Source organism: Coturnix japonica, chromosome 1, assembly GCF_001577835.2.
Source record: "Coturnix japonica isolate 7356 chromosome 1, Coturnix japonica 2.1, whole genome shotgun sequence".
NCBI lineage: Eukaryota > Metazoa > Chordata > Aves > Galliformes > Phasianidae > Coturnix > Coturnix japonica.
The window spans coordinates 2,783,095-2,927,273 of record NC_029516.1 but is presented as its reverse complement, the minus strand read 5'-3'; the positions used below and the strand labels follow the sequence as shown (position 1 = coordinate 2,927,273).

At 42.1% G+C, this 144,179-nt stretch overlaps 1 protein-coding gene and 1 long non-coding RNA gene across 3 annotated transcripts; one reads left to right on the top strand and one right to left on the bottom strand.

The window, feature by feature from the left end:
- Positions 1-37,167: 37,167 nt before the first annotated feature.
- On the bottom strand, positions 37,168-43,857 carry LOC107314113. Of its 2 annotated transcripts, XR_001555310.2 has the most exons (4): positions 43,204-43,857; positions 42,336-42,553; positions 42,047-42,229; positions 37,168-41,814 (listed from the first exon to the last, which is right to left on the bottom strand). It is a non-coding gene; the product is annotated as an uncharacterized LOC107314113 (long non-coding RNA). The 2 variants fall into 2 exon arrangements; XR_001555308.2 differs by having other exon boundaries at positions 42,047-42,553.
- A 19-nt stretch (positions 43,858-43,876) lies between these two features.
- MKLN1 (muskelin 1) lies at positions 43,877-139,005 on the top strand. The gene is made up of 18 exons (XM_015862503.2): positions 43,877-44,009; positions 58,622-58,691; positions 66,339-66,481; positions 67,841-67,929; positions 74,319-74,428; positions 78,044-78,236; positions 85,873-85,950; positions 87,110-87,175; positions 94,588-94,700; positions 108,944-109,156; positions 110,911-111,132; positions 113,193-113,322; positions 122,163-122,310; positions 123,332-123,446; positions 126,396-126,535; positions 128,636-128,738; positions 135,278-135,332; positions 137,133-139,005. The coding sequence occupies exons 1-18, from the start codon at positions 43,918-43,920 to the stop codon at positions 137,252-137,254; spliced, it is 2,202 nt and encodes a 733-aa protein (XP_015717989.1). The 5' UTR covers positions 43,877-43,917; the 3' UTR covers positions 137,255-139,005.
- The last annotated feature ends 5,174 nt before the right edge of the window (positions 139,006-144,179 follow it).

Here is a 144,179-nt window from a genome sequence, read left to right as displayed (position 1 = left end):
TATGTCTAGATTACTCTTTCAGTCATCAGTTCTTGCTGTGACTCTTTTGTTATTCAAAGAGGCCACGACAGCTCAACATCACACTTCCTGTGGGAACAGACAGAACAGAAGGCTCTGGGGAGACTGCATTATAGCCTTTCAGTATCTAAAGGGAGCTTGTAAAAAAGTGGAGAGTGACTTTTTGCATAGGCGGATAGTGATAGAGCAAGGGGAACAGCTATAAACTAAAACAGGGGAGAGTTAAATTAGATGTTAGGAAGGCATTTTTCACTCAGGGTGGTGAGGTACAAAAAGACTCTGCCCAGAGGAGATATATGTGGCAGGGAGTTGGAACTAGATGACCTAAAGTTCCCTTCCAACCCAAGACATTCCATGACTCTATGGTTCTATGGTAAGTGCAATCAGTCAATTGCCTCGTTTAACAACATCGAAACAGCGGAGCTTTCTGCATGTCCCTCCCCAGTCTTTGTCTCCACACACTGCAGTGATTTTTCTGTTCTATTCACCCCTTTTCACAACATGGCTTTCACAACATGGCACAACATTATTCCCCACCATGCATGGAGAGAAGGACATCTCTTTTTTATGAGGTTGGCTTCAATTGTTTTAGCAAATATCACACTGGGAGATCATGTCGAGTTACTCCTCTATGATTCCATAGAATCACAGTATCGCTTGAGTTGGAAGGGACCTTAATGATGATCTGCTTCCAATCCCCTTCCAGGCAAGGACACCTCCCAGGAGACCAGGTTGTTCAAAGCTCCATCCACCCTGGTTCTGAATACCTCCAGAGTTGTGGCATCCACAGCTTCTCAGGGCAACTTGTTCCATTCACTCATAGTGACGAATGTTGTTTGTATGATCACAGTTTGCATGGGGAGCCCAAATCAGACCATTTTCATCATCATTCCAGCGGTGATTTTGTGTTTACTGCCTGTCAGTTCTTCTGATCCCTGTGAAACCTCACCTTCAAAGTTGTGTTTGGTATAGAATTCCCAGCTGGGATGGACTCAGATCTGTCAGACAGGCAGTTTCTAATCCATTTTGCAAACATTTCTTGGATAATTTATGATTGCCAGTTTTTTAATGAAAGCGGATCACAAACAAGTGTGGAGCACGAGACACGATGACAAAAGTTTGAACAGATTGTAGAGCCATAATTCCCTCTTCCATACAGTTCTGTAATCTCACTCAGGAATGGTAAGCCAGGCTCATTCGAAAATAGCGTTTTTCTATCAAATTCAACTTGACTGACATTGATTGCATTTAATTCCACATGGAATTAATTGTATGTGGAAATTTCCACTCTTTTGCTTGGGTTTGATATCATGCCTACAGTTACCTGTGCTGTCCTTTTTGCCTTTTTATCAACATGCCATCCTTTTCCTGGCCTTCAGGAGCTCCTCCATATGTCAAGGCTTGCAATAAGTCCAACACAAGCAGTCCAAAGGCCTATGGAGGCATCTTCTCAGGGCGCCTAGATGTAGCTTTCCTAGATGACAGCTCTAAAAATACTGGTCTGTAGTAGATATCCAATATTGTCCTTACTTCTACCAGATAAGATCCATCTCCCCTAATTTTAGCTGCTGAGCAGTCAGGTATTTAGCATGAGCCAACCATCTAGCCTCAGGTGCTACAAATATCTCCTCTTCACCTTGATTACAGCCAGCTAGGGCGACTTGTTCTTAAAACTGAGAGGATATAAGGGAAATTTGGGCCAACATGTCTTAAGACCAAGGCTCTAATCCCAATTTCGCCAGTAACTCCTAGTGAAACCTTGAAACAAAACACTTTGTCTCCCTCTGCCTCCCTCTCCCCCATAAGAAAAAAAAAACACAAACGCTGCTTTACAAAGAGTTCTGAATTTCCTGGATGTGAGAATCTGCAGAAGTACGGACAGTTTCTGCTGCAGACTCCTGCTCTTAAGAGCTGCTTTCAGCAGGGAGAACATTCAGATCCACTTCTAAATAAACTGGCTCACATGATTACCTCTGTAATGAGCTGGGACCAACAGAAAACACGCTGTAACTACCAGAGTTCAGAAGATGTATTAGTACCAGGGCACTCTCAGAAGAACTGTGGAGTCAGATTTACAAATAAAGATAAGACGTGGCCTGAAAAAATCAGACATCGAGTCCAAATCTGAATTCTCCTGGGACTCATATGCATTCATTTCCCCTCCTACTCCACTTCTTATGCCAAAGTAGATGAGCTGGCTACCACTAATGGCCCCATCCCGAACATTTCCCATGCTGCAGTGCAGAGACTCGTTAAAGAAAATCACCTGTGTAATGGCATTACTTTGCACTTTCATACTGTACCTTAAAAGGGAATTCCAACGCTGTCTATCAGCACAAATTGATGAAGCACCGCACTGTGCTCGCCCCGTGCTGCAAACCCACAGCAGAGTGAGGAGGTGAAAGCAGCCCCTGGTTCCTTGCTGCTAGGATCATAGAATCAAAGAATGGCTTGTGTTGGAAGGGAGCTCAAAGATCATCTTTGTGTTCCAGCCTTCCTGCTGTGGGCAGGGCTGCCTACCACTGGATCAGGCAGCCCGGGGACCCATCCAGCCTGGCCTTGAACACCTCCAAGATGTATCATGTAGGCAGGGAAAGACCTTGAGGATTGAGCTCAGCTCTCAACCTAACCAACTGCATCCCATCACCAAGCCACGACCCTCAATGCCTTTCCATCTTCTTCCACACCCCAACCTGCCCAGAAGTTCTCAGCAGAGAATCTGCACAGCTGGAGGGCAATCTCTGGGGTTATAAAAGTGGGAGGAGCAGCGTGATCCCTCCCTGCCATTCCACCTTCCCTCCTCCCCTCCAGGATTCAGTGGGAGGGAAGCAGGCAGACAGCTCAGCAGCAGGGTGAGGGTTGAACAGCTCCATCATCTCAGCAACCATACCTGCGTGCCCTCAGTTCTCACTGCTTCTCATCAGGCACGTGGGGATAGAGCACAAGCAGCCTCCCTGCTCCTGACTCTGCTGGGGCTCCTTCCCTCCCACCCAGAATCAGAGGAAATGCTTGTGCCTTGTGCAGGAAATGGTGCAGCTGAGCCAATCCTCCCCATCCCTCCCTTAAATTATTTAATGTCCTACAGGAGCAGATGACCCCCGCTAAGCAGACTGTCAGGAGAGCAGCAGCCTTTGATGCAGTAATTGGAAATTTCCATTCTTTGCTCGCAGCCTTGAAAAACAGAAGAGTCTAATAGACTGGGAAATCTCCGTGCTGAGCTAGGAAATTTCCACGGTGGAAATTTTTAATATATTCTCCTGCTTTAAACCATGCAGGTTGATGAGGCTTCGGGGTTTGTGTCTCCTGTTGTGTTTTGGGGGGGTAGGGGAAGCTGCAGTTTGATTTGTTTCTGTTGGTTTGTTTGCCTTGCAATTTACTTAAAAGAATCGATGAATGGCTGTGGGAAAGGGTTGGAAAATCAGCCAGACCAAAAATAGTGTGTGTGCAGGAGAAAGATGTGCAGAGATCACCAGGCACCTGTAACACTCCTGGTTGAGTCGGGGCTAATGGGGATTTGTGTTTAACAAGGTGATTCCTGATGGTGATACAGCAGAGGATGGCAATGAGAAGCTCTGCAGCACAGCTTTGAAAGGAAAGGTCTCCATGTTCCTTCCATAAAACAGCCCTGGGGCCCAGAGGGTGAATACACCTTTGCCCACTCAACTACTTTGCCGACTGCACAACAAGAAGGTAAATAGCACAGAAAGAGCCCTTAAGAGGGATCTGTGTGAGCCTCTGGTCTGAGTGCCCATCAGTTCTCGCTGGCGCTTTGAACAGAGAGTTCTCAGGGATAGAAAATATAGGAGTGAATTGTCAGCTGCGCTGTAAAAAATGATGATGAGGAGCTCGTAGGAGCGAGGGTGGGAGGACAGCAAAGGAAACACATTGGAAGCAGAGCTACCGCCTTTCCTGCCGGTGCCACTGAGACGCTGCACAGCCACCCGATGGCTTCTGCAAACCTGTGCAGCCTCCAAAGAGCTGCAGAATGGAACCCAGCTCCCTGCCTGTGCCTCAGAGAGGGCTGCTTCTGCCAGTGCCGAGCATCAAAAAAGCAGTGTGGCCTTTGTGTTCCAAAGTAACAACAAGCAAACAAAACGCTGCCAAAATACAGATGCTTGGCTTTGAAAACCAGCTTTCATCCAGTGGAAATGAATGCAGAAGCGGTCGGTCTTCACTGTTAGCTCCCATTGAACCAGGCTGCAGGTTGCAGGTTAATTAGAACTAGACTCGATGGACCTTGTAGGTCCCTTCCAGCTCGGGATATTCTACGATTCTGTGATTACATAAGAAGAAATAAGGGACTTGTGGAGACAGAGCCATCACAGCTTCGTTTTCTTTGCCATCCAACTGCTTGTGAGTGGCAGCGATGGGGAGGTCAAAATCCAGTCTGATCCATGTCAGGGACTCTGTCTGAGGTCCAGAGCTTGCTCCTAGTCCCAAAGACTGAGAACTGCACTGCAAAGACAATTTAACTCAAAGGCTTCTTGGCTGCCTAGTTTCTAATGCCACAATAGAGCTCTTCTCCCTTTGGCCCTATGTACCCATGTGCCATCAGAGGGTCCCAGCCGGTCTGCAGTGTTCCAGAGCTCGACAGAGGCATTGGCCCAGGATGAACGTTCAATGGCCCTGTTAGTTCTTCATGCCCAGGAACACAAAAGCATAAAACAAACTGGGCACACATTATACTTCATCTCTCTTCCAGGTGGAGCATCATGTTGTATTTTTGAGGAACCAAAATACCAAAGGGATCGTTTGGTTGTGCTCCTAGAGGGGCTTGGAAAATAGGAGTAAGTCATTGCCAGGTGGAAGTGGGTGAGAAGACATAGGACTGGTCCTTCTGAGTGCCAGCCATGGGTTCAACTCATGAGGGTATCCTGAAGGCTCTTTGGCATGCCCAAGACACCAACCCAAGTTCTTTCTAATGGGGAAAGAACTAAAACCACTGAGCATCTGCCTGGGACATCTTGACTATAGATGACAAGATCAGAGCTAAATCCTCACTGTATTTGCAGTTAATGCAGAGAAGTACCTAAATCCTCCTCTGCGGCTATAGTTAATGCAGAGAAACATTTACCTCTAGGGCACAATTTGTCTACCCGGAAAGCAGACATCATACTTAACTGTAAGTAAAATCACTGAGCTTAGAGTCTGGCTCTACAACACAAGTGGGTGGATCCAAGCCTCGCAGACTACAGAAGTGGGTGACTTTGGCAAGACAGATGGCTTTGTCACTGAAATCTCGTATTCATTTATCTGTCCTTAAATCTGAGTCCATCTGCTGTCTCCTGTGTTGTGCGCAGAAGATAGAAGAGGCCATTGAGATAAGGTCAGTCCTTTTGTATGGGCTCTGTACAGCTCCTTGCACACCTGAGCCCTGGATCATTCTTCCAGCCCCAAAGAGTCCATAAGAATACAGAGAGCGTGCTGCTTCCTTCTGCATTCAGCTCTTCACCCAAGACAGAAGCCTTAAACTAAGTTAATAAGTAAATAAAATGGCACTAAGCTTTGCTCATGATAGTGCTTATTTTTAATTCTCTTTTTTTTTCTTTTTTTTCCATTTTCAAGGATTTCTTTATTATTTCCTCTTTGCTGCTGCTTGCCAAAGAGTCATTTGATTTGTTTCCTCCATCCTGGAGATGAGCCAAAGGCAGGAGGAGGTCTTCAAAATGAGAACTGTCTTTGAGCTGTCCAGAAATGCTGTCCTGGAGCCTGGCACGTGGCTCAACTGCAGTGCTGGGACAGAGGCAGGGGGCTTCCCTGCACTGCAACTCAGCATGACCTTAGAGCTCAGCCTATTGGCAGCCAAAAAGGTCTCCTATGGGATGAGACTCACACCCAAACTTCCCACACAGAATTCCTAGAATCATAGAGTCATTTAGGTTGGAAAATACCTCTGATGTCATCAAGTCCAACCTAGCACCACCAAGTCTACCACTAAACCATGCTCCTAAGGACTACATCTACATGTCTTTTTTAAATACCTCCAGGGATGGTGACTATACTGATCCTCTGGGCAGCGTGTTCCAATGCTTCCCAACCTTTTCGGTGAATACATTTTTCTTAATATCCAAACTAAATCTCTCCTGGCACAACCTGCAGCCACTTTCTCCTGTCCCATTACTTGCTGCTTGGGAGAAGAGACCAACCCTCACCTCAGCACAGACCTCCTTCAAGATGGATATAGAAAGCAATGAGGTCCCCCCTAATCCTCCTTTTCTCTAGGGTAAATAATCCCAGATCATTGCTGCTTTGCACACCCTACAGATGCAGAGGATGGATGGCTATATGTGATGGCATAGCAATCAGGCTGACTTTATCCTACTCCTGAGTGCTGTTAGTCCTGAAAAGGATTTATTGGGACGGGTTGTTTGATTTAATATGCTGTGGAACTGCTCTGCGGATCACAAAATCAAAAGGTGATGAAAGACCTTCAGCAAAATGTAGGCAAATGCTGCCAGCAGCATTTTGCCCATATTTCCTTACATGTTCCAAGATTTGTGTTCGGGTGGGTGTGGATTTTTTAGCTCATTAAGAGTTTTACTGGTCTAGGTCATGTTTTACATGCATTTAGAAACTGTATGTCAAGTTTATAACTGAAATGTTCACAGCTGAGGGATTTGCATTGAAGCTGAAGCTGTTTAAGTAATCAGTCCATCACAGAGCAGCCACACGCACCCATCTAAACAAGGCCTGCTCCAGAATGGTGCCCATGGCGGAACTGTGCAGAGCACCATCAAAAACTGTGATTTCTTCATGTATAATTATGAGCATAAAAACGAGCTACATCTGCTGAAGAAGCCATTGCTCAAGACTTTACCTCCCTGAATCCAATTATCTTAGCACTTCTTACAACTGCTGGAAGACTGCTTGCATTATACAACCCATGGGATTTATTCCAGCCTCTTCCCAAAGTGAGTTCTCCCCATTCCCTGTTTGTTTGGCTGCCCACAGGTTCATGGCTTACACTTTTGAGCGCTATGCTTTAAGTTCATATTTTATGTCTGAATCTCCTCATCTTCTCTTACAGCTGGTGAACCTGTTGGCCAACTTCAGCTGAATCTGATGGAGAGATGCTGAACTCAGAAGTGTAAAATCTCTGGAAGTTTAATGAAAGGAGGCAGCAAGGGAAAGGGGAGCAGCAGGGAAAAGGAAGATTGCAGAATGATGGCAGTCCTATGGGAATCGATGTGGCCATGAGATCTTGCAAAGGCATCACCTGCAAGCAAAGCTTCAGTCTCTCGCCCTATGAGACTCCAGAGAACGCAGACATAAATTTTATCCTTATTGGAGACCTCATCCATGGCTATAAGAACTGTTTTTGGTTTTATTTTTAATCTAGAAGTTGTTGTTTTAAGAACGTGGTGCAGCATCAGAAGGAAAATGCAGCGAGAGGCACCATTACCAGGCAGAGCAGAACAGAAAGTGCTGCCTCCTGTTGTGATGCTCTGCAGTACTGAACGGTGGAGGAAGAAAATACTAAACAGAAACAGGTTGTGACATTGGCTCGTGGCCTGAGCACAGGCCTGGGATCTTGGAAATCCCAAGATCAAATCATGTCCCTGATAACAGCTCCTTTTATTGCCTACAAGCACTTGGGCTTTTTGGCTGCCTTCACTAAAAGAAAGGGAAATAATAGAGCCTGTCTCCCAGGATCATTCCTGTCCAGCACTATATAATCACTAGATGTGCACAGAGGATGAAATGTACCCCACAGTGAAATAAAAGGCACCAGCCATCACTCCTGAAGGCATTCAAAGCTTCTCCCTACCTTTGACAGCTGCCATGCTACAGCAGAGATTGTTCTGCTCAGCCCCAGCCTCAGAATCCAAATTTAGATCCTGTCCTATGACAGGAATCATTTACATGACAAAATCTGCCTTTCTCCAGATCTCACTCATTAAGTCCTTCCTCCCACACAGTGTAGCAGCATCATGCTGGTGGAGTCTGGAGCATGACAAGATAACCACCATGGGGATAGCAGCAGGTCCATGAGCAGGATGGATACTTTTACTGGGATATAGCTGAGTGCTCAGCACTTCGGGGGCACCCCTCACAGCCAGAAAGGGGGTGAGGACTCATCATTGTCCTGCAGTCCCACCACAGACTATGGGAACTCAGGAGTGAGTGGGAAGCGCTGCCCTTGGGGCATTTCAGGTGGGATATTAGGAGAAATTGCTTCTCTAAGAGAGGACATGCTGCCCAGAGAGGTGATAGAGTCACTGTCCATGGAGGTGGCCAAGAAATGCATATATGTGGTATTGAGGGACATGATTTATTGGGCAATATTGGTGTTAGATGGAAAGCTAGACTAGATAATCTTAGAGGCCTTTTGCAACCTTAATGATTCTACTCTATAGTATTTTTAGGGCAGGCATGGAAGTTGTTGCAATGCTTTGTGGTTGTAGGTGCCTGAATGAGAATGGGATTTTTGGCAGCTGCTGGGTCTCAACTGAGCATCCGGAATGGAAAGACCCACCTTGCAGCCATTGCCATTCTGCAGTGGATGATCAAAGACCCTGCCCATGGCAGGGAGTTGGAACTAGATGATCTCTGAGGTCCCTTCCAACCCAAGCCATTCTACGGTTCTGTGATTCTATGTGATCACACAGATTAATATGAATGTGATCTTGGTGATGGTTTTAAGAAATTCCATGTATCCAAGAAAAAAACAGCTCCTTACATATTCTTCCTGCGGTCATTCAGGGTGTCTCTGTGTTACTTGAAGTATGGTTTCAAAGCTTTCCTTATTGAATAGCTGTCATCTTCCCAGCTCAGAAGGGATGACAGAGGAGCTCCTTCCATCCATAGGAGTCTTCACTGTACTCCCCACCTCAATAGCTCTCAGAAAAGCCAGAGCTCGCTTCATATCTTTCATGCTTCAAAGATCCCTCTGCAGAGGCAGTCAGCACCCTCCTAGAGCCTAATTGCTGACTGCTCTGTGTCTACACGGCTTGAATGGCATGTTCTGCATGCTGACACTCAGCTCCTTGGCAGGGATCAGAGGGTTTGACATGTCATCGAGAACAGGAATGTGAGGATAGGGTGGCTGCAGTAAAATTTTAGAGGAAGGAAAGACATCACTGGGAGTTCCAAATGCTACAGCTTGTCTGGCTCCAAAAGGTCTCAATGAGATGAGTTGGTATCTGTTACCCACTGGTGGCATGCTGCCATCCCTGCTAGATCTGGACATGATTCCACATCACCCATGTTCTTATGGACAAAGGCAACATGGGCTGTTGGTGCAAGGAAGCAGCACCAGGAATCATTTGCCAGCGATGCAGTTGGAAGTGTTCTTGCTGGGAAGCTGCTCCTCCTGCAGCTTCCACGCCCCAGGACATATCATCTTTCAGATGAGTCACAAGCTCCATGCCCTCTAGCCCAGCATCAGCTTCAGGAATGTCCCTCCTGTGTTTCACAAGGACACCGTGTTCATCCCCATTGCTTAGCCGGGCTGTGAGCTGGGGCTGTGCCCACATCTTCACCCATCGCTCCATTTGCTCCATGTGCACCATGCTGAGAGCCATGTGCAGCTGCACCATGGGGAGAGGGCACATGATGGCTAGCAGCAAAATGGAGCCATAGCACCATGTATGATTCTGAGTTAGAAGGGGCCCACAAGGATCAAGTCCAACTCCTGGCTCCATACCGGACCACGTAAAACCCAAATCGAATATCTGAGAGCATAGTCCAAATGTCTTTTGAGATCCAGCATTTCAGGGCCTTGACCAGTTCCCTGGAGAACCTGTTCCATGCCCACCACCCTCTGGTGAAGATACTTCTCGTTGAGCCATACCTGGGGCACTTTGGATGGAGATGCGCTCTAGCATGTTTTTGTCCTTCATCAATGAGATCGTAGTTATAGAATCATAAAGGTTGGAAAAAACCTCTAAGATCATCTAGTGCAACCATCAACCCATCATCACCATGCTCACTAACCATGTCCCTCAGTGCCACATCTCCATATTTCTTGGATACCTTCAGGTGTCTCCTACTCTCCTACCTCCCAGGGCAGCCTGTTCCAATACCTCACCACTCTTTCTGGGAATAAATTTTCCCCAGTATCCAACCTAAAGCTCCCCAGGCACAACTTAAGGCCATCACCTCTTGTCCTATCGCTGCATCCATCCCTCCTCCTAAAGTCTCTGGCATGATAACCATGGGTTTGTGTGGACTCGTGGCATATTTATCCTTTGGAAGATGCCCTTGAACTTCTCTCCTGTCAACTGGCACCTATTTCATTGCACTCAGGCCTCCTCCGTAGTCACGCAGAGCAGCACTTTGGGCAGCTGCCTGGGCTTCCATCAGCACGAAGCTCCTGCCAAAGGAAACCTATTGTCCTGAACAGGGCACATTCGTTTTACACTCTCAGACACTGCAGGAAAAGAGGTCATTCCACTCAGCTGTTTCTGCCAGTTTCCACCAAAGTGATCACAATTCAGGGTCTGTTTCTGTGTTGGACGCCAACCACGTAACGCATAACACTCTTAATCTCAGTAATTGTAGTTTATTGAGGTTCTTGAAAACGGGCAGAAATGGCTTTTGGAAGAATAAAAATTAAAGAAAAAAATAAAAATCCTAAACTCGGAATCAGTGAGGAAATTCCCCCAGTGGATCACGGCTGGAAACAAACATGTTTTTGTGCTCGCAGAAAATCAGCAAGACTAACGGTGCCATTGTTTGTGTGAGGGGGATTTCCATGTTCCAGGGGAAATCTTGGAAGCCATTTCAGCAGCTGACCCCGGGAGAGCAGGAGATGTGAACAAGCAGGTTAAAAATAATGTTTGTTTTTAATTTTAATGATAATATCGATTTGGGTGACTTTTATTTTTTCATTCTTTTTTTCCCTGTGCCTGTTTTCTGAACCTTTAGGGGGCATTTTGCCTCGCTTTCCCCCTCAGATGAGGACTGCAAACGTACTGCTCCATTCTGCCCCCAGTAGAATCACAGAATCATAGAATCTCAAGGTTGGAAAGGACCTACAAGATCATCTACTCCAACCATCCTCCCATTACCATTGCTACCACAAGCACTAAACCATCTCTCATAGCACCTCATCCAGACAAGTAAGAGCTCCTTATCACGTAGCAAGAAATTCTTGCACCAAAGATGGCACGAAACATCACATTTTATCATAAAATTTCTCTTTGCCTACAAAGATAAACAAATAAATATGCAGTCTGGAAGAAAACAAACGTGACTTTGTGAAGCCTTGATAGGGATTGCCTTTGGAATGGGGCTGTGCATGAGGACAACTGCACTTTTCTTTTTGGTTCTGTGTATTTGGAGGAAATGAGTTCATCTGTGCTGTGTAGGACGTGGCTCTCCATGCCCACCCCTGCCAGTCTGCTAGTAAATGTCTCCCTGCTCTGCTCTTGGGCTGCCAGGAGCTGGTTGAATCCTAAATGTAGTCCCACAAATAGGGCATTGATCTCCATTGAAGAGGTGGGGGATAAAGGGGAATGATTTAAAAGTAAAGGAAGGGAGATTTAGATGAGATGTTAGAAACTGTTTATTCAAAGGGTGGTGAGGCACTGGAACAAGCTGCCCAGATAAGCTGTATGTGCCCCATCCCTGGAAGTGTCTAAGCCCAGGTTGGGTGGGACTTTGGGCAGCCTGATCTGATGGCTGGTGGTCCAGCCGATGGAGTTGGAAATAGATGGGCTTTAAGGTTCTTCCTAGCCCAAACCATCCTATAATTCTGAGAATCTGTATTTGCATGTGGGATAAGTTACGCTTTTCCAGTGTTCCCATGTAACCTCCATGGTGGTTACTTAGGATTGTACCCCACTTCCAGCTGAAAGACCTCACAGAGACCCTCTATGATGTGTTGTATCACCCTGAAAGGACCAGCAGACAGCACCAGGCTGATCTCATTAACTCTGAAGACCAAGTCTGACAACAATGACCCTGATGCTGGTCTGGTACACAGCAGCCACACCAAATATAGGCTTGCTCTTGGCAAACCCAAAGCTTTCTCCTCCTATCCCCTGGATGGACAGATTTATTCCTTTTAAGTACCTCAAGGCCATAGAATCACAGAAATATTTAGCTTGGAAAAGACATGGGATCATCAAGTCCAATTATCAACCTAACACCAGCAAGCCTACCACTAAACCACATAACACAGTGCCACATCCACACATCTCTTAAATACTTCCAATGGCAGAGACTCCGCCATTGCCCTGATCAGCCTGTTCCAATGCCTGACCACCCTTTCCATGAAGAAATTCTTTCCGATAGCCAATCTAAAAACCCTGGTGCAACTTGAAGCTGTTTCCCACTTGAGGACATTTCCATCTTGAGGCCAAAAGCTGTCCATAGAGACACTTGCATTTCCTGAAGTCCTCAGAAGGCAGGGGAACTCAGGGAGGGTTTAAGGGGCTTGCTGTTTTGCAGGACTCTACCCAACGCCAAAAGCCATGAAGGAAAAAGCAGGTGGGGGAAAAGTCCATTGGCCAAGAATGGTACCATGGACAGTCAAAGAACAAGGTGAGATGAGAAGGAAGGAGCTGGAAATCTCTGCCTTGGCTTGCTGGCTTTTATCTGTACGTAAGGAAGCATGCAATCACCCTGAACACTTTTCCACCACCAGTTGATTGCCCTGCCTGACACCATTTGGGAGATTGCTATATACCATGCCTGGACTGCCTGCCAGGAAAGCATGACTGAGAGGGTGATAGGGAGGGACCATTACAGGGAATGCAATGGCATCACTACTGATGGGAATGTTATCTCATCCCCTCTGAGCAAGCACTGCATGGTCACCTTGACATCGGAGTGGTGGCTTGGCATGGAGAGCAAAGATAAGATGACGCTATTCCTGCTGCTGTGGCAAATATTTGTATGTGATAGGATAGGTGCTTGGGACCTCACTGCAGGCTGGAAGTAATGAGTGTGGTTGGTTTGAGATTGGCAACATGAAACTTCTGCCCTACCCTGGGCTGTATGACATGTCCAAGGGCCCCAAAACTCTTCTGGGTGTATCTGGGTGTACTGCTGTTGGTACTCAATAATGAGTAGACTATGTTTACCTTCCTTTATCCTTAAGGATTAGTATTACTTTGCAGAAATTGTGTGAATAACAGAGGAGCTCACATTCAGATACACTGGAAATAGAACACCCTCACTGGCCAAAGATGAGCAAGTACAAGGTGGGAAAAACCCTGGTTTAAAAATATCCAGGCAACTTGCAGTGGTGCAGCTTGTGTGGGTGCATCCGGATAGCCTTTAATGACACCCTCACATGCTATTATTTGCAAAGAGTGGCTGCCTCTTCCAGTGCTCAGGATGTGCTGTGCTCTGTTAATGAGCAGCTAATCAGCATTTATCTGTTGCTGCTCTCTGCTGAACCCTACAGAACTGGACGATGGACCCAACATCCCACAGCAGCCCAGGGAGTACAGAGGGAGTCCTGCTCTGCCTCCATGCAAAGGACATTCAGTGCTTCAGGGGTTTCCCTCACATCTTTTTGGGGTTTAGTCTTTAGCTGTCATTTGAAAAACCACACCTGAGCACAGGCCAGTTGAAGTTTGGAAAATGGTTTCTGATGGGCACACATTCACTGGAACCCAAAGAACAATGATGGTTGGACTAGGTGATCTTAGTGGTTTTTTTTTCTGATTTTAATGATTCTATGATTCCATGACAATCCTACTCCAAAGCTCAAATATGTAGATGTTTTCTGAAATGGAGGAAGAAACCTTACATTTCCCCACTGTTGTTCTTATAAATGGCTGAATGGTTTTGGCTGAAAGTTCAGCAGAAGTTGCACAAAACGCTCCTTGTAGAAATTCTACCCGATTTATTCAGTTTTCAACATTAAAAGAAGGTAATACATCATCCAGCTGGAAGTCTTGGGTGATTTACTGACCTATCCTGAAGGGCTACCTAGAAGTTAAAAAAACATACATCTCCATCCCTCAACAACATTAACTGCTCCAAAGGAGAGAGAAGCTTACCTCAGCTTACTGGCAAATTGAAGAGGGAACGCTTCAGAGAATCTGATTTCCAGATTAGATTCAGGGATGTTCCCTGGTTCTTCCCCAAAAGCTCCTTAAATAAAAACCCACAAAAAAACATCGGAGATATCAGAAAATCAACATTCGGCTTCTTTAAGGTCTCTGAAGAGTTCAAGAGATGAAAATAACTGCAGAAATAGCAATAAATCACAGCCGAAGTCTGATGTCCCATCCCTGGAGACACTCAAGGTCAGGATGGAAATGGCTCTGAGCAACCTGATCGAGCTGTAGGTGTCCCTGTTCATTGCAAAGGAGATGGACCAGATGACTTGTAAAGGTCCCTTCCAGCTCTAATGATTCTATGATTCCATGAGATGAAGGACAATGAGGAAAAAGTGAAATTAGTAATACCTGCTACAAGCACATAAACATTTTATATCCTTCTGTGCTTCTTAGGATCCTGCCATTGCAGGGTGTCAGGTCAGAGTGTGAGGCTTTCATCAATACATTAGCTAAGACAATAAGATCTGAACAAAAAGGGCAGCTGATGTATTACAGCCATTGGATCCTGCCATGTCATCAGTGACTCCAGAACTTTGTAATACAAACTATCATCGTGAGGGCTCACTTCCCAGCACATCAGATGTGGTCCATGAGTGTCCTGCTGGGCTCCCTTGTTCAACTCTTCCTCTGTGTGGTGTGGAAATGCAGAACAGACATTGCTGTGACACAGTCAAGACATCTGAACCAAATTGAAGGATGCCAATAGAACATCTGCCAAAAACCCCATCCTTTTTGTGATGCTCCACTGCTCAGTGGAGGTTGGCCAATGTCATCTGTACCATGCTAGAGGCAGAAAACACTGCCCTGAAGGATGTATGAGATGTATTTGGGGCAAAACACAACTGAAGCCACGAGCCTTGCTTTCTGGTGAGCCCGGGTGGGAATGGTTCATGGGAATCTCTTTCTAATTAATGGTACCACCTCAACAGATTTTCGAACATTATTACTTGTACATAGGTTACTCCAAAAGTAATCACTTATTTAAATCTATGGAAACTGCAATAGATACAAACACTATTTGTCCTTGCCTATAGCAGAGGAGTTGGAATTAGATGGTCTTAAAGGTCCCTTCCAACCCAAACCATTGTGGAGTGTCTCAAGGAAGTACCTTTGTAATTCACAAGAAACATAGATCATAACATTATAATGTCAGACACAACAGTGGAGCTTGATTTGGATCACAGAATCATAGAATGGCTTATCTTGGAAGGAACCTCAAAGACATCGAGCTCCAACCCACTGCTGGGGGCAGGGTTGCCAACCACTCAATCAGTCACTGGATTAAATTGTCCTGATCCAATCTGGCCTAAAACACCTCCAGGGATGAGCTTGCCTTCACCTTAAGATTGGTATCAGAAACAACAGACCAAATTCTAGATGCAACTGCATTTCTCCACAAGAGAGTCACTAAAGAGAGCTGATGGTGACGAGGAGGACTGTAGATGTTTGCTGTTTACACCTAAAGCTGGGGCAGATGAATGTTGCTCCTTTGCCTAGGGTCTGGCCAAGTCCCTGTGGGATGGAGAAAGGATATTGCTTTCTTATTGCGCAAAAGAAAAGGTCAACCATGGGGCTGCAGAGGATGCTGACCAACCGCGTCACCGCCTGGTGCTGTGCCAGGCTTTGCCCCTGCACTCCTTGCCAAAACTCAGCCGCCGCTGACTTGCAAAGACTGCCCAGAATGATTTTGTTTTGTTAACAGTCTGGACGCTGAACCTTGTCCTGCTCTAGCTGCAAAGACAGAACAGGAGTAAAGTCCTTCCCCCAGCGTGATTCCATTGCCTGGGGATCTCACCAAGAGTCGACCTTCACATGATCACAGGGCTACCAGGGATGACGGAGCAGTGGATCTGCTTGGAAAGCTGGCATCCCCACATCATGGTGCTGGGTCTTCAGTGGCTGGGCTCAAGAACCCTGATGCATTACTTAGGATCTGCGGAGCAACCTTCACCGACCTCTGCTCTGCGGACATTGTGGCTCCTGATGGTTAGTCAGCACTACACCTGGAACACACGCTTGGATGCCTGGAGGCTAAAGCTGCCCAACTTGTTATCTGTTTCTCCTGGATGAAGACCAAGGCTCAAAATCTGGCAGCTGGACAAATCATGCAGAACGTCCAAGTGAATAGCTGCTCTGTTGAGGGAGCTGAAGAATGTCTTTATCTCAGCTCAGAGCAGAGCTCTCCAGGCAGGTGTTTTCTGGATATGCCATAGAGCGATGTCCTTGATGGGCTTGCTGAGGAGGGCATGGGTATAATACAAGCTGTAACTTGACATGAAATCTGGCTGTAATCATCCTGCATCCAACTGTGCTATTATATATCTCTAAGAGAAAGATGTTACTGAAGTGACTCACAAGTGCTCAAGGTATTTTGTGTAAGTTGTCAACATCATTTTTCTGCTGTTGTGGTTTAACCCTGCAGGCAGCTCAGCACCACACAGCCGTTCATTGCTCCCCAGTGGGACAGGAGAAAGAACTGGGAAAAAGGTAAAAACTAATAGGTTGAGGTAATAGCAGATCAATAGGGCAGAAAGTGAAGGAATAACAATAATAATAATAATAATAACAATGATAAAAGATTATACAAAATGAGTGATGTATAATGCCATTGCTCACCACCTGCTGACTGTTGTCCATGCAGTCCCCAAGCAGCAGCAGCCCTCCCCACAGTTTTATTGTTCAGCATGATGCTGTATGGTATGGGATGTCCCTTTGGTCAGTTTGGGTCAGCTGTCCTGGTTCTGTCCCTTTTCAGCTCCTTGTGCATCTCCAGCTCCTCGCTGGCCAGACAGCGTGAGAATCTGAAAGTCCTTGGCTTCATGTAAGCACTGCTCAGCAACAACTGAAACACTGGTGTGTTATTGATATTACTCTCACCCTAAATACAAAACACAGCACTCTGCCAGATACAGGGGAGAAAACAAACTCTAGCCCAGAAAAACTCAGGACATCTGCTGTGCCAGAATATGGTTGGTAAACTGCGTGAAGTCTGACATAATTCAGGAGCTGGAGGAAGGCAGAGTCATGCAGAGGATGGAGCAATGATTCAGGCTTTTTGTACACGTGGCATATTTGGTTGAATTCACTCATTAGGCAACACCTTAAAATTCACCGCTGACATCCAACCAAGCAATACCCAGCCTAGGCCAGAAATTGTGGCTAACCCTGCATGCAATGGATTCCAAAACAGGCAGGTCAGCAAGACATCGTCTCTCCTGGGCAAAGATCTGAGGCAAGGCTGTGAATAGAGGCTGCAAAGTCAAGCAACATCACAGCTGTTGGGCCTCCAGCAGGTCCTCCAAGACTACTAATGTGCCCTGGCAACCACTGTGAAAACAGGGAAGAGCAAAATGTCTCAAAAAAGACCAAGCAGATGTTGGTCTGAATAGGATTTCTTTGGGTTAAACCCATGTGGCAGCCCCAAACCTTCTGCAGAGCTACGTGCCTTTGCACTTTGTCTTCATAATGCACCAGATTATCTTGTTTTCTATCCAAAGGATGGCCAAGGATGTAACAGTCTCCTCAGTGTGTCCCTCCTTGCCACAGCACTTACGTCACATTATTTGCCCATCTCTGGGGAGCGTGTACAGTTTTTGACCATTTCTCTGCATCCCACCCAATGTCAGCACTATTCCATGGCACTTACAGCTTCTAGATCCAGGAAAGCTCAATTTTAATCTGTCTCAAGCACATCTGAGAGAGGGAAGATCTGATTATTTTTCCTAAAGTAGGAAAAAACTGATTTCTTCTACTTGCTCCTGGTTGCTGAATAGTACCAACACTCTGAGCCCATTTCTACCTTGCAAGCCGTGCCTAAGGCCATTAGTCTGTTTTTGCCTCAGTTTCCCATGTGCAAAACAACTTCTGGCATTTTCCTGTCTCTGAAGGGCAGTGTAAAGGTAAGTACATTAAAAGATCAGATGTCGTTCCGGTTCTGGAGCACAAGGAGCAATAGAAGTGACTTAAATAGATGGTTTGAAGTCCATTAAAGCAAAATGCTTTGCTCTGAAGGTAGAGATGGAAAAAGTACAGCAGGCGACCCAGCCCTCTTTCCTGCCAATGTGGAGTTTTGTGTATGTTTGCTGGTCTTCCATCTTGTCAGCATGCTGCTGTGAGCAACTCCCAGCGCTTCCACCAGGAGAAAAATTGGTACTTAAACTAAACATTCCCTCTCTTCATTCAGTCCCTCTATTCCCACTTATCCCCCTGGCTGTCCATTGCAAGGCTCATTTCTAAGCTAATAACCAAGGATTTCTCGCAACCAGATCATGTCATGCTAAAGGGACAACTGTGTTAATGCTTCTGTTTGGCCTGGGAGTATTTCCTGGGTAAATTCAATGGTCCCAGGTGCCTATGATGACTCAGAATGAATTCATGGCACCTTTAACTTGTGCTGGGCCCCCATCTTTCATCGCAGCATCTCTGATGATTGCACAGGGTGTGCATCTAGCACCAGGCGGAAGCTCTGAAACTCGACCTGCTCATTCTCATTTGCCTTCTTGTTTTATTTTCTGGCTGCACGCACCTAAACCCACTGGCTTTTCGTGCTTTTAAAAGTGTCGTTTTATTCAAAGCATTCAGAAGGTGGTTTTGTTGGTGTCCCTGGGGGTTTCTGGCTGAGGCAGCTGGGACGATGCTCTGCACATCACAAGGCTGCTGCTGACTGCGCTGTGTTGCCTTTTGCAGAAGTTCCTTTGCTTTCATTTTACCTACGTGCATTTCAGGCTGACGGATGAAAACAAACCGGGTATTTTCGTAGCTTTTCACCCTTTTAAAATTGATTAAGTGCCTCTGTGCTGCCCTGGGAATACATTCACTCAGGATGCAATATAACAATCACACAGGCAAAACTTTTCACTGCAAGGAAAACCTTTCTCCAAATCCCATCTATACATGTACTTCTGTCAGTTTCTACTTTGTGTAAGCTCTAGCAAGGGTTGCTACCAAAACAGCCAAATCACTGTGAGCTTCACTGAGATATACGTGATGACAGAGGCATGCAGATGATATGTATTAGCTGAGCTCCTCCTCCTTCTTCTTCTTATATAGGGTAAAAGAAGCTCTTCCAAAGGTATGTCTGACCCTTAAGTTGCTTTAATTTCAGTTCTTCTTCATCCTGATTTTGGGAAGGGTGCCTCTGGCTGAATGCAGATAGATTTGATGGCAATCACAGGGCACAGGAATAGAAGTGCAGGGGTTTTGAGCCCACTATCATAGAGTGAGCTCCATGTCACAGGCTCAGTTCCCTTAATGGAGCCATGAACATCTCCAGAGGGATTTTGGTGCAAGGAGCATCACTCTGCTCTTGAAGATCCCTTTTAGCCATGCTTCTGTTTTGCAAGTATCCATCTGGCACCCAATCGCTTTATTTCAATCAAAATAATCTCACAGCAAGCTGGACTTCTATGCGCAGTCCTAGAAATGCTGGTGCTTTTATCAGCAGAAAGCTTTATTTTGATTCACTCTCCTTCAGTTGTGCTTTTGAGAAAAATCTTTGGCACTCTTCAACCATTAAAATGGCAATTATTTTTAAAAACAATTTGTTTTATCACCATTTCCTTTGAACTTGCTGATAATATAATGCATTTACCTCCATTCAGCCCCTCCATTACCTCACTCCTCATAAGGCACTGGTGACCACAGCTCCTGGCAATGACAGCATCTGGGGCTGGATGAAGCCATGGAGTCCTTTGAGATGTTGTTTTTTTGTTGTTTTTTTTTCCTTTTTCTGGACACTACAAAGCCATTTTGGGAGGACCAGTCAAAATTTGCTCTCTTTCTCCATATGGAACAACATTAAGACTAGAAGTTAAACTGATTCTAGCAATCGGGCATCCACGAAGGAGTAAAACAGCAATGATGCTCACTAAACCTGGACAAGATGATGTCCCATCACACTGCTTGATATCTTCTTGGTTCACATCCTATTCTTTGACTTTGATCTGGGCTGATTACTGCTCTGGATGAAGGATTTGCATGCACTTTCACAATTTATATCCTGTACTGCAGGTCTCAGTTGAGATCCGGATGGTACATCTAACTTTAACTGGAGGGAAAGCATCAGGCAGAACTGATAATTGGTTAATTAATGCTTGCATGTCGAAGAGTTTAAAAGTACACAAATGCAGTCGAGTTAATATTTGCATGATGCATCCCTTGGAATAACCCCATTCCAGTGTTGCAATAATACTTGAGCAACTTCATTCTGTTAGGAGCCAGATCATTTCCCTTGTCCCAGGGAGGCCAGTGACATGCACACCTAAACGTGGTGGAGAACAGAGCATCCAGATCACTCTGGAACCTGCTTTTCTCAGATATCATGCCCATGAGCTTATAAAGAGGGAGATCACAGATGGATATGGAAGAGGAACAACTGATCTCTTTCTCCACCAGCAGCTTCTCCAGCAGATCGCAATGCTTTGGTTTTCAGTATTACGTCTTATCCTGTGGCCAACACTTGGCTATGGAAATTAAAAGCAGATGGAGAAAATAATGGAATTATAGAACTATTTATGTTGGAAAAGACCTTCAAGATCATTAAGTCCAACCACCAGCCTGACCTACCAAGTCCCAACACCAAATGATGTCTCCTAGTGCCATGTCCACATGTCTCTAGAACACCTCCAAGGATGGAGACTCCACACTGCCCTGAGCAGCCCATTCCAGTCCTTGAGCAGCCTCTCTGTGAAGAAATTCTTCCTAATATCCAATCCAAGCCTCCTCTGGTGCAATTTGAGGCCGCCCTCACCATCACTCATAAGCATCCTTTCCTGTGGAGCATCTCCAACCCATACAGAGCAAACTCTGGCCCAAATGTGAGTTACAAGACATTGCCTGCTCTCTTGTAGCATCTCCCAAAAGTCAACAGGGCCACTCCACCCATCTCTCTTTTTCTCAGTGTCTCAGGGAGGAAAGGGGTGGCTTTTCAGTTTGATTCAGCTGGAAGTCCAAAGGTGTTTAGGACTTGATGTGGGTTGAAACAGCATGTGCTGCTCTGCCACATCCTGGGGAAGCCGGGAACTGAGTTGCAGAGCTGGCCCCAGCATCAGCTTCCTGCCGGAGGAGAAGGAAATAAAAGCACATCCAAAACATGAAGTCCCAAGGTCACCAGCAAAACCGTCCCCGTGTTTCTGGACTACAACAACCAGGAGGGGAAAAAAAAAGAGATCTCTTCCTGTTTCACCCAGCCCTGACCCAGGGATGCCTGAGGAGAGTTTTAGGTACCCCAAGGCAGCCAGTGCTCCCAATGAACAGAGGCGCTGCTATTCCAGCCTCCATTTCCAGAAAGGCTTGGAGCAGTGTGTGTGTTTACCATGATTTTTCTCTTCTTCGGGCATAGTGGTGATGATGTGTGTGTTTGAAGCAGGCTGATGCTTCCTAGTGCCCAATGAGTACATTCTGGGGGGCTGACCATCCTCCAAAGCTGGTCCCAGCAGCACCAGCATGGAGAAGAGGAAGAAGGCCAGGGCTGTATTGCTTCATTTCCAAGCAAACAAATGTTTGTTTGATACAGAAGAAGGGCTGCAGAAGTGCTGCGTGCACAGCTGCCACATGCCCAAATGTCTGCTGGCATAGAGATGGACACAGAGCCGCGCAGTGAAGGCCAATGAATTCCACTACACAACCCCCAGTACAAATCCTGGTGCAAATCCAGACCAAATCCGGGGTCACATTCAAACTCTCCGCCCCTACCAGCACAAAGCGTCACCTCCTCCTCAGCCCTCTGTGTCTCCTCCAGCCCTTGCAGAGAGTGTTTCTATTTTCCAGCCTAACCTTTGTCTGGCCGAGGCAGTGAGTCATCTCGCTCATTAGCTGAACTTTGAATATCTCTTTATCCGCTGGATCCCTTTCAAGCTTGTTCCCTGGCAGCGGAAGCACCGGCTTCTCCTTTTGCTCTGCTCTGGATTGCTGTGTTGCTTTTGCAGCAGCATCTCTTCCCCTCCTACCTAGGGGATGCTAATAAAATCAGAGGGGAGCAGGGATTATTTTCAGCCCACGCACGCCTTCCCGTGCAGTGTGGCTTAATGCCCAGGGGGCACTCGGTGCATTTAGCAAGCCCCAGGTTTCTGGCCAGCATTCAGCCCTCTCTTCAGCTCCATTGCAGCCACAGGTTGTGTTCACAAAGCTACGAGGATGCACTGCAGCCACTTGCAGAGCCGGATCCTGATTGCCAGCAGATGCCCATTGCCAACAGGGCCCTGAGCTGTGGCTGCCTTGCTGTCCCCTGCAGAGAACCTTAATCCTTTGTTAGTTTCCTTTTCTGCTTTTTCTCCATGCACAGACCTCCCAGGGAAAATAGCACAGGCAGGGGTTTGCCACGTGGGAATTTTGGCTCCTCTTCGGCTACCTTGGCGAGAAACAGGGAAGGATCAAAGCACTTGTAAAAGGTTTTAATGGAGCGATGTAGAGGACCTCAATCCACTGCTCCTGATGTGCTTGGCTGCTTTGGCATGGGTGAAGACTTGACTAACCTCTTGTCTGCTCAGAAGGCAAGTGGAAGATGCAGCTTTGGAAGGAGAAGCCCCTTCTGCTCCCTTACAGGGTGGGTGGCAGATGACATTTTCTGGACCTGTTTCCTTTTTAGCCACCGCCACCGATTAATTTTTCCAGTCTTGTAATTTGTTGATCATCTTTTCCCAAGCCACGTGACAAGAGCATCTCCTCCAGCATCTCATCGCTGCTGCGCCTGCTTGCATGCACACCGGTAATTTGTGCCTGTGCGAGAGCTTCCCAGCGAGGAACTGATGATTCACTGCCCCAGCCAAGGGAATCAATACCGCATGACTAAGGGAGTGCTGCAGAGGGCTGGTGATGAGCTGCTGCCTCCATGTCCTCGTCCTGAGTGGCAATTTGCTGATCATCGTCCTTACGAATTCATCACGCAGGGTCTTTGCCAGGCTTTCAGCAGTCTTTTTTATTTATTCATTTATTTGTTCATTTATTCCTTTATTTTTTCACACACTGCATCATGCTATTTTGGAGTTTCTGCCTTGTGGTTTCTGGGGATCAGAGGTTCATAGACACACAGAATCATAGAATCATTACGGTTGGAAAAGACCTCTAAGGCCATCCAGTCCAGCCATCAACCCTTCCCCACCATGCCCACTAACCATGTCCCTCAGTGCCACATCTGCCCTCTTCTTGAACACCTCCAGGCCTAATATCCAACCTGAACCTCCCCTGGTTCAACTTATGGTCCTTACCAAGTTGTGCCAGCCTATGAATCCAATGAGCACATGAAGCCATGCTTACCTTAAAGAAAGATGGAGGTTATCAACTACTGCTGCAGGGCCACATGGGGATTGCTTGTCCAGAACAATATAGTGGGGCAGAAGACTTCTTAAGAGCTTTTGATTCATGAACATGCCACTGAACATGCAGACATGATAACTACATGCTGGATCTGAAACTAATTACATGCTATCTGCAGCCAGTCATTCATCAGGAGGTAAATTAATGCTTGGCCATGAGACCGAGGACACTTTGCACCTCGTGTAGCCTGGCTCACATGAACCTGCAGGCAGGCACTCCACAGGGTGGGGATGGGCACTCCTGTGATTCAACACCGTTCCTCACTGCTTGTCCAATTCAGTGCCTGCAAAACCCTTTTAGGAACAATGTGTGAGTCTCAGGCTGCTAAAGGATGTCACTAGCACCAACAGGGCCAAGCACCCCCACTCTTCATGGCTCCAGGAGTAGCTCTCCATTGGCTCTGCTGGACCTCAGCTGCTCCCTATACCTTTTGTCCTCCAGATCCTTCCTCCCCCCCACCTCTGCAGCCCTCCTTCAAATGCTCTCTTAATAGCTTTCTGTCCTTATGTATTGATGCCCAAAGGGCACAGAGTGCTTGAAGTGAGGCCACACCAGAGCGGACCACAGCAAGGGGAAGAGGAAGACCGGGAAGGAAAAGGCACCTTCCTGCGCCCATGCCAGGAGGATGCAAAACACAATTCCTGGCCCAGAGGTGGTGGTTTCCTCAGAAACCCCAGAGGCTCAGTCTGACAGCTGTAATGGTGAGGAGATAAAAGCATCTCTCATCTATATTGCAGGGATCATGATCCTTGCGGTACCAAGTGAGAAAAAGAGCTCCAAAGATGGATGAGTGAAGAAGGACCAAGAGATCTTCAGTTTATTGGCTCTGTCTCATCCTCTCTTTACTCCCAATGGCCCAAGCTATCGCCCCCCCTCCCCCCCAAAAAAAGCTACTTCAGCAGCCCAAAAGCACTGATTTCTCCTGCATCCCTTCAGATGGGCTTAAACATCTCTGCTAATTTACCCTCACCCTTACTATTAGTATCACTTTTCTTATCTCCATCAGTGGTGCATGGGGCTGCCTCCAGGGGGCAAGCCAGGATGCCCAAATTAGCTACAGATAAGCTGTACAGGGGACAGTGTTAGCCTGGGAGCAGCAAAGAAACCCTGTTGAGACTGAATTTCACTGCTTCATTCAGCCTGATGGAGCCATGGCATTATGGGGTACATCGAATGAAGGCATCCCGCTACCTGGGCACATCCTACTGTACTCCACTTTGGGTACATAAGCAAAATACCAACAGTGGTGAAGCACTTGGCTCAGGTATATATGAGGGCTTTGATGGCTTCTAGGACCTCCCCAAGGGCTCCATTTCACTGGGGATGGCGATGTCACAGGTGAGGGTCCTGCTTAAGGCTGCTCACTGCTGTGGTGTGGGTCCTCAGCCCAATCTGCCTGTAAGGCTCCTCCTCCTGGTAGGTTCCCAAATCCCAGTCAGATGACAGGGTTATTTATTGATGCTGGCAGGAAGGAAAGGCCATAAATTCCCTGGATATAATGGCTGAGTCAGAGAAGGAGCCGGACGCATCCAATTCTCGAGGCTTAAAGGGAGGGGACAGGCTTAGCTGGGGCTCCTTCTGTCCCCATATTCCAGCAAGTCCCTTTGGGGCCAGTGTGGATGAGCAGGCACCTGACATAAGGCCTTGTGGCTCCCAGCCATAACTGCCTTCCCTGGGCTTCCCCTGCCTTCCAGGCTGGGAGTTTGCTTTAGTCTCCTGCCCTGTTTGGAGATCACAGCTCGGTTGGGAGGCCTTGCAGACTGTTTGCCCTTCCACCCTGGGAATCACCACTTCTTTGGCAGGAAAGCAAATGGTTCAGCCTTTGGGGCTGAACGACACGGAATTACGGTTCCCAGAGTTTTTGCAACCCTTTGGATTTTTAAAGATTGCACGTCCCTAAAATTATCCCGGACGTGCTGCAAAAGCAAAATCAACACATTTCATTAAAGAAAAAAAAAGGAAAAAAAAAGAAAAAAAAAAGAAAAAAAAAAGCCAAAAACACCATAAGGAGACATTTGGATTCATTCACATGTATTTCTTCTTCCTCTGTTTGTTTGGTTGTTTGGGAGCAAATTCTCCAGCAGACTTCAAGCAACCACAAACCAAACCGGATAAATATTGTCTCTTTGGAAGGCTTCAGCCTGCTCCTGCCCCTTGCAGTATACAGCCTCCATGGCTGACTCACACAGACCATGTCCTCAATAGTAGGATATGTCCCCCTGCCCTATGAAACACCCATGGGTGGCAACCTCATTAACTGGCCTCATCCATGAGCTGAACTCGCTTGGGAACACTGTCTTCTGCAGCCCTGCAAAGGAGGACATCTGAGGGGTGACATCTCAAAGGTCAAGACCTTCTGAGAAGGACTCCCAGTGTCTATTCCTATAATTTCCAGTCTCCCTATCTCACTTTAGTAACTGTTCCATCTCCAGGTCTTCCACCTCTCCCTCCACCCTTCATCCTCGGCAGATGCTGAGATAATCAACATGAAGTTCTCCCCTTCCCATTGTGGCTGCTCCCTCTGTGTAAGTTAATGCTACTCTCCATCACCAGCCTGATTTCCTCACACATTTAGCTTTATCTGTGAGAGAAGATCAGAAGTTATCAAATCAGACCTACAAACAGCCTGTGTCCTTCTAGAACAATAAAATCACAGAATATAGAACAATAAAATCACAGAATATCCTGAGTTGGAAGGGACCCATAAGGAACATCGAGTCCAACTCCAGGAACCTGACTTATTCTACTTAGAAAACTCACGGATGTTACTCAAGATTTCATGGATGAAAGGTCTTGAGTAACAGCCACGAATCACCCCAAGTCGCATAAGGAGAAGGAGGTCAGGGAGCAATCCATGTGCCAGAGGAGCATGTCAGCAAGCACAGACCTGGGATGTTTCTCATGAAACCAGTTTGATATGCATTAGCAGATAAGAGCACTGATGGCCACGTGGAGAGGGGACATACATTTAAATGCACACTGCTTTATCACTCAAATGATTTCAATCGATTTTCTTTGCATGAGGGGAAAGTGGGCAGGTAGCAAACCTGGAGATGGCAGCTGCAAGCAGTGGGTGTTTGCTCTGGAAACGTGTCTCTGAATATCACACAAGTTAATAAAGAGAAGGGCTGGACCTGTGGAAAGACCCGTGAAAGATACCCAGAAGTACATTCAGAGAGTTACAAAGAGACTGAGTGGGCTAGGTGGTGAGTAATGAAAACGTCACTCAATGAGATGAGATTTTTCAGTGCGTGAAATGCCTCTTCATGTCGGGTGGAAAGTTCCAGGTGTTTGGAGCAGAAGTCAGATCTAAACCACAGAAAACCCCTGATTACTTACTGATCTGCTTCTGATTTACTGTCCTCTGTGAATTTCAGTCTATACTGGTGCCGGCCTCCCGGATCATCAGCAAAGATGTTAATGAAACTTGAGCCTGACTCTTGTCCTACCCCAGTGGACACGCCTTGTTCAAGGCAGCACGCTCTTGTTTGGGATTAGTTGCTGCATTTCAGTGTGTTTTCAGTTTGCACAAACTGTGTTTCAGACCAACGCTTTTTTTTTTTTTATTCTAATTCCTTATTTCCTAAGACAAAGAAGCAGAATACATTAATCAAAACAAAAACACATGTTCGTAAATGTGTGCTCCCTTCATCTTCTGGCTCTATCATTCTCTAACGTCGTACCTCTTCCCACCAACAAAAAACAGTTGGAAGGGAAGAAAACTTGGCAGTTTTCTGTGCCCATCATTCTTTAAGTCCAGCTCTTGTCTCCTGGTAGTTTTACTCAGCATCTGGCTTCTGCAGTTTCACCCTGTTGACACTATTGTGTGGACAGAACCAAGCTCTAAACATTTCATCATGACTTTTTCTTAAATATTTGTTCTATGATATTTATAGGCTGGTGAGTGCTAGAATTATATTCTACCCTTTTCTGTTCTAAATCACCACCACGTTTCCTTCCTTCTGCCTCTCAGGACCACATCGTCCAAAAGTTTATAAAACAGCCACCTAAGGATCAAAATGTTCATTAACTAATCCTGCCATTAACAACTGAAGATGAAGAGTACGGGCCCCTTTGGTTTGCTCATAGTGTCATTTATCCCCTTGCCTGCTTCCCTGCTACATCCTTTGGCTGTAAAAGCCCTTTTTACACTGTTCCATGAAATACAAAACTAGTTTTGCTGCGTGGCTCGCCGACCTCCTCCCAGCAATCCTGTACTGTCTCAAACCGCTCCTGCTTGGCTACCTTGGTTATTCTCCAGCCACAGGCAGATGTTCTTTCCACAGAGGGCTGTGTCAGCTGGAAATGTCACCATGCCCCAGCTACTCATTACTGGCCTTAGCTGGATACGATGCTCTGCACCACTCTATCAATGGAGAGTTCACCCCAGTGAGTGACGCTACTTTGCTCTGCAGGGGCTGGAGCAGCTGGAGGGTGGGGAGGAATGTCTGCAGGGAGAGCACGTCCAGTGGCATGGTTGGATCCAGGAGCACACATCTGTCCACGGCTCCCCATCCCTGAGGAGCCTCTCGCAATCCAGCCTTGGCCAGCATTTACGGCCACTCTCTTGACCTTCAGCCAGGGGTAGAGCTTTACTTGGGATTTTCCACCCTCACTACTGCCTTTTACAGGCTATTCTTGCTGCTCCTTCAAGCATAGATTTCAAAAACTCAAACTCCTGTTTTGCTTTCTAGCCCTTATCTCCTGCTACGTGTCCAAGGTTTCCCATCCGTTTCCAATCTGTAAGGAGCAGGTTTAGGAAGGTCTTCCAAAGTGTAACTCATCACATGGGTGCATGGAGTGGACTCATGCACTGGGACGGGGTGCTGAGTCGGAAAGAAGCAGAGAGGGGGTGGAAGATTGGCTGGAGAAACATGAAAATCTCAGTGCAGTGTTGAAAGACTAAGATAGCACGTGCCAGTAGTTTTTTGAGAGGCTGGGGTGGTCCCTCAGCTCTACAGGCTAAGCAATCCAGCGCTGATGCTGTAACAAACAGTGCCAATTAGGTTCCATGATGTCCAATGATGGGCTCCTTTTCAAAGCATCATGCCATCCACTGGCACCAAAGAACGGGCAGCTCAAGCTCATGCAACGCAGCTGTAACCAGCTGTGATGGCTTTGTCATCATCTGTGCTTGCTGTGCTCCAGGACACACAGGAATCAGTCCTTTCCAAAGGCTTCATCACCTCAAACTGCCTCAGTGTGAGATGCTGGTGAGGGCTGTCTGGAATGAAACAGGGAGGCTCCTGGCTGTGGGTCAGGTGTCCTGGTGTTGTCTTTGTTTTTTACAACAGACTTCGCTTCAGGGCTTCTGCACTCAACATCCAGATGCACGCCTGTGGAAGGGGAAAAAGAGTAGTTCAAATGCTGATGTGTTTTGGGGGTCCTGTCACATACATGCAGCCCACTGAAAAAGCAAACACCAGAAGGAACATCCCACTTTGCCTCGCTCAATTTTGTGATTAACTGCAGAATCTGCAATCACAGTAATAGGCTGCAGCTTTGCAAAGGGAAGCAATCATTAAAATCACATGGGCACAAACATCATTGCTGTTCAAAGCCAATAGGGGTGGCAATGCCAACCTGAGTGCTGCCAATGTTGTTTTCCTATGGATTTGACATTCTGGGTCCTTCCACTTCTCCAGCGAATGGATTTCCTTGAAAGCATTTCAGAAATTGGGAGTGATTTTCTTAAGTCAAATATGTCATTTTGACAGCAAAGAGCCCAATGGATCCTAGTGCAGGACGTGATAAAACTCATGCAAAGCCCTTGAAGGTTGTACTGTTTTATCTGCTTATGGTGGAGCTGAAGGAGACTAAGCAGGGAGAGAAGGGCAGGGACTTAAGTGATGCCAGGGCTGGCAGGGACAAGCTAATCATGCCCTAGTCTGTGTGTCCAGAGAAGAAGGTGGGGGAACCAACAGAAAATGCCACAAAAATGATCCAAGGGATGGAATACCTCCCCTGTGAGAACAGGATGAGAGAGCTGGGGCTGTTCTGCCTGGTTTCAAACTAAAGGAGGGGAGATTTAGACTGCACGTAAGGAAGAAGCATTTTACAATAAGGGTGGTGGGGCACTGGAACATGTTGCCCAGAGATGTGGTTGATGCCCCATCCCTGAAGACTTCAAGGCAAGACTGGATCAGGGCTCTGAACTATCTAGCTGTGAATGTTCCTGTTTATCACAGGTGAACTGAATCAGATGATGTTTAAATGTCCTAACTCCAAGGAATCTATGGTTCTATAACCCAGATAATAGCTGGCAAAATGAAAATATTTAGGCAGACCATTCCCCAGAAAAGCACTGCGTTTTCCTTCTGTCTCCAAAGACTTTCCCCTGCTGCCCTGGATAAGGCACCAAGTTTATCCGTCAGTCACAAATAATGCCACCTCTTCCCTTAGCAGCAAGAGGGCACAAGGCAGAAGATTGCTAAAACCACACCGTGTGCACCTGCTGATCCAAATTTCTAAGCCTGCTTCTTTTTAGCACCATTCAGCAACATGTTCGCAGTTGATGTTTATTTGGGAAGAATTACTTCGCAGCAAAAGCTATCTGAGTGGTGTTTTGACATCTGTCTCTCCTCCAAGAGGTTTGCATCTGAGATGCAGATGTGCCGGGTACAACAGAGTGAATTGTCAGAGTGGGTTCAGACCGAGACGTTTGATGCATAGAGAACCTGATGTACAGCGCTGGTATTCTCGTAGCTGTGACTACACTGTTATTCGTACTGAAACTGCTGGTAAATTTTCATCGACTTGCACGATACTGAATCAAGGCCCACAGATGGCACTGAGCAGGAAGATGATCAGTGATTTTGCAAGCGCAAACCAAAGGTGGGTGGAAATGCATCTTAGGGGCTGCCTTGGTAGCATTTCAACGCCTTCTGAAGCTTTAGCAGGAGATGAAAATGTACCTGGCATTTTGCAGCTGTAAATATGGCCCTCCCAGCCACATACAGCACTTCCAGCTGCACAGATGCTACTTATCTTTGTGTTCTCCTGGAACAAAACCTCTCTTTATTTTTCTCACTTCCAAAATAAACTTCCTTTTCTGTACTCCCACAGAGAATCACCACTGGGAAGAAAAGCTGTGCAGAGTTTTCCATCCTGCAGATTGCCTCTCCACTCCTTCCACCCTGAGAACCTGAAAGCAGAGCAGGGCTACTGTTTACAGAAAAGCAGAGAGCATTTAGGAGCTGCCTTGTTTCTAAATACATCCATTTCTGATTGAAAGAAGCTGAGCTAGTCACACTGAAAGAGCTAATTAAAATGTAAACAGCGTTGCTTTTAATTGCCAGTGCTAAAAATTGTCATTATTTATTTTAAAAGTCGAGGTGCATAAGAATATGTGTTTAATTGCAAGAAGGAGGAGGAGGTGAATTTTAAACATGCTTTGGAGATGCTGCAGGCTGAGCTCTGTCTGGTTGTTTCCATGAGAAGACGCAGTGCATTATTTTCCTCTACGAGTCCTTTGCTGCTGTCACACAGTTCGATTTTTCTCTCTTTTCAAGCATCTGTTTGTTTGTTTGGCCTTTCTTTTGCAAAAACTTATTTTGCGTCTTTTGCAATTCTCATTCATGGAGGAGTCTGGAAATCAGTCCAGAGCTTCATGATCAGTCATTACAGGATGTTTTTCTGTTCATGCTGGTAAATGGCTCGATTCTGCATAATTAGTTAAAGATGTGAAGTACCGACTAAGTGCTAAGTAACGTTACATAAGTGTAATGTATGGCAGACACACTGTGCCACAAAAAGCATAATAGTATTTTGCACTTAACTAGCACCTTTTAACCCAGGTTGGCAGAACTCTTCGCTATCACTGCTGGAGGCTGTCAGCACCCTAACAAATGAGGTTATTGTTTTAATACTCATTTACAGCTGAGAAAACCGAGGCAATGAGCAGTTGAGTGCCTCGTGCCTCGGAAAGCCAGCAGCTGAGCAGTGCAGCCAAGATAGGCATCATGAGAGCCACTACCAGCCCTGGTGATGGACAATCATAGGATCAGAGAATCACAGTCATAGAATGGCTTGGGTTGGATGGGACCTCAAGGATCATCAAGTTTCGATCCCTCTGCCACAGGCAGGGTTGCCAGCTGCTAGATCACATACTAGATCAGATTGCCCAGGGCCCAATCCAACCTGACCTTAAACACCTACAGGGACACAGCATCAACAAACTCTCTGGGCAGCCTGTTCCAGCACCTCATCATTCACTATGTAAAAAAACTCCCACCTGACATGTAATTTAAATTTCCCTTCCTTCAGTTTAAAACCATTCCTCCTTGCCCTATTACTATCTACCCATGTAAAAAGTTGATTTATCTCATGGTTATAAACTCTATTTAAATTTTGGAAGGCCATAATTTCCCTGCAGTCTTCTCTTTTGCCACCCACTACATCAAACCCTGAACACCACCAGGGATGGGCATCCACAGTTTCTCTTGGCAGCCTGTTCCAGTGCATCACCTGCCACTGAGTAAAGCATTCCCTCCTAACATCCACATCCTATAACCTGGAGGTCACAGCCTGGGGCCAACCTGGAGGCAATGGTAAAAGGGAGGATATTTTGGATGGGCTCTGTAAACACTGCAGCTCAGCATTTGGGAGTGGGCTGAGACAAGTGACCTGCATTGATGAGGAAGACTTTCAGTAAAGATGCGGAAATAGCAAGTGATGGAGAACCCAATTCTTCCTTCTCCATGGTGAACTGCTTGTTAGAAGGAGGAATTTCCTTTGTGTGTGTATTTCTGTAGGGTTCCTACACTGAAAGGAGGTTGATGGGAGACAGCATGGAGTAGCGTCAGGGGAAAGTCAGGCTGGGAGTTAGGAAAAGGTTCTTCACCAGAGGGCAGTGGGCATGGAACAGGCTCGCCAGGGTAGTGGTCATGGCACCAAGATGCTGGGGCTCAATGAATATGGATGATGCTTTCAGACATAACATTTGAACTTGTTTTAACTTGTTTTTGTTTTTTTCAGAATGACTGTTTACAAGGGTAGATAGTGATAGGACAAGGGGGAATGATTTTAAATTAAAACACGGGGGGTTTAGGTTAGATATTAGGAGGAAGTTTTTCATTCATAAGCTGGTGATGCAAGGAGGTCGTGGATGCCCCAGCCCTGGAGGCATTCGAAGCCAGGCTGGATGTGGCTCTGGGCAGCCTGGTCTGGTGGTTGGTGGCCCTGCACACAGCAGGGATTATCATTGTGGCCCTTTTCAATCCAGGGTATTCTATGATTCTACAAACTTTGGTGGTCCTGTGTGGAGCTAGGAGTGAGACAATGAACCCTGTGGGTCCATTCCAACTCAGAACATTCTCTGACTCCATGTTTGAAGAGCAGGAAGAAGAGCAGCTTCACCTCCCACTGCTGGCTTTACGTCATTTCCAGTCCCATGGATACACACAGATCCAAGCTGCCCATTAACTAAAGGACTTTCCACCTGTCAAACCCAAGTGACCACAGAGCAAGTCAGCACAACTGCAACATGGTTCGTAAGAGAGTCATGAAATCATTAACGTTGGAAAAGAGCTCCAAGATCATCTAGTCCAACCGTTCATCCACCACCAATATTTCCCTGTTACACCATGTCCCTTACCACAACATCTAAACATTTCCTGAATGCCTCCATGGACTCAACCACCCCGCTAGGCAGCCTGTTACAGGGCTTGGCCACTCTTTTGGCTAAGCCATGACAGGCCATTGCTCATCTGATTTTGTGCCTAAGGTCACCATCCAGGAGCTAGAGCTTACTACCTTGATGGGGTGGTCATCCAGACCCAGGCACACTATCCTTGGAGGGCCTTGGGCTCAATGAGGGTAATTCTTGCTGCTCAGGCTTCCCTGCTCTGTCCCTTCTATTACCAGCAAATGAAGCTCTTGCAGACTCTCCTTCCCTCTCCAAGGCGTTTTTTCCTGCCCTTAAATTGTTTGATTTCTTTTTTAGCTGTGCCTTCTTCGGATTTACAACATCCCCTAGAAATATTTGTATGTTGAACAAGAATAATTCCAAAATCCAAAAACAAACTGTGCACTGACTGGCGTTACATAGCATTTGTGATAATTGGATTCTCAGAAAGCCAAGCACTTTCTGAGATTTAATGAGATTCAAACTTTAATTACTGTGTCCCTTTCTCAGGCATGCAGTGGAAGCAGGGAGGAAAATGACCATAATCAGGTCTTCAGCATGTTGCAAGAGGCGGCCTCCATGGATAGCACTTTGATCTCTTAATGAGGGGGCATTCTTGCCATGCACAGTTGGAAAGCCAGCTTCTCTTGCATCATGGCCTACATTTACATGCTTAGGATTTCAGCCACAAACCAATGCTCTCTCCTCTCAGAAGACTTCAGTGGTAGAAAGCCAGCAGAGATGGCTCCTGGAACTACCACTCTGCAGGACAAGAGAGGGAGGCAAGAATGTCCTGGGGGATGGACTGGACTTTAAGGTCTTGATGATGAGTGATGACACAAAGAGATCCCTGGACAGGGTCAAGGGGCTCTGCAGGACCAGCGTGAGCTTAAAGCCCCTTGCATGGCTCTTCTCTTGCACTCCACAAATACCAGGCAGATTTTGCCCGTAAGGCTTGATGACTCACTTGCTGGCTTTCTCACTTCCCCGCCTCCATCCTGCAGGATGCGGTGTTTTGCTGAGTGTTATCTGCACTGAGGTTGGCGGAGGCAGATGAATGCAGCGGTTTTGTGTCTGCAGAAAGAAGGCTTCAACAGAGGGATGGGGTCATTAACACTTCAACTTTATCCAGGAGGAATCAAGATATCATACGGCCATCTGAGAGGACCTTTAAATTGTGATGTTCAGCCTGTGTGACGTTTAGATTTATGCCAAATTAATTTTAGAAAAGCGCTGTGTTGAGACAGTGCATCAAATTCTTCACAAATGAGACGAAATATTGCCTCTGCTGTATTCTCACAACCACTCATTTCGTAGACTGATAAAAAATCTCTCCATCTACATGTTTTTTTATAGCCTTGTGGATAAACATTCATTATTCCCTCATCCTTTAGACAGTCAGAGATTTATGTCACGTCCTGCCTTTTCCTTCACTGCGTTTGGGACCAAAGTCAGTGTTGCCAGGTAAAAATTTCCATTGCTCTGCCTTCCATTTCCTGACCTCTTTCCCAAGAACCCAGCTATCTCCCCAGTTTTCCTTCATTTATAAAAGGTCACCACTGTTGCTTCTTTTCCTCTTTCAACAATCTGGAGGACATGCTATTCTTGCTTAATACATCCAATCATTTTCTCGGAGCTATCTTTTCTTCATCTTTAGCTGTTTTTGCTTTGCCGTGTACTCTAGATGCCTACACAGGGAGACGTGACTGCTTCTTGCAGGCAGCACGGGAAGCCAAGGTCTAAGCGGGCAGGAGCTGTGGGTGGCTTGAATCATTCTTGACATGACACCCATCCCCAGCAGCCTCTGTGAGCAGGCTTGGCACCTCCAGTCCACCCATGCCCAAGACTTCAATTGGTTCCTGATGTTACCCAGCCACTTTCTCAGCTGTGCATTTTATGGCTACCCCCTTTGGCCTAGCCCAGATGATTTCAGGCAGAAGAGGTTTACATCTCCTGGCTCTCCTACTCCAGAGATAGACTTGTCTCTCTAATACTTCCCAGGCTGGCATTTTGGCAAACCTTTCACATCCCTGAAAATGCTCTGTAGTATCAATCAGTGTTTTGTTTTTCTTCACACCAACCTTTCCTTTTCCCTTGCAAATCTGTCTTGACTCACATTTTTTTGCTTGCTTTATCCTTTTCGTTTTCCACAAGGAGTTTGTTGTTTTTCTCCATAGAGCTGCATATTCTTGGGGAAGTGTATGGATGCAAGCTGGTTGTTGTGAGTGCTCCAAAAGCACGCAGGGGAGTTATGAACCATAAGCAAAGCCCTTGCTGGGCTACATGTAGGGTTATATCCATATCCAGCACACTCTTAGTCTCCTTCCAATTTGAGGTTTGCAATGCTTTTTTTTTTTGACAAAAAGGGAACTTGCCTTCCTGTAGCACACACTGAGTGGATTCTGTCTGTACTGGGTAATTTGAGGTGCCCATGCTGAAGGACATGGTGACTTGGGTCGGTCTCCTGTCCCTCTTCTCCTCATTCTCAGCTATGTGGAGAGGTCCCTGAGCCCCTCAGTCAGTCTATGCACGTGGCAGCAGGTTGGCAAAGTAGCAGGGATGGCACTCAGGCAGCCCATAAGCCTCTGAGCTCTGGCTGCCAAATCCACATGGATGACTGCTCATAAGCATGAATCTGTCCCAAGCCTTCAGCAGTCACAGAGCTTTTGTCTCCCTCCTCTTCCCAAGAAGCAGATTGCAAAACCACCAAGCCGCAGAAACAAGCAGTATCTGAATGGGCTCAGGAACCAGACCGTGCCCATATGCAGCTCCTGGAAAACAGCTTCCTATGGAGTGGGAGAAGCTGAGCGTACTGAGAAGCAAAGCCACCTGCTGGGTATGTAGCTATCCTCTTTCCCAGAGAACAGAAATGCTTTTCTGTAACATGCTGAAAACTCCTGGATCTATGGGGGATAAAAAAAAAGCCACCTCTCAACATCAGCAGTTGCATCTTGCTCCTGGATCCCCATGGCCTTTCTGCTCTAAGAGCGTTAGCAATCTTGCCCCATCACAACCCTCCCAGCCTGGCAGACCTCTGGCTCCAAAAGCATCTCTCCTTGCTCCCATACATGCAGATCCAATGAAGAGGACACAGAAACAGCTGTGATGGCCCCATCCTCTGCATCACCCTTCAGCAAACAGCTGCTATCTCCCACCCTCTCATGGTAGCCCTTCAGGTCAGGCTCTGGACAGGACAGATAAGGCCCTTTGGGTGGATTTCCTGCTGGAGCAACATCTGGAAGAGAAAAATGCAACTTGAGATCTCCTTAAATGCCCTGTCTTGACAGATTATGCTTATTCTTTCATCAAATATTACTTTTTTTTTTTGTTTGGTAAATTCATCCCTGTTCATGGAAGCAGTGTGTCCTGCTTATTTTCCACTTGACACTGAGCACTGAAGAGGGTCTTAAGTAGAACATCCAGCCATTGCTGGGAGGGTGATCTCGATAAATGCGTACATCCTTCCCCAAGCCCTACCCTTCCCATAACTACTGCCAGTGTTTCCACCTACTTAGTACAAATACAGGAACAGACACAACAGGAAGTGGTTCTCTAGGATAAAGCAGGCTTTTGAAGACTTCAGAAGCTGAGACTGGGCACAAACTCTCCCTGGGGAGCACTGGGATGGGGCCTGGCATTTGGCATGTGACTGTTTTATGGCAGGTGACTCATCACAGCAGCGTGTCTGCTGATTTTCATATCATCAGGAATAGCAAACAAAAGGATGCTCTGCTTTCCCAGGGGTCAAATATCACTCCTGATGGAAAGCTTGCAAAGATGTAGGAATGCAAATGGTGGAGAGGAACTGATTCTACACCATCTATGTTTCTTCCCTCTGTCCTCCTGCTTGAAGAGACACCTGTGCAGGGTGCAGAGCTGCTGAGATGGTCCGCAGCTGGATTACTGATACTGGGGAGAAGGGAGCTAAGCATCTTCTCTGCATGGCCTGTGGATGGCCACTTGATAGGAAACAGGGAGAGCCCAGCAACCTCTCTGGAAAAGACATCTTTTTGCATAGATCAAAGCGTAGGACTGTTTCCAGGGCAAGAAAATAAATAGAAAGTGTGAGAAATGTCAGCTCATTTAGAAAAGAGGCAGAAGGAGAATGTGCTTCTCTGGCGTGGCCAGAAAGCCAAAGAGTCAGGCTTGCAGAGGTGGAACAGCAGATCACAGTAACGTTTCCAGAACTGCTCAGAGACAGAGATGAGGGTTTAATTATTCTCAGATACAACAGAAAGAGGTTAAAAACATTTGTTTGTGAATCCAGAGAATAATGAAGAGTGAGTCACGGAAAGTGTTGTTCTAGCTATGGTAAAAACAAGCCAGCACTGAAGGGTCTGCTGGTCATTTGAAAGCACCAAGAGCTTTTGCCCAAGATTCCTTCCTTAATTGCACCACTTTCGGGCACTCGCTCTAAATTAAGCAGACTGGAGCACAAGGGAGCTAATGCAGTGCTCTGAAAGGCAAACTATTAAGCAAAGTATCTCTCAGATGTTTAACTTCAATGAGGCACAATTGAAAACTCATCAGTTACCATCAACGGACATGAGGAGGGTATAAAGTTCATCCATAACGTAATTTGCAGAATAATAGAAATTAAAGACGCAAAACCTCTTTTAGCTTGAGTCTACTTCAGTCCCCAGGGAGAGCTGGATGGGTTTCTGCATCATGCTTCCCACAGCGCTGCATGCATGCAACAAATGCAACACAAGAAAACTTTCCCCGATGCACTTTTATGACTCAGAGGATGTTGCTATTGAATAATTAGGCTTACAGACACGAGTCCTCTCTGTGCTGCTCCAGGCGTGTTCCCTGCCTTTGTCATCATTTTCAGTTTTCTCTTTCCAAAGCACACCAAGCTATTCTAACAGCTCACTGCTGCCCTTGGTTGGCATCCTCCTCCTTGAAACTTTTCACCCAAGTCCCCTGCCCTCAGCAGTCAATGTGAACAATGAGCTTAAGGGAAGACCGTGACATTCCCGATTGAAAAACAAGATTGAGTCCTTCACTTCCCACTGTGCTGCTGACAGTAATACTACTTAGCACTCTTACCCTATGACGCATTACCCAAACATTAGCTAATTATCCTGCCTGACTCCTTAGAAAGTAGGCAATTAAGCAGTTAGCTCCACTCTCCAGATAGGGAAACCTGGGCAGAAGACGTGGTTAACAGGGTAAAAGCCAACCCTATGGTGTAGTGTGGTGAGTATCCCTGCCAACCAGAGGAGGGATGTTGAGCACGGTGCTTATCTTGCTTATCTCAGCTGCTTGCATTACTGCTGAGCTTCTCCTAGAGTGGTCAACACCTTGGTACAAGGATTCATCCTCACCAAAGCCGTGTCCCATTGTGGTAGGCTGTCATCTTCTAGAAGCAGCACCCAAGGAGTTCACTTTCTCCATACTGCTGAAGGGAAGAGGAGGATCTTGGTTGGTACAGTGCCCTGAGCAGGTTGTGCAAGTCCTCTCCACACCATAGACAGCAAAGTTGCTGAGATCAGCACTCAAGAACTCCTGAATCCTGGAAATACTCAGCTGGTGTCATTGCAGCTGACTTTAAGGAGCATTTTGGAGCACCCAATGCTACAGCATCACAACTCCCATGGTAAAAAAGCAGGCTACAAACCCTGTCCCTCCACACAGCTGAGGACTTGTTCTCCACCAGCCATGAATTGTGGTTACTTTTGGAGGGATACAAATGCTGAAACAAACTATTTTTAACGCAGAGAGTAGATGTTTAACAGGGAGGTCTTTAAAATAAAGCAGCAGAAGGAGTCCAAGCCTGATAACAACAGCTCTAGCCATTGTGACTAACTACTCCATAAAATGTGTAATTACAGCACTATAGCAACTATTGAATTCCAAGGCACATTTTGCATCTGAAACACAGGACGGAGCATCCTCTCTGGGTGATTCAGCGCAATAATCACAATGCCCAAGCGCTTTGCTTGGAAGGAAGAGAAGCACCGAAGCAGGAGATGAGCAGAGTGCAACGGGTACACAAGCATGTCACCGTGAAAACACCGTGCACACGGTGTAAGCACCTGCCAGGGAAAGAATAAGTATTTTTAGCTGGGATTATCTTGTCTGCTTCCTACGGGCGCTCTCTGCCTTTGTGGAGGGGAGCACAACGTTGGCTGCATCACACCAGAGTCGACAGCACAGCGGTGACATTTGAGAGGTGCATTTTACTGAAGCTTACTGAGTGTGAGTGTTATTTGTGCCCACCTAAGCAGCTTTTCCTGCCCTCAAGCACCCTATTTCAGTTCATGCAGGGCTGAGTGCACAAGGGCACCAAGATCCTCTTTCCCCAGTGCGGTTCAGAGCCACTCACATCCCCTTTAAATGGCACTTCCTGGCTCAGATACACTCTTCTCCATTGTCTGGGGCATGTTTGCAGCTGGAGACTGATGAATGAAGCTGAGTTACTGACCTTGATGTAAAAAAAAAAAAATCATCATAGAAGTGTGTTTGTGCTTTGTAAAACAAGCCTTTTAAAGCTGGCATTTATGCAAAGAAAAATGCCAATATGCATATGGAAGCTCTGGTATTTAAGGCCCCTTTCAACCTTCCAGACTGCCAACAAGCTTTCACTGATTCAAGCCTTTAACCAATGAACAGGTGCTCTAAGAGCTGGTGAAGAGTTCTCAGACAGGTATTTAAGTGAATGGCCTAGGAGCAGATGCTTGGAGCAGAGTCTACACAACTAGACCTATTTTCTTAAGCTGAAAGAAGTACTGTTTCACAGTGTTATAAGGAGGTACAGATGATCCCTTGCTCCAAATGGATGAGGGCGAGGGAAAAATTACGTCACCTGTCTCCGAGGCCTGTTCTCACCCCTCTTTTTATACAGAAATTCATTCAGGCTCTGCAGAAAATGCATTTCAAACAGCCTCACCACATTTTTTTCCCCATTCACGCTAACAAAATGAGATAATAATTAGTGAGGCCACTCTGGGAATGTTTTTGGAATTGCTCTGGTTCTGCTCTGGTCCATAGGCTAATGGTGTTTTTCTTCGAAGATCCTATGGGAGGCCTTGGAAGATACCCTCCAGCCGGAGTGCTGTGTAGGCAGGCAGGTTTATTTCCCCAGCACGCAGCACTGAGTTAAAGCCAGGGCTTAGTTTTGCAGAGGGAGCTCACTTAGGTAAGCAAGCATTGCCAAAATCTGTTGTGACAATACTCGATCAGGCCAGTGCTCTGATTCTGCTCAGAAAACAATAGGTGTTTACACAGCTACAACCCACTGGAGGTTTTTGACTTGCTGAGCAACGAGACCCCAAATGTTACAGCTCTGCCTCATGTCCTTGGCTCTGTCCTGCTTTGGAAGGAAACATACTGTGGCCTGCACTGCCAATGCTATTTCCTCTCACTTGTCTTTAAAGGTCTCTTTTTCCAACAGCTGATCGGCTCTGCAGCTCCGGAGAGTACGTGAGATCCGGCTGGCCCACAGTCTAGCTGGTATGGCTGTGTGCCATGTTGTTGTTTGTATTGCTTTCATTTTTTTGGCGTTACTTGGCTCTTCCAGGCAACTTGTTTTCATCCTGAACTATGCGCTCATTACATATCCAAACACCCACGCAGGTTTTGCATGAGGAAACTCGAAACACACGCGCAGCAGAGGAGCAAATTTGCAAAGGGGGCAACGAGATATTTGTCTCGAGGCAGACACAAACAATTGTCAGATCCCTGAGCTGTCCGTCATTGGATTTCAGACCTATTGATGACCAGTGAGTTAACGCTGCATGCACATCCTCCTGGCAGAGAGATGCAAGGGATATCTCCTGTGGTCACCTTCAACAGCCCCAACTACTGTTCCCAGCACACATCCAGGGACCTCCTAGCTGTGCCCCAAAAGCTGAACAGACCCACTTTGCTTCTCTGCTCCTCTTCACGGCCCCATCTCCACTCCAGCCAACTGCTAGAGGGGTCCACCAGCCCCCAGCCAGCTCAGGTCCTGCAGATGCCTAAATGCACTGGCAGATTTCAGCAAGATTCCAAGAGATGGGGATAGAAACATGCCTGCTCGGCATGATGGTTGTGTCATAAGTGTTCCCTTTTTGGGTTTTTCCACAGAGCAGAGGGTCTGAGTGATTGTTAGAGGTGGTACAGGGCAGCATCAGTGCCATTGGACAGCCCAGTTGCACAGATCCAGTGTTGAATTAACACAGTAAATTCGCAGAGCTTAGAAGAGCAGGGCTCAGATACTCAAGTTTTCCGTGTCTCTCCCATTTTTACAGCCCCACCGCTGCTGCAGTTGAGCTCCAACAGACGCAGTGAGCTCAGCTGGAGGCTTGCAGGCTGTCCAAATCTGCGGCACGCCGCACTCCTCCCTGCCGTGCCAGGCCTGCTCTGAGCGTGGAAAAACCCTCTCCCAGCTACTGCCAGGATCCGTGCAGTGCTAGGGAGGCTGAGCCCAAGAAGCTGGGAGACTTGGTTTGCAGCTTGGGATTGCTTTGCTTTCTCGCATCCTTCCCTGCTTCCTGTACTGCAAACGAATAAAGATTTTCCAAGGCTGTCAGGTACTGCGTATCTCACCAGCGTTTGCTTCTTTAGGTCCAAATTGTGCTAAAAATAAGCTGGCTTGGCATTCACATCTTGATTCAAGTGGTAACAGGACACCGGGCAGAGAAACTCCTGGGGCTATGTGCTCTGTGCAGCAACGAGTAGCGAGCTGATGGCGTTCCCTCTGCCTCCTCCCTGCTGCCGGCATGGAGCTGGCACTCACCGCTTGCTGCAACCTCCAAAATTTCATACTTAGAGGTTACAGTTTTATATGGCATCGCTCCTCTCTGGCTGCTTGTTAGTGAGGCTCCAAATGCCAAGGTAGAATATTTTCTCCTGGAGGAGGGAGTAAATTATTAGCAAGATCCTCAGTAAACTATTTCCTTTAATACTCTGGTGGTAAATCGCAGGGAAAAAAAACCACACACATACACACACGCAAACAAAAAACCCCCAAACTCCAAAGGCTTTGGGTAAGTGAAAATTTAAACGCCACATTAAGACCTCAAACTTCAAAAAACCTCATTAGTGCGGCAGCAAAGGTAGAGCTGTGGAAAGGCTGTGGTACCTTGCATGCAAGTTTTTGCTGCGCTGATGCAGTAAGAAGCACCATTCCCTCAGGTCCCGAAATAGGGTCTCAAGACAATGTGCTCGCTGCTCCCCGTCACTCTTGAGATCCTCAGCCTCCAAGGCTGCTGCAAGAATGTTTCCTCTGCGGACAGATTTTGTTGCAGCATTCTCACTTGCTTTCCTAAAATAAATGGTGAAAAAAAAATATCCTTGTGTTAATTTAATCTAGCCAGGCATTTTGCTGTCCTGCCTGATAATATCTCTGCAATCTGTCATTTCCAACTGACAGCTGTTTATTTGTTGTCGCCTTATCGGTGTTTTTCTTGTTATTTTAGTTTTGTTTTTGTCCCCGGTCTTGAAATCTCTCCTCTTGTTTCTCAAGCATCCCAACATTGCTCTAGGGATTCCTCAAGCCTTCCCTTGACTTTGGTGGGGGTTCGATACATGCTTGGAAATTACATGGGTGTTTGCAATTTCAGGTCCATTCGCGTAGCAGGAAGAAGCACTGAAAAACATCATGGCATGAAACAGAGATCACAATGTGAGCATCCCTCACGAGAGACCACAATGTAAACCTGAAGAAGTCTTGGCACTGCTGGAGGATTATTCAGCAGCATTGACAGCAAAAGATGAAGTGATTATGTACATGTTATTCAGTAGAATTCACCAGGAAAGAAAAAGAAAGAAAAAAGAAGTTATAAAAGATGACAATGCGCAAGGCATAGGAAAACACTTGTATTCCTTCCCACAGTCTGGACCTCCAGGTAACCTTTCCATGGAGCATTCAGATGAGCTGTGGTATGGACCATAAAAGATACAATAGCCCAAGAAAAGAAGCCCGATAACCTCAATAATTATAGTGTCCTACACTCAGTTTCCAGTTGCTTGTACATTGTTGGTCAAGCATTAAATCTGGGCGCCACTAAATTAGCTCATTTTTATTTCACTCATTACTAAGTCTTGTTTATATATTTACAGTTATTTACGGCGACTTCGATTGCTCCAATTCCTTTTTAGGAGAACAACAACAACAAAAGCATGTTGAAATTGACAGAACTGTCAAAACAAGCTGCTTCTGATCCTTATGAAGTACAGAGCTAAGTGGTGAAATACAGATAATGAAACAGAGTGAGAGAAAAGAGCTGCTCTACTCACAGCAGGGATCATCACAGGAGCTGGACGAGGTCACATCACGCCTTGGTTTTGCTACAGCTCCTTCCTCACACAGCTCATAGAGCATCCCCCCTTTGACCCTACAACCCACCGCAGCCCCTCAGGGCTCTGTTGCCCCTCTACAACCCCAAAGGATGGATCCCACACCTCCCATACAGCCTTGCAGATACAAACTACATCCAACTCCAGGCTCTATGGTGTCCATCACCCACTGCAGCCCCACAGCCCCGTAGGCACTGCCCCACATCCCACGTCAGCTCTTACAGCCCCAGTGCTACATTAAAGCCCCACAGGGCATCCTCCTACAGCTCACTACAGATCAATGGGGCAACCAACACACACACAGCCCCAAATTACACCTCAGAGCCCTAATGCCCCTCAAAGCTCCACAAACTCACTGCAGCCCCCTACAAAGCCACACCCTATAGCCCACCACAGCACCCGCACCCTATAGCCCACCACAGCACCCACACCGCTCTGCAGCCACAAGTTACACCCCACCCCAAGCTCTACAGCACCTAATAACGCACTACAGCCCCTAGAGACCCACCACAACCCTTAATAAACTACTAAATCCCCCTCATATCCCACCACAGCACAGCCCACCTCAGGCGCCCCACAACCCCTACTTCGCCACCCGCGCGGCCCCTTTAAGAGCTCGGCCCCGCCCCTCCCGCGGTCGCTGCTGACAACAAGATGGCGGCGGCGGGGCCGGCGGGCCCCGAGAGCCGGGTGTTGGGTTATACTTTACACCGCTGGAGCAGCTTTTCTTCCACTTATTTACCCGAGTGAGTCCGGTTTCGTGTTGTGTGTCCTGATGGGGCTCTGTGGGGGTGGGAGGAGGAGGTGGGAAGGATCGCGGAGTGAGTGTTGGGCCTGGTTGGGAGAGTGAGGCGGGCTAGGCCTAGTGTAGGCCTGGTGTGAGAGGCTGTTGGTGAGGGGCGATATGAGGGGCTGGGGGGTTTTGGGGTGTGTGGTGATAAGGGGGTTTTGGGGAGGTATGTGGGAGCGTGATGATAAGAGAGCTTGGGTGGGTGCTGTAGGTGTAGGAAGGGATTAAGGTTGGGGGTCTTAGAATGAGGGGATGGTTGGCTTGGGAATGGGTCTGTGCTGCTAGGGTGAGTGATCAGCTTTTCAGACACTGTGTGTGTGGAATTAGGGTTAGAATTGGGGGATCTGCAGTGGAGAAGATGGTCAGTGTTGGGGGGGGGGATGTGTGCGTGAAGGAGTGTGGTTGCTTATGGTGGAATGTGCCCTTGGGAGGGCATAGCAGTTTTGGGAAGGCTTTTTATGGAGTGGGTGGTGGCCCAGAAGCTTTAGGGGAGATGTTGTGTTTTAGAGGATCTGGGGGGTGGGGGGGCTTTTTTTAAGTTAAAAGAGGGAAGATTTAGGTTGGATGTTAGGGGGAAGTTCTTCACTAGGAGAGTGGTTAGGCCCTGGAACAGGCTGCCCAGGGAGGTTGTGGATGCCCCGTCCTTGGAGGTGTTCAAGACCAGGTTGGACAGGGCCCTGGGCAACCTGATCTAGTAAAGGTGTAAGTTTGGTGGCACTGCCAGGCAGGGGGGTTGGAACTACATGATCCTTGAGGTCCTTTCCAACCTGGGTCATTCTGTGATTCTGTGAATGGAGAGGTGGTGGCTGGGAGGCTTTGGGGTGGGCTGGGTATGGAGGCATTGTGGTCCTGAGGTTTTGGTGGACTGCATGTATAGGAGTGGTGGTCCTGAGGTTTTTGGGGGACTGTGTGGGTGTGGTGGCCCAAAGGTTTTGGGGGCAGAGGGGGCTGTTTGTGTGGGTGCTTGTCAGCATTCAGGAGTGCTGTGTGTATGGCAGTGAAGTGGTCAGTATTGGGGAGGCTGCATGCGAGGAGGAACGGTGGTCCAAAGGCTGAATGGTGATGGATCCTCAGCAAGTTTGGGGGACTGTGTGAATGCCAGTGTCAGTTTATTTGAGGGGAGGGGGAAGTATGTATAGGGAACCTGCTTTGGCAGGGGGGTTGGACTTGATGATCTCCAGAGGTCCCTTCTAACCCCTACAAGTCTGTGATTCTGTGATATGTGAGGAAGGATTTCCATTAGCCCATAGGTGTTGAGGGGATGCATCTGTGGGGAAGGATGGTCAGGTTTTGGGGGTTTGTGTCTGTGGGGAAGGGTACTCAGTAGGGTTTGGGGGAGCTGTTTGTGTGGGAGGGGGGTGTTTATCATGCTTGAGGATGTCCATAGTGTATGAGGTTTATCTGAGGGAAAGTGTTGGACAGAAGCTTTGGGAGACTGTGTATGTAGGGAGGAATAGTCAGTAGAGTTTGGAGGGGGGCTGTGTGTGGGATTGGTGTTCAGCATGTCTTGGGGGGTGTCCTGTGGGCTGGAGGGCTGGTCAGCTGTTTGGGAGCTTTAGGAGCAGGTGATCAGTAGGTTTAGGGGGGTTGTGTGCATGGTGAAGGGTCAGCCAGGTGGATAAAGGGGTGAGAACCTACCCTGAGGGGTATATGGGGAGGGGTTGATGTGCATGCAGGTCTGGTGAGATGCTGAACTTGTTTGAAGCAGGCAGGAGGGATGCATTGAGCCACCAGTCTTTGGGGACACTGAGGGGAGCAATGATCTGCTATGGGTAAAGGAGATGGCCTGGGGAGGAGATGCAGCCTTTCCCCCCCAGTTTTGAGCTCAGCATCGTGCAGTGGAGAGACAGGTCACCAGGATGTAGGGAAAAGGATAAGTCAACTCCCCCTGCACAAACACCATCCTGCAGGTTTGGGGCAAGTCAGGTCCCTGTGGCAATGTGTTTTTTGGCAGCCTGGCTTCCTCTCCTGCCCCTGACCCCTGAAACCCTGGTTTGGCAGCATGGTAAATGGTCACCTGCGATTTATGTGTGGTTTTGGGGGAAGGGGGTCACCTGGTGCCATCTTGTTTTGATTTTGTTTTGACTTTGAGCTCTGTGAGCAAGCAGTTTTAAAGTAATCAGGTTGTAATGGAAGTAAAGTTTGTAATGAATGTAACGTGGTCTTGTATGTATTTTTGTCACCATCCTGTCATGTTAGCTGCAGTGCTGGAGGACAGTTAGGAATACTTTGTTTAGACACCCCAGTCATGCAAGCTTAGAGTTTAATATAATGATTGATGGCCCTGGATTGAACAATCTCTGATTAAGGTAACTTTGTCAACAAGTCTCAACAAGTGACGATTGCTATATTTGTTAATTGTTACTTTTTATGGATTATCTCGACTTGCCAAAACGAGGTCAAACTTTAACAAAAGTTTTTCTGACTCACAGTAGTTGCATCTTTAAGTACATTTGCTTGCTCAGATATTAAAAAAAACTATATATATATTTTTTCTGATTATTTTTGTGACAATTAAGAAACCTTTTTTTCCCTTAAAAAGACTGTAAGGCATTTTTTTTTTCAGGTCTGTGACTGTACTTGTTGTTATGAATTGTTGTAACCCAAATAGAAGGGTGACAGTCCATTATTGATCTCACTGTTGCAATATAAAACGATAATGCTCTCTTTCTCCTGGATATTCCTTTCCAAGGTTCCCATTAGGTTTTGCTGTTGTTGCAGACTCTTGTTAGGAATTCATAATAATCTTCATGTGGCCTCTTCATTGATGCCCAAAGACCTTAATGTCATTGCAATCTGTGATATAATTCTGTTTCCTGTAACAGTGCTTGTGTTTTACAAATGCATGACCTCGCATTTGGCTGCTTTTTAATAGAGTGTTCAAGTGTCCTTATTGTTAAAAATAGTTGGAATGGCTTTTGAGCATTGTTCAGCGATGGGATTATGGACCTTAGTATGAAGTACGCTGGTCCTTATGCTTGGGTACTACCCAAGCACTGACAATACCAGGCAAAGGCTTGTGGTGAAAACAGCCCTTAAGAAAGCTTGGTTTTGCTGTCTGCTAAGGTTTGATTCCCATGTTCTTGGAGGGAGTTTCAATGTGATCTCAATTGGAAGGAGAAGGCTCTGACCTGTGACTGAAGATAAGATTCTCAGAAGGTGAAAGCTTACGAAGAAAATCATATAGGAGAAATCATATAGGAGAGTGGGTATTTGGAAATAGAGGGAAGGTGGAAAACTTTAAAGCTGATGGCAAAGGAACATAATGTCCTGTAGGAGAAATGCGCAGACCAAGCTTAAAATGTCATTTTGTTTAACACACAGGTCAGAATTGTGCTGTTTGTGTAGGATACTGGGAGTTCTAGTTTGACCCTATGAAATAAGTTTGAAAGCATAGCTAAGAAGGAACCACTTTAACCTTAAACTGGAAGAGTCTTCAGCTGTAGTCTATGTAGGAATACTTCATTAAATACATTGCTTTCTTCTTTACTTCATTTCTGTTGTGTTGGTGCTACTAAGGGGCTGGATAGTGCTGAACCATACTTTGTCTCTGTTACCAGTGCTATGTTCATCGTGTATTTGCAAAGACCTTTCCAAGTGTCAAATGACAACTGTCTTTCTCATATATGCAACAGAATGGCTTTAATTTTGTTTTTTCAAGCTGCTGGTTTGTTGCTATGTTGGAAAATCAACTTCCAGCAGCCAGGCTGACCTGGGGGTTTCTTTAGAGCTCAGTGGGCAGGACTGGAATAGTTGGTCTGATGTCTAGTTCAGTCTACATGGAGCAAGTTGAGCCTTTGGGAAGAAAACTGGTTCAAGATTCAATTCTGTACTTGAAATATCTGGTATTTCCAGAGACACCGGTCTTCTGCTGAGAGGCTTCAGCCTGTTGAAAATGTTCAACCCAGCAAGTTGGATGACGCTTCCTCATCAAACCCTTCCTTGCCTACTTGCAGTTTGTCCTGGAAGGAGTGAAGCCATAGAATCATAGAATGGCCTGGGTTGAGAAAGACCATCTAGTTTCAACCCCCCTGCTATGTTCAGGGTCACCAACCACCAGACCAGGCTGCCCAGAGCCACATCCAGCCTGGCCTTGAATGCCTCCAGGGATGGCGCATCCACAGCCTCCTTGGGCAACCTGTTCCAGTGCATCACCACCCTCTGGGTGAAAAACAACCTTCTGATATCCAACCTAAATCATGTGGGAGGGCTTCCTGGTGTCTGACTGGGGTTGGCCTAAGGGCTTTCCCACTACTGGCATTGATTACACCCAAAACAGCAGCAGTGAGTACTGGATGTAGTTTGACACGGGCAGAGGGAGACCTGGACTATTTTCCCTTGTCCCTCCTCTGGCTTTTTGCAGAAAGTGATAGTTACATACAATTACATGCCCTTCTCTACTGGAAAGTGCCTTATTACTGTACCCTAGGACTATGGTTGCATCAGATTCCTGACTCATGATGTCTTGTAGCTGGCAAATGTCCTCAGGTCCTTTTAAACTGGGATTTCAGCAGTGTGGCTTCTAACAAGAAGCATTTTTTAGCCTCTTATACTTTCTTCTACTGTCTTATACTAGTGGGTGGGAAGCTTCGTGCCATTCCTGTTGCGCATGTGTTCCTGTATGATACCTCTTCAGAAGTGTCACATTCTTGTGCTATTAAGAATGTAAGATCAGTTTTTAAGCTGGTGATTAAATTTCATCAGCAGCCTCCTTTGAACTGGGAGTCACGTCTTCATTGGAACCCATTGTTATTATTTTTTCCTATTTAGTGATATGACCAGGGGGAATGGCTTTAAACTGAGACAGGGGAGGTTTAGGTTAGATATTAGGAAGAAGTTTTTAACCCAGAGGGTGGTGACGCACTGGAACAGGTTGCCCAAGGAGGTTGTGGATGCCCCGTCCCTGGAGGCATTCAAGGCCAAGCTGGATGTGGCTCTGGGCAGCCTGGTCTGGTGGTTGGTGGCCCAGCACACAGCAGGGAGGTTGAAACCAGATGATCATTGTGGTCCTTTTCAACCCAGGCCATTCTATGATTTTAGTATGAACTTCAGTTATTGCAGTAATCCCAGTCTTTTCTGGTTTGACAGTGGTACTACATCAAGTGCTGAAGGCTGGATTTCTCTGTTTCCTCCCTAAAAATCTTATGGGAAGAAGGAAGTTTCAGCTGATTTGTGAAGTAAAAGATACTTGGATATGTATAGGTGACTGGTAGTCTCCCAAGGTAGGAATACTTTTTAACTAAGGATATGACAGCAAATTCCTGCTAAGTCTAACCAACCATCTACTGCTATCTTGTCTTTATTCTGAAACAAAGGCCTACTGTATGAATTCAAGGTACTCCAGAGTATTAATAAGAAGTACTGAGAAAGTGCATAGCAAACTTGGGTGAAGTCTTTAAAGGTTTTGAAACAAAACATCAAACCCTTCCTCTGAAAATATTCTGGATTCCAACAGCCCTTTGCTGTTCTGTAACAAGAAAAAAACATGTTATTTGTGGTTAGTGAAACATGATTCCAAGTTTCTCCTGCCACATGAAACTGATGATTCAGAATCCGTATCTTTTAGGTTCATAAGTCTTGTTATAGATGCATCTAAGTCTTGAAGGATGTCACCCTTGGATTAAGGTCGGTCATGACTTAACACAAAGGTTTGCTTTCCCTATTCTGTTTGCTGCTTACTGAGCTGTTTCGGTAACTAGCTGAAGGCATCTTCTATTGAGATCTCACCAGTTAAAAACTGCCTCAAATGCAGACAAGCAAAGCGTGCTGTAGAGCTTTTCTGGCAGGATGAACCAAACTAATCGACCATACACTGGAAACTCTAATGATGCTGCTTGTTTCCCTGGTTTCTTAAATAACTTTGTGCAGCAGTGATGACTTCCACTTCAGCTGTAGGACCACAACTTATGTTTTATCCACAAGCCTGAGTCTTTTTTTTTCCACCACACCTTAAATTGCCAGCTTTTAATTTCACTTGAACATTCTAATTCGACCAGTTCACTTTCTTGGTTCAGTCACTTCATCCACGGATATTTGGAAGATGAACAGGCACACCTGTTAGCTGTCTGTAATTATGTGCTCGTGGTGTGTTTGCAATATAGATCAATATGTGTCACATCTGCAAAGAGTAATGCGAGTGCTGACAAATGAAGTGAGCTGGCTGAATCTGTTCTCCTCAGTGATTCCAAGGATCCTGTTAGAAGTTGGATTTTTTTTCCACTTGTTTTTGTGGTTTTTTTTTCTGGATGTTTCTAGATTTCTTTTCCTAAGAGGCACTTTGTTACTTCTATAGCCTAGAATTTTTCTCCGGATGCTGAAATAGAATATTTTAAAGCTCAAATATGTCTGTAGGAAATCACTGCTTATGGACTGAATTAAGCTTAACTTGGTGACAATATGGAGCGGTGAGAGAGAGAGGTTGGGAGAGGTGAAAGAGTGAAGATGACCGCAAAACAAAGTTGTTCGTGCCTTACATCAGAAGCCTGTTACCTTGTTATAGAAGTTTCTTCCTGAGTGGAAGCACAAATGGCGTGAAACGAGGAGGAAATTCTTTATGCTTCGATTGAAATCTAGCCATTATTTAGGAGGTTGGATGGTTTTATTCCCTGGCAGAATGGTGAAGGTAAACTGTTAATTGTCGTGATGTGACTAAGCTGGCGTCACCTGTCGTGCTTTTAAGTTCAGCCTCTTCTGGGATGGCATTTTTGGGGAACATTAAGAATGTTAAATTTTTGTTGGAGGTATTAACATCATCAGGTTATGGATCGTTTGTTCTGTATATGGTTTTATATCCTGCAAGCTTAATGAGGGCTTTCTAGACTGTGATTACTAATTACTCACTTAAAGAGTAAAATACTATTTCAAGCATGTTTTCCTTTGCTAACTGTTGTTATTGCTGAGCCAGCATTTACAGTCTAATTTTATTTAATGGCAAAGAATATAGTTTCTTATTCTGCACATTCATCTTTTTAGCAAATCGGTGTTAAAACGCACTGTTAGGTTTAATGCTACAATTGGTTTTATGATGCGATGATGACTTTTATGTTGAGGTTAAATGGCATATTCAGTCCGTAGTCACGTGAAGGTCACATCTTCTAAACTTCCAAAAGAAGCCAATTCTTCATTTGTTTTAGTTGCATCTAAATAGAAACCTCATAAAGGGAGTGTATTATTTTATTACAGCCTGCAGAATGTTGTAGGAGCAGTGGTTTGTGAGTTTAACTTGATCCCAACTGAGTAGTATAGCAGCTGCTGGGAGGGAAGAAGGTGGCTACAGTTTTAGTTATTACTTAACATTCAGCATGCAAACCATTGAGAAATTATTCCTTGGGTCAATGTGAATCAAGAAGCACGGCTGTTTATTTGAGTTTGGGGGTAGCAGCCTGCATGCCTGAATTGAAACTGCAAAAGCAAATGCTTTAATAAAGCTTGCTGCTATGTGGGTACATGCTACAGCTCCTGAAAAGTAGCACGATATTGATAATGGTGTATTACAGAATCACAGAATGACCCGGGTTGGAAGGGACCTCAAGGATCATGTAGTTCCAACCCCCCTGCCTGGCAGGGCCACCAAACATACACCTTTACTAGATCAGGTTGCCCAGGGCCCCGTCCAACCTGGTCTTGAACACCTCCAAGGACGGGGCATCCACAACCTCCCTGGGCAGCCTGTTCCAGGGCCTAACCACTCTCCTAGTGAAGAACTTCCCCCTAACATCCAACCTAAATCTTCCCTCTTTTAACTTAAAACCATTTCCCCGTGTCCTGCTATTGTCAGCCCTTTCGAAGAGTTTACTCCCCTCCTGGGAGTAAGTTCCCTTCAGGTATTGAAAGGCTGCAATGAGGTCACCCCGCAACCTTCTCTTCTCCAGGCTGAACAAACCCAACTCCCTCAGCCTGTCCTCATAGGGGAGGTGCTCCAGCCCCCTGATCATCTTCCTGTCCCTCCTCTGGACCCTTTCCAAAATCTCCATATCTTTTTTGTACTGAGGGCTCCACACCTGGACACAGTACAACAGATGGGGCCTCACAAGAGCAGAGTAGAGAGGGACGATCACCTCCCTATCCCTGCTGACCACCCCTCTCCTGATGGAGCCCAGGATCTCATTTGCTTTCCGGGCTGCCAGAGCGCACTGCTGGCTCATGTTAAGTTTCTCGTCTATCAGGACCCCTAGGTCTTTCTCTGCCGAGCTGCTCTCAAGGACAACTCCTCCCAGCCTGTACAGGTGCATTGATTGTGATGGATTTTATGTTTTCTTTGGAGTGCACCAACTTTCCTCCCCAGGTTGGGTTTCCACTGCTGGGTTCTTAGCGCTGCTGCCGAGCTGTGGTGGAAGAAAATACACTGGGATTTGGTGAATTGACCTCTAAGTAAGGAACTGCTGAATGAGCTCCCACCCTCCTCTTCCTGATGGAGTGCTCTATGCTAACTTTCACTTTCTGTCATCTAAAAAAAACCCCTGCCTTCTGCTGCAGGCTTTGGAGCTTCCCAAACCTGGAACTAATGCTGCCTTGGGAACCTGTATGCTTTAGCACGAGTTCATTTATATTGCTCCAAAGTAAGGAATTATTCCGTAATGTAGCACTAGGGGCGAATGGTTCTGATTTATTGCACGGTTCCCCAAATAGGCAGTTGTAAACAGGCTGATATTCCTTCATTTTCCTGGGGCATTATTTGATTTTTCTGATTTTCCCCAAGTAGACTTGCATGATTTGTGGGATAACCTTGATTTTGAAGGGAAATGTAACACAGGGAATGTTTCTGCTTGGAATCAGGAAGACCTGTTTGTGCAGAATTTAGGTTTAAAGAAAGAAAAGAAGTTAAATTCTTGACAATAGTTTGGACACGACGTGCTTCAATCTCTTCTGTTGAACACACTCCTCCTTAAATTCTTTTCCAGGCCTCGTTTTCTGGATGAGCTTTTTACTGAGTGTGAAGTTACTGTGTTGATGAGTATTAAAGATGTGTTTATGGCGCTGTGAATTTATATCTTTACATATAATCAGGCTGTTTTATTGGATTCCTCCTTCGAGTGGAAATAACCAAGTGTTGTGGCACGTAGGAGCGTTGTTGCAAAGCTGTGAAGTCATGGAAGATCTAAGCCTGCTACTTGGCCTGCGTAGCGTTTTTCCATTTGTTAGTTAAGTAAAATCACTACCAAGAAGTTTGTGATCCTTCCAGAATGCAGCATAGGGGATTCACTCTGAAATGTGCTGGATGTAGCTTTCTGTTTGTCTTGTAAAGGGTTTTTGGGGGGGAATGTAGCATTAATGTGCTGTGCTGCCAATACTCAGGAAGGTTTGGGAAGTGCATGTTCTGGGCCTTTTCTGGTAAATGCTGGCAGTAGAAATCCATGTTCAAACTATCAGCCAAACTCCCATTTTCTCAGGAAGAAGTGCGTGGTTGTTTGGGGGTTTTCTTACTATATTAAATAAATTAAGAACAGAACTTTGTAATAAATTGGCAGTGCCTGATGGTGACTTGAACTCCAATGAATTTTAACTATGGTTTTTCATCTCTTGACTGCAGATCCAGTGTGCTGAAGGACTGAATCTCCTTATATTTCTTTAATATCAATGGATAGAATTTGGGCTATTCTTGGGCTTTTTATCAAGCCTGGGATTTATTTCTGTTGTGGAAATCTCCTGGAATGTTACTTAGGTTGAATGCACGAAATGCTGCTTCCCTTAGAGGTTTATGGATAGGTTGAAAGGTTGGATTTCAAGCATCCTTTAGTGTTTGATGTGTAGAAATGAACTCTTACGCGTAGTCCATGTACTCTTACGTGCATTAATATCAGCTCACTATTTCATCAGTTGGAAGAGTCTCTTTGTAAACAAATTAATCATAGAATTAACTACAGACTTTAGGATCATTTATTGTTAGATTTAAAACCAAAACTAGCTGGGAGAGAGAACAAACCTTTGACTTTGATGCTTCAAGGTTCATCGTCACTTACTTTCATCACTAGTATAATCTATGTAGAATTAATCTGATAGTTACATGTGATGTCTGAAGTCCCTGTGATTACCATTATATGTGAATAAGCTTGACTTATTTTTCTCCCATTTATTTTTCTGCTGTCCTGTGACCGACAGGACTAACCTGGAGCTGGGGCCTCTTGCTGCTATGGATTTGGTTTGCTCATTGCTTGATGTAGTCAAATCTTCACCTGTGATTTTGCATTACTGAGTGTCACTGGGATAGAAGCCGTTTATCAGTGCTCTGATAAATCATTGGGAATTCACTACAGTGCTGCAATTTTAGTCACTATTGATAACATTTAATTCCTGGCATGTCAGAAAGAGACACCGTTGAATCAGAAATATTTTGTTTAAAGGAGGCTTGGGTTGGACACGGGGTGAAGAGGAGTGTGTTCTATGAACTTATTTCTAGGCCTGAGCCAGATGATACCTGTTGTTTTCCAGTGTGGTCAACTGTGATCCAATGACCAAGTTTCTGTAGGGCGACAGCTCTAAGTAAGTGATTTTAACATGCTCTACTTGGCTATTTATCTTCTGACAGAAGCGAATTTATACTGAGTCGGTCGTGTTTGTGAAAAGGCTGCTGAGGAGATGGAAGCAAATTTGAGCATTAAGTTGACAAATCTCACAACAGCGCAGTACTTCAAATTGAACATTTACGTACATTATTACCTCCAGCATCTTTTGTCTTGCTGTGCAAGAGGCCCCTCCTGTGTGTGTGTTCCAACCAAGATATTTTCATGTTTTCATGCATTTATGCCATTTTAAAGAGGGAACTTTCACAACAGAAAGGAGAAAAGCTTTATGATGAGATCTAGAAAGCTTTTTTTTCTTAACTACATTATGAGACTGCTGTAGGTACATATTGCTTTTTAAACATCACAGCTAGGTAGTTTGAAATCAGTGTCACAGCTTTGTGTTGGCCAGCCTGGTAGTTCCCCATGTCTTGACATAGTTGAAATAGTTGGTCTGCCACATTTTAGTCCTCTGTAAAGTGGATTTTGATGGAAAGAATCCTCATTTGAAGTCGCTTTATTTTTGCTGCCTTGTCTTACCTTCTAGGAAAATAAATAAATAAATAATTGTGACATGGACAACCCTTAAAGCAGGTACTTTGTTAGCTTGCAGTCATGCTGCTTTCCTAGCACTGCACATCCTTTTTGCTGTTTAATGGTGTGCCGCCTCACTGGTTTCCTAGCAGAGCTACGTCTGAGTTCCAAGTCCTCTTGGAGATTATGTGCGTGCTCTTTTCTGCACAGCTGCTCTCCGAAGAGCAATTCTGAATGTGCCAAGCAGAGCTAGTGTTTTGGATTTGTTTATTCTTAAGGACTTGTTCCTAAAGTCATCGGTTTCTTTAATAGCAGCCTTTGTGAAAATATTTAGGTTGAATGCAAATTGTATCAGCTTAAAACCTAAGTTGCAGTATGTTCTGCAAAGTCATCTCACTCCTTCCTTTCTCAAAAGCTAAGAACAACTCTCCCTTTGTGACTGTCATGTCAGAAACCACAGATTTTATTTTGCACAGAGGAGTCCTTTGGAAATACCAGGCATGGGGACATGTTTGTGATCTCAGTGGAGATCAACCAGAGGTTCACACAGCAGACATAGCAGCATCTGGGTTGGTAAACGGGAAAAGTTATCTACTTCCAGCAGTTGCAGGAGCAATCTCTGCATGGGTAATAAAAAGAAACTTCCATTTTGTTCTGCCAAGAGTGCTTTCTACGTGAAGCAGACGGAACGATCTGCTACTCTCACTTGGCAAAGGGAGTGCCTACAGTAAAAGCTGAGATGCAAGTAGCTTTGAAGGAAGCTAGTTTGAAGACTTGAGGCACACCAGTTCTGCTCTTGGATGTGTCCTTGCTGGTGGTGCAGGCTAAGAGTACCACAAAGCAGCAGAGGTACCTTGATAGTCGTTTCTCTAGCAGCTTATAGGGGAGTGGTATTGAGAGTTCATGTCAATGGGAGCTCTTGGCCCAGCTGCTGTCATCTTTTCTCCTTTTGCGCTGGCACTCATGGTAAACTGGAGAACTGTTGAGACTGAAAAAGTTGTTTATGCTACTCTCTTTTTATTATAGTTGCTGGTGGAGGAACGAGGAGGATCAAGCACAAGTGGGTGGAATAGTCACTCTTGGCACTATTGTAGATTTATGCTAGACTCGTATCTACAGTTCATGATTATGAATGATCTCAGACCACGTTTAATGCATTCTTCTTTTTTTTTTTTCCATAGGGAAAGCATGCTCAAAGTTATTGGCATTTATAATTGCAACTCCTTGAGCCACTACCTTTAATCTCTTGTGACAACTGTGTTGAAAGTCATCAAGTCAGTGTAATTTTCATTTCTGGAGTTTCTCAGTTTTTAATTTAGATGCTGTGTCTGAGATCACAGAATCCTAGAATGGCCTGGGTTGAAAAGGACCATAATGACCATCTAGTTTCAACCCCCCAGTTATGTACAGGGTCACCAACCACCAGACCAGGCTGCCCAGAGCCACATCCAGCCTGGCCTTGAACGCATATAGGGATGGGGCATCCACAGCCTCCTTGGGCAACCTGTGCCAGCGCGTATCTGGGTGAAAAACTTTTTCCTCCTGTTTAAGATTTCAACAGTGTCTGCAGAAAAAGGGCTTTGCATGGCAAGAGGCATCTGTCACTAGGAGATGTTTGTTTTTTACTGCCTCAGGACTGCTGGAATGCTCGAATTCTTCCAAGTTTCTGAGACCATAAATTTTCTAAACCATTACGGTAAATTAGCTTTGTGCGGACCGAATTCTGTCCTCAGTGTTTGTTTAATCTTATTATAAACTTATTAAACCATCCATGTATTTTTAAACTTTTTTTTTTATAACTCTTGGTGATACTGTCTCTTCCCTTTAAAATTTTGTTTTGGCCTTAATTTTGTGTGAGCTTCTCATTCCTTTTCTCCCTGCGCATGGATTTCTCTCTCATCTTGTACTGAATGAGCTCCTCATTGGTCGTGGCAAACTGATCTTTGACCTGGAGAAGCAAACAAATCTACTTCTAAAAATACGATCTTTGGGATCTGTCCCAGTTATAAAATACCTCCTTCCAGCAGGGCATTATCTGACCATGTAACGGTGCCAATTTCTGCAAGTGTTGCTCAACGTATGAAGGGCCTTCCGTCTAATGTTTAAACAAATGTAATATCATTATAAATAAATTTTTTCGCTAGGGTGGTTTGTTTCTTGTGTGCAGGGTTAAAGCTTCCAAAGGAGAAAAGCAATACAGCATTAGCTTTTTTTTTGGTCTGCTTTCATGTCCCTTAAGTATTACAGTACACAATTCAGATCTTCATAAGTAACTTTTTCTCTAGTCATATAAAATGGTATTAAGACATCACTAAATGTCATTTTGCCTTGCTCATGACATGCCATAGGAGACTATGGGTATGAGTCTTCTTAGAGCAACTGTGTTTTGTTTTTAGTGGTGACATAACTTCACATCTAGCAACTTCTGTTTGAAATCTGTGTATCTTAACTCCGTCCAAAATCTTTCACTCTGTTCAATTGGTTCGTTTTTTCCCTTTTCTAATTAAGAAAGACAGTAGCTATGTTTTCTTCTGGAGTTGAGCCTCTTTTTGCTGCAAACTTGGAGTTCCCAGCTGAGTGACTAATTGCTCATACTGATGCCTCAACCTTTCCTGTATTGATCGGCATGAGCAAGAGGGTAGCGTGTGGCTGTAAGCTGTTTTGATGCATTTTCTGCACTGGGCATGTGTTCATAAATCAGCTGATGTTGCTGTGTTGCTAAATGACATGTGATAGAAATGAGCAAAAGGGAAAAGGAGTTTGAGTTTTGTTCCCATGCCATATAAAATCCTGATGTATCTTCTGTAAAACCAGTAGACAACCATCTACTCTTGTGCATTTTTATGGGGTCGCTGTAGTCTGGCTCCTTGCCTTCTCATGGTGCAGGACTGCTTGGGTATTGTTGATAGTGCAGTGATTTTAGTCTTCCCAGTGTGGAAAGAGTGAGTTAATTTGTTAATGCTCAACCTCTAACTTAACTTCTTTCCCTTCCGAGCTTGCATACCAGTGTTGTTTTTCTCCTACGCACGTAGATGGCACGAGCCTTTTGATCACTGTGTCTTTTTCACTTTAAGTTTTAGGAGCTGGTGGGATTGTTAGTTGGGCTTGTCCTGTCCAGCAGGTGCTGTGTCTTTACCTCCTTATGAGGAATAATATATTTTAACATATATATTTTTGTTCTTAAACTCATTTGGGAGGTGAATTGAGGCATAACCTTACTATGCAGGAGAGAGGAAGAGGTCCTTCATGAGGATTATCATTATGAAATTGTTTCGTTTTAGCCAATGTACTACTCTGAATTTGTATCTCATAGAGGTGGATGAGGCTTGGAGATGTATTTTAATAGGTCTTGTGAAATAGAAAGTAGAATTAATGATCTTAAATTCTACTTAGAGGAGGAGAACCTTAGTCTCTGCTGAGAATTATTGTTAGTTGCCTGAGATCGTTATTGATCTCCGTGTTGGACAGCTCCTACTGGGGATGCAACTACCGTGTTTGATTTTACTTAAATGACTTTTGGCTTTTTGTTTTTAAGGAACATTTTGGTGGACAAACCCAATGATCAGTCCTCGAGGTGGTCTTCTGAAAGCAATTATCCTCCCCAGGTAAGCATCTGAATCTTGGCACATATACAACTGTGTTGTACTGCGTAACGTTCAATTAAATATCTGTTTTAAGCATAGGCTGCTACTGTTTACAATGGTGGGCTTTATGTATTACCTATTCGTTTCATTAAAATGTAAATACCTAATTTACCAATAACATGCATTTCCAGCAATGTATTCGTGATCTTTCAAGGAATGCTTATTTTTTTGTAGAGGAAGAGGTTTTCATTTCAGCCTTGAAAATCGTCGTCATACTGGAAATAATCTAACCTTATGGTTAGATTAAGCTGCTAATGAGGCATGTGGGTCCCCCTTTGTCAGCGCTATTGGAAACTACTGTAGACTGCTGGCCTTGAATCCTAGATCTAAGGAGCTTGTGTTTGTTTCCCTTTATAGCACATTTAGAAATGTAGAGTCTTTATAGAAAGAGACATGAAAGTCACCTCGTCTGCTGGTTAACCACCTTATTAAAACAGAATTTGTATCGATTCTTAGCTTCTAATTTGCCTTTTTATTATTAGATTGTTTGATTATCTGGAAAAATATACTTACTGTTAGCTTATTATTTTTCCTTCAATAAAAGCATTACAGATATAGCATAAAGAGAATGGTTACACTGGTTAAAGTGTTTCTATTTGCTCAGCTTCTCCTGTATCTGTTACGTTGGGTTTTTGAAGTCCTTTTGTTCAAGTACTGATGTGCAGCAGAGTATCTCTCATGCAAAGTTATTCTACTTACATGTACATACAATACGTACACGTAATTCAGATATTTCTCATGAGTTACTTAGGTAAATCTTGCTGCTATACTGTGAAGGTATGTTGAAAATCTGTACAACTGGCAGCTCCGTATCACAGTGGGGTCATCTCATCCAACTGAAAGGCTTTCATCCTAATTTTCCTGATAGTATTATATACTGTTATCTGTGAAAATGTTTTCTAATAAAGAGAGCTATATAGTCCATACTGTTAGCGTTTTGTAAACTTGCTTGTGATGTCTGATCTGCATCTTCTGCCCATTTTATTTGTTTTTAAATATATCTACTTTTTGCTAAACAGCATGGGAGTTTCATCCATAGCTTGAAGCAGCTCTAATCTGTCTAGTATGTATTGCAGGGTAATGGGTTTTGAGCATGCATTGCATCTCAAACTGTACCATCTTTGCATCTCAAACTGTACCATCCTTTATCTCATTTTGCTCAGAAAGCACTTGTTTTTTTCACTCTTTTCTTTGAGCTCCCCTATGCATTCAGAAGGCAGGGTTGGTTGTGGTGTAGTTTTAGACTGGTTTTTCATGTGAGACGCTCATAGTTCTGCCTCTTTGTTTTTTGGGCAATCTTGAATACTTTGTTCTGTTTTCAAACTGATTCTGAAATGGGAATGTGTTTCTTTTGGCTGGATGCTTTACTGTATTCCCATTTGATGGTTAAAGCTGACAAGCAGCAATACAGGTTCATGGAATCATTTGAGGTGAAAGAGATCTTTTAAAGGTCATCTCATATAACTCCCCTGCAATGAACAGGGACACCTACAGGTAGATCAGGTTGCTCAGAGCCTAGTCCAGCCTGACCTTAAATGTGTTGGGGAATGGGATGTCAGCCACCACTCTGGGCAGCCTGTTCCAATGCTTCACTACTCTTATAATAAAAAGCTTTTTCCGTATATCTCATCTAAATATCTTCTCTTTTAGTTTCAAACCATTTCCTATTACAACAGACCCTGCTAAAGAGTCCGTCTCCTTCATTATCCTGGCCTTGTCTAGATACTGAAAGGCTGTTGTCAGGTCTCCCTGGAACCTTTTCTGAGAGCTCTCTCGGCCTTTTCTCACAAGTGGAGGTGTTGCATCCCTTGAATCATTTTGGTGGCCCTTCTCTGGACATGCTCTAGAAGGTCTGTGTCTCTCCTATGCTGAGGACTCTACATCTGGATGCAGTAGTGTAGGTGAGGTCTCTGTAGGACAGAGCAGAGGGGCAGGATCACCTCAACCTGCTGGCCATGCTGCTTTTGATGCAGCCCAGGTTACAACTGGCTTTCTGAACTGCAAGGGCACAGTGCTGGTTCATGTCCAGCTTCCCATCTACCAGCCCCCCCAAGTCCCTTTTGATCGGGCTGTGCTCAATGCTTTCTTTACCCCAGCTTGTATTGATAGTGGGGGTTGCTGTGACCGAAGTTATATCAAGAACACAGAATAAGCAGAGAATAATCAGAATCACTTGATCAAGTTCATGTGGTTTTTTCATCAATTTTACGTGTATTGAGCATGGAATGAATGAAAATGTTCCTATACACCTTCTGCATCCAGCCCTGGAGAACTGGGCATTGCCCTGCATGCTAAGCAAGTGATTTAAACCGAACTTTTGACTGGAGAATTAAATATATGTGTAGGAGGCATGCAGATAGCGGCAATTGAGATTAGTAAGACACTGTCTCAGTTCTATTCTGTTTCCTTTAAAGACAAAAATGCCAAAAAGAAAATGCCTGCCCAAGTGGAAAAGACAGTCCCTTGGGATTCCTCTTGCTTGAATCTCTGCATGCAACAGCAAGGAAGCAAAATGCTGTGGAGCTGCTTGTTTGTTCAGTAAGCTTAATCCTGAACACTATGTAAGAGAGAAGATGTCTTTGCAGTGTCTCTAATCTGTGTTTTAGCTAACTCTCATACTTCTTATTTAAGAGTTTAAAGACTTGTTCAAAGCATATTTGCTGGTGTTGTCTTACCTCTTGTAAAAATAACTGGGAAGAAGGATTGGGGAATTAACATTTGTAGAAGAGGCCTCTACTTGAAGGGTGTAGCTTCTACCTGTTGCCGTGCACATGAAGAAGCCGTTCCAAGTTAACGTTGTCTCATACTCAAATAAAGACCTTCAGTTTTGGTTCTGTTTTGCTCAGAACAGATACATCTCACATCTTATAGAATCACCAAGGTTGGAAAAGTCCTTAAAGATCATCCAGTCCAACCGTTCACCTATTACCAATAGCTCCCACTAAACCATGACCCTCAACACAACATCCAGTCTTTCCTTGAACACACTCAGGGTCGGTGACTCCACCACATCCATCTTCTACAGTGAAAGACTGACACATTTTGATGCAGGTAAAAGTTATAGACAAACTGTGTTTCCTTATTTTCTTAAATTGGTGGAGTTCTAAAGGTAGAATCTTAGCTTGCAGTACTTCAGTTAAAGTAATAGTTATCACTTAGTAAGAAAGGTGAGGAGAAAGGCTGAGGGAAATTGATTGCTTTCTGGCTATTTCATATTCCAGAAATGAAATGTAGGCATCCACGTGATTTTTAATCTCCAAAACAAATGTATGTAAAATGAAGCAATAAGAGCATTTTATGGTTATAGCCTTTATGGTTTTTGTGTTAGTGTTTCTTCATTTAAAAACTGGTCGCTTTTGGCAGGGGGGTTGGACTCGATGATCTCTAGAGGTCCCTTCCAACCCCTACAATTCTGTGATTCTATGATTGTACAGTGATGCTGTTGTTAAATGTGTGGGTAGCCGTAATGGTCTGGGACAGGAAATGCTGTAAAGCTTGGTAAAATACAGCTTTCCTTGTTTCAAACTTTATTAGCTGGAACAGAGGCTAAGACACAACGCAAGGGCTAATGCAGCTCAGGCTCATTGGCACATGCTGGGGGATATTTTATTAAGCTGCAACCCTAATTGCTGATTTGTCTCATCAGTGCATCTCACCTTTGTGTAAGAGTTTGCTCATTTACCAGTGGTGAAAATATGAGCGAGTCCTTAATTATTGAATTAGTTGCTTTCCCAGCTGAGTGGGGAGAAAAAAAGCTCTACAGGCACCTTTCTGTCAGGGAATTCCTCTTGTTGGGATAAGCATGAGTCGAAAGAACGTATGTGAACTTCAGGGTTCATACAGTGTTTCAGAGCAGATCTGTGCTCTATAGTGAGCGTGATGAAGTGTGTACAAAAAGTTTATCAAGAAGGAAAGAAAATGAAAGTGGAAGTATAAATATTTGAAGTGCTGTTCTCCGGCTTTATGTAATAACTGTGTGGGTATGGTAGAGTTAAATCATTCTTGCGGCCATGAAAGCCAGGAGTTATGAATGAATGCCAGTGAAAGGAAATATATATGACAGCTGTTTTTCTGTTTATTAAACTAGATATCTTTCTTGGGTCTTGAAATAGAATGACCCAGAAATTAAATATTCAATAACAAACCTGTTATGTAGTAACCTATTCAGGCAGAAGAGGGGCTGATAGTTCTATTTTTGAACTAGTTCTAGGCTTACATAGGAAGTGTGAAGCAGGAAGGCTGGTAGTGCTGAAGGCTGTGGCTCTGTTCTGAATGTACATCCTGATGGCTCCAGTGATGGTCTGGCTCAGGAGGCATGATTGATAATGCACAGAACAAAAGGACAAACTTAATTACGAAAACAATGGGTAAGTTTGTGTAGTGGCCAGCATCAGGTCCTGTTGAGTATTTGGATTATTTTCTGCTTTTATTTTCAAACGCAAAATAAGTTTGATCACTCCATAGTAAGAAGCATGCGTATGCTGTACTGCAGTGGTTGATAAGCAGAAATGGTTAAAGAGAAGAATAAGTCAATATAATATGATCTGAGTCTGTGCATAAGACATAGCATGTAGTGCAGTTTGGGTTCAGTTTCATTTTCTTTAATGCAGAGGTGCAGATTCTGAGCTGTTAAAAGAGCAAATGCAGAATGTCAGTGGTGCTCTGCAAACAATTAGTTTCATTTTTGCATCTGAGAAGAGCAGTTTTCCACTCCTGATTTGCATCCTACTGTAGATCATATCAGCAACTGATTTAAAACACATTAGTACAATTTATACCCAGTCTTGTGATGCAGGAGTGTGCATGTGGTTGTCATCAAATGGTAGCATGGGCCAGGGCTTCAATAAAGTTTGAGATTCATCACAGCTTCCAGCATTACAGGGCTGGATCTGTATTCTTGGGTGCATGTGACCAGCTGTCGAGGTGCTGTGCTCTGCTCTCTGCACATCTTCACTTATTGATGTGCTTAATCATAGAACAGAAGTCTTGTTCTTCTAATGCATTGCGGCATCTTGTTTGTGGTAATTTGAAGCTCAACCATCAGGCTGAGCTTTTTGTGCAGCTACTCCAGTTAGTGTCTGTATGCGCTTCCTCTAATGAACAAGTATTTAAGCTTATAATTTGGATGTTTGGAATACTTCCTGAATAGTCCAGTGTTAAATGCACTGATACTACTTACAGCAGTGTAACTGAAACGTGTTATGTAATTTTTATCTATATAGGAGGCATTACTTTCAGAGCATCCTCTGTATATAAAAAGCACTACAGAAAGCATATCTAGGTTCAGGTATCTGGCCACAGGCTTTGAGGAACACTTGACTTCTGGTTCCATACCAGTCTTCAGCTTTTGTGTTGGTGTCCTTTAATGTGTGTGTGACTCAGCAGGTGCTGGGATGTGTGGGAGCAGGAAGGAGATCTGTCTGTAGCCTTCAGAAATAACTGCTGGTCATGTGGAGCAATTGCTCTGCCTCACTCTGCTGTAGGCATCTTTTGGAAAGGATTTATCTGCGTTCCTGGATTACTTCGTACTTCTTTAGAGTAAGAATCAAATAATGCAGGATGAAGTTTATGTCAAGCTTTTGCATATCTTGCAGATCACCTGGGAAAGTATCCCTCCCTGCCCCAAGCAGGAGGGTTGTGATTCCAGCATGATTAAGAATCACAGTTCCTGATGCTAGCGGTGCTGGTGTCACTTGTTCAGCTGTGGGAGAAATCTGCAGGGAGGATCCGATGGTGTAGGAGGAGCTTTTAGATGTCGTTGTGTACTGTCTTTTTTTCCATGGGAACTTTGGCAGCTGGTTGTGCTGTGTATCAAGTACTGCCATGCTACAGGACCGTCCCTTTACTCATCCCTTCCTTCTTTCTGTGTTACAAATTTTGTTTTCTTTATAAAATTGTTCCCTTTTTCCACTCCCCCCCCCCCCCAAGTATGTCTGGAAAAGGACCAAAGCATTCTTTTGTTGCATCCTAGCACGGCTGATACAGACTTATTTTCTTCTTTGCTGGAAACATCTTTGCCTGTAATTCCTTAATAGATACCCATCTGCGTTATTCAAGATAACTGCTGCTTGTGGAGCATTTTTCCTAAGCTGAAGCTCTTTATAAGTCACAGAATCATTAAGGCTGGAAAGGACCGCTAAGATTATCTAGTCCAGCCCATCTCCAGGAGCTCCCTGTGCTTGCAGCACGTACTTCCCTAGTTGGCCAAGCCAGCTCTCCTGTCTCCTTTGTGGTAGGAGCCAGTACTTGAGATCACCTGTTTATCCTGATGCTCTCTAGATCGACGCTGCTGCTGCTCTTGTGTTCAGGATGAACTTCTTTATAGAGCCATGACAGGACAGAGATGGGATTCCCTAAAGAGAGGGGAAAAGCCTCTTCTCTTTCTCACTCAAGACTTGTCCTTCTAGGGTAAGACCGGAGCTGCTTAGTACATGCAGGGTATCTTCACAGCTCTTTATGGAAAGTTGCTGCTTTCTGCTGAGAGACCATAGGAGCAGTCACATGCATGCAAGCATCGTGTGGATAATTGTTGTTGAAAGACTTGAAGTACTGCATCATGTGTGCTTTGGCAGCACTGCTTTATGGAAAAAGGGCCACCAGGAGTGTCTGCAGTGGGAGGTGTTACACACCACTTTAGTTGTCTACTGGAAGCGCAGTCTTGATCATAGGGTTTTGTAACCAAATCCAGAGCAATGAGTAATTTTGATCCTGCTCTTAGTCTTATTTTGTCTGCTGTACTGCTTATTTCCGAGAAGGTAGACAAGAAAATTAAACATCGTTTTCAGGTATGAATCTCAGTGTGTTCTATGAAGCAAGATGTCTCCAGAGTCCCTCCGCCATGGCCTACTTTGTAGTGGAAGGTTAAACAAACTTGGTGCTCAATGGTTCCTGATAAATGACGCAAAAATTCTCTGTGTACGCTTTTCAAGTGGAAGAGATCTTTTGCTCCAGCAGTGGTGGGAAGCTGGTAGCTGTGGTCTGAATGTAAATAATCTGCTGCTTGATCCCTACGTTGCTGGGGGATGTCTGTGTTAGGAGGAGCAAATGTTTACAAAGGAGAACATTTTCATCGTTTCGTGTAAGGCCCCGTTATTGTCAGTTAAGTGGTTAGGTTTTATTTGGGATGCCTAATAAGCAGTTGGCTCCTACGTCAGCCGCAAAATCAAGCTTAGTCTGTATTCAGTGGTTAAATAGTGTCAACCTAGAGAGGAAAAGTATTTGATGTTCTCTTAGCATGTGGAACATACTGTATTTATCTAATTGTGCATTCAGTTTAAGTTTCATTTCAGGCTCTAGTGGGCGTCTGAGTCATCATTCTTGTTAGATCCATCTTATTTGCTAGATTTTTGGGAAGCCTTGCATCCAACTTGAAGGAACGTATGTTAGCCTTGAATAGCAATGCTAGGAATAGGCACTTCAACCTAATCTTTTTCCTGGATAGACTTTTTAAAAAGTAATATTCCTAAAAAACTTCTGCTTATTTCCAGGATCTAGGGAGAAAATATAATACTGGGGGGGAAGGATGAGCTCACCTTAATTTCCTTTTTGTTAACAGAATATTTGAAGCCTTTGCTTTAATGTTGAAATTCACTATTATTTTTTCCACAGTATTTGATTCTGAAACTTGAAAGACCTGCCATAGTCCAGAGTATCACGTTTGGCAAATACGAGAAAACACATGTCTGCAATTTAAAGAAGTTTAAAGTCTTCGGTGGGATGAATGAGGAAAACATGACAGATCTCTTATCCAGGTAAGATGTGATTTCATCAGCTATGATAATCATGAAGGCTGGACCAAAATGTTCTTCCCCTTTCACTGCCAAGCAGATAGGTGGTTAACAGTGTAAAAGAGCTCTTGCTGTGATCCTGAAATTAGCTGCCCTTGTGTTTATGGTCAGGTCAGAGAGCAACAAACCCAACATTTGCTCTAGGAAACCTTTCTTATATTGCTCTAACCACAGAATTTGTGGAGAATGTGCTCCTGGAGGCTTGAAAGACCTGAGAGCAAGATGCAACATTGGATTTGTGATTTCTTTCCTCTTTGCGCCTGAGGCACAATATAAATGATTCCCCAGGTGTGGGTAACTTAAAGAAGCTTTTAAAAGCACAAGTAGCCTACCTATGTCAAGAGCCTCACTGCAGCTATAAGCATTTAAACCAGTCAGCTGCTCTGTCTAGCTTCAAATAAATAAATCAGATAAGCAAATAGAAAACTTGTATTTTCTTCAGTTTGACTTCTAGTTATGCTGGTAAGGACTAATGAAAGAGCCTTTGGGCTGTTCAGGCCTTATTGTGAGATTCTGAGAAATTGCTAATGTAAATTTGCAAGGGCCTTTTAAGGTCTCTTCTGTTTCAGAAAGGGGAATGACTTAAATATCTAGGAGCACAAGATGAGTAGCAAGAACTAATCTATTTTGGGAGGCCTACAGAAGGGAACTCCACCTCCAGGGAATGTATTGGTGTATGTCATCTTCAGTTAAGTAAATCAGCCTTGGAGAAACATGGGATGTTCTTTGTTTTCAGGTGTCCTTCTAGCCACACTTCTCCCTGTCCCCCTTCCCTCTTTAGGTAGAGCAGTCTTGCAATTTAGCTTTATTGCTGCTGTAGTTTTCTGGGGTAGAGGTGTTAGCAGTGTAGTAGTTACTGATTTCTAGCATTGTTTCACTTGCACCGAAGTTTAATTAAAATCTGTAGCTACATCTTCAGTTCAAATGATGATTTTTGAGAAGTTATACTAAATAGTTTTTATAAAGTGTTGCTCATAAATGGATCACAAAACACTTCAGCAGTGTGATAATTCTGGGAGTTGGGTTGTCTCCATCTCAAACAGAAAAGTGCATTTCAGGTTGCTTGCTGAAGTCACATGGTCACTAGTTCACGCAAGCAGCATTGATCTGCTGTCAGTTCCACCCCCAAAACCACTAACCAGTGCTGTCTCCCAGGCAGATAAGATGGTGGATAGCAGTCCAGGCATTGGTCCAGCATGCATACTTATGATTTATAGTAATATGAAACAAGCATCGCATTTTAGGCATGACCTAGATTGCATTTGTTAGCTAGTTCTAAAATACAAGGTAAGATTTAGTAACCTTATTTATTTTTTCCCACAGTGGCTTAAAGAATGATTATAACAAAGAAACATTCACCTTGAAGCATAAAATTGATGAGCAGATGTTCCCCTGTCGATTCATTAAGATAGGTAAATGCATTTTTTCGGCATTCTGAGTAGAAAATAATCTCTTCTTAGGCTTGTGCCAGTCTTGGCACTTGTGACTTCATTGTACTAGGAAAAGCATCTAAATTAGCTGTTCCATTTCATGATCTTTTAGGCTGGTTAGTTTGGAACACAGTGAAGTCCTGTTACTAAGAAATAATAGCTACATAACATAAATCCTAGGGACTGAAAGCAAAATGCTGTAATTTTCAGAAATGCAGTTGTTGAGCCAACTAATTGCTGGAGAAGCTGCTTACTGTCCTTCTATAAATTGCTGTGTAGAGCTTAAAAAAAAACAATTCACTAAACTAAATACAAGTAAAAAGTTCCTGTATTAACAACTGTAGAATTTGGAAAAGTTTCTTTTTTTTCCCCCCAAACTCTCATTCTACATAAAGCAACAGCAGGAGCCTTTGTTTTGTTTTCGTCCTCTTGCTGCTCTAATCCTGAAGTCTCGCTTCTGCCTAAAGATTCTATCCAGGAGCAAGGAAGAGTTTTGCTCTGTGATTTCTGGCATAGTTTCTCTGTTGAAGCTTGCTAAAGTGGGGGGTGATGGTGCAAATGATGTCTGATTACTGTGACTTTTTATGGGGGCAGGGCTGGTTTTTTTTTTCTTTCTTGCTTCATACATGAGAATTAGTCTTAGAGTCGCCATTATTTATACTGGTTGGATTTAATGCATTAATTTAGAGCCTTTCGCCTTTACATAGCTAAGAAGATTTATCTTCCCCTTCCTACCTGCCAAGACAGTAAAAGCATTACTGCTTTTATGCTGTTTAAGGTGAAAGACCAAGGAGGTAGCTGCTGATAAATGGAATGAGATCCTTGTTGACTAACTTAGGAACTCAAGAGTGTTTTCAAGTGTTGTGTAGTTCCTTTGCCAGGACTAAGTTGGTAGCTGTTACATTGGGGCCCTTTCCTCTGCCTTCACAGCTTTCTGAATCACCTCTCACGTTGACCTGAGAAAGTGAAAGTATCAGTTTAGGAACAGAGTGATCATTTGTATGCTGTAAATCAGAGTGTTTCCCATTTTTAGACTAGTGGAGAAATCAGTTGTTGGTTGTTATTGTTTTGTTTTGTTTCGCTGCTTCTTCTGGAAGCATCTGGCATTCACTTGGCTTTAGGAAACCTGAAGCGGAGTGAGGAAATAGTTTAAGGCTGACAGTCACAAAAGTTAAATTGATTTTTAACACGTTCTGAAGCTTTTTGGATAGTGTTATAAATACATGTATTTTTAATGGCTATCAAACAGCAAATAGTTACTGGTGGTCTGAAAGGGTGAATAGAATAATTCCTGGCTACTGTTCCAGATGTTTAAAGTGTATTCCTGCAGAGTATGTTCTACTTGGGCCTCTCACTACAAGAAGACATTGAGGCCCTGGAACATGTCCAGAGAAGGGCTATGAAAGTGGTGAGGGGTCTGGAGCACAAGTCTTATGAGGAGCAGCTGAGGGAGCTGGGGTTGTTTAGTTTGAGGAAGGGGAGGCTCAGGGGTGACCTCATTGCACTCTACAGCTTCCTGAAGGGAGGTTCTGATGAGGAGGAGTTTGGCTTCTTCTCCCAGGCAACAAACAGGACCCGAGGAAATGGCTGCAAGTTGTATCAGAAGAGGATTAGATTGACATAAGGAAAAACTTTGTCTCTTAGAGAGTGGTCGGACACTGGAATGGCTGCCCAGGGAGGTGGTGGAGTCACCATCCCTGGCAGTGTTCTAAAGGTGTCTGGATGAGGAGCTATGAGAAATGGTTTAGTGCTTGTGGTAGCAACGCTAATGGGAGGACAGATGGACTTGATGATCTTGTAGGTCCTTTCCAACCTTGTGATTCTATGATTCTTGAATGTTAGGAAGCATGGCACTGTTATGGAATTTGTTAGGGAGGTGAAGTGCTGATGAATTCTACTACCAGAGTTCTTCTCTGACTCAGCGTGAGTTGTGTTATAAGATGCTTTCTTCGTTGAGATGCCTTCCTTACATAGCAATAAGCATCCTGTGTTGCAAAAAGGCATGTTTCATTGTCACTTGCTTACCAGTTATTGAGATTAATTTACCTTTTTAGCTATATTAATATCCTTTCATTTCTTGAAGCATCTTCTATGAAGAAACTCCTGTGCTAGCTCAAAAATTAAGATGATCTCGGAACCAACACCTATTAATTTCTAGTTACTGCTAGCATCACTTTGTGTATAAATTTGACTGTTTTTTTCTGCCGTGAGACAACTGTAAAATGATGTTATGAAATTCTGTTATTTTTCAGGTTCACAGTGTGAATATGTTTTCAGTTTGTTAAAATTTCCAAGCTGTTAGCCAAAGTAACTCCAAATTCAAAATACCGTGCTGTGTTCCTTGTAACGCTGCCAATAAACACCAGGCCAAAATCTGCCCTTTTGGACTTGTAGAGAATGACACTTCAGAAGTTATTGTTACCAGTGAAGCTTGCCTGTTTGGAGAAGGCATTATTTAGTTCAGCAGCCGCATGCATAAGGCATTTGCTTTAATTCTGAAGATATCCAGGTCTGTATGTAGCTACTAACAATACAACAGTGAGGATGTCATTTATTTTTTAGGGGGAAACAGGAGAAATATGGCATGAGTGTACCTGTGAGAGGTTGGGGAATAACTTGCTAAAACTTCTGTTGCCTGTATTTCAGACTGGTAGGAAGCAGAAGAAGTGAGTTCCTTCTCTCAACTTGTGTTGGGAAGAGACTTGTGCTCGGTGCAGTTTAATTAGTTTGACTTGAGTTCCTTAGCACTGGAATGCCCAGCTGTGGGCTTCTGACCTACTTGACAAGTAATTTCTCTGTCTCATGTAGCACCTCATTAAAGAGCTTAGGAAAGGGAAGGAAGATATTTATCTGGAACAAATAGCGAGGAAGAAGCTTCTTAATATATGTGAACTTTTGGACTCTTTATTTTTCTTCTTTTTCTTTTGTGGCTTCTCTCGGCAGAGATTTGCATGTGTGTGTCCTTGAAAGCAGAAGGTGTTGTAAAGAATGATTGCTGTGAAAGAGCTGGAAGATGTGCTGGGTGTGATTCTCATGCCAGTTTGTTACTACCATGGGAATTACTAACTGCGTCCAGGTTTTTGTGTATTAGAAATGAGCAATGCTTTCTTTACGGATGTTTCCTACATTAATTGCGTAGACTACATCTGTACCTGCGTTTTTCTAAACATATGTTGTTTATGCAACTGCTGTGTGTGGATGAGACAGAGAAATTAGCTTGAGAGATGTCTTCTAAATGATTGTACTGTTTAGCGTCTAAGCTACTTCTTTCTGTAGTATACAGGACTGCAATCTTTGTTAAGGCGTAGCTTGCAATTATTGATAAATATCCCCTAAAATTGTTCTTGTGCAGATAAAAACCTGCTTAAGTGACCTAAATACATACCTTCTGCTTCTGTTAAAGAGCTATTGATTTTTATTTTATTACTATTTTTTCCTCTCTGCGGGGCGCCTCTCGCTGTGTGGTGATGGTTCAGCTGGTCTGAACAGTTGTTTGCATTTCAGGATGGATTGCTGTAGTTCATGCAGCCAAAAAAGCCAAGCTGAGATAGCTTTATGGTGTTAGGCTTCAGGTTCATCAGCTTTGGAGAGTGGAAATGCGTAGGCAGGATGAGTCTTGCAAATATATTGTGGAATAAAATCAGTAAGGCTGGAAAGACCACTGAGATTATCTAGTCCAACCATTGACGCATCACTACCATGCCCGGTAACCCACAAGGTCACCTCTTTAAAGCCAGGAGTAGAAGTTAGATTAGTCTGAAGTTCAGCTTTGTGTCCTTTCCTAATATTGTGGAGTAACTTAAAAGATCAGACTCAGATTTCACAGAATCGCAGAATGTCCTGGGTTGGAAGGGACCTCAAGGATCATGAAGTTCCAACTCCCCTGCCTGGCAGGGCCACCAAACCTCCACATTCACTAGATCAGGTTGCCCAGGGTCCCATCCAACCTGGCCTTGAACACCTCCAAGGACGGGGCATCCACAGCCTCCCTGGGCAGCCTGTTCCAGGACCTCACCACTCTCCTAGTAAAGATTTTGATGACTATTTTATGCTAGGGGAAGCATTTATTTTCTGTTCCCTGTGCATTTTCACTTCTGTGTATTCCTGAAAGTATGTATGAATGTAGTGTGGGAATCTTCATGTCAAAATCAGTTTCTCTGGGGGTCAGAACAGTAAACAGGACTGCTGAAAGTTAACTGAAGAGGGAGGTTAATAAGCTGATAGTTTTGCATTCCTTGTGATTGATAGCTACGTAGCATCCTTACATACATTGCTGTTCGTATTTAGGACTGTAGTTGGCTACTGAGGCGAGAGGGTGAGTTGTTGATTGTACCATGAGAAGCTGATGTGAGTTCTGAGAGCTGCTAAAAAGAAATATAGAGGAGGACTCCTGGTTCCTCATATTTTTTATTTTTCCTGGAAGGAGGTGGTGAAGCTGTAATATTTAAGTTGGGTTTTTCACCTCATTAACTCAACCTTAAGAAACCGGCCTCAAGTTCACCATCAGGAAATTTATGGTCTCAATTCATTTGAGGTGGTCTGTGGCTTGGTTCAGTGTTTCAGCTGAAGAAACTGATGAACAGATTTTGATTCTTTCTAGCAGAATGAATACCAAATTTAGCTTCAATTTGGCCTCTGTGTTCAGGTCTGAGGAGAAATACCCATTCCTGTGGTATCTGTCTGTCTGTCATCTTAATATGAAGAATGCCTGGATTGTTCAGTATCTCTAGCATTTGGAAGTTTGTTGTCCTCCTGGGGAATGTGAGAAAACAATCACATAGCAGCTGCTGGTGCCTTCTTGTGTTTCTGTGCAGGGAGTGTAGTATCTTTTCACGCAGAGCACGCATCAGTTATTTCATCAGTTCCCATAGTCTCTTTGGTGACAACTTGAAACTTACTGATATGTTTGAATTCAGAAGTAGTAAGGTTTTATGATATTAAGATAAAACACCTGGCTTAGCTTTTTCTCTACACAAAAGCTTATTGGGCAGAGTGCATGCAGTATAGAGGATAGGTGGTTTTCCTTACCAAATACTTGTCTCCTGGCTCCCCATACTAGGAACTGCTCTGAGATCATCTCACTTGTGAGAAATCAAGTAGAAATAAAAGTATTTGGGATGGTTTTAAAATCATAAAGAATGTTATACCCGGAATTTCTTCAAGTCTTTCCTAAAAATCTATTCTCCTGATGACCGTTCCCAGAAGCTGTTCTAAGTCCTTAGCAATAGTTGTGTAGAAACACCGTTTACAATTTAGAGTACCATGCATTTGAGCACAGGCTCTGTGCCCAAACACACTGCAGAAAATAATGGATCTAACTTCAAGTACAATTAAGCAACCAAGAACCTTTAACAATATGAACTTTAAAACAGATTTTGGGTTTTGCTTCTGCAGTGAGTATGTCAGAAACCTGTAGTTTAAAGCAGTTAATAATCTCGTGGTACTTCCTAGTGGTTTGAAAGACAGCTCTGTGGGAAGAATAGCTTCTGTGGAAGGGAGGAAGTAGTGGACTCCGTGCTGTTGCTGCTAACGAATCATTTATCTCTAAATGCTATCTTTCTTGTTTATCAGTTATGGCCAGATAGAAAGGATGCAGGAAAGGAAACCATTTGATTTCACTGAAAGTTTTAAGTGTTCACATGAAAGCTTTTTTTTTGGGAGTTGGAATTGTCCTGAAGGAAAACCAGCTCTTAATCTGCAGGCTAAGTTTGATAGGTTGAAGCAAGAAGGTAGATGTTAAAGCAAAGTGGTAGAGAAGCCTTAAATGAGATGTTGCAGTGTGTTTCACATTTAGTATGTTTGTCCCAATACCCAAATAAAACAGAATTGGCTTAAAAAGCTGCATGTTTAAAACAAAACAAAACAAAAATCAGATACAGCTTTTAAATTGGAAACTGACAGTTTTCCCTTCCTCCTCCCCTCCCTCCCTCCTCCACAACTTGCAGACGTTACTAATTCTGTAAAATTCAAAATACATGAGCTTCTTGTCTTCACTGTTAGGGAAAATAATTATTGCTGACAGAAGTGAAAATAAATGCACTGTGAGAAGCAAATAGCATCTCTAGTATGCTTGTGATTTCCACCCGTGTCAAAGCTTTTTGCCTCCTAGTTGTTTTAATTTTTGCTCTTAAAGCAAGCTTCTGCTTTGTAATGATCTTCTGTGTTTATGTTGTTTAGCACAGGTTGCTTTAAATGACAGCTTTAACGTGATGTATGAAACTTTCTTAAACTAAAACTTCGTAATCATAAATCCTGAATTTTATTTAACTTTCAGAAGTGTTCTGTTAAAGTAGTACTATGTATAACCTATTAAGACTTGTGTAACGTTTGGTATTTATGTGTCCTTTTTCTCCTTTTCCTTTCTTCTCCAGTTCCACTCTTATCCTGGGGACCTAGCTTCAATTTTAGTATCTGGTACGTTGAACTTAATGGCATTGATGATCCAGATGTAGTCCAACCGTGCCTCAACTGGTACAGCAAGGTAGGCCTGCATTTTAGGTGCCTGTTTGCTTGAGGATTTGTCATCTCAGAAACTTGTGAAGCTTCTCATACTGGAGTTATGTGACCTTTTCATTCCTTGAATATCGGCTGTTGAAACAACAAACACACAAAGTTAGAACTCAAACCACGTGGCTGACTTTGACTTTGAGTCTTTTTGTATCTGTAGCTTCTATAAAAGAAAACAACAAAAACCTGCTAGGTAGCTTCACAAGAAAAACTTAAAGGAATGTGGAGTCAAAAGGAGTCATTGTGATTAAAATAATGTTTGTAATGGTAACGAAATAAGTCTTAAAGATTGCACTTATGCCTCTGCTTGCCTTTTGACTGGTCTTTCTTTTACCATAGAGTTCAGTACTTCTGAGCTATATATGAGTCTGGAGGCATCTGGGTTGACTCTGTAGATCTTGCTATAGGGTATGGGTTTGTTTAAAGAGAATCCTCTTTAGTGCCTTAACTTGCTGCAGATCTTTGCACTTCTGATGTTTCCCTCCTAATATCATTCTGTTGAATATTCTGAAATTGAAGGGAGCCGACACTGCTGGACTGTGAGATGAGATGATTTATGCCATTTGTCACTTTGATGGACAGAAAGTTCAAGGGTTTCTAAACGTTATTTGTATAAGCTGTACATAATTGAGTACAGCAAATGTTCTGTGGGAGAATGAATTAAAAACCTAAATTTATTTTAATGCTGTTTTTAATGCATATAACTTCTCTGTAATTCGGTGTGAGTTTCATGAATTGTTCCAGAAGAAATTCTTCCCAGTTGAATAAGACTGAGCAGAGGAGCATCATCTCTCTGCTTCCAAAATGAAGAAGTCAAAAAGGTGATAAGCAAAAAGGAGAGAAGGCTGTTGATGGTAATACTGGGACTCCTTCCCCACTGTATGGTGCTGTCAGTTGAATTAGAGCTGATAGTATAGCCAAAAGGTTTTTTCACCCTAATATCTAATTTGTAAATATTTGCAGCAACATCACAGGCTTCTTCCTGGAGGACTTCAGAGCAGCACTAATAGTCACAAAAGAAGTTGTAGCTGCTTTAATTGTCAAGTGTTATTTTGGTCATTAAGCTGTTAATTGCTGATGCTCGGTTAATAGAAGCTGCTGATGGTTTTCTGTGCTTCTTCCTCCTCACTTTGCACATCGTGATCTCTCTGGCATTTTTTTCTAGTTGCAACTATGAAGTTATGATTTTTGTTTTAAATCTTTTCTTTTGGTCTGATGATGACATTGACGTCTGTTTTGTTGTGTCTTATCCCGCGGAATCCACGCTTCTCATGGTCTTCATGTGTATAGTGACAGCTTCTTCAAGGGATGCCAGCATTGTTCTTCTAAAGCTTAGAGCCCTAAAGCAACAAGACAGAGACTTAGTCACGACTGTTTGGATCAATTGCCAAGTTTTTGGTGATCACTGTGTGTCATTATTCTCTTCTCCCACGGTCTGAAGAGGCTGCTGTTACCAAAGCCATGCAGGAGGATATAAGACCCTTATGTGGGGAAAGGTAGCAGAGTTATCTGGTTCTTCCATTCAAGGTAGTGTGGGTATTATCCTGCATATTCTTGGAAGTCTGAAAGATTTGGTCATCTAATAATTGTTCTCTATTGCCTGAGACATCAGACAAGAAGGCAATAGAAAGCGGCCACGCTAAAAAGAGACAGATTATGGATGGCTAACATTTTTGTTTTTCATAGTGAACAACGTGAAATATTTTTAACTCAAACTGTATATTTCACAGTGTTATCATCTTAGTCTCACGCTCTAGTTAAGTTTTTAACCAAAGCAGTTATTCAGATCAAAGCCATTCTTTGATTTGTGATCTTTTTAAACTTGCATGACATTATGTAAAGAGGAGCCTTTTATATACTTTTTAGACTCATTTTTTTTGCATAAGATATTTTTATACTTAGCTTCTGTCATACTACTATGATGTCAGTCAAACAGCAACTTCGATATTACATCAAGTGCCCAACCTGCCAATAGTTAGTCCATGTTTTATAAGCCAGGTTTATCGATCATGAAAGGTTTAGAAGGAGTACATAAAGTCTAGATATTTAGTCTAATTTCCAAGTTAAGGGAGCTGAAGATGCAGAAGCTCATTATTAGAGACACATATCTATCCTTTTGCTTGCTATCCCTTGGAGCAGCAGGGAGCATAGGGTGATGATAAATGCCAGTGATCGTTTGCTTAAAGTCAGTGTCTTAAATCTCTCTTAAAAAAGGAAGAAAAATCCAGTTGTGCTCTAACGCTGTGTTTTAGCTTTAATGCTCCTTTGTCAGCGGGTTGTGTTCTTATTGGTATGTGTCCTTGGCCTTTTTCATGTGGGCTGGGAACTGATTTCCTAAAAATGCATAGTTCTGGTTATTTGCAGCTGTATAATTCTGATGGAATAAGACCTATAAATACAGCACGTGGCCTTGTTTCTTCTTAGCTGTGTTTCAGTTGCAGATTCTTGCTATAGAGTTGTTATTTCACAAGCACTAATTTGTCCTGAATGTTGGTGTAAGCTTTCAGGCTTTCAGAAAGGTTCTGTTCATTTAGATTTCATGCACTGAACTTCAAGCAGTGGCATCAGTTTACGAATAAAGTCTTTTATTTGTATTTCGATCGCTTTTGGAAATGCCTAAGTTGGATTTGATTTTACCACACTAAATGGTGTGCATTGAAGATGAAACTCAAGAATTATATATTATTAATGCTTTAGAGCTTGTCTTTGTGGGATCTTCATGAAATAAGTGGTTCTGGATGCCTGAGCTACTTATAAACGTACAAATCTGTGTCACTTACACATATTGTTAGCAGCTTTGAATATGCAGTGGATGACTTGGTACGTTAACTGTGCGAGCTGTAGTTCTTAAATAGAATTTACTACTTCCTCATATTCCTCTACCTCTATTTTTGATGCACTGTGGGTTTCCTTAGCCTTTCTCACTCTCCCACAGTTGAGTGGGAAACGGACAGCTTTGGCTAATGTGTAGTATGAAGGCAAGGGGGGTTCCACTTTAAGACTTGTGGGGAATATTTTGAAGGTAAAATTTTGGCATGCGTGTAAATACTTGCTGTCGTTGATTCGAAATCCTTGCAGACTTGCAGGATTTGTGGTTAGCCGTACGTTCTGCTTTTCCATTACAGAAGCGGTGGTCATTACAAGTATTTATATTCTAATGTTTTTTTTTTTCCTTCTGCTTCTAGAAAAGCTGTGACCTACTTACTCTTCTAAATTATTTTGTTACATAAGAGTCATACAATCAAATTATGTAACGCTGATAGCGACGGCTTTTTCCTGCCCTCTATGCCGTGTAGGCCTCAAACAGCAGGACCAAGCAGATTGGGGAAGTAATGGTCACTTTGGAGATCTGGGACACTGCAGTCTCTTCTTGTGCGCTTATTAAATTGCATTCTCGATATGAAGCTGTATAAGTTCTATACTGCTGAAAAGTAAACGTCTGCACAGCTTCTAATGTCCTTGATAGGGTTCCTCTGTAATCTCATAAGCAATTTATGTGCAGTGTGTAAGATCCCAACTTGAGACTGATTCATCGGTAGATGTAAAAGCAAAATCTGCATGTCTCATAGATTTTCTTGTGTTCCAGTAGTACCGTGAACAGGAAGCCATTCGCCTTTGCCTAAAGCATTTTCGTCAGCACAACTACACTGAAGCTTTTGAGTCGCTGCAGAAGAAAACCAGGATTGCTCTGGAGCACCCTATGTTGACAGACCTGCATGACAAACTAGTGTTGAAGGGAGACTTTGATGCTTGTGAAGAACTGATAGAAAAAGCTGTGAATGGTAAGAATCAGAGGCGGCTGGGGATGTTAAAAACTGAACAAAAAGATATCGAAATTGTTACTGCTTTCAATACTAATGTATATAACAGTAGAATTGTCTATTCCATGTGCTGTTTCATAGTGTGGTGTCCCATCGAGTTCTGGATTTTATATGCATGATGAAAGCTAAAAATTAGTTTATGAAATCACATTTGGAGCCTCTCTTTCCTTTGAAGGTGACAACTTGATGAATTTAAAATCAGTAAAGATAGGTTCCTCATGCAAGTGGCTGGCAAGCTGGAGGTGGGCACAGCTGTCAGAAGTAAACTGAAGTGGTGAGCATAGAAAAGCAGCAAGGGAAACTGAAGCGTAGAAGTTGTGTTCTCAGTAATGATCTTTATCATGATTTCTGGTTAGGACTTACCAGTTGGTGGGGCATTTCAGCAGAACTTCATCTGTATTTGAGTATGCTGTCTTTGTGAAGAAAATACTCCCCGGAGGATGTCTTAAGAGAAGCCATCATGATTGGAAGCAGAGGCTGTCTTCACTTACCGGTTTCTTTGTAACTACTATTAATTTTTTACTTGGAACCTTTCAACTTAGAAGCGCTGTGTGTAAACAGCTTTCATCTCCTAAGATGGAGGGGATTGACTTTATGTTGATAGAGCGAGATACAAGAATTGAGCTTTTGCAGTGAAGTGTCTCCAAAGATCTGTGCAGTGGTTTTGAATTGCAGTTTGATAAACAGAGGTGCCTGTGGGTGTCTTGCTTTTTGACTGCGTGCATTGCTATTCACGGAAAACCTGCGCTGGCATAAGAGATCCTCGTGTCTGTGGAGTTGGAGGTTTAAGTGGCCAATTTAATGGGTGTCTGGCGCCAAAAGTTTGTATCGGTGGTTTTGTTTTTGTTTTGTTTTAAATTCTGGGCAAATCAATCATTTTGAAATATCTCTTAGAATAAATAGCAGCATAGATGATTGATCACCTCTTTCTCGGTAAAACCACTGAAGTTGCAAGTGGTTCTTAGGGTATGATAGAAATTATATGTTTAAAATCAGTGTTTGTCTTTCATGAAAATCACAATACCTTTGTGAGAAGGCTGTTCAACACAGCACAATTTTAGGGAGTTTATTCCAACAGGCTGTCAAAAAATGCAGTAAGTGGCTTTCTGTGAGTTGTGACAGGAGACTTCTGAACTATATAAGCAGAACAGCTCGACCGCCGTGTGCTGAGCTCCCTGAGCAGCTACGAGCATTGAGCCTGAGAAAAGCCTGCATTCATCCTTGTCCTTCTGAGTGCTGCTTGTCTTCCTGAGACGTAGTAGTGTTTTTGGCTTGGAAGGGAGTGTAAACAGCTTCCTGCAATGCAGAGGCATTCTTCAACTGGCAGCTTTCTGCTGAATCTAAGAGCATGTGAGGGTTGTAGGAGGAAAGAGCAGTGGGAGGCCGTGGCTGGCTCTTGCTCTGTCATTGCAGTGTTACTCAAAGACGGGAATGTCAGAGGGAGCTTATGAACCCACCAAACTGAGGCAGTGGGATGCTGTATGCTTATGATTATGATCTTGACAAGGGATCAGTCTGTTGCCTTGGCTGTGGCTTCACCTCTTCATTGCTTAGAGGCTTTCTTCTTTCCACCTCGTTGCAGACTGTAGTACTTCTTGAATGGAATTTCACTAGAGATCTAGAATGTGCTGAATAAGATCCCTCAAAAACTGATCTTTTTCCCCACAGGCACTAATGAATTGAAAGTTTGTGGCTTTGTTTTGCCCTGTCACATATTAATTATTTTCACCACTTAATGCGTAGCATACTGAATTTATTGCATCCAGCAGTTTTCCTTTGAGACTATAGCTGAGGAGGTGCTTCTCTGCCTTCCCAATATATCGAGAGCAAAATTGCTGTCTTCATGTCTTCAGTGCTCAACATTACCAGGTGTGGAAGTGTGGAGAAAAGACTTCCCTGTTAGAAAATTCCAAGTCTTGTATTGTACTGACAGATGGACAATTTGATGTGAATAATCCTCTTTCTCTTCTTCCTGTAATAGTCCCTTTTTAGAGGCTGGAGAACTTTGCATCTCTTAAGCAACCTAGAAAAATAGTGTGGTTTGTTTTATCACTTTGTTTTGTTTTGTTTGTTCCTTGTTCCAGCAAGTACAGAAACAAATATTTATAGCAGCACACTATGGATAACTTAGCAGGAGATTCTCAAAGCAGTAGTGTGAAGTTTTCTCAGTGTTTCAGAGGGACAGAATAATATGCATGTGTGTGTTTATATTGCTTCCTTTTCATCTAGCACCTGGCTAGCTGAAGTTAAATGTCAGTGTATGCATCTCCCATTGCTCTGATGCTTATCCTTAATGATTTTACTCGTCTTTGAATACATTAACCTGCCTTCCCCCTTCCCTTCTGCAATTCTTTTTGCTGTCTTCAGCTTTTGGACCCATTTAAAGCTCTATCACCTCCCAGCACCCTTCAGTGAGAAGTGATACCTATCTCAAGACACTAAGGCTGCATCCTGTATTTTCTATAAGCTGGCAGAACTTTATCTGGGTCAATTCCTACTCAGGATGATGTGTGCCCTGGCCCCTTGCTTGGTGGCACTGGTTTTTGTGTTGCCACATGTAAGCCAGGTCAGGGAACTGATTCAGCTGCAGTGGAGAAAAGGGCAGGAACTAAAAACATGTAAGTGCTGCTGTAAGAGCTTGTCCATGGTTATACCAGCTGTGTGTCATAGGGCAAGTAGTTGAACATGTTTGATACCTCATAGCTGGATCTTTCCCTTTCTTGCTAATAGATGTTTTCAGTCTTCAACACTTTGTCCTACAGTATTGTCTACTTGTGGTCCTCTGCAGTTACCCAATCTTGCTTTTTTCTCAGTGTCTCTGAAGCACTTCTGTTTGAAAAAGGCTTGTTGGCACCCATCACCTCACTTTCTTGGTAGCATGGTTGTGCAGTCTCCTGAATTTTGAATATATGGGTTTTACATCTGAGCTCTCCACTGCATTTTCTTGTCAAATAGATGTGGATTAACTTCAGTCCTGTGTGTGATGAGTAAGCGTAGAGTTAATTGAGATACACAGATTCTTAAATTATCTCTGTTACAGAACAGTTTGCTCTTTGAACAGACTGGATGTGAATATGTGAACTGCTGACCTCTTGCTGATCTGAGAGTTCATAGCCTTAAAGGAACCGACAGAGTGCAGTGAGGTTGACAGCGATACTGCTTGTTCCACGCAGCCTAAGATTTGATTTGTAGACGCTAATATTTGCAGTGATAGATACTTAAAAAGCGAAATGCGATACATCTTTTGTAGGCTATTCCCATAGGCTTAGTCATGTAGAAAAAGTGTAGGTGGTCAAGAATTAGTGCTAGCAGAGCTCAACTCTTGTTCTTTTGCATTGCTAATGGTGAACGCTGTCTTCCACCTCACATCACCAGATGATTTCTTTTGAGAGCTCAGTGGCAGGCAGCCACACTTTTCCCGCAGATTCTTTTGACTTGTGCATTAGACTTAGAAAATGGGCAAATGGAAACTCTGGCAGCTGCCTGACTTCCTCTCAAAAATAAAAGGTTCCTTAAATCTCAGCTGGTTCACAGACTTGGTTCAAATGCTTCACATTTGGATTCATTCCTATAGCTTTCAGCCAGCCTATATTATTGAAGGGAAAAAATCTGCTTAGTATTCCTACAGAGAGCATGAGGAGTGCAAATTACTTGGTGAACTTGGTTGCAACTACTGGAGGCATAGAAGGCTGCTTGAAATGGATTGAAGATCTGCTAGGTTTGCTGCATATTAGTATTCCAGGGACCCATTTGTTCCTTCTGGCAAGTCTTCTATCTGTATGCAATACATTGTGTATCTGCTGACACGCTGGCCCCATATGATGAATAAGACAGTGATTTACAGCCTGGAGGCTCAAATGTCTCCCAAAACTTGGGGTGTACAGGAACATCTGTGTTTTTCTTGAAGCTGTTGACAAACATAACTTAATTTTCACTTCAAATATTTTGGGGGTCATTTCTGAGAAAGTACAGACTGGTTTGCTGCTCTGTGTTGTACTGGGATAGATGGAGAAGAGAAACTTGCTAGGGATCCAAGGCCTATGGTAAGTAGATCATAGAATTGTGGAATCTAGGTGTTGGAAGGAACCTCTGGAGGGGTAATCAGCTCCCACCCCTCTTACAGCAGGCTGCAGATGGTATGGTATGATGAAGCAGTGGTATGGTTTGTGTAGAAGCAGATATCTTGTAGGAGAGCAAACATAGCATCCTGGTTGGTTTTTCTCTTATTAAGAGGAAAGTAATAGGATGTCCCGGTTTTGAGGCATGAAAAATCACGTTTCCTTATTGCTTTCACATCTCAAGATCACATGGTGGCTGGACCCTTATCTTTTGCTGCTTCAGATTTTGTTTGGAAGCATTTTCTGACTACAAAAACTTTATTATTGTTGTTATTATTTTTTAACAAAAAAAAAAACAAACCCTGGAGCCCCCAGCAAAACAAACCCCAAACTCCAGAAGTCGTGGACAAAAAGTTGCTTTGAAGTTTTTCATGCCATTAATAGTAAAGTGAGTAGATTTCAGTACTTCTGTCTAGAGGTGCGTACTGCCTAAAATTGAACTTAATACAACTTTTACTTGTTTCTGATCAACTTCACAAGGTTAAATATTTAGGTCTGCAGTGTTTGTTTTAATCTGTTCCGGGTAATGTGTAATTGATGAACAAAATTAAGCCGTTGGATACTGGATGAAATTTACTAGCTTTAACTATTGTGAAGTTCATGTTGTTAGATCCAAAATGCATCACAACTTGTTGCAAAGCGTTTGTAAATAGTACAAAATAAAAGTACCATCTTTGGCTGCAGCTCTACAGAGTAAACATGGACATTGAGATGAGAGACCTCAGGGCCTAAGGAAACTACTTGTTTTAAAGGCTTGAGCTTCACGCTTTTTCTACAGCAAACTTGAAGTTTATTTTAAACTACTGATTCATTGGAAACAGCTGACAAACATAAGTAGGCCTGGATCTGATCTTCAGTGCCTTGCAGAAACTTTGGAGACTTTTTGGTCAGCAGCTCTATCCTGGCAAGGGACACGAGGAGTATATTAGAAGTCTGGCATCAGATCCAGAATCCACCTAGAAATCCCTTTTTTTCTTTCCCTCTTCTCCCTGTGGTGTCAAACAGGTGGTGATTCAGCTCCCAAAACAAGCTGCTTCTGGTTTGCGGTGCAAGTAGAATGAATGTGGAACTGCTCCCAGCAGAAAGAAACATTTCTGGGAAGCAAGCTGGAGTATTTCCAAACCAATGTCCCATGGAAGACAAGAAGCATTATTAAAAGAGGCTGAAAGCACAGCAGGGGAGAAGTATCATATCTTGACAAGTGCAGCCTGTGGGTGTTGAGCATGGGAGAGAGGTTAAATCACCCTTTCAGATCATATGTAGTGTAATTCATCCTCTTGAGCTATTTATGTCCAATTATCTATTGGCTACCATAGGGATAAATACAGTTTTGTTTTTGGTCTTAAAGACCAAAAAATGATAACCAAGAGGCTGAATTTCTATCTAGGTTTGTGGCTAGAAAAATCTGACTCAGTGTGGAATTGCTTACAGTGCATATGTTTATTCTGTTGGAAACAGAACAAGCCATTCTACATATGGTGAGCAAACTTCTGACTTTCCTCAATTACTTAATACTGGGAGAGCACTGATGTTTTTGACTGTAAGGCAGGTAAGAGTAAAATCTGCCCTGCTTTAACACAGTAATAAGTCTGAAAAACTTGCAGAACAGAGTTGAAGAAAGTTGAAAGCAGTTTAGTATTTTAAGACCAAATTCAGTACGTTTCAGGAGCACCTTTAGTTTTCCTACTAGTTGGTTTCTAAATAGAGTATTCATCTTCTCCCAGGAAGTCCTTGCTGGCTTGGGTTTTAATTAAAACCTGGATTTCAGTCATGACCAAGTACAGGATGCCAGGAAATGCTCTAAAATATCCTCTGAATATTGTGTCGCGCTTACCAAAGATTCTTACCTTTTTTGTAACTAAATAGGTACATGTGCGGTAAAGAATGATCTGTTTTTTTTTGTCCCTGTGCCCACCAAGGGATTTGTTAAAATAAATGGAGGCATTCACAGTCTGTTACGTTCTTACCTCAAAGCCACAATTACTGGGGTTGGAAGAACTGAAAAGTATTACATAGAACTTAGAAATGTCATTTTTCCTTTCTCTGCTGAGGAACGTAAAAGTGATTCCTGGGCTAGGTCTGATTCTAGCGAAGAGCAAAGCTGTTAGGAACACGATTAAGGATTTCTGAATGCATCCTACACTTGACTGAACAGCCTACGTGCAATGTGCTGTTTTATTACAAAGCCATGTAAGTTTGTCATTGGAATTCTGAGTCTGCTCGTGTTATTATAGCACTGGTGGTGTAAAACTGACTGTCTGAACTCACATATTTTTTTCCAAGTACTATATAAATGGAGTACAAATGCTTGTAATAAATTTGACTTGAGATGGTGTGGTAATGGATGGGATATAGGCAGCTGGGTGCTAAGGGAAGCAATGAGCAGGAGGCTGGCCACTAGCAGTCTAGCAGTTTGATATACATGCAGAAAGTTAGGGAGTTTTTCTTAATGAAGTAATTTGAAGACTGATACAAGTTTGTCACAGTGCTTGCTAAGCTCTTCTCAGACTGCAGAAGAGCTTCAGAAAATTAAATATTTGTCTAGTAAACTCACGACGTGTAGAACACTATCAGGAACTGACCTCTTGATGCTAAGCAAATTACATCTGGTAGGTGTATAGAGAGAAGAATGCCCATGGAATGTGGCTGGAGTGCTGCATGTTACTGCTTCTTACACAAATGCTGCAGTTGGCATATCTGGCCAGTGACCTAATGTTTCTTCTCTTTCTCTTCTTGTTTAAATCTCTGAAGAGAATGTAAGCTATTATTTTGTTTCTCATCCAATGCTTGGTTGTCTCGTGTTGTAGCTTTTAATCTGCTTTACGTTTCTAGGTGAAGCTCCAGAGGTGCTACCTGACGTAGTTTTGGATTAACATGTGTTAAAATAGTCGAATTTGACATGCATTGGCAACTTATCATTTGATTAAATAAGGGGGTGGGACTCTGTTCTTAACTAAATACACCACATGGGAGATTTATAGATGATCGGCATGATCTGAAAGACAGGCTTTGTAATTGTTGATTGATCTAGTAATGAGTTTTCTTCTTATTGTAGTGCTTCCACGTTAAGTTCATTAGCAAGTTTATCAAATTAACTGATGTCTTCATTTTAAATAAATTCTTTATATACATCGTGGAGTCACTAAGGTCAGCTAGTCTAACCATCAACTCAGCACCGCCGTACCCACTAAGTCGTGTCCCTCGGTGCCTGCAAAGGACCAACAAAAAGCACATTCTGACTTTCTGGGGTGTGCATGGTATGTCTCAAACACTTGCAGTGCAAGGCCATTGCCATGACAACCTGTCATAGGTTATCAGGGAGGTAGCAGAGCCCATTACCTCAAGGGATACTCCTGCTTTGCTGACAATTGGGCGTAACTTTTGGAACAGCATACTGGATTGACTGCTTTACAAGTTTTATTTTCTTTCGCTGTGGTTGAAATATAAACCTTTTATACAACAGCAGTTTTGTTTTGCAGATGGCTTATTCAATCAGTATATCAGTCAACAAGAATACAAACCTCGCTGGGGACAGATTATCCCCAAAAGCTCCAAAGGTAAGGATATTTTTGAAGCTACAGCCCTCATACTGCTTGTTCTTTCATGCTCCTTTCTGGATATAGAGCAAGACACTGATGCAAGGAGACCTTCTGTAGGACAGCTGTTGTGGGGAATGGTATCATCTGTGAAAGATCTGCCATTTGTCTGCAAATCAATGAAATGTAACCTGGTTTCTGGTTGAATAAGGAATGCTCCAGGAACACTAGCTGTCACTTCAAGGATAACTAATCATTTCACCAGTAAAACTCAGACTATAAGTTACCTGTAGGACTGTGTTTAGTGGGTGGAGTTGTCTTAAAGGGAAATGTACAGCTGATTGGCATTAACATGGAGTATTTCAGATTTGAAGCGTATCTTTTCAAATCTTCATCTCTTGTGCAGTAAATCTAAACTGCAGAATCTACCCCCAAATGTTGACTAAAAAGGTAAATAATGACTGTCATGCAACAACTGTAGGATTCAAAGTGCCAGTCACCAAACATGGAGCCCCATACCTAAACCTCTTGGGAAGGGTTATGTATGAACACAGACTCATCTTCCAGTAGAATGTGGGTTATCTTTCTAACATTGCTCCCCTGTCCTGAATGGTTAAGAAATCTGGAGTGGCTGGAAAACTACTTTAATAGGACAGCTGGAATTCCCTTATGTGAGAACAAATAATTGGTGCAAAGCTAACTGTTATATCCATACCATTAGCCCTTTGCTTCCCTCCCTTGGGTACAGTGCTGTGTCGTTTGAGTATCTGTTCTTACTTGTCTGCCTTCAGGCAGCATTGGGTGAGAGATGAAAGGAGAGCAAAAGATTTTCTGTGTTCCCACTACTGGAAAGTTTCAAAGATAGCTCAGACCTCATTTGTGAGAGGACCTACACGCTTCAAGAACTCCGGGGATCCTTTGGAAGGCTCCTAGAATTGCAGTAGAGTACTGTATTCACTTCAGTTATTTATTGGAGCAGTCAACTGCAGATAACTGCACACTGAATTTTACAATGTGTGGAAGAATGCTAACCAAAGAAAGAGTTGAAGTTTAAAAACGATGAGTTAAGTTGTCTTGCTTTTGTATAATACTTTAACTACTATACGTGAAGTTCTATCCTTTCTGTTTAAAGACGTATAACAGATGGCATTCTCTTATTCCTCTTTTTGTTTTCTAAAAGGTGATGGGGAAGACAGCCGACCAGGGATGAGAGGAGGCCATCAGATGGTTATAGATGTTCAAACAGGTGAGTAGTAGATTTATTTATTTTTTTCTCAACTAATTTAGTTACTTAATGAGATTTTTAACGTAAGTATTGCAAATATATTCTTTTGACAATGACTAAATATTAGGAGGGAAATTGTACTTTTTAAATAGTTGCTTTAAATAATCTGCTTTCTTTGCCTGGAGCATATTCCAATTGCTTCCCCCACTTGCTTTTTCCCTACTAATACCCCTTCAGGCCTTTAACTTCTCGCTTCTTCACTAAGAAGCCCAGAACAATTGGTTTCAATAATTTGTGTCTTTCTTCCGCTTTTTGAGATTATACAAGAGAAGAGAAATTAGGGATGATTATTTCATTTATCTCTCCTGTATATTATCTGCTTTGGAATAGCACTTGAGCAATAAATCTGACACGCTGGAATATTCCTTGTATTTTCTTTAGAGTGGCTTCTAACTTCTGCTATTTTTTGCACACAAAGTTCCATTTAAGTCTAATTTACTTGATGCTTTATATGAATAATGCTTTCAATAGGAGTTAAAATGGTTCAACTTTGGTTTGAAGAGCCCGTAAAGAGAAGAAAGGAAGGTATAGGTAACAGTTTTGATGAACTCTGTACTCTGTAATTTTCTGTAGCTTTGTCTTTTATTTAATCAGATTTCTGTGGTGCGTCATTCCTGACTAAAGTGACTGCTCACTTAAGCTTGCCTGCCTGCATCTTTGCTAAATAAATAATTTGTATGAGTAATGGAGCTTTTCTTAGGAAAGAAGAAACCAGATCAGGGTTGTCAGTAGCAGAGAGGAATACAGGGTGGCACTGAGGGAGTTGGCAAAAAACTGCCATAGCTGTCTCTGTTATGGTCATATGGAAAGGGATTGAAGCATGTGACAGGATAGTACCTTCATGAGTAATTTGCTAAGTCATAGTGAACAAGCAAAAATGCAGCAGTCACTGCAGTCTTTGGCTTTTACTCAGAATGTAGTTTTTGCTCTAGAGGAAGCACTCGAGTTATTTTGTATATGAAAGCAAACTTTTTTTGGCGGAAGAGATTTCACTCGAATAAAATGTTGCTGGAGGATTGCTGGTGTCTGCCTACAAAAGAAGCTGTGAACGCTCCCTAGTGGTCTTAGTGAGTAAGTAACAGTGTCTGTTTCACAAGCATGCCAAAGAAATGCCAAGCGCGTCAGTCTGGCATTCTGACAGTCCTTTAGACCTGCTGAAAGCAGTAAAATGATGGTAGCATGAGTTTTTGTTTCCATTTCTATTGGTTTCCTTAACTCTTACTAAGCATATCATCTCTGCATTTCACTTAAGTTATCACTCTGCTTCAGTTGAGCAGTATAAAGCACTGATTATATTTTTTTTCTCTCCCCCTAATTGCTTAAAACTGATTGGAGAGCATCTACACAGAAAGAGTCTCAGGGTGCGACAAGTGGGTTCCTATGTTATTTAGTCCCCTTTTGCTGCAGCTCTCCAGTGGTGACAGGATATGCTCCTTCGGAAAGTTTTTCTGTGGAGCATTTAGGAAGTTTGGGAAGTTGCCCTTACTTTTGCTTCCAGGCCCATTGAGGCTTGTAAAAGCTTGTATGTTTTTGAGATTAAAAGCTTTGCCATATAATTTAGCTTACAAACAGGCCAGGGGAAGTTCTTGGTGCTGTTTGTATTCTTTAAACCAGCTGCTGCTGACTGCTCGAGTTTTCTTCTGAACATAGGTAGCATTTAGTGAAACTATGGGAGTTTGGCCAGTTAGCTCAGGATGTGTTTTACAGCCTGGAATTGGGTCTGCCTGGCCAGCCATGAGCAAATCAAGTATTAACAGAAAAAGGAGCAGCGACACGCAGACATCATCCATTCCTTACCCACATGCTGAACTGTTTTCCCAAAGATTTTTGGAAGCTGAAGAATAAGTTCTTCTTTGCATCCTTCCTTAGATGGGTGAAGTGCTTATCAAAGATGAATATTTTACTCAACTTCAGTATTTTAGAAACAATCTTGAATACCAAAACCGGGCTTACATGAATCATGAGAACCTTCTTATTACATAAAAATAGTGGGTTTTGGAAGCAAACTTTAATCACTCATGCCCAGATCTGCTGTAGCTGCGGATATAGCTGCAGCTGGTTCTGCTTTTTTGATTAACCTGAAGGAAATACTAACCAGTTGGTACTGATTATGATAATAAGCATTTATTTTTACCAAGTTTTGTATAACATAGAGCCTGTCAGATGCACACGTGTTAACGTCAGGATAGAGGAGGTGAGTTGGTAAGTAGTTGAGCTAGATCTTGAGTTAATGATAGTGATTTGATCTGCCGAGTCTCTTGTTTATACTCTTAGTTTCAGGTAGGGTATAGTCAAACTTGGTCCAAACTGGTTTTTAGCGTGTTTTATTTTCCAATTAGAATAGACTGAAAGTAACTAAAAGAGCAATTATGGCATCTCTGTTGGCATACAGTAACTTGTAGTGGTGTAGCTCACTTCTGTCTGATGTTCATACATTTAATACTTGCTGCAGATGTCTTGGAATAAGTATAGTCTTCTTTGTGGTTTGAAGAACTTACATAGCATATTGAAATGAAGGCACAGGCATTTGGGGCTGTAGAACTTACCTTCTACATGAAAAATGTTGGTTATCAATAACTCTGACAGTTTTTTTCCAGACTTCTGTTTGTATTAGTGCTCAGATTGGAATGATCTGAGTGGCAGAATTAGGAAGTTGTTCTTGGTATGCTTATAGAGAAACATTTACTATGAGGCATTCCTGGTTATAGTTGGAAACTGCTGTTGCACATGTTAAGAATCTAGACTGTAAGTGAAAACAGAAGGATTATGTTTCTGCTTCTTGTGTAAGGTACTTGTTTCATGTAGCTCTCTGTATGAGAGGCTAGAGAGTTTTCTTCTCTCTTTTCTGAGGAAGGAGAAGTGTTAGGGTAGTCAGAACCCAGGGTATAGATTAAAAATACAAACAGAAGCATTCCCAGAACACCTAAAGTACAAGTAACCCCATACCAAAGCTGCGCAAGGGCGTTCTTTGTAAAGTGAACTGAATATTAGCCATGAAAACCTTCCATGATTTATGTAGGTCCTGGTGAAATATTCAAGCATTGAAGTGCAGGCTTATACATAATAATATCACTTCCCAGATGCATTAAGTGCTGATAGAATGATTGCCCGGTGCAGTTCTGGAAGAGAGTGTGTAGACATCTGTTTAGCACTGGTTTCTTGATTAACGTAGCTTTGATGATGACCCCTCAGGACTTTCTGTACTTCATTTATGACATGTTTTGAAACAGCAACTCCAGAAGAAAGTGAGACCAGCTAAGCAGAGTGCCACATTCAGGTTTGAAGTTCTTAATCTACAATTCAGGGTAGTCCTGTGTTTTGGATGTGTTGTCATTCCCTAGGTAGGGTGGGGTTTCTTCATCTGCCTTTACAGAGCAGGCACAGTTTGAATTACAGTGAATTATGGTGTAGTCTCTAAAACTACATAACTTGTTTTGGTAACAGAATGATGCTTTTTCTTTAGGATTTGAAAAGAAAATGAGCTAGTACTGAAGTTATTTAAAAGACTCCTTGGTAATATATCCTAATTGTTTTCAAGGTTCATCATTATTTCATTTAGATAAAGCCTCCTTATGTTTTCTGTCTCACTTGTTAGCTTTGTCTGTTTCTCCTAACTATGGCAACTGAAATGTATTATAAAGGAAAATATTAGTGAAATGATCTTTATCAGTGTTTGTGCTACCTCTGTTCAGTCTCTGAAGCGAAATTAATTTGTTATTTTGGGTGTATTTGTCTTTCCTTTTGTGGGAAGGAGTTATTTCATTCTGTTAGATAAATGAAAAGAGATCTGTAGGTTGGAAACAGTGGGTGATTCAAAACAGCGGGCGCAATATGCCGTAATATATGTAGAGATGATGAAACTGTGTCAAAAGAAACATGGAGCTATGGAAAAGATGAAGCGAGAGCAGCAGACACGGGGAAGGATGCTGTTTTGCCTGGGGAAGACATTGCTATCCATAAGATATTTTATTTAAAGACAGGACTTGTGTACGAGATGAAGAGATCTCTGAAACAAAACACAGATGGCTTCTAAGCTCTGAAATACAAACAGCTGCTGCATCCTGGAGGTTACTCAACTTCATGGTGCTTTCACATTTGAGAAGATGACTTTGTGTGCATTGTATGCCTACCCAGACTAGCTAGAGCCTGAAAAGACTGTAGCCAGCCACCATCTGCACTGAATAGTGATTCAGCAATTGAGTGGTGTTCAAAAAAATTTAACATCTGTCTGTATGTTTGTGCTCAGTGTGCTCTTTTTCAGAGAACCTGATGCAGCTTGCAGATAGCTAAAGAAGGAAATGCTTGCTGCAGGAGGTGTGAAGAAAATGGGCATTCATTTCGGGGAATAGGATGAAGAGCAAAGGACACATTGCAGCAAGAGAAGTTCTGGTTAGCTACACATAGGGGGGGAAAAATCACAAAACCAATAAGAGATGATCCAGATATTATGAAGAAACTGTCCTTACTGTTATTCAAAGCACATCTCTACGCAACCTGCTTTGTTACTGAAATTGGCTCTACTGTGGGGAGTTAGGAAGAAGACTGGCAGATTTCTAGAAGTCTTAGATCCAAAAATATTTCATTGATTAGTTTAATAAGTCACCAGAGTCGGAGTGCGTTCACTGTCCTGATAAAACAGGGATTTATCAGCCTGCCCTGTTACATCCTGATAGGAGAACGTGCAGAAGATTTCATCATGCAGTGAAGACAGAGTTAAGAGAAGTTCAAAAAGCTGACTTTGAGCATATCCAAGTGTAGACTGAAGCTCCTGCAGGGCTTGGGGGATTTAACAGAGACTGGAGAGAGGGATTCTCTATGTGCTATTCTGAGAACAAGGAACTCACAGAGGGGTTGTCAGGACATATGTTAATGCTCTCAGTGCATGTTCTCTGATACTTTGTTGAGGAGTGTTGTGGCACCTTCTAGTCTTTTGGAGAGCAGAAAAAGAATTTGGACGTTACAAAAACACTTGGGAATGAGCGAGCAGTTTAGAAATATTCATAAAACATATTTAATGGAAAGTACTGGATTTTTGTTCAGCAGTAAATGTGAAGGAGATAAGGATAAGATGCTGGAAGAGGAACTGGATGTCCAGAATGTAGCTGGTAAAAACTTTGGGTAGATCTAACTGCTTTCATGTTTTTCTTGTTGGCTTGCAGGTAATTCTTCCAGTCTGTCCCTAAGGCAGAACAGAATTTTGTTTACTAAAGCAGTATTGGTATTGCTGTGTGACATACAGCTATGATGCAAAGGAGGAATCCCTTTCTTTGCCAGAGAACTGTGTCCTGCCTGCATCTTGACTTCCCTAGTGTTACTAAAGTAGAAATAATTATACCAATGCAAGACTACTGTTTTCCCCTCAGGCTTTATATTCCAGCTGCCTGAAAGCTTGTAGTCTTTTCTCTTTGTCTGACCTTGTCTTTGGGCATATACTCATGCACTGTTTAGACGTTGTGGCAGTACCAGGGAGTGCTGAAGTTGTACTCTTGGTCTGTTTTAGCGGGTGCTTTCCTTGAGAAAGTAACCCTTCCCTTGAAATCTGAATTGAAAAATAGACTGGAAGGTGGTGATACCAGTTGTCAAAGAGGGAGAACTGCATCTTTTGTTTTGAAGAAAACAAATGCAATCCCCTCCCTACTCCCCAACTAATTTTTTGTTGTAATTTGGAAGAACAGTTGTGAACTTTAGAACCGTGAGAAATGATTTTCCTGTCATTACCAGCAGCAAAGGAGTTTACGTACTAAGAAATGTTTCTATTATTTCTGTCGTATGATTAAAAATGTTGGGTCATTCTTGGTTTATAATAGTGATGATGGAGTCTTTCTATCATCACAGCTACAGTTTTATATCAAGATGGAGAAGAAATTTGGTATAGAGTTCATGTATGCACGTGTTATTGCTCTTGCTCAAGGAATCTGGGAATGCTCACAGTTCACACTGTGTGATTCTACCCCTTGTTGGTCCTTATAGACCATTTAGTTCTGTGAGCCTGATTTAGGTGATATTTAAAATCTGAGTTTTTGTCAAATTCATTCAGATTTGCTATTAAATTTCATCTGAGACAACAAAGCCTTTACAGGCAGGCATGACGTTTTGGCAAGGCCCCAGTAGGATACTTAGCCAGTGCCAAATCTTTTATTTTTCTCAGCTATCAATGAAGCTGTTGTGGTAATGTGGGTTTTGTGAGCTGTGAGAATTTATGCGCACAAAGGGACCTGCTCTTAGCAGGGAACACTGGGAGCCCTGAGTCCAGGAGGAAGGGTAATTAAAGTTAATGAACCAGGGTAACCTTTCCATGGTGATGACCACTATCCTGATGGTAGGTAAGGGTCAGGGGCTATTCCCATTTTATAATCACACATCTAACTCTTCTCTTTAATTGGTGTTGGATTAAAAATTGGCCATTACCTTCATAATAGATTGTGTTGTGGATTTTAAAGAAGTTTTTATAGGCCTGTGATTCTTCAGTGGCTCATTTTTGGACTTGGTTTTGTGTTATTTCAATCTGAAAATGGAATATCTTTAGAATCCAAGACCAAATAGTGATGCTACTGTAATGGAAGTGGCTTAATCATCTCTTGATGTCATAACAGAAACTTATTCCTCGTATGCTTCTCATGTTAGAGGCTTCATTTAGTTTCATTGGTGAGTCTCATAAGCTTTTGAACTTGCTGCGGTTGTGAATTTAAGGTAATGTGCTCTGAGGATGAGCCTGGAATGCTGGCTTAGACTGTTACGGCTCTACTGACATGCTTTTGTGACATCAGATAAATAATATTATGCAAGCCATTTTCCTTGAAGAGGATTCCATAATTGAAGCAAGTTTTTCTTTATAAGAGATCAACTAAATAAAAGAGGTTTTTGGCTGCTGTCTCAGAAATCTTTGTAGACTGTTAGTTTTGCGTCAAGCAGGGAACAAACAGATTTCACTCATAAAGATTAATAATGGCTAATAGCACTAGCTGACAAAGGAAGGGAAACTGATGATGTCTGCCTGGACTTGTGCCTCTGACATAGTCTTCCATCCATCTCTAAATTGGAGAGAGATGGTGTTGAAGGCTGGACTATTCAGTGGATGATTTTAGTGTTGGGTGGAGGCTGGTTATGACTGGTATCCTTTAGGGTCAGTCTTGGGACCAATGCTCTTCATCATCTGCATCAGTGATCCAGACTGAGTGCACCTCAGCAAGTTTGTAGATGACATCAAGCTGAGTGATGCAGCTGACGCAACAGAAAGAAGAGATACCATCCAGAGGTACCTGTATAGGCTTGACCTGCAGTGTATTTATCACAGGTGTTTTGTATTTATTATTGTGTTTAAAGGCATTCTTTATTTTTAAATGAAATTAATGTGTTCTTCCTTTTTTTATTAGAAACTGTTTATTTGTTTGGTGGCTGGGATGGAACTCAAGACCTGGCTGACTTTTGGGCATACAGTGTGAAGGAAAACCAGTGGACTTGTATATCCAGAGATACCGAGAAAGAGGCAAGTTGTACATTCCTACTGTTAATAATAAATGAATCATTGTACAGAAAAATAACCATATTTCTGAAGTGCTTTTATATACGAACAGTGTGCCAAAATTGTGAACAAAAAGAATCAAGCTTTCACAGTTTGGAAGATGTTTGAAATAAGAATAGGAAAATGTGAAATGGATGTGAAATTTGAGTGTTAACAATTACTGGGGGGGAGGTTTATTTCCCAGGAGTAGACTGATCAGGCAAAAGTCAGTTCAGTGAGTAAACCATAAGTTAAATAATGTGGTAATGTGGATTGAAACAGGCTGCCAAATAAACATCTCAGACCTGATGCTGGTGTTGAGGTTTAGTAAAAGAGTTTCTAGCTTCTGTTAAAAATGTGAGTAGAAATGGACAAGTAGGAGGTGGAAATATAGAGGACAGAGAGTAACTGCCAGAGGCCATGTAATCCCAGGAGTTTTCATGGCATTCAAGCCATTTTCCTTGGCCTGTTTTGCTTGCTATTTGACGTATGAAACCTCTCAAATGAATGTAGATTGGGTTATAGGAGGTAACAAAAAAAGAGAGTTCCAACCTTTGACTCATGTAATTCTCATGGCATTTCACAGTATATGGTAAAAAATTTCCTGTGGTTATTGTGTTCAGAGTTCATTACTTGTTTGTCAGAGCATAACTGAAGTAAATTCACGCATCATTATCTTACAGGATAGAAAAGATTGAGGTTCCATCACTTTTTGGTACCTACGTTTGTGAACTGAGTTCCTCGAGTATTTGCAAAAGGCATAAATGTATTTTTTTTCTCATTTGTTCTTGTCACTTGTTTAACTTAAGAACTTCCAAGCACTTGAATATTGCTGGTTTTTTTTTTCCTGGCAAAGGTGTTTAGAGGTTGTAATCAAATCGGACAAATAGCCTTAGCTGAAAATCTCACAGTAAGGCTCTTCCTTTAGCCTTCATATCCATGTTTTACGTACAGAGTTCTTAATGTTATTTAAAACATGAGCAATAATGAGACTGATTGCGGTATTCTAGCATCTATCCTAATAGTGCTGTAAAAAGGTTAACAATTGTCCTTATATTTCATATCCTTGTGAGTCTTTTTTACTTTTAACCCTTTCATCGTAGCTCTGTACTTCTCACGGCTTCTCACACGTTTAGCAATACAGTGTTGAAACTGGGTTTGGACTTTCAGTGCTGTGGGGTCAGCTTGTGTAGCTTCTGTTTACATCTGGAACAGTGGGTTTCACTTGGAGAAAAAAAAGAGTTCTTACTGTTCAGCCAAAATTAAGTGGGATAAGTGTGATGTGATGATGAGGAAATCAGGATTTAACCCTTTTATCAACTTATATCATAAAGATAAAGCTCGACTATCTTTTTTTTTGGTCCAGAAAATAAAGAACCAGTAATATTGAAAACAAGCAATGGTTTTAACTGCTGTCTGTCTCACTTTTTTCTTCTTGTAGCTACCCAATGTGTATGGGGTTTTTTTGGTATAACTTAGGATGCAGTGTAATAAGGCCTTCCTGTTAGATAAGGTGACTGTGCACAAACCAGTGTGGGCAGTTTTGGTGTTTCTTTAAGGGGTTCATTTTCTGTGGTGTTTTTTTTTTGGTGTTGTTTTATTGGTTTTTTTTTTTTTGTTTTTTTGCTGGGATTCTTTCTTACCCATTTGAGCTTCTGTAGAGCCTGGGAGGCCTGGCTGGGATGCAGGGCATGGAACAGTGCCAGAAACAGCGTATGTTTTCTGAGTTCCTCGTGCCTGACTCTATCAGGGTAATGCTGGGATGGGAATAAAGGAATATAGGAAAGAACAGCTACGGAGGAGACAGATTTTGGAGAGAGTAAAATTAGATTGCGATGGCAGGTCAGGAGATTCAAGTGGAAGTTGGAGGAGTTGTGGGCTGAGAAGAAAGGCAAGGTCAGGGAATTAAGGAAAGATTCAGTTGAATGCATGGGGAACTTTGAAAAAAGACACATACTTAATATAAGTGGAGAAGTATTTAGAAATGGAGTTCCAGAATGGCTTTATGTTTGGATGTAGTCTGAAGTGGATGTCAGAAGATAGTCTACTGAGGTACAGTCCAGGATTTTGCTAACTTAAAGAAGTACATTGAACTGGCTGCCAACACTTGCCAGCAGTGGCTTTTTTTTTTCTCTGTTGGGGTTCTGGATGAGACCTGATTTAGAAATGAAAAGGTCAATCTCAAATGGAGAAGTAACTTAAAAAACAAAGACTCCAGATGTTTCTCTAATAGGAACATCAGCTATTCACAAACAACTTGCTGAAAGGAAATGTCTGTTGACATGGAATTTTTGAAAATATTCAAAGTAGAGTCCAATAGAACGTAATCTTGTTTTTGTGTTATATTGTGCTTGTTCTGCTTCTAGCTATTTTGTCCCACTTAATTTGTGATGGTGGTTGAATTACCCACTGACTATTTAAGCTTGGATAAGAGGAGAAGTTGGTACAAGTTGCATATTATCCAGCATCATCTTAAGGGTAACACAGAGCAACTCATTCAGTGTAAAGGTACCGATAACTTCTGATGCAATGCCAGATTATCTTCATCCACTTGGCAATGCAGTACAAAGAATCTGTGGTGACCTTTTCAGTAAATGTTTCTGTTTTTCTAAGTTTGCCAGTGAGTTGGAGAAAGGTCTCTTTGTCACCTTAAGTTGCATTTGTATTCTTAACAGTTCAACTACCAATGCTAATTTTCCACAGTCCTCCTTATCTCAGGAAGAAATGCTTGCAGCAGTAGTGAATTAACTGATTGCATATGCTTCTATAAAAATATATATAGGTATCATGAACTAAAGTGCAGTATTACGCTTAGTTTCCAGAATACGTACCTCAACAGCTGATAGGGAGACCTAAATTGGAACTTCCCAACCATTCTTTCAGCATACGAAGACAGCAAGGTTCCTTCAGTCCCTATGAAATCATCCTCATTCATGGTTGCATCCTTCCGAAGGAAATGCACCATGACCTCTGAAACTGACCCACAACTTCTGTCTACTCTGTGTAGTGCTTGAGTACGCAAGAGCTCTGCAAATCGGTTGGCACAAGGCATGGCCAAAGCATGTGAAGTCTAAGAGTCTTTAAGAACTTGTACCCTGAACCAGTGGAATGTTCTAACAAATGCTGTCTCTAGGGTGTATTAGTAGTAGTAGGTTAGTGGACCTTTTCAGGATTTGGGAATAGTTTTAAAATATCAAACCTTGTCATTTCTAGAGCATTTTGGTACTAGGCCAGTGTCAAGCAGTAGATGAACTTAATGTGAATGTTTTGGTATCTAATATTTGTAGTTTCCAAGCAGTAACTTTCTCATGGGGTAGTTTAGTGAAATGAAGTACAGAAGGGCAGTTTAGGTGAATAGGCAGCTGTAGGAAAAACTTCATTTGCATTATGTTGATAATTCTGTGGACTTAAAGGGTCAGAATGCTGAGAGATGTTGATGGCTCTGATGATTCAATAATTGAGAATAGGGAAGCACTATATTTTGTATGTCCGTTGTATTCCTTTGCCCAATTTCTTTACCTCCTATAGGCATCAGAAGAGATGCAAGATCTTCTTGGAAGCAGTATTTTACTGTGCAGAGTGGTAGCTTCTGTTGTGCGTTTGTGTTGATTCATCGTCACTGTGGCTTTATGCTCATACGTCAGCCCTGTGAAGGACATGGAAATTGTGTAAATGGGTCAGGTTTCGGTGACACTATTTCTCAAACTTTTAAGTGTTTCTTGTCAAAGACTCTTCAGAGCAGACAAGGTCTTTCCATGGATTAATTGGTTAAGAGGATAAATTCTTTCTAAATTCTAGAGGAAATTGTAGGTCAACAAGCGTCTACTGTTAGTAGGTTCAAAATGATCTAGAAAATTGGCATACGGTAAGGTGACAATTTGCTGCTAACATTAAATACTTATCCAGGCTGACAAATGTAGCAAGATCTCATGGTATGGAGAACCAACCTGAATGTCACCTGCTATTGTATTTCCAGTTAATTCTTCTATGTTGTACGGATGCTTTGCTTTATGTTTGTTGACATGGATGCGTTAGCCCAAAACTTCCAATGTCATTGCAACGGAGGCATTATATTTGTGTTTGTGACACTTACATGATTGTTTTTTTAAGGTGGGGTGATATTCAAATATATAACCATATCTAGGACCAGAGGGAATGGTTTCAAACTGCTGCAGGGGAGATTCAAGCTGGACATTAGGAAGTATTACTTCTCATAAAGGGTGGTCAGGCACTGGAATGCACTGCCCAGGGGAGGTGGTGGAGTCACCGACCCTGGGGGTGTTCAAGGAGCGATTGGATGTTGTGTTGAGGGACATGGTTTAGTGGGAACTGTTGGTAATAGGTGAATGGTTGGACTGGATGATCTTTTAGGTCTTTTCCAACCTTGGTGATTCTATGATTCTGTGATTATCTCTGTAAAACTTTTACTCTGTGATGTTTTTAAGAGTAGGAACTGAAAATCTCTCAAATATCGATCCCTTCCTGCAGATGGTGATGTAATTTGGAAGACGCTTTGAGAAATTTGGGGATTTTTTGTTGCTGTGAATACAGCAGTGTTTATGGAATTGAGATCTAATACACTGAATCTGCCATGTCTGAGTAGTTCTAGTTGTTAAAAGTTGCTCCGTTGTAAGAGATTTCTGGTACCACAAAAGCTCATAGGGAGAAAGCAGCTGTCCCCAAAAGCCTGCAGCAGAAACTTGGATCTTACAGTTGTACCTCTGTGCCAACTTCTTAAATAGTGTAAATGCCTACAAGAGTAGGGACAAAGGCGGCACGTACTGAAGTGAACACAATGTAATGCATTCTGGGCAGATCCTGAATATTACATGCTACTGTTTTATTTCCCTTCCTGAGTAGTAGTATGATAGTTTAAAACCAGTATTTATTCTCTAAAGTGTTAGAGGATTTCAGATACGTTTGACTATAGCTTCTTCAGTGATATCTTACAAAAAAATAAGTTAGAAAATGCTTTTTACTTTCAGGGTAACTTTTTTATTTATAGTAGCCCGTATGCTTCAGAGCTTTGCCCTTCTGCTCTTGTTTCTTTGTCTTTTAACTTGAACTTTAAAATAGAAAATATTATTTCTGTTTTATAAAGCTCTGAGTCTTAAGTTATTCAGTTCCATTGTGAAGTGCCCATAGTCGTTGCTTCCAGCATGCAAAAAGTGCAGGAAAACCAGCCAAACTTCAGTTATTCCTAACACCAGATGTTTCAATGTGTGGAGATCCCTTTTGGATATTGAAGCCAGTCTCATAGAGGAAGGAGTACTTAAATGAACGCATTATGCGCGGTATTCTGAAGGCTGCAAGACTTTGGCAGTCCTGGATCTTGCACGTGCCAGTCTTCAGATTATACATGGACTTCCAAAGAATCGTAAAGCCTTCAGTTGCAAAGGCTGCAGCCTGCAAAGCTAAGAACTGCTTTTATACCTTGAAGTAATACATCTTCAATAGTTAATCTGTGGCATTTATGTTCTGTTGAAAATCACTGCATCTACTCTAGCTTACAATGGACGTACTGGCCTGATTCCCTTATCTAAAGTACAGCTTCATTTTACTTTGGCTTTGTTAGGAATGCGTTGTACCATTCACTCCTTTGTGAATTAACTTTAATGCAGTATGCAGAGCTATGATAGGGTGGCTGTGCACACATCTTGGGGAAGATAACACCTTTTTGTACTGCTTGAAGTATTACAGAACTTTCAGGTAAGGATTTAGTAAAGTAAAGAATATTGGTATTTAAAAACAGCTGATTTATGTACTTCCAGGTTTTACTGACAAAAAGAACCCAGGCACCTGGAACACAACAGTAGGCTGGAATCCTTAGTACCCCATGTTCTCCCCACCCCATTGTGTGGGGAGAATGGCAGGAACAGAGAAGGCAGGGATAGAAGGTGGGAGGAAAGTTTATGCTTGCCAGCAAGGTCAAAGCAGCTTCACACATGAATCAACGTTGCCTTGGGAGTAGTCTCTTGTTTCAGCTAGTCTGTAAAAGGTTTCCGTTACATTAACACTCCTCAAGCTGTGCAAATACAGGAATCCCTAAAGAAATATCAGTTACCCAATGTGGTAGCACAGGGGAAGCATTTTCATTAGTATCATAGACACTTCTTTAGTTAATTTGTCTGGATAATTACATGTTTGAAAATCTGGTAAGTTTTTGTGAATCTTGCTGCTACGAATGGGTGTAATTCTGCCACCTGACTCTGAAGACAAACTTTCTGGACAAACCCTGACTGAATGGATGTAGCTCATTGATGTGTTCAGCTTTCAGACCCTGGAAGAGCTTAATATGTTTGGTGGGACTTAATCCATGAATTTTCCAGGGCTTGCAGGTGCTGAGGGACCAAGGGATTTTATTCATACTGTGATCAAGCAATCACACTGCCTTTGTATTCTTTGTTTTATCTTCTGTTTTTTTCCTCTGACATCCCGTGCAAATTACTGCAAAATTGAAGATGACTTGCTCCTGTAAGTGACATGCAGCAAAGACTGTGTGCTACACTTTGTGGTAATTGATGTGATTCGTGCAGCTGGATAATCAAATTATGTTCTGAGAATAGCTGACGAGCGATATAAATAACAATTTCACAAGCTACATCTTTCCTCTTGTATCACTTAGATTCAAAGAAGATATGGCCATTTCCACAGTGCTGTTTTTTGACATAGCATTTTTGTTATATATATGTGTGTGTGTATTATGTCTTTTTCTTGGCGTGTTCCTATAAAAGCAAACAGAAGAAGCCTACATTGAACTCTACTTAAAATCTGAGAAGGCATTCTCATAAGCCATTGGTTAGCTGGAGGGGAAAAGTTACACAGCCACTTCTATGGTGTTGTAACACCTCTGGGTCCAAACTATTCCTTTTCTTCTCCTTAAAGCTGTCATCACTTTCCATTAAACATCTGAGCGCTTGTGGCTGAATTGCTTAGACCAATATGAAATTTTAAGTTTATCTTTTCAAAAACAATTAATTCTTTCTAACCCTGCTGTGCCCTCAGGGAGGTTTCAAAACAGGGACGTGTTTCACATCTTTGATTAAACAACTCATAAATTACAAGTTTAAGTATCTTCAGCCTGCTGGGCTGTTGGTCTGTTTTAAGCCAAATAACTTGCATCTGCAGAGGAATCTTTCTCTTAGCTGGACGACTTCTTTGCTAACTATTGTTACTGGTAACCAGAGGACAGCGTGAACTTAGCAGTGCATTTGAACATGACCTCATTCAACATCCTGCAATTGTTTGTGGGGTTAGTTGAATTCGGCCCACGAAGGACATTGTCCTGAGGGCTCATATCTCAGACCTGGTGACAGATTGTTATGTTTCATCAGCGTTACTGAAAGCAAAACTGAGCAGATGATGGGTAACAAACCAACAATTTGCTCATTAAAACTTAATAATCTGCAGTTTTTACTGTTCGTTGCTGTGAGTAGCACTGGTTTTGTGAGTAACTTGTTTGTTTTGTTAGAAGTAGCACAATATTAATGCTTTTTTGTAGCAAAGTTATTTTGTGTGAGATCACTCCAGTACTTCACTTATTTGCATTTGTAAGCTGAATCAAGTAGGCTAGAAGATCTATTTTTAACTGTAAACTGATACCTGAGCAAGGCCTTCATGTGTTCTTGCAGCCCGCTTCATATAAATGAAAGAACTTTTACCTGTGCTTTGTGTGCTTGAAACTGTGGGGTTTTGTTTTTTCTTCCCTCTTTTCATTATTATTCTGCTTGCACGGAAACTCTCTTGATCACTGGATGACTTGGTTTATTGTAACATGATGTTCCACAGTGCTGGAAGGCCTTGATTATACCTAGGTTGTGAGAGCAAGCCAGGTGAGAACACACTGCTTAGACAAGGCCTGGGAATATGGCTCCTTGCATGTGCAGTGATGCAGATATCAGTATCTAAAGCTGTTTCACACAGTAGGTAAGCTCGCTCACACAGCTCTCAAAACAAAGATATTGGTGCTTTGGAAAGTTCTTGAGTCAACTTAAAGGACATATTTTATTTCCTTAAGTTGCATTAATTGTAGTTCACTAAAAGCCAATAGGTCATGAGCTAGTTCATTTATGTTATGAAAATACCCTGACATTAGCTGTTTCTGCAAGCAGGCCTGCTGGGAGACTAATTTTTAACAGATAATTTGATGGGAGGAGAACAGAAGCATCTGTTCATTTTCATAGTGTCATCCATGTGCTGCACAGCATCTCCGCTTATCTGTGTGGTAATGAACCTGCTCTGCTCTCTGAAGGATGGAACAGGCAATCTGAGTAAATTCTTACGTGGTGCTGGAGGGGATGACCTGCCCACGGGTCATCAAATCCTGGCCACTGTGATCATAAAGGTCCATGTTACATATCTGAGCTTAATCGTTTGATTTATAAATTCATTGAACCATTTTTCACAAATAGACCGATATAGATCAATCATAACCATGTACTAAAATCTGCCTCTGACTTTAATCTGCTCCATCATGTCCAAGTCAGATTCCCAGAAAGGACTTTGGAACTAAATCTATTTTGTTGCATTGCTATAGGAGGTTACTCGTAAGCAGATTAGGCACAGCTCAAATGCTATGTCAACTGTCTGAGAGAAGGATAGGTTGTCTTAGCTGAAACTAGATATGCTAATAGCCTGGTATTTGCAAATGCTTGTCAGCAACTTTCTGGTATCCAAGGCTAATATTTATCATAAGACACTCTACTTTGCATGAAAAATGGTGTAGGTGTATGTCTTTCCAACACTGGCCTTGGGGGGCTTTAAGGGTGGTGCTTCTTAGCCAGGTTCTGATCTGCTTAATAGATTTCCTAAAGTATTTATTGGCAGAATATATTTAACTCATACACTCTCCAAGTATCATCATTATAGTTGGCGCAGCAACTGTGAAAGTAAGTTATAATAGCCATTGTATTTCATAAATAGGAACAGGAGTATCTTAAGGCTGAATGAAAACGCAAGGCTGCTGACCTACAGTACCTTCATATGATACTTTAAGTTTTTACCTGAGGCAAACTTACAGAGTAATTGGATGAACTGAATGTATATTGAGCATGCAGAAAATTTATTTATTTATTTAGCTACTCTTGCACTCTTTAAAACATTTGAAATCCTCTAGTTCAGTGCCTTGCTGCATATTTATGCCCTCTGTGAAGTTCAAAGGTTATTTTTGCATCTAGTGATAGAGCTGTCAAGTCCTGGACATCAAGTGACACTCATAGCACTGATTTTTGCCATCGTATTGAGTAAGGTAGCCGGGATGCAAGAGGCTCTTGCACCCTTTAAAAGCCCTTGCAGATGGCTCACATCTGTAGCATGTCCCTGTTGTGTGATTCAGCACTTGCGGTTAGTTGGTAATTGTATGAGCATTAAAAGCAGGGCAGCAGCCTCCATTCACTTGATGTTTGGGGTTGATGGGCAGCGCTGGTGCCACATGTTACCATAAAAAGCACTAGATGTATGCTTTTAATAGATTTCTGGTATCTTCAGTTATGAGAAACATGAAATGCTTTCTATGAGCAACTAATATGAGATTTTTTTGTGTTGCTGTAGCTTCTCTTGCTGAATTTAGAAATTATCTAAAGCAAATCACATCCTTGTGAACTTCTGCTTAGATTAAATGTCTCTGAAGTATGTGTTACCTGAACACTTGGCGCTGATGCACTATTAACAGTCTTAAAAGGGTGTGAAGATTTGATTGTGATTCTGCGAATGCAAAGATTCGTATGTATTTCCTATCACTTTCAAGATCGTGTAAAACTTCATCCTTTATTTTGGGATGATGCTGGTGGAGAAGGAAGAAACGAATTATATTCTGAATCCGCTGAAATGCACTTTGCAACTGGGAAATGAGACCAGTTAATCTCTGCAGTGGTGTGTAGGCAGGAGGGACTATGTGTTGCATGACGGCCTGCTCTCAGAATGGGAAACAAAGTAGGTTGTTTGTGTCTTTTTATGTCTTAGTCCCAGTTTGCTTTAGGACAAGAGCATTTACCTCATGAGGCTTATTTTTGAACTTTATACTGGAGACAATGTTCACATTCCATTCAGTCTTTTAAAGCACCAAGAAGGGAGAATTAGTCAGCTGTTCTTTGTTTTTATTTCCCTGACTCTTGAACAGGGTCCAGGCTTGCTCCTGAGGTTTTTCATCTGGATCAGCCTGAATAAAACACAACTTTCTTGTGACTGAAAACCCTTTATTTTCAAAAGGTTATGATAACCAAAAGAAGCCAAGCTCCCCAATTTCTTGTTTTGGAGGTGGGAAGTTGAACCAGCTTCATGGAGTTCTGTTCACATCAAAGAAGGTTTGTAGGACTCTTATTTAAAAGCAAAACAAAAAAGAAAGCGATCATGTTAGTGCCTTAGCAGAGCAAGCCAGGATGCTGTTGCTAAGATGATGCATGGCGATTCTGGCATAAATAGTTATTAGAGCAGACCCTACCCTAAGGAGTCCCAATCCTTTCTTTCCTATATAGGAACAAATCAATTATTCTAAGGAGGCAGTGTTGTCTCTCGATGCTGTTGTGTTGCTTTTTGAAAACGTTTTGTAAGTTAGTCCTTAAGTGGGATAATTGCTTTCAGCATTTGCAAGTTAAATGAAGAAAGCTCTAATTAGATTTTATAAAGTGGCTTAGCACGTTGAGAAGGCTTTTCATAAAGTATGCTGTGTATTCATTTGGCGTTGTGCAACTGAATTTTGTGAGGCACTGACAAAACTAAAAGATCCTGTTTGGCCTTGGTTGCTTCTAGGCACTTAAAAGATCGAAACCTTGTCTTATCTACTCCTAGCTATATATGCTCTGTTCTTTTTCCCTACATCCTTTGGGTCGTTTATTTCTATTCTAGAGTCTGAAGCAGTTGCAGTCAAGACTAAGCTGCTCGAGGACTGTATTGTTTAAGTAGGGAACAGAAGCTTGGTATTCTGCACCACTTGAAAATGGTGCCATGGCACACAGTGTTTGATCTGTCTTGATTGTTATTATGCTGTGCTAATTGTGCAGTGGTACTGGGTGGTAGAGAGCCACTTTATTCAGGTTAGTCTTAGCTCTGTGGGGGCTCTGGTTGAGTTGTACAGGAGCCAAAGTGCCCAAGTGCTCAAGCTTAGTAATCTTTAGTATTGCTTGGTGTCATGTAGATCTGAAATGCAATACGCTAATGCTTTATTATTGCCACCATAGCATTGGCATAAACGGAGGGACTAGCCCAAGCAGCTTAACACATTGTTAACCGTCTGAATAAGAATTTAGCCTGGTCAAAAGCTTCTTTCACATGTGGTTTCTGCAGTGTGCATGCCAGAAACTTCATGGTGAGAACTGGAAAGTGTTCCCAAAGCCAGTGTTTATTCAGATCGTTTGGGCAGTGTTGCTTGATATGACTTAGGAGAGCCTATTTTAACTGGCTGTGCTCTGTTTGGAGAGTAATGCCTCTGCTAACTCAGTTGATTGGTTCTTAGAATTGTAGAATCATTAAGGTTGGAAAAAACCTCTAAGACCATCTAGTCCAACCATCGACTCATTGCCACCATGTCCCCAAGCACAACATCTACTCATGAAGCTTCATTTGCAAAAAATGCTTATCGCATGTGCTAGGAACCTTGGAGATATAACAGCAGTGAAAGTAGACCTAAAGGAAGTAATGCTTAATGAAAAGTCCTGCACTGATCTGCAATCACTTGTCATTGCCACAAGACCAAGTAAATGCAGGCTAGATGGAATTTTCTTTGCCTTCTACTCTGCTCAGTAAGACTTGACTTTACCTTCTCTTAGGTTTATCAGTTTCTCCATGACAAGTTGGAGTAGTGTGTTCTTTGAGAAACAGGCTCACTATTGTAGCTGTGTAAAGGAGACTTTGGATCAACATTTGTAACCACCCACAGACTCTTGATTCATTTAACCACATGTGCCTTGATGTTTTAGTCATTTTTCAGTATCTGCCCATATCTGTCTCTATAAATGGACTTCGTGTCTCCCACTGAAGTATGTTCATACTACAAGAGCTTTTTTAAGCTAAGTGGGTAGCCCTCATATCAAGTGTTGTTTAGTGGACTTATTTACTCCTGTTGGTAATCACACAACCATACACACTTAGTTCCGTATGACCTCCTAAGTGGTACAGAGCTATAACTTCAGTTTTCTTTGTTAAAAGATGATGACCTGGAGGAAGCTTCCTGTGTGACTAAATACAGTCCATTCTATGGCAGGTTCTATGACTTTAAGTCAAAGGTAAAATTCTTGTGAGCTTGAGGTGAAGTTTATCTACCTGCGGTCTGTAGGTATGGTCAAACTTAATACCTTTACAAAGTCGTGCATGATTAATGCATAGCTGTTATCTTGACAAACAACACATTTTTCTTGCATTTGTTTTTCATCTTAACATGGTCTTGAGAATTGAAGCTTGTTTTCTGTAGTACCTGTGCTGTTAGCTCCGTTGGTTTAAAACTAGTGTTGCATGTGCTGAGTACCTGAACCTCCTGCCTGTATTCAAATTTCATTGAAGATGCATCTCTTCTACAATGCAAAGCAGGTCAAGAAATTAATAAGTTTGGAGATTTATTCTTGAAGGTTCGTAAGACATTATTTAAGCAAATCTGACACTATCTATTATAGCCCAGAGAGGACCATACAGTGTTGTGAGGTTGAGATATTTAAATCAGTGGGTTCATTTAAAAAGAAAATTGCAGTGACGTGACAAATGGGAAGGGGTCAGAAAGGGCCAATTTCAGACATGTGGGTCCTAAATTCCGTCTAGGTAGCAGCTGTGCCACGGCAATAACATGCTCTTTGGCTGAGGAACAGTGGAACATCTTCCAGTGTCCTCCATAACAAGAGATGGACTTTATCTATAGGGGTATTGCTTGTGTATCAGAGACAGCCATTGTGAATATATGAGTCGACGTCTATTGTGCAAAGAAACTTATCTCATGTGTTCTGAATAGTATTCTTTGGAATATGGTAGCTTGTTTTTTTCCAGGATCAAGAATGTTGCTACTTTCTCTTTCACCTTCTTCCATATGACCAAAGGCAACGAATGAACTTTTGCTGTGTTTCAGGATTTCACGCTAATGTTTCACTGCTGTCAGTATTTTTTTCTGAAAAGAAAATTATCTTAATCACTACGAAACAGCTAATGCTCAAATTTGTAATAGTTGCTGGCTTGCTTCGTATTTACCAACTATGAGCATTTTAGTTCACGTCTTTGTATTGTTTAATTAACTCAAACAGTAGTTTGCAGCAACTATTTTTTAATGAAGAATTCTTTTTTATCAAAATCTCTGAAGAATATTTCATCAGTTTACTTTAATTTCATTTTATTTTAAATGGAACGATACAGTTAGATATGTGTCATTTATCTGTAAGCATAACACTAGTTACTTTCTTCTGGCTGATCTCTTGCCAATAAGGCTTTCCCCATCTTGATTTCTAGTATTTTGGAGTACAGCAACACCCATTTGTGTGCTTCAAGATGAGTATAGGAAGGCTTTCAAAACTAGGCTTGCCTGAAGTAGAAGGCAGTACTGTCCAGCACTGCATAGTATAATCTAAATGTCATTGAATAAATTACTCTGTGATTTGAAGTTAAGCACCTTGGATGGATAAGGGCATAATAATTTGACAGTCTCTTCTCTCTGAAAATCATAACTCAGGGCAGTTTTACTTACTGTAAGAAACTTCCCTGTAGTTGGAGCTGGAATAACAGTATCTGTTTCGTGAAGGATGGAGTGCTTTTGTTGCCTTCAAAGACCCATTACAGGATATGATTGCTTGTGGGAGTGTCTGGTTATGATCTGTTAGAAAACAGTCTATTAATAAAACAGAGCCTCATGTAATAGAGCACGTCTTAATCTTCTTCCTAAGTAGTTATTTATAGGCTGTGACATCTTAATTTGCTCTCATGTACATCAGCTTCTGTTATTTTAAAAGATCAGGTAGCTTTCACATGCCTCTGAGCATCAGTTCTAGAGGGAATGGTCTATTTTACAGACAGGCATTATGTTAGAAGTTTTACTGTTTTGTTTAGCCAGTATTTTTCTAATGCACAAATAAATTATAGAAAGTCCTGTTATATTGTTATTTATATATTAAGCCTATATTTGACTGGCACAAATTTTCCTGAACATTCAAAGGATTTCCACTTTCTGATGATATTCATTTGTCATGAATGGGTTGTGATCTATCCAGAACAGTGTTAAATGTGCTTTACTCTTCATTTTTTGTGGTTGTTTTCTTTATTAGAGTGGGCCCAGTGCCAGATCTTGTCACAAAATGTGCATTGATATTCAACGAAGACAGATCTACACGCTGGGTCGCTACCTGGATTCCTCTGTGAGGAACAGCAAATCTCTGAAAAGTGACTTCTATCGCTATGACATTGACACGAACACATGGATGCTACTGAGTGAAGACACTGCAGCTGATGGGGGTCCAAAGCTGGTGTTCGATCATCAGGTCAGCTGCACTGATATTTTAGCACAAGTTCCTTTATATATATACACCTTTTAGTTCAAATATATACACACACCTTTTTTTCCTCAGTGTTTGTGAATCATAATTTCGATGGTAGGCTTTTGCAATTTAGAATTGCTATACCAGGTAACATTTCAATGATGGGGAAAGTTACGATCTGCACTCAGTTAATTTCAAATAGCATTGTTGTCTAATGCAGTTGATTACTGGTATTCCAATGAAATCGAGTGGGATCATAAAAACATTTTTAAACTAATTCATTTTATTTATTAAGACACGCTTTATTAAAGCTGAAAGCACAGTTCATCTGTTTTTAATCAGACTTGCTGAGCTGGGTTTGCAGATCAGCCTACTGAGTACACATTGGGGAACAATTTGCGAAGCTGTGTGTGCTACCTTCAGAAGAATACTGTAAGCAAGACACTGAAATGAGGCCAACAGGATCAGGATTCTTAAAAAGAAAGTCGATTATCTTTTATTTTGTGAAATGCTCTTGCTTGGTAGAGATTGAAATTTTACAATAGTAGCTACTAATCTTTTAGAAAGCTGCACCTCTCCACATATTAAAATTACTCTATTTTTAATCAAGTTGTATATTCAATGGCTTTTGTGTCCTTGAAAAAGACATTTGGTTCTTAGTTGTTTTTATAAAGCATGGCCAAGAGATAATGCATCAGTATTTGTTTTTAAAGTGTCCCAAGAACTTACTGGTGCTGTTTTGTAACCAAAGCTGTTGTCTGCCAGCACAATATGCAATTCTGCTGACACCATAAATTAGATGTGTTGCCTGCAGAACAAAAGCCAATCAGTCATTCTGTTCTATTAATAACAAATATCAGTCTTCCAGGTGTTGAGCAAAAGCAAATGATCAGCTGGCAAGACTACTTTGGGTACCTTGTTTGCCTCCTTCTGAAATATTCTTGTTTTCCTGCTATCTCTGAGGAAAGCATGTCCTCCCTGAATTCTTTCTCAATCTACAGCTTTCTCTTCTCTCCCTCACTGCGTACTGTGATACCAGATTTTGTTTAACCTTCATAAAAACGTGCTGCCTGGGAAAAGTTGCGTGTAGGCTTTCCTGAGTAGCATCTGGCTTCTTGTGTTTTTCTGTATCTTTTCCCCTGGTGTTTCGTAGACATCTCCATTGCACTCTGAAAACATCACCTGGAATCAGGGAATTGGTTTCATTTGTACTGATGCATCTTATGTGTGCCATAACTTGAATTCTGGCATTGAGGGTAAACTTTTTCCTGCTGCAGTCTCTTCAAGGATTCCTGGCCAGGTTACAGACCTATTTTATGTTGAAGTAGTGAAAGCAACACTAAATATGCGACTGAGATGGAAGCTGAGTAAAAGATCACTGGTTGTTCTCAGTGCAGTTGTGTTGTGTTCAGTAAACTAGCAGTGACTTTGTTTACTTTTTGGCAGAATTATCTATGGATTCTGGATAAAATTCCCCCCCCCCCAAAATAAGCAATTAGAAGCAGACGAGTGAAGCCCTTTTTTGCTCATGAAATCAACAAGCTGATATTAGATTCAAGCTCTAAACTAAGGAACTGTTTTCTAATATCTGTCAACCATGAAGACATATGTGTTCTTTTCTGTTCACAAGAGTTTCAGATGTGCCAAGTACTATCTAATTTACTAGATATCACTTGCAGGGGAGGGATGCTTAATCATAAATCCAAGTATGTTCAGATCTTAATGTGATTTCTTAGAAACTTCTCTTGTTCTTACAGATGTGTATGGATTCTGAAAAACACATGATATATACCTTCGGAGGCAGAATTTTGACCTGTAATGGCAGTGTTGATGACAGCAGAGCCAGCGAACCACAGTTCAGTGGATTGTTTGCTTTCGACTGCCAGTGTCAGACATGGAAACTTCTGAGAGAGGATTCCTGTAATGCTGGACCTGAGGATATCCAGTCCCGAATAGGCCACTGTATGTTGTTCCATTCTGTAAGTATCCACACCATACTTTGATTCATACTGTCTGACCTTAAAGAGAACATCTAGTTTTGATTGTCTTGCAGGCTCTTTAATCTTCCAAATGATGTGTTGTCTCACTTGTTTTTATGTTCAGTGATGTTCTAATGCTTTTTTTGGTAAGTGCAGGTGATATTAATTGAAGTCTCAGGCAAAGTTTTCATGACTTAAACTGAATAGAAATTAAAGCAAAAACAAGGTGAATTCTAAATTGGTTCTAATTAAATAAGAACATTGAACCGCAGTCCACTGGTTGAATTTACTCAGAAGTGTTTTCAGTGTTAGTAAAGCATCTTGGAATCTTGTGTAGTTAACAGAATGTGTTTACTAGACAAGGAATGGTAAACTTGACTAGTGCGGGGCTTACCTGGTGTGCATTCAGAAGCACAGGTGCCCAGCTGCTGCACGTTATCATGATCAGCTGTTAAGTTTGGTTCAGATGGCATTATAGGCTCTTAATCCAGGGCCTGATGGGGAGCAGCAGAGTGTTTGATGATAGAGGTAGTGTGGCACTTTATTACTGAGTAGATAAACAGAAAATAAAAATCTTCTGTTCCTTTTCCACTTGTGCTCATCAGCTGTTTAAGTGCAGGACATAGGATCTGCAGGATGAGGGTTGTAAAGCGTTGTATATGCACTGGACTACCTTTCTGTGCAGATGCTTTCAGTAGAATAACGCAGTACAGAGGGGATTTATATCAACTATGAAGCTTCAGTGGGTAGACATGGTGTAATGGCAGTTCTGCACTGAATTTACACGACACTTTCTTAGTGGCAGCAAACAAGTTTTCAGAGTTTTGCTGATGTTGAACTTTGATTTGGGGATGGAAGTAGGAAGGGAACTAATTAATATTGTGGCATGCATGTGTTCTGACATTACAATTGAAAACTGACCGGTTTGAAGAGTATTTCCCTTTCAAATGAAAGATGAAAAGTTTCATAGTGATTGCTATGCTTTTAGAGATCTCAATTCCATTTTTGCTTATAGAGACTCTCTAAAATTTGGTTCTACAAAAAAGAAAAGAAAATAATGCCACAAAATTCTGCCTTAATACCAGAGGATTTAACAAGTATATGCCCATGGTAAACTTAAGAAGATAGATTTCAACAAGCAGTGACAATTTGGGTACTTTGCTGTTTTCTCAGTCTTTTGTAAGAAAAACAATCTACCTCTTATGGGCTTTCTACTTGATGGGCTTGAAAGAAGTGATAAACCTGGCTTTTTGCACATTTGCCTGTTCTTAGTGTGTTGATACCTGGGTAGTTACTCTTAATTTCTTTGTTCCTGGTTTAAACTGTGAAATTATAATGTAGTGGGTTTTTTTGACACTATATCACTTAGATGGAGAAGACCATTAAGTCCAATCATTGCCAAGTCTGCTACTACTAAGCAGTGTCTCTTAGTGCCATGTCCACGCGTCCCTTAAATACCTCCATGAATGGGGAGGTCCACCAGTGCCCTGAGCAGCCTGTTATAGCGACTACCCTGCCCATGAAGAAATTCTTCCTGCCATCCAGTCTGCATTTCCTCTGCTGCAACTTGAGTCTCTTCCCTTGCATCCCTTGAGACTTGAAAAATGAATTGACGTTTCAAAATTCTGATCTTACAGTTTGATTGGGCAGGGCTGTAACCATTACTGTGTAAAATTTGCTTGGTTACTCTGGAATGAATACTCTGTTGGATCCAGATTTATTGTCTTAGACTGAGAAAATAATGTTTTCTAAAATTGCATTTGTTTGGGGTGGAGAAATAGGAACCCTCAGTATATGGGTGTAGCTCTTGAAACTGAGAAGACAGGAATGAAAAAGATTAAGAATGGAATCAAGAATTACGTCATTTTTACTAAGTCCGTTAATAACAGACTGTTGTGCATAATTCTGTCAATCATTGTGGATATAGATGTAGTAGATGTTTACCAAATTGGCTTGATTTTAAATTTAGAAGAAAAACGTGTTACTCTTTCATTCATTAATGTTTCTGTGAAACAGAAATAAGGAACCCGGTTAAGGAATATTTTTTTCTTCCTTTCTAGAAAAATCGTTGCTTATATGTATTTGGTGGCCAGAGATCAAAAACTTACTTGAATGATTTCTTCAGCTACGATGTAGACAGCGACCATGTGGATATCATATCAGATGGTACAAAGAAAGATTCAGGGATGGGTAAGTGTATGACTACAAAGTAAGACCTTCACATTGGTACAAATGAGAAATATATTGCTAAGTAGATGAATGGCCAACTGCGTAGTCCTGTGGTATCAGGTTAGCATCCTTAGCCAGCCCTGTGTACCCAAGTGAACTCCACAGTATGTAGGTTAAACTTATGCCAGCTCTTTTGTCCTCCTCGTCATTTGATACCTCCGTCTTTTAGCGCAATACAAATAATTGATGCATGAAACCATATGCCCATCAAACAAACAAACAAAAAGAAAAAAATAATGGAAAAAAACCCAGCAAAATTAAACTTAAAAGAGCATTTTTGCAGTTTCAGCTAAGATAAGGGAAAAACTTAAAAATGATTGTCTGTGGGAACAGGGAAAGGAGCTTTTTAACTTCTGTGGAGTTAAAGGTGCTGTGAAACAGTAATCATTAGCTTGGTTTGAGATGCAAAAAGGCAGGTAGGATATCGAAAGAAATGGAACAGAGGGGCAGAGGTTATTTTGCCTTATCAGAGCTGATGAGGAAAATGAGGTTTCTGCTGCACATGAGCTGATGTACTTTCTCTAAATTGAGGAAGGGGAACTTAAATCTGCTAGGAGTATGGAGTAAAGCTTCAGTCCTGTTTGGTTCATGAGACTGGAACTGTATACAGAAGTCCTGTTTACCAGAATCCTCTAAAAACACCCAGAAGACACGGCCTTAAAGAATCGATTTTAAGCCTTTTCTCCTCAAACGTGACATAAAAGGAAAAGAATGGTCATTTTGGAAAGAGGATTTTAGCTTGTATAAAGCACATTGTTTTCCACTCTTGCAGATATCCTGATTTTTGAGCCTGTGGCTTGGAAGTTGAAATTTGTGTTATACTGTTTACTGTGATGAGAGAATTTATTAATGCTTCTGGTATTATGTGTAATGTAATAACAAGCTTGGTCCAGCAACCAAAATCTCAAGAGGCTGATTTTTTTACCTTAAATCTAGGATTGTCTCCATATTTTGATCAGGCTTAATCCTAACGAGTAATTTTACTGAACTTCTGAAGTAAATTATTGATGGTTATGAGTTACTGTTTGCTCATTCAATTTAGGTATGTCAGTGAGGGAGAAAAGTACCCAAACACTTTCAGGAATGATTTCTTTACTTTGTTGCTTCCAAGAAAGAAACAGCTTGTATTGCTGACAGTCTTATTTAATAAGGTGCCTGCATGTTGCCTGATGCTGCTCTGTGCATATCCACACACTGTGGTCCTTAAAGCTTAAAGTTTTGTTTTGTTCTTTTTTTTTCCTTATAGTTTTACTAGCATTCTTCATAATGCTCGCAACAAACTAGCATAAAAATTTTGCTTTTTTAAAACTGCATTTAATAGCTTGAAGCTTTAAAATGTGGTTGTGAACTATCACTTGTGTTAACTTCACATTGAAAGTTACTGAGCTTGTCTTAAAGCTAGTAAAGACACTGATCACCACCTCTCAGTGAATATATTATCTGCAAAGTTCAGTTAAGCAAATGAGAATAAATTATTTAACCTTCCATCCCGTTCCCACAGGCCCCTGAGTGGTGAATGGTAGGCATGGTAAGAAATGAGTCATTGAAAATAATTCACAAGACTTTCAGTTCATGGTTGTTATATATGTGAAAAGTAAACAAACAGATTCCAATGTTTCCTTTGCTTTTGAAAGAAAATGCTAAAATTCTGTGCGTCTTAACAGGAACAGAGCAAAATGCCTGATACATACAGACAGTAAATATTGATAGCAATATTTTTTGCCCCCAAAAAGCAAGTCTCTGTGTTCTTGTTAGGTGATGGTATGTTGGTTTGATCTGCGTGAACTAAGTGATTGGTTGCTGTGGAGTTTTATGCTGCTTGGTGTGATGAGTCAAGTCGAAGGTGCCTGACCTAAATGTTCCTACAAAGTCCCATGATTACATTTTGTTCCTGGCTCGCATATGGCATTCAGTTCTATTCTTAGTTGAGCTATTTTTACTTTATCTAAAAACTTAATTGTTCATTTGTTTAAAATTTCCAGTGCAGCAGTGAGAAGACGAGAAAAAAAATTAATGTAGTAAAACATGAAGGCGTATCAGTAATATGAAGTAGATACTACACCAAAAAATTATGGTGATGTGTTGGTTTTGCTGCTGTCTGATCTTGTGGATGAGATGTTGATGCTGTTTAGTTGTTCTTTACTCTTTGTAGTACTTTAGTTGTTGGTTGTGGAAAATCAATTCCTTGTGTAGATAATGTGCTTGAGATAAAGGACTGTAAGCTGTAGCAAGTTCAGACATACTTTGTTTATTTGGAAAATATTAAGATTTGACCAAGGTACAGCTTCTGAAAGATTGGTTTGCATATAGAGCTCTCCCGGATTTGCCTACTAAAAATCTCTTGTTACTGAATCTGCTTTGAGCGTAGATAAGTCTCACACCTCTTCTTGTCTTCCAGTTGCACTTGCCTCCTCCATGGGGTGAGCACTGGTGCTTCCTCCAGCTCAGTGCAACCAAAACGCTAGTGCTTTCTCCCTGTTGTCAGAGGAAGGCACCAAAATAGGGTTAAAACTCTTCATATTGGTTATCTTTCTCTGGTGTGATAAGTATCACAAGCAAGATTCATTAGGTCAGCTGGAGAAATGGCCAAAACGGGACTGAGGAAGGGAGATTTCCGTTGTGATAACGAGTCTAATAAGAACAAAGGCACTAGTGATGAAATTGGAGTACATATAGTATGATTGAAGAGCAGAGCCTGTGAAGAAGAGGCAGGAGTATGCATGTTGATAGACGAACCCTTTTAGAGCAGTTACAGACTTGCAATTATTCGTAGGGGGAAAATGAAATCTAAACAAACAGCCCCCAAAAAGTCAAACAAGGCAAAAATCCGAAATAGCACAAGTCTCACAAGCCACACGTTTGTCTTAGACATACGTATGGATTAGAGATGTCACTGATGTCACGTCTTCAAAAGTTTATACTGACAGCTTGCCTGACTTGCTCAGCACACAGTGTATGATTAATCGTGGGCGGTCATTTCAGGTCCAGTGTAGCTGATGGGTGCACTTGTGGTCAAGGTTCCCGTGATAATCCTGTTTGGCTCTGACTCAGGTAGTGTGTCAGAGGGAGAATTTCCTGCTGCAGGAGAGCAGAGATCATCCTGTATCCAATGAATAACTAACAAAATCAAACAAGAGCAAGCCCTGTGTATTCTTATAGTTCTTTTTAATTGTTGAAATAGTTCTCAAGGACAAACTGTCTATATACATACATATATAATTAATAGATATATTAATTCCCTGTCAAGTTTTCCCTGCTCTGCTCGGGCAGATGCTTGTTGGACATGGGAAATCACACATGTTCCAGAGCGGAGTATTCTTCAATAAGGACCACGGACAGAGGCGACAATGTAAAGCAAAAGCACTGCTGGAAAAACATTAATCAAAATAAAAAGCATACTTTGGCGCCAGCTTGGACAATTGATCTGCACGTCTCATTTTGATTTGCCTGTTTGACATACCTAACATGTTTTGTCCTGTCTGTCTTGCCAGTGGCCAGCATATCTTAACATGGCAGCACTTTTTTGGTGATATATGCTATCTCTTGTGAGATGCTTATCTGAACCAATCTTAAAACACTTAGGTTTGTCTTTGAAGGTGAGGATGCTCAGCAGTCACCAAAACCTAAGAGTGCTCTGCAGGGAAGACTTAGCAGAATTGCATTTGAATTTACTAAACGATCTGCTTTCTCCAAGATTTCTCATTGCTTGAGAGAACCTACTCACTGAACATCAGTGTTGCTCATTTGTTATTTTTTTGTTTCTGGTATAACAGCCAAACAGTTCACATGGTCTCCTTGGCTGGCTTCCAAACAGTCTCATCATGAAAAATCCAAGAGCATAATTATTATCTTGCTATGTCAACAGCAGGCCTGAATACTGTCTCTGTTGCTCTGCTCCATTAAAGTTCAGGAGGGGTGCTGCTTCAGCTTTATGAATTATAAGGAGTATGTAGCAACTTGCTGTCATACCACTTTCCCCTCCCCCCGGTTTTTTCTTGCAGGATTATTCTAGATTCTGGTGAACAGCAGTAATGTGATGTAGTTTTCTCTGCTCTTTTAATCATGGGGTATCATGAGGAGGAGGATGCTTTCATCTCACTTGTAGCAAGATTTGCAGTAGCATGCTCTGAGGTAGTTGTAATTTAGCTGGCACTAAAGTGCTGTATCAATGAACTTGCTTCCCTTAGTGAATCCTTCCGAAGTGATTCTCAAACTAGGAGTTTCATATTACGTTTGCCTATTCTTTGTGTTCAGAGCATGTTTAAAAACTTGCTATAATTTCTTGTCCAGTAAGAAATGGGATTTAATTTCCAAACCTCTGTCTAGTATTATGAAATCCACCTCTATGTGAACTCCAGTTTATTGCTTTGCAAACTCTGCCTCTGTGTGAGAGCTCTGTTTTTCCTCTTGCTTAGATACTGGCAGCAGTCAACGTTGTGCATGAAACAACTGTAGCTGTTAGTACACGCAAGCCAGAAAATATTCAGCTTGTTGAAATGATCACTGTGATAAAAAACAAACTCTTTAGGTGTGGATTATACTAATGGGAGCATATCCGTTGCATGATTAGGTGTCACTTTTCTAGAAGACTCAATTGACACTGTACATGGTTACTCAGCATTCTAGCAGAGCTTTGTCAGGAATTACATTGTTTGCTCTGAAAGTACCACTTCCTACTTATTTCCTACACTACAACAGATAGAAGGAGCACAATAACACTATCTGATAGAGCAAATTCTTGACCACAAAACACAATTTTTCAGCATGGTCACCACAGTTAGCTGTATATTGGAAGTGACTGTTTCACAGTTGCTGTGACAGAGTCATTGCTGAAGGGTGCCACCCACTGCCTCACTGTGCTTGTATACACTGTGCTTGTGTTCAGCAAGCGTCGATGAATGTCGATGGGTGTGATTTATTTTTTTCGTATAGAGGAATTCAATGGTACACTTTTGCTTCATATGCACTTCCATGACAGATGCCATTCTGTCAGACTGCCCCTCCGCTGCCATCTGTCAAGCTGCAACAAAGTGTTAAGTGTTTGAAGGCTCAGCATCTACTGACATACCACCAACCTGATGGGCTGACAAAATAAGAGGCATTACTTTCAGAGCAGCCCTCATACTGTTTGTTTTGAGTGCAGCCAGTTACGTAAACTCAAGGCCTGGTTAGCTGTTTATTGTTTCAAATACAGAGGCTGTAAGTTCTTTGTTTTTCCTCGATAAAACTAAAATGCCAAGTTTAGGAGAGAGGATTCAGATCCCTTGCTTTTCAATTAGTTATTGTTCGTATTAGTTACTGTCTGTGCTGGAGTAGTTAATGAGACTATGGGGAAAAAGGTGCAGTAGCACATGAAAAATACTCACTTTCTTCTGGACGTGCTTTTGGTTTTGCATTCTGTTTAGCAGTTTCTTTGCACAGCTTTTCCTCTTCAATCTGTGATGTACTGTCATAGTGATATCAGCTTGGCTTCTATGCAGCGGGCCAGTGTCGTGTTCAAAACATCCAGCCCTACATTGCCAGCTGCTGTTTTGTCCTTCAAGCTGTCTGCCTGCAGCTGATCCGAGTGATAGTGGGGCCAGAGAGAAACTCCAGACTGCATGAAATCAGTGGAGCTTTGCTCCAGAGCTGATTTACATCTACTTCTGCAGAGGAGCACAAGAGCGAGGGATCTTCCGTGCAGCTCTGAGTGCTTTATGTACTTCTTGGATCCAGTACATTGCAAATATTAGCTCTCCAAGTCCGCTGGCATTACTGTCTGATTCTCATCCCATGTTGTTTATGACTTTTAACTGACTCTTAAAAATATATAATTACTAAAATAATAAACAAACAACAAAAAAGATTGCACCAACACCAAAAATAACAAAAAAAAGATCCTAAGCAATCTGTTACTGACATAAATTCAATTTAACGTCTTGCATGTGAAATTTAATTTCCGTCCCAAAGTATGTTTTATTAGTTAAATATCACAAGGGTTTACAGCCGTTGTCCCTCTCTAATATGCTGACCTCAATCATTTGAATTATGTCCAGTACTGACTGCAAGCCGGCTGCACTTGGAAATGATGCTCTCTTACCCCCTAGTGGCAGCGTTTGTCAGTCATGATGATTTTATGTAGCCCCTTGCGCTGTCAAGGATTGGAGTTTATAGACAAGCATCTCTGATGTTTCTATTGTAAAATATCACACCATCTCCTAGTTTGCCTTATGTCCCTTTTGGTTTATTTTGAGGGCCCTGTTCACCAAATCTATCATGCTTTTTTTTCCCTCACATTATATTGCACCTATCTTTCTTATGTCTTGGGCAGAAGGCTAGCTGTCATCTTCCTATGTGTTGTGTGCTTCGTCTCGTATAGCATCTGCCTAATTACATAGGTCAGAGTTGATGCAAGTTGTTCCTCATCTTCAGTCCCTACTAAACGCAGTTTATATTTTTGGATATAAATTTTGTGCATTTAGTCTCAAGAGTAGGCCAACATATCACTGTATACTTGAATTTAGTTTTAATTGCAGTTTACGGCACGTGAATCCTATTTTATTTCCAAGAAATAAACAAAAAATTGTGGAATTTCTCCCTCTTTCATGATATAAATAATAACTTCAGCTTCAGGAAATCAAGCATGAGCTAGATACAGAACACATTTAATGTTTCAGGAGGGGTGAGACTTCCATAGACAAGTTTCATATACTTTCTGTATCGGTGATAATATGCTAACCATATTCCTCATGATTATAATAATTTTCATTTCAGTGAGCCTAGGATATTAATGCTCTGAAGATTTGCATGCTTTTTTTTCTAATAACCCAACATGGTCTTGAATGTTAAAAGCAGCAGATAGGGTCGTGAAGGCATTTTCCGTCTACATTAGCATTGTTGATCAAATTTAGATGCCTCTCGCTAGAAATATCTCACATGCACCTTGGATTGAATCCTTTTGGGTCAATGATTCAGTCCCTGACAATGCAAAAAGACATACCATATGATATTTTTCAAAAATTAGTCATTAATTGTCTTTTTTGCTGTCAGTTTCCTCATTGGGTGACTTTCACAGTCCTGCTTAGACTTGGTCTAGAAACTTGCTCGTGGGTTACCAATAACGCAAATCATAAAGTTGTTCTAGATCGAGCGTTGTTCCCTGCTTTTCTTTTCTCCTTTGCTCTCTACCCATTTGCTTACAAACTGGAGGATCTTTCCTTTGAAACTTCATGGCAAAACAGAGGTCAAAATAGGCAGGTTTATGGTGATGAAGGCTTGAAAGGCTCTGCCTCGTGCTTTTCCATAAAAGCAATAAGCCAGAATTTGGTTGACAGGGCTCTAAAAATGACTTACCGGTATATATTTCAGTTCCTACTTACATTTAAATGAAAGGTAATCATTTTTAAGAGATGTTTGCTTTTCAGTGTTGCTAAACATTTTGGTAACGTTTTTCTGCCTAGGATTTTCAAATTGACATTTATTACTTTCCTAGTGTACCACATGAAAACAGCAAAGAATGAGATGCAGGTCTATTAGAGAATAGGTTTACAAAACACTGCTTTGTGTGTTCTTGAAAAGCAAAATTAAATGGCGTTATTAGCACAGGTCTTGTTTTCTAGGCTGTGTAGTTAATTGCAGGGAAGAATTTGCAAAATACAAGAGTTCTGAGAATTTTTCATGCCAAAATCTTGATTGAAATCCAGGAACCTTTACCAGCCTTTGTAAACTGACCCAGAAAGAGAAATGAGACAAACAGGATCTGTAAACAAAGATCACGTGTTTTTCGCAAATACATTTTGGAAGGATGGTTGCCTAGGGAAACAGGAAATGGGAATTATACAACAAACAAAAAGGACTGCCAAGCAAATTTGCTGACCTTTTTTTTTCTTTCAGGGAATTATGATGAAAACTGTTGGAATCCTCAGTATTTAAATGTACTTCTAAATCTGAAGGTGGAACAGAAGAGTAGCTTAGCAATTATACCACAGCCATACAGGAAATAAAGAAAACTTCCTTGTAATATTTGTCCTAAAGAAAACTATGCAAGACTGTGAGCTGTGTGATCATAAGTTTATCTTGATTTTTTTTCTTTTTTTTTGAGCTTTCAAGCTCAATTAAATATTGGGGAATCAATGCTTCCTTTTACATGATGAGATAATGACAAAATCATTCCATTTTTATCTTGCAAATATATAGTCTAGCTCTGTTGCAATGCAGCTTTCTTCTCATTTTTGAGGGCAGCAGTTTTTCACACCTTGTCTATGCTTTTCTCTAGGAAACAGCAGCTCTCAGGATGGTGTTTAATATGCTTCCAGGAATCACAAATAAGGGAATAAGAGAATTTGTACAGGACTTGTTCTTAGTGGAGAAGAAAATCAACCTTTGGGCAGTGTTTCTTCCTCTCATCTCTCTAATGTGACTTTGGAGGGCACATGTGAGGAGCGAGTGTTTTACTTAGCAACTTCTACATAGCTCCTGTTTAGAGATGCTTCAGTTTTAAGTGGTGGTAAAAAACAAGAATGCTGTGGAAAATAGAAAATACTGGGTTCACCTGGTTTTATATGAAAGTTGAAGAGGTGAAAGTACTTAAAAAACAGAAGATAGGGATAATAAATAGCAAGGTTGAACTGAAGATACTCTTCATCCAGAATACTGAGAAGGTAGTTGAATAAAATCTTGTACCTGTACCGTGGATATTAGAATATCCCACTATTCCCCTCTTAGAAGTTCATAGAGAGGATAATGCATTTATCTGATGCTTGGATCCTTTCCTGTATCCTCCTTTATTTTTAGCCTTCAACTTATTTTCTTTCTTTTGTCAGTTCCAATGACAGGATTCACTCAAAGGGCTACCATTGATCCAGAACTGAATGAAATCCATGTCTTGTCCGGGCTCAGTAAAGATAAGGAGAAGCGGGAAGAGAATGTAAGGAATTCTTTCTGGATTTATGACATTGTGAGAAACAGCTGGTAAGTCAATTAAAGGGGAAAACTTCCAACTTCTACAATGATTTCTTTAGACAGCAGTTTTTAACACAGTCATACTTATCAAGTAACTATGTAATAATTTATAACTATGCACTGGTAATCTTGAAGACTCAGTTCCTTTCAGGCTTTCTTTCCCAGTGTATTTAGAAAGCCATCTGAAGGGAGGAAACTGTTCTTCCTTCACTGGAGACAGGTGGGAAATGGGGGAAGAAGTAAGGGCTTATATGAAGTTTTTCCTGTAGGAAATGTTCAAGGTAAAAAAACATTTTCCTAATTCCCCGCTGGACCCTCCCCTGACAGGTCCATGCTATTCCCTCTGGCCTTGTTACTGTCACCAGTTCTTGCAAGGAGCTCTAGGTTGCTATGGGGCCTTCCCTCAGCCTTCTATGCTCTGGGCTGAAGAACTTTGGTTTTGGACCTCAGCTGTTCCTTGTACTTCTTGTCCTCTGGGCCCTTTCTTATCTCTGTAGCTCTCTTTTGGATGCTCTCTTAAGAGTTCTATGTCCTTTTTATATTGTGACATCCAAACTTCACCCTGTGGTTGAGCTGAGACCACACAGTACAGAGCAGAGAAGGACAATCCTTTACCTCACCTGGCTGGCAGTGCTGGGCCTTATGGACCCCAGGGTACGTTTTCCAGGGCACATTACTGATCTAGATTCAAGCTACTGTCAACTAGAATCCCCAGCTCCCTTTCTATGGGACTACTCTCCAAGCCTATCACCCTCAGTCTATGAATATCCAGAGTTGCCCTATCCTAGTTGCAGAATCTAGCGCTTGCTGTTGTCAAACTTTATGTACTTGGCAATTCCCTTGTCCAGTTTGTCAAGGTCTCTCTGTAAGACATCCAGTTGGAAACAAAACAAAACAAAAAAGTCAGTGTGGGAAAGAAATTAGTGATTAAAATGGTACTTTTGCTAAAGTTTGTGATCTAGATTTCCCTCATCCCTACTGTATGCAAAATACTATCCTATTAATCAGTACTTATTGTCATATATTTTAGGTCTTGTGTCTATAAAAATGACCAAGCAGCCAAAGAAAATCCAGGTAAAAGTCTTCAGGAAGAAGAGCCCTGCCCAAGATTTGCCCATCAACTGGTTTACGATGAGCTGCACAAGGTATGAGAGTCTAAATACATAGACAGTAATTTTATTTTTGCTGTTTATCCAGTGTTAGTTGCTTCTTCAGAGATAGTACAATGAAAATATTGCCTGTTTGGTGTTAACTGTTTTGGATTACTCAGCTAACGCATTAATGTGTTTTGAAATGAGCTGTACTTTTCCCTCTTATGGATAGCTCCTACAAACAATGCAGGTTTGTCAAGTGGCAAGCTACTGTCTTCTCTTGTGCTTGAGAGCACCTGCAGCTTTGTACGTTATCTTCAGGGACTTCAGCTCAAAACCTCTTGGAGTTGTTTCTTTAGTTTAGCTGTTGCGTTCATCCCTCCAAATACTCCCAGACCATTAACATTTCTATAAGAAATGTTGGCAATGTTATTGTTCTCTTCTCTCTTGTTGGGAATGTTTTTCTCTTGAGAACTCCTTGGCAGGGTGACATGAAATAAAGCCCTGGTGGGAAGGGGTACCCAAAAAAGATGGTCATTATTCATGGAACATCTCCTCCAAGCGCAGAAGCATTGCATTGCAAGAAAAAGGAAGGCAGGCAAGAATGCCAGTGGGCCATCATGGATCAACAAGGAGCTCCTGGACTTACTTAAGCTCAAAAAGGAAGTCTATAGGGAGTGGAAGCAGGACCGGGTTACCTGGGGGGGACTACAAAGATGTTGGCAGAGCCAAGGATCAGGTTAAGAAAGCTAAAACCACATATAATTAAATCTAGCCAGGGACATAAAAGGGAACGAGAAAAAAATCTTCAGATATATCAGTGATAAAAGGAAGGACAGGGAAGATGCAGACCCTCTCTGTAAGGAGACTGGAGATCTTCTCTGCAGAGCTCCTTTCCAGCAGGTCATGCCCCCATCCTGTACTGATACTTGTGGTTATTCCTTCCCAGGTGCAAGACTTTACACTTGCTTTTGTTAAACCTCATCTGGTTTATTGCTGCCCAGCTCTCTGGTCCATCCAGGTCTTGCTGAATGGCAGCACAGCCTTCAGTCTATAGGAGGCCTATAGGAAAGTTGTGGGGGAAAGGTCATGTTGTACTTAAAATTGTTCATAATGTATACATGAGTGATGAGCAGATTTAGGTCTTTATGCATGTTAACGCAAACCCAACGATTGCGTTACTGTAACTTTGTTAACCTATGAATTTAAATCGTGGTGACAAATTCACATCAACTTTCAAGGATGCGATTAAACTGTTTCTAAAATTGGTTTGTTTAGTGTGAAACAGCCTAAAATGGTAGAGATAAATCTAATTTATGTTTTTAGTTCCATAGTATGCTAATTAAATTTGGAAAAGCTTGCAGATGGAAGGGGAAGTTTAAGGAGGAATAGGTGCAGCTCCTGTATGGCAATGTTATCTTTTGACTTCACCGAGCGTGTTAATGATAGATTATAAATACTGATCTACCCTTAATTGTTTATTTCTAATGTGTAAGGTATGAGATTGAGAGTAGAATTTTGTAAGTTATTGTGAAAGTTGCTAAATTGTGGCAGTTGCTCAGCGTTATCCGAAGAGCTGTTTGATGTGCTTGTTTTGAAGAGCCTTTATTTTTAGAAACCTCTGTTCAAATGACCTTTCTACATTCCTCTCAATATAAATAAGGAGAGCCTCCATCAGTAGGATGTAGAATACATTGTTTTGAGTGATTATTTTTAAAGCTGTGGAGATAAGTAGCCTATTAAACTTCTTGAAACTCAGTATTTGAAGACCCTTTGTCATGGTTAGTATCAGCAATTTAGAGCCTGAAATATGAAATGATGTGAAGGGGGTAAAAAAGTGAAGAAATACAGTCCTCTTTGCTCTCTTTCTCCTCTCTCTGTCTAGCCTTGCATTTCAAAGTTGCCATATTCTGAAAGTATCCGAAGCTCTACTTGAGTCTACTTCATTTGAGCTACCTTCAACAAAATGATTTTTACATACTGCATTCAGTGTTTCCAGGGTTGGTCCCTCTGCATTACTAGAACTCTTGAACATGATCAACTGTTGAGAACTGTTTTTCTCAACTCTTTAACATTGTAGTTATCCCTTTTTATTTTAATTCCTCCTTTGTGCCCAGGTAGTGCATCAAATACCTTTCAGCTAGTCTGTCATATTCAGGTGAGCTAAGTCTGCCCTTCCAGAGACAGTGGAAATAAATTCGTCTTGCAGAGAAAAATAAGATCTTGGGAGCTTCCAGAGCATGTAGGGACACAGACCTATTGCTTCATCTCCCGAGATTGTGCTGGACACTGGGCTAATTGTCACTTCATTTTGAGCATCTTTGGGACTTTCCCCCGTTCCCTTTTCCAGGGGCCCTTGTGTTTGGAGAACACTGTGGTCTTCTCTGCCTCAAGAAGGCGACTACTTATCTGAGCTGTAATGCCTTCCGCGCCATGTCTTCATCAACAGTACTTTGACTGGAGTTAAGAATATTAATCCAGAAAGTTCATTTTTTTCAGAGTCTTACTTACAAGCATAGGTATTTCTTCTTTCAAGAGTCTGATTGCTGGAGTAATCTCAATTATATATATGGTCTGCTTGACCTAAATATAGACCTCTTACAGATATTGAGGCACCTTAATTTTGCTTGTTCTGTGATGGTGATAATTTGGTGTCTTTGAGGACAAGAATTGAAAAGAGGCTTGTAATCCATCAGTTTGAGTATTGTTTGCGCTAAGTAATTTGAACAGGGCAACAAGAATTGGATGAGATCCTCTTCTGCTCATGTTATCTACTCAAAGATTTATCGTGCTCGTAAGTTTTTCCTAAAGAAAGAGATTGCCTGGTCTATGGATGTCTTATTATCTTACATTTTAAGTGCTTTAAGATAACCTCATTTTCTAAAGGATAAAGTGAGGGTAATAAAGCTCATAATAAGTTGGAGGAGCTTGTCCAAAAGAGAGAGAGAGTCAGTGTCTAATGACTATGTATAAACAGTTAAACTTCTTGATCTTCCTCTATAGGTTCATTATTTATTTGGAGGAAATCCTGGCAAGTCCTGCTCTCCAAAGATGAGATTAGATGATTTCTGGTCTCTGAAGCTCTGTCGACCTTCAAAGGAATATCTGCTAAGACACTGCAAATACCTCATAAGGAAGCACAGGTATAGAAACAAAAGATGTTCTGCAGTTTTCTTTTCAAAAGTCTCTCTAAGTTTTAGCATCTTTAAACATCTCTCTGTATGTATCCTGTAAATGTTTTAATTCACAGATTATATGGCGATCTGCAAATTTCCTGTTTATTTATAGTTAAGAAAAAAATAGTTTAATATTAAAAGCTGTCGGGCAAATCTAAATGGCAAAATTGTAATCATTTACTTCGCTCTGGTTTTATGATGTTATTCTGAAGCTAAAATAAGTCTTGACTATCGTGTGGGGATTTGTGGAGAATTTTTAGGTTTCCTCTTCACTCTGCTGCTCATCAACATGTGTACTGTCACCTCCCAAGGAAATAGAGTATGTTTTTAAAGCAGTGTGCTAGGAGATAGTGACAGCTCACAAGGATGTTAATCAAGTCTGGGGGCTGAACTCCTTTGCACATGTGAGACTTATCTGTAGTGAGGTCATCAGTGTTTCTCTTTCAGAATCACTTGAAAGATCTCGCTTATGGGGAATTCAGCTGCACTGTGATACTTGCACTCTGAATGTTTCAGAGCTACCTTATATTTGCTATTCAAGCAAACAGCTTTTCAAAATCAAGCTCATGGTGTTGCCTTAAGCTATAAATTGTAACAGTTAAAGAGTCCTTCAAGGTTCAGCAAATGATTTGAAGCCAATAGAGATATCTTCTTTCTGCATTCTTGATGAGAATACTTTGGTTCTGCCAAGAGCTGGAGGTCGAGGGTCAGTTTTTCCTTTTTTCTTTTAGACTTATGAGGTAGCAAGCCAATTGCTGCAGGAGACTTGCTGGGGTGAGGCCTTTTGCAGGTTAGCAATGCAATATTTGTGAATACCTAGAAGAACAAATCAAAATCTTGCCAGTAATCTGGGAGGTTTACTAACCACTGTGGTTGTATGCAAATACAGCTGTACTGCCTCCAGAAACAACTCTGGGTTACATGTTTTCACTTGATTAAGTTTCACTCAAAGAAAACATTGCTACATATCCTCTGGCAGAAGCTCGGATGTTACGCACTGTGTTCCAGTTTCTTGGTGTACATCAGGGAACCAAACATACCAGCTAGGAACTGGTATATTAGCTGCTTTGCTGGAGCTTTCTGGACTGTGGCAACATCATCTAAGAGTATCTGCGTGACTGGTTGGAAGAAGTAATGTTTAATTACCAAATTGTTTTGTAAATTAGGTAACAGTCATAATCTTTTCTTTCTGGGACTTAAGTGGCTTGCATCTTGAGATGAACTGAAAATTCAAATTACAGATGTCCATTGCTACAGGTCAGGTAGTTTGAGATCTATTCAGTGTGACTTACAAATAAAAGACCTCGTGTTCTTTTATGACATTTGATATATGGCTGTTAAGTAACTGGGAACGTAGTTTTTAAGGTTCTCGTCGTTGGAATCTAGAATTATCTGAGCTATTTTCATGGGAAGACTTGATAACTGGGCGTTAGTGATTTAGGAGGCAACAGAGTATAATACTGCACTCAGCAGATAGATGGTAGGAGGAAAATAGATAATTTTAAACCTCATCATTTTTAGACTTATTTACCCAATTCAGTTCTCTAGGGAAGCAGCTCCTCCTCAAGAGTGCTGAGCCCATAATCTTGTTCTGGATGTATGTGTTTCTTCAGGAATTTGCAGCAGTTAATGCTTCCCCTTATTAAAAGAAAATGAGAAAATAATGGTGGTGAGGCATAGCCAGATTTTACATTTATATGCTCTTTCCAAAGGTGGATTGTCAAGGTCCTGTTGCCATTGAATCTGAGGACTTTTGTTCCTGCTGTTCCTTCTTGTGGTGTCTGTTAGAAGCGGGGAGCATTCTTCATCTTTCATTTTAGTCAGGCTTCTGTTCAGTCGGGAATGTAAATATCCTTTACACCCCTCCAAAAAAACCCACATTTCTTCTGTGTTTCAGTCTGCCTTAACAGCACATAACCTGGCAAATGTGATGTTGAGCTGCCATTAATGCTGTACTGTTTGGAAGTATTTGTCGAAATGTTTTGTAGGCTCTGCTCTATGTAGAAATAGCTGTATTTAGTCCTGAAGAACGTAGCTGCACTTAAGATTTCTATCTCCTCTTTGCAGGTTTGAAGAAAAAGCTCAGACTGATCCGCTTAGTGCACTGAAGTACCTACAGAATGATTTGTATGTAACTGTGGATCACTCAGACCCTGAGGAGACAAAAGAGGTAATGAACAATCCTTGTCCTAGTTATAAAGAAATATGAACTGTGCTTTCACATTCTAGCACAGATATTAAGTTTCTTAAATTTTGTTTATATTCAGTTTGAAAAGCTCAACTAGAGCGTGATACTTCACTGTATCATATATTCTCCACACGGAAGACCATACTACATTAGAAACAGCCATTTTACAACTATGTGTCCAGATAAAATAGGATTTCTGCTTGTAATAGTGAAGACTAAGCCTTTGTTCTATTTCCAGCATACTTGTGTGTATTTTGGGAACTTTAATTGAAACGTAAACTCTGAAATGTCACGAGTCTGTGGTTGGTTGTATGGTGGGGGGGAAATAAAACACCTATTCACTTTGCATTTTGGCTTGTCAATATCCAAATAGCTTGGGGATAGAAAGAGGTTTCCTTATACATAATACGCATTGCTGCAAGCAGATTGCATATATACATTGCTTGCTAACCTTAAAACTCTTATTTCTTCTGCATTTTTAATATTCTCTAGTAGACTTGTTCTTTGATTTCTTCTAGGAATTTGTTCCCATTTCCTTTTTTGATTCCTTTACTGCAGTATGTGTCACTTCACAAAATGAATTAAAGAAATAGTGTGAAGTATTAGATAAGTTATAAGAGATATTTCCCGTAGTTTGTGGGGCTTTGCCAATTATGTCTATTTTAAATGTGATAGCACTTTTACCTTCTTATTTGAACCTGTAATAACCAATAACATGAAATAACAATTCCATTGCTTGCTTTTCAAGTTCTCTGCCATCTCACTCTGCAGGACATGAAACTGTCCTGTGTTCTCTACTTTCCCTTTCTGTCTGTGGTATATCTGTGTTCTAGAAATCTGTGAAAGCTGTGTGTGTGTTTGGCCAGCTTCTCCTAAATAATAATAAAGGTTTGACAGTGCACGCTAGTATTCTGCACGCTAATGATCATAGAATAATAAAATGAGCTGGAAGGGACCTTAAAAGATCATCAAGTTCCAGCTTCTTTGCTGCATGCCAACTACTAGATGAAGTACTGGACCAGATTGCACAGAGCCCCCATCCAACATGGCCTTAAACACATCCAGGAAAGGGGACTCCATAACCTCTCTGGACAAGCTCCAGCACCTCACTGCTCTCTTAGTGAAAAACTTCCCTCTGACATCTCATCTAAACCATCCCTCCTTTAGTTTAAAACTATTCCCCCTTGTCCTATCATCATCTGAGTTGTTTTCCTTCCTGCTTTAAATCTCTCTTTAAATACTGGAAGGCCATAATGAGGTCTTCCGGCAATCTCCTCTTCTAAGCATATAAGCTCAAATAGAACAAGCCATATAAGTGAATATGTGTTGAACCCTTTCTTTTCTCCACAGGCCTAATGCCTGATCCAAGAAAAATTCAATAGCTGCTGTGTAGGTCTGCCAAATCATTGCATCCCATTCAGCAGAATGAGAGCTTCGATTCCTGTGGTGTCTAAAAATTATTTAACAAATTCCAGGAGGTTTTTTGTTTGTTTGTTTTGCAAATTTTCCTGGTCACAATGCTTTAATTTGTAAAGCTTTTTACGCTAGGACAGATCTGCTGGGTCAGAGGCTTAGAGCCAGCCACTGCACTGGTAGTAACTGGGTGTATTTCCAGTTGACGTCAATTTACCTTCCGGTTATCGCATTGAGTTGGCTTTTTGCTCTGGCATTACATCTTCAAATAGCTCTTGTGCTTTCCAGAGGACTGACGCAGGCTTTTTGGATTCCATATCAAATGGCAAGCAGCAATTTGATTGTTTATCTCAGCACAGACACCTACGTACTCTGTCTTTATTTGTAGTTGAGAAATTGAGAGCTGTGTATCTGATTGGTTTGTTCTGTGCGGACTACAACCAGTGAACACTGTAAGGCTTCTAAGGATGGCAGATTTTAAAGGAATTAGTTTCTCTTTTCTGTGTTGTTCTCCCTCTCCGTAGGACTGCTTTTAATTTTGGAAAGGAGCAAAATGAGTTTTATCCTTGACTATTTTACAATTTTAGAGACTGGTATGGTAGTACAAGAAGGATTTCACTTCAGGGTAAAGCTTACTTGTTTTATAATAGAAGTAATTTTTTTCAATCTTCGTTAGGCAAGTCTCTTCAGCTGTTTTGAGTTGAATGCCAAAGAAAATAAACAGGCTGTTCTCAAAACTTACTTTGGCATTAGTAACCAATTTTGTTTAAAGTAGCGTGAATGATTGACATTAGGAACATACCTCAGTTTTTCCTTCCTTTGTTGTGAATTTTAGCAACGTTCATGGGATGATAGTTTTACTTCCTTTTTATTATTACTGTTATTACACAGTGAAGCTGTAGATGCCTGCTAGCAGGTGGGCATCTCATAGGTGCTTATTTTAATAGCCGTAGGCTATATGCCAACTATATTTCTGCTGTTGCCTGCAATTGCAGGTCTAGTTCTCTTTAACTGTGTTTCTGCTTGAAATCACTTAAACTTCTTCATTTCAGCATTTTCAGATCAGTGAATCTTTTTTGTGACACTGTGTTCAAGGAGAGTAAATCCCCAGAGCACATTGAAGTCTATCTGTGCATCCTAGTTCATTAGGAGATGAAAGTTGTGTAAAAGACTGACACTGGGAGTTCTTGACTTTGGAAAGAAAAATCTGCCAGAACAGATGTTCTGTTTCATATACAACTAGATGTGCATTTAGTGGTATATTTTTCCCCCTTAATTGAAGCTTTTTCCCCTCATTTAAGCTTATAAAGACATAAGGGTGATAGAAACAGGAATTCAGGATGAATTCCAAGTACTTTAGTTATGTATCAAGAAAAAAACGGATGTGACTAAAGCATAAAATCATCAAGGAAACACAATTAGCCTTGTGTGTGATCAGCTGAACACTGGAGTGATCAAACCCAAAACATCACTGCTGCTTTACTTAGCAGTCTGTAGAGGAAATGAAGAGCCTACAAAAAAATGACCAGTGCTGCCCAAGTAGAACAAGGCCATTTTTGACCATGAGACTGAGATTTTCCGAGCTTGGAAGAAGAAACTTTGGAGAAGAAACTTAAGCTTGCCCAAACGTAGGTACCAAGTGCAAGTAAAAGCTGAAATCTGTTTTTCTTGGACTATGGTAGGAAAAAGAAACAAGAACCTGGAGGCCACAGTTTGAGGCCTGGCTAATTTGTAGCCTGAGGCTGGAGACCCCTGTTCAAGACTGCTTTATACTTTCAATTCTTTAGAGATTTTCATTAAAAAAATAAAATAAGAAATTGCCAGATAAAAGCCAGCAGAGCCCAAAAGTATTGTTTAGGTCTACATTTGAGTGAAATTTCTGGGAAAATTTAAGACCAAATAGGAAAAATAGTTCTTGGAAGGAGCTAAGAAAAGCATGCTTCTGTTCTTCGTGTCCCGCTGTGATTCTTTGTAAAGCCTCAGGCTTTGAGTGCTGCAGGAGCAGAGGTTTTGGAGCCAAGGAGCCTTTGAAATAAGTGTTCAACCCTCCCAGACTTCAGCTTGTGACAGCTCCATCCTCAAGCAGTGTAGGCCTCTTGTTCCTTCTTTGTGCCTACACTACGAGGCGCCATCCCAACAGAGTCAGCTTCTTTGTACCGTAATCTGAGTACTCAGCTGCAGACCTTCTGGAGGAGGAATTACATCTGACTTGTACATCCCCTCAGTTATCCCAAACATACTGATCTTCCTTTTGTGCAGCAGATATACTAAAACCTATGTGGGTTGTCACATAGTGGAACTGTTGTTTTGCATTAGGTAGAAACCTAGGTGAAGCATGTAAAACTGATTAAAGAATGGTAATACTGGAAACACGAAGAAGTTGGAAAATACTGGAATTAATATTAGTTATGAGGCCTAATTAGGCTCTTACCTGAAAATAGTTGTGGAACCTTCCATTAGATGTCTTATATGCCTATCTCTAAGGAACACTTACATTAGTTTATAAGGAGGATTGGATCTCTGAGGGAGAGCTTAATTGTGTAATGAAGTAAACTGTTGTATTTTGCATGGAGGCTTATTTTGGAGTAGATAAAGCCAGCGCGGTGAAGGGATTGTCGGAAGTAAATGGGTGGTGGCATGATTAAAGCAGTTGGATGCTTCTGCTGGATAACTGAGATCTGGTCCTGCCTCTGTAACGGAGCTGCTATGTGACATTAAGCAAATCACTTTTCCTAGATGGTCATTAATTGGCTCTTTCATTTTGGTACTGGATGCAGGAGGTCGGATGTGCAGTATGCTGAGGGCTTTCCTCAGAAGTATATGAAGAAGTAGTTGCATTGGATATATGCTATGAATGGTGTGTAAGAGACAGGGTCTTCACTTAGCAGTAGCAATCTTATGCATTGGGGGAAAAAACTGGGTGTCCATTTGGGAGAACATTATATGGTTAGCTGGTATTTTAATGCAAATATGGTGTGCCAGCATAAAGCTTCAGTGCTCTCCATAATTGATGTTGATAATACACCTGCTTGACTTTTCTATCATAAAGTGCTTTTTAAGTGTGAAATGATACATAAAATATCATTTTAAAGCAAAAGTATACACAACTCTCAAGGATAACTCTGCAGCAGTGGCATCAGTGAAGGAGAAAGGATACTCCTTTCCTCAGAGGCTAGAAAGGAACTCACAGCAGCAGAAATTCATCACTCAAAGTACGTAAAGAGTAGAATAGTTGGCGGAAGGTCTTTTCAACTGATTTTTGCTCTCAGTTCAGTGAGTTACTACCTGGATTGTGCTGTGGATTTGGCCAGTGGTTTTATTGGAACTGTTGGAGCTATTTAGACTTGGTGTCTCTGTATGGATGTTACTGGTGCAGGGCCAAGCAAGTCTTACAAGTTTCGCTTGCAGTGAAATACACATGTAGCAATGCAGTCCCTTCTGATTATGTGCAATCAAACCTCTCACTGAGAGTATTTAATCAACCTCATCCTCCTGTTCTGCAGTCTGTCAATTCTGTCTTCCCAACTAGTTCTTAAATATCTCTCTTGATCTCTTCCTGTGATAGCCTCCACAAAGATCTGCAAGTTTATCCTGACACGCTGCAATCCTTACTTCAGACTGCTTTTTTTTCTTGATGGCAGATTGAATTTTGCTGAAGGCTTTCTTGTTCTTGCACTTAGTTGCGGGTTTACCTTTATGTAGATGCATTTTACATTTGCAACTCATTGCTCTTTCATCCTTGGGCATTCTTCTGTGGAGGCTGTGCAACCCTGACTCTTGGAACTGTATTGACAGAGCTTGGTTTTTAAACCACTTGATTTTTCTATTTTTTTCCCAATATGCTGATAATTGATATTGGACATTCAAAGTTTGTTGCTATATTGTAGATGAGAATTTGCAAGCCTTGGTAACAGTGGGAGTACTTGATTTACTTGAAGACCTGACTCCTTTTCATTCGTTTTCTTCTGCATTTGTTATTTTTGCAATGGGCTGACAATGATCTATTACAGCTTGCAAATGTATTTTTGCAGTTCTGTTTTGTACGACTGGTTATTGCTAGGTTTGTTGATTTGCACTTGACCCTAGTGAATTGCATCTTCAGCCATCGCTATAGCCTGGATGAAACAAAAAAGCAGTCTGAAGTCTGTCTGCTGCCGTGCTGGCAGTATGAGTGTAGTGCAAGAGCTGTGAGCTGAATGAACGTGTCCTCTGCTATCAGGCCAGACCCTGTTTCTCTTCTGTAATTCATGGTTCTGTTTTGATACTGAACCACTCATGGCTACCTCCAGTAAAGTTACTTGGCCTATTTGTTATTCCCTGCTAGCTTAAGCTCAGTGATTCCTCACTAATTTACCTTAAGTATCATATAAAAGCAAATGAAGTCCTATGAAAGTCGAGATTAAAAAGAAAATGAGTTTCATGTCTCATCCCTGTGGCCTGCTGCCCTACTCTAGAAGAAATCAGATTGATGTGATACAACCTATTGCTAAGTCAGCATTGACTGCTACTTGTCGCCTTCTACATTGTTCCTCTATTTTTTTCCTTCTTGAAATTTAAACTAAACTGATCAGTATCTAATTTCTGGTGTTCTCCCCATTCCTTCCCTTTACATATTTTTCCCTTCTTTGGGCCATATGGTGTAAAGACATACAGAGAGGACATTAAGGGAGTATATGAATGTGATACTTAATCCACTTTTAATTCTGATATTCCCAAGCATGGAATCTTTTTTAAACTTTAAAAGACCTTGCCTCAAGCAAGCTTGTGGTACAAACTGTTCTGGCAATTCAGAAAGGTTATCAAAATGTAGAGCTTTTGGGTGTGTTAAAACAGTTCACGCTGTACTGTACCAATTACCCTTTCGATACTGGTTGGTCTAACTCAGACCTCCACAAGAAAACATTTAACTTGTGCTGCCAAGCTGTGTTGTTCACGTGAGTGCACTGTCTGCTGTTACTCATGTGCATGCAACAGTAGCTGTAAGGATTATGCAGAGAAAACCCAGCAACTCTAAAGCCGCTGTTTGTTGGTTGTTGGGTTGATATTTTTTTTGCCAGTGCATTTAATAACATTTTGTTTTCTTTCTTCTTCCACCTCCTGTTTTGCAGTTTCAGCTTCTTGCCTCAGCTTTATTTAAGTCTGGCTCGGATTTCACCACTCTCGGTGAGTATTGTGTATCAGAGGAATCGCATGAAGAATGTTCCCTCTCCTAAAGATCATTACTGTTCGTTTCTTCTGTGTGTATTTTCTTTTTAATATCATGCTTTTATGAGTATCACGAGCCTTTTTCAGTTTGAAAATGCATAGGCATTTTAAAGAGTATTACGACCAATGCCCAATGCCTTGAGCCCATATTTAAAACATCTGTCACCAGTGCTTTTAAATCCATGCCTCTGGGGATCATTTTGTGTCTCTTATTACATCTGATGCGTTACTGTTGCCCAGATAAACAGAAGCTTTGGTCAGGATCTCGTCACGTCACTTTGGAATCTCACAGCATGGCTGTGGCTCTGTTTGCTGGGATAACTGCAATTCCTGGAGTAGTTTGGTTCACTCTGTTCTTTGCAAAATGAGTATTTTGGGCAGGATGTCAAGAGTGAAGAAAGCAGTGGCATGTAGGTCTGAAAACAGGAGGCCTCAGCCAAAGCCATAATTTGTTTCGCTATTCTATCCAGTTAACTGTGCTTTAAACAGTTCAGATATTAATCCTGGGCAAGCTATAGGAAGACTATTGGCGTAATTTGCATTCTTGTAACTGTGTTGCCAGCCAGCTGCTGGGCTCTGGCTGGGAGTGAGGATTGCTTTGGTTTTGACGAACCATGTAATTCCCAGTGGAAGGAATAGAGGGAAGGAAAAAGCTTTCATTATCTGCCCTGCTGGATGAAGAAGCCTTGCTGACTTTGGGGAGTGTTACCTAGTTGATGCTGTTGTTTTAAAATATGGTTTTTTTAAGGGAAGTAAATGCGAGTTTCAGGGAAGTGTTTTGCTTTTGCTTTTCCCCTCTCCTAGTTCTCAGTGCTCTGAAAGATGAGTTAGATTTTCCCACAGTAACACCACTGCATTTTACAATACAGTGCTGTATTCAGAGATTGGCTTTACAGATTGGAGGACACATGCATCAAGTGATGCTGCTATGATAAAACAACAACCAACCCCCCACCCCTCCCCTTGGTTTGATTAACATGTTTGACTTTGATTAACTGAAAAGTGAATTAAAAAGCATTCCTTCGAGATACCAGTGATTTGAGTAGTACAAAGCAAAGGAAATCGTTGTTTGCCTGATCTATTGTTCTTGCTGTTGATGGTTTTAAGTATAAGGATTTGGATAAACAGTGCTGCGGTGGTAGACTAAACCCTCCCCTGTCAGGAGGAGGCACTTCACAAAATGATTTTGCAGGGACCCTGTGCCAGGATGCAGGCTGGGTCCGCAGTGCAGCCCAGCAATTAAAGAGCAGCTCTTGACTCCGGGACTCCTACCATCACTAGAGCTTGTCTCATGAAAAACTGAGCAGTGTGAGCACCAGTTCTGGCTAAGGCAGTCATGAGATAATGAGGAGGGCCCGAGGACAGAAGAAATGAGGCACCAAATAAAAATAGCTACATGAATCTTATTTTCTGGGACATCAGAGCAGTCCCCTGAGGACTTTTGCTTCCCTGGTTTCTTCAGGACTGTCCGCAAACTTGACAGCTGTTTGCCTACCACTTTTTATGGCGTTTTGATTTCAGTGTTGGCTCAGGGTGACATGAACTCGATTTGCTTACATGCATACAGTATTGGGATGAGAAGCTGGCAGCCTTGTTAGCACGATGCTATAGATGTTAGCTGGGCTTCAGTCAGGGACAAAAACACAGCAGGTAGTTAACTTCTGTTTAGAATGGAAAGCTGGTGTATTCCACAGCTAAACCGAGCATTTAAAGTAGTAAGCACTGACTCGCTTTCCCTTTTTTTTTTTCCTCCCCCAGGATTTTCAGATGTTGATCACACTTACGCGCAGAGAACTCAGCTGTTTGACACATTAGTCAACTTCTTTCCGGACAACATGACCCCTCCTAAAGGCAACTTGGTAGACCTCATCACGCTGTGACAGAGCAATCACTGGACATACGGAAGAGGGGAAAAGCATCCATTTTCAGTATTTTAATTTGTTTTTTTTTTTACTGCATTGATTGACTGCTGGGATGAAGTTATATAGTAACCCCTAGGTGTTTGAAAGGGGTTTTATACTTGTATGGTGAATCCCTGAAGCTTTTCCCTTGGAGTAGGTTAATAAAAATGTAACTGACGTACTTCTGACTAAATATATATATATTTTTTCTGACATTGAATTTTGAGTTAGCAAACCTAAGGAGAAAAGAGAGGGGAGGAGAATAAAATAAAACCCCATCGTGCAGTGAACGCTTTTCCCTCTAGAGGAAAATTGAGATTCGTGGGCTGTCTGGAATTAAATATGATGGGTTTTATTTTGGGTTTCATGGGAAAGGGGGCGGTGGTTCTTTGCTCATTCGTAGCTAGTCATGATATATTGCTTTGTCCTACAAGTCCATCCTCAGCAGCTGAATAACTTGGCAGCAAGACACTGGCGTGTGTTGAGGTAATAGTAATATATGTGTCTTGAGTCTTGTAATCGCAGGGTGTCATGTGAAGGGAGCATGTGTTACAAATTGTCTGTCTTCTCTTCTGAGAACCCGGCTGGCAGCAGTGTCTGATTGCATTTGATATCTGTCTAAACCTAAATGCCTATCTTCCGTTCTCTGGAGCCTTCCACATGGACCTGACGGTCACGTGGGAGCCTTGGAGAAACTGTCAGTAAACAGGAGTGCAGGGGTTGTCTGCCCAGGCTCCTTATCAGGGATCGCTCTGTTTCCAGTGCCATGCTCTCCTGATGAAAAACTCTGCAGGTCCTCACAACGCACTGACTGCAGAACTGGGTCTTCCACTCACTCACCCAACATCTGCAACCTGACTCCAGGTTGGGTGTAGGATTTCCGAAGCAGATTGTGTTCGTTTACATACACCTATGCTTCTGTGTGCATTTGTCAGTGTGTAAATGTAAAGAGGTTTGCTCCAAACAGTTTGTCTTCTGTTTGTGTAGTGCAGTTTCTTTACTTTAAAACGCATTTTAGACCTTGCTCTGAATGTGAAGGAGGCCTTTTTAGCATAAACTCCTTTAAAAAGCAAGCTGATGCATATGAATAGAAAATATATTCTTCTTTGCTGAAAGCCTTCTTTATAAATAAGGTAAGGGCTTGGTGCTGCACTATAAAGTGGAATGAAGGATACTCATACCAAGCATTAGCAGATTTTGCGTTCAGTGTCAATAAGCAATTCAATACAAAACTGGCTGATGTAAATACATATATGCAACTGCAAAGCTTTATGTCCAGAAATGTTCGTGCCAGCAGGGTACCATTGCTGCACTCACTATGGCTACACGGCTCCTGTTGAACTTGATGGAAGTCCTGTGTGTGTGTGTGTGTGCAAAGATGATTTGAACTCTTGAAATAAAAGAGTTAGTGAAGTGTCTTTTCCAGAGCTTGAGTTGTCTGCTTGCTTTGATTGCATTGTATTGCCTCTTTAATCATGTTCTTTGTGCAACTTCCGTAGTTCTGCTATGTTAGAAATAAATTTTAAACCTCCATACTAGTGATTAATCACCCAGAAAGGAACAATGTGTTAGAGGTTGTGGGCTTTGCTTTGTCTCCAGGGAGGACTGTATAGATGCGGAGTTTTAAGTAACCTGTAACTTGAGACTGCTTAGGAATTGTATACTTCAGTGGTCAGCAAATCAGGTGTCTGTTGAAGAATACGCAGTGCAGTAAATGAAATTTGATGAAATTGTTTCTTTGAAACATGGTATTTTATTTTATTATTATTTTTTTTCCAGTGACATGGAAAGTTTTTTTTAGGTGACTGCTAGGTTTTATGATTTATGCTATGTTTGCAGTCACTTGAACTAGTTAAAGTAGAGCTTATGCCATAGGAATAGAGATACTGGCGGTGCTAACCTGGGCGACTTCATAACTGAGGTACTGTTTCCATTGAGGTAGAACTGGGCTCATCTCATACAACCAGCTAAAATACTGCAACCCCGCAGTAGTTTTCAGCCTCAGTGTAATCGTGATCCCAAAACTATATTGAGGAGCTATGTGAGTAGATGGTGGAAGTTTGGAAATGCTAAAGGCTGTGTGAACAGTGCTGCTGCTGAGCTGGTTTGTATTACGGAAACTCAGTCAAAACTCACTGTCCTCAAGGGTACATGCAAAGCCTGGCAGCCTAGCTCTCTTTCTGTAGCACAGAATAAATGAATTCCTTGTCTGAATTAGGCAAACATTGCTTCTGTAGGAAGGACAATCCCAGCTAACGAGAGCACTTCAGGATGATCAAATATTGGCCTCCCTTTATCCCGAGCCGATTGATTTCAGCTCATAGAGCGCAGCTTGTGGATTCCAGCTGGTGATTAACCAGCAGAAAAACTATTTGCTCAGCTTCTGGGTATTTGTTGAGCAGCAGAGGCACCCTGTGGCCAGAGATGTTAATCCACACTGAGGGCTTCTCATGGCTTTGCATAGGGTATTTCCTGGTTCTGTGTCCTCTTTCTTAGCATTGGTAAATATTGCACTACCTGATTTTAAAAAAAAAAACTAATAATTCTGAACAGGGAACTATATATAAAAAAGGAAAAGGCAGTTAGGGAGCAGGGAGAGTTTGTTGAATGTATTTACATAAAGATCTTCAAAGTTACCAATAGTGTTCCAGGAAAGTGATAGATGTGACCATTACAGAAATGCTGAGGTACAACCAGAAAAGAAAAGAGCCACCTGAAAATGTTTTGCAACATTTCAAGCATAGAAGAGCTATGGGAGAGTTTTTCAAGCCTCCCCTGTACTGCTTGTAGGCTGTATCATAGGTCGCTCACTCTGTAGCATAAAGCACGTTATATTTGCCTTTATCATAATGTGACTTGTTTATACAATCTTCACCTTACAGTAATTTATTTCTAAACTATGTTAACCTGCAGCATTATTTTGTGGGTCGCCAAGTTGTTCTTTAAGTGAACTTACTCCTATGAAGTAATGTGATTTCCTAGAGGAAATACAGCCCTTCAGGTTTGATTTTGGCCACTTGGATTAGGTGAAATTAATTGAGTTTGTTAGTGTTTGAGTTTTATAGCCCCTCGTGGTGGTCACAAGGCAGAAATCCTTCAGATTTCTTCAAGATGACTTCTGGAAGAGAGCACTGATATCATAACATGACTTAATCATGTTTTCCTATGTCAAGTGGTAAGGACCTGCTTCGATGTTGTTACAGATGAGGAGAGAATAGCCACCTCCTTGCCCTTTTCTAAGCCTTCTATTAATTAGCATTGCTCCTGGGGTGATCTGAAAGCTGTTGCAAAGTGGTCATGGAAAGGAGCTGTAGTTTTTCTCTGCTGCCTCTATTCAAAGGTGATGTTTGTAATGTATAAGTATCCCTTCCTTACACTGAGTGTAATGAGGAAGGGCAACTTTTGTCTCGCAGCAGTTCTGTTTGCTTTTTCTCCTGGCACCATCCCGTAGCTGTAGTTCACACAGTGATACTCAAATCACGTGCATAAATGTCTGGGTTTCAGTTTTGTTTGCCCTGAATTGCTTTGGACACACACAGGCTCTCGCTCAAGGGTCAAGAGGAATGAGTTTTCAAAACAAGGGCATGACATTGCTAATTGATATGTGAAATCCTGGTTGGAAACATTTTTCACTGTAAAGTATTTGCCTTGTGCAGTAGCAGCTGGGCTTGGAATGAGGGAGCTTTCCTAAAGAACACACTGCAGCTTACCTCTATGAAGTCTGTACTAAAATAAGGATGGATAGGCTAATTTAAATTATCACATAACATTTCTATCCAGAATCTTTCTATTTAGATGTGTGGGGAAAATGCCTTGTGAAGTGTTGATCCCTGGTGAGTGCACTTGGAATTTCAGCTTTATTAGTTATGGTTGTCTCCAAGTTAAAGAATATTTAGCTGCTGTCAAGAGAAGCCCTGACAGCAAAACTAATTCATGTGCTTCTCCGGAAGTTCTTGAGCTGTTTTATGGCTGTAGTTGTCACAGAAACAGAGGTGGGCTCACTTTAAAACAATTACTTCTGGTAAGAGTCATAGAATCATAGAGTTACTCAGGTTGGAAAAGAGCTTAAAGATCATCAAGTCCAAATACAGCCTAACCATAGTACCCTAACTCTAACAATCCTCTGCTAAATCGTATCTCTGAGCACCACATCCAAATGGCTCTTAAGCACATCCAGGGATGGTGACTCAACCAGCTCCTTGGGGAGCCTCTAGTGTTTAACTACCCTTTCTGTAAAGAAGTGTTTCCTAATGTCCAACCTACAGGAGAAATTCTAAGAAACAGAACAGAACCAAACAAGGTCGGCCAATTCTTCCAAGTATGTGTGGAAATGTTGAGATGTGTCTTTTTATTGTGTGTGAAAGGAGAACTTAAGAACAGCTACATGACTTGTTCTTTATACAGATGGATAGTATTACATGAGCTGTAAATATTGTTGAAATGCAAACGTGCTGTTAGAGTATGTAAGTGCCTTTGGGTGCAATGGACATGATCATGATATCCCATCATGGGGAAGGTTATGCTAGAAGTATTCAAGTTGTGACAACAATTTCAAGACAAAATCCCTGTTTTACTTAAAGGTTCCATTATAATGAGAACTTGAGTGGAAGAATTAGGCTTACTGTACTGAAGCCACTATAATAGTACATGGCTCGGTGCTTGGTTAAATTGATTCCAAGTGTTTTATTTGTAGGTAATGCATCTAAACCAAGCTTTAGCATGTCTGTGGGGCCAGCTAGCTACCTGCTTGTTGCCACTTGAAGGTGCATCATGGTTGATGCCAGCAGGAATGCTTTTGGCTTTCTGGTAGAGGTCACAGAACTGGATGGATTTCTGTGTTATCCATAAATCCCTTGGTTTTATACGTAAACCTCTGAAGACAGTAGTGGCTGTGGGTTTGTAGATATTGCCATCTGTATGTCTTGAGTCTAGAGGTCTGCAAGGCAGCATCTACTGCCTTGGCATGGATCCTAAAGGTAAAACACTGCTGCTGATCCTAAGGGTAACACACTGCTGCTGTCTCCTTTGCTTTCATTTATTCAAACTCCTTTTGTCAGCATGATAAACTCCAAATTCTTGCTTTGACCCAAATTGTGCCCTGCTTCTGAACACTTACAGCCACAGACTTGCAACATCTGTCAGTGTATCACATTAATACCTTGAAATCTTAATTTATACTTGGTAGAGGCAAAGGTACATGCTGTCTCAGCCTCCAGCTGTTTGCTGTAAGGCAGCACAGCCTTTACTGATGACCTGGAAAGTGTAAGTATTTGTGTGCTGTCAGAAATCGGTGTGTGCAGCTCTAGCCCAGCACTGCAGTTTGTTCCTGCAAAAAAAAAAACAACGTGGTGAGTGAAGAGCTGTAGATAAGCTCTACCAGGTCAGGTTTTGGTTTTGCTACTATCTTGGAAGGGAAATACCTGAATCACAATGTTTTCTCCTAGAACTGCTGTGATAAATCCTTTCCTCCTGTCTGAGCCTTGTTTATTTTGCATAGCAGCTGGAGTGTTATAGCTGTTTGACACGAGGAAAAGATGGTAGTAGCGAGTTCACCTCAATAATTCTTCTAGGCTTCTAGCACTCCTGTAATCCCAAATCCCTAACCAGTGTAGTCAGACAGCGAGTAGCTGGGTTGTCTGATTTATTTCCACAGGGCAGGACAAAGGGACGTGAGAAGTGGACTTGGGATGATGCTGTGATGATCACATGAGTGTGTTTAGGATGTGATGCATGCGTACTCCATGGAAAGACTTGACTCTTAAGTAGCTCAGCTAGTGAGAGCAGATTTTCTTCACTCAGTCTGGATTCTCTGGTTCTTTTTCAAATGGGGCTGTGATGCAAGACCAGGTTCTTCTAGTACTGGGGCTTCACCTTGGGCTTTGTCCCTCTCTGTCTGTCACAGTCATCAGAAAGATAAATACATGGGACAAATCTTAAGGAGATTTCCACTCTCCATCTCCAGTTTCTTTAGCAATTGCAGAGAGACCAGCCAGGCTTGAACTAAAACATACTGAAGGTTTTGTAGCACAATCAGCTGTGGGTCTCACAGACTTAAAGATTGTTAGAACCTAAAAATGCCCTGAGCTTTCTAACCAAAGCTGCTGGTGGAATTGAGGGAATGTTGGCTTACTTTTTAATTCATGTGATGGTGGCAAGGCTAGACCACAATGGTGACTCCATTGGTTACGGTCTTCTCTGCTACCCAAAAGAGCAGTGGATGTGTTTTTCATCCTAGTGATGAGAAAATACTCTTTGAAAATCCCAACTTTGTAACTGGCTGCCAAAAGGATTGAAGTTTTTACTGATACCTGCTTCCTTAATTGGTAGGCAGAATTCACTGAAAATAGTCAATTTTGAATATTGGCTGATCTTCCTATCTCTGCGTACCCTGCAGTAATAGGCCGTAGTCAAGTTGGATGTCTTGGTTCCCTTCACCAAGCACTGCAGAGGTCTCCCATGTTGATAAGAACTCCTGTATTGATACAACTATTACATTTTTCAGACCATGGAGGACAGTTGTTATGCTGTTGCCCTGTTTTCCCCTCTTGTCTGCCATGGCAATTGGAAAGGCACTCTTAGTAGTGAAAGCCAAACGTTTCCTTTCTTCCTCCTCAGTCCTAACCTCCCTTCCTCTCTCTCCCTCCATTTGATGTTTTGATGTGCAAAACACTTCTCGCTTCAGAAGCTGCAGTGCTGGGTTGTGGAAAACAAAACAGACTCTGGTTATTAGGAGCTGTGTTTTCTGTTGTCTTCCAGTATGCCCTGCTCCACAGCAGGAAATGAGACGATGCTGGGGAGACCTTCAGCCAGAGTAAAGAGCTTAATTGCACAAACATGTATGTTGTTGGGTGACTTGAGTCTTGGAGGTCCTTAACCTTGCGTACTGCCTTGCCTAGAGGCAGAA

Coding starts and splice junctions, on each gene's coding strand:
- MKLN1 (XM_015862503.2), top strand. CDS start 43,918: ATGGCGGCGGCGGGGCCGGCGGGCCCCGAGAGCCGGGTGTTGGGTTAT. Junction 44,010..58,621: donor TCTTCCACTTATTTACCCGA/GTGAGTCCGGTT, acceptor TTTGTTTTTAAG/GAACATTTTGGTGGACAAAC. Junction 67,930..74,318: donor CTGTCGATTCATTAAGATAG/GTAAATGCATTT, acceptor TTTCTTCTCCAG/TTCCACTCTTATCCTGGGGA.